At 35.9% G+C, this 144,179-nt stretch overlaps 2 protein-coding genes across 3 annotated transcripts in view; one reads left to right on the forward strand and one right to left on the reverse strand.

The window, feature by feature from the left end:
- Nucleotides 1-23,255: 23,255 nt before the first annotated feature.
- VWDE (von Willebrand factor D and EGF domains) lies at nucleotides 23,256-120,831 on the forward strand. The gene is given in 28 exon segments (XM_068549805.1): nucleotides 23,256-23,313; nucleotides 32,584-32,768; nucleotides 33,861-34,092; nucleotides 36,287-36,534; nucleotides 37,109-37,198; nucleotides 38,703-38,847; nucleotides 41,686-41,903; nucleotides 42,157-42,257; nucleotides 43,609-43,878; nucleotides 46,134-46,343; nucleotides 46,499-46,511; nucleotides 46,513-46,552; nucleotides 46,555-47,466; nucleotides 49,748-49,884; nucleotides 55,616-55,732; nucleotides 57,202-57,274; nucleotides 57,976-58,050; nucleotides 58,843-58,983; nucleotides 63,232-63,327; nucleotides 64,146-64,241; nucleotides 67,517-67,612; nucleotides 71,176-71,271; nucleotides 71,376-71,471; nucleotides 72,120-72,215; nucleotides 80,736-80,839; nucleotides 87,193-87,244; nucleotides 120,229-120,265; nucleotides 120,576-120,831. Coding segments are annotated over 28 exon segments (4,290 nt in total).
- A 13,411-nt stretch (nucleotides 120,832-134,242) lies between these two features.
- TMEM106B (transmembrane protein 106B) overlaps nucleotides 134,243-144,179 on the reverse strand; it is a 20,918-nt gene continuing 10,981 nt past the window's right edge. For both annotated transcript variants that reach the window (XM_068550587.1, XM_068550586.1), the window contains exons 5-8: nucleotides 142,023-142,163; nucleotides 141,716-141,765; nucleotides 140,916-140,969; nucleotides 134,243-140,177 (exon numbers count right to left, since the gene is read on the reverse strand). In XM_068550587.1, the coding sequence (XP_068406688.1) occupies nucleotides 140,039-140,177; nucleotides 140,916-140,969; nucleotides 141,716-141,765; nucleotides 142,023-142,163 (384 nt within the window). In that variant the 3' untranslated portion in view covers nucleotides 134,243-140,038. The remainder of the gene's footprint in view (nucleotides 140,178-140,915; nucleotides 140,970-141,715; nucleotides 141,766-142,022; nucleotides 142,164-144,179) is intronic.

Here is a 144,179-nt window from a genome sequence, read left to right on the forward strand (position 1 = left end):
CCCCTCTCTTGAATCTGGGTAGGTTTTTGGTTGATTCCACCAATAGAATACAGTAAAAGTAAGGCTATGTGACTCCTGAACTAGGTCAGAAAAGTCCATTCGAGTTCTACCTGGTTCTCTTGGGATGCTTTCTCTGGGAAAAGCCAACCAATATGTAAGAAGGTTGCCTACTCTAGTCTACCACGTTGAATCAAAAGAACATTACAGGAAATTGTTATATGCTGAGGGATCAAGTATAATGTAAAAAGGGGGATATGAAAAAGGAAGTGAATAAAAACAGAATATGTTAATAGTGGTTGCCTCTGGCTGTTGGGATTATAAGCCATATTTTCTAGCTTTTAATATTATATTGGACTTTGCAAAATATTTATTAAAAGTATGTATTTCCATTATCAAACCAAAATAAGCCAATAAAGGAAGGGGAAAATGAATCATATTGTTCTAGGTAAACTTAAACCTTAATATCATTTGTTACTTAAAAATGCTTTCATTCATTGTTCTCAAAATAAATAGATATTGACTAAAAATAAAGCAAAGTTTAAAAGACTGGGGATAGATGAACTAATTAGATTTATTATTTCTATCTAAAGAATAGACAGAGATTAAAATTATTTATTGAAAACTTAGCCTCTCTATGGGGCCTACTGGCTAAATGAAATATTTTTAAATGAATGAGGGATTGATGATATATAAGTAATATAATAATCAAAGGTGTTTTAGAGCATGTCAGAATTAAAAGTATGATGAAATAAGCCATATGGCATAAAATAAGTCATAGTAGATTATATAAAGAGCAGATACAAGGTCTATAAGTAAACATGCTCCATCTTTTTAAAAAAATATATTTACAGGTGTGAATTGATACCTGCACACATACAAATACACAAACATAAACCTATTTTCTTCTTACTCTGTTCCACCTAATTGAAATTTTCTCAAACTTCATTGTATGCTTCTTCAGGAATAATTCATTTTCATTTTATGATATAAGCAATACTAATACATAATTTCATTAAATGATGAAATTAAATTACAGCTGTTCAAATTTTATATGCAAACCAGTGAGAAAGGATATTATTGCGTTAGGTATTTCTTAGTAAAATAATTGGCAGTGTCAAGTCATGTATTAGAAACAAGAGTCTAATGTGGATTTAATCACATAAAATAATGTTAATAGTTTGTTCTTCCAAACAGTGTTAAGAAAGGGGAAAGACCTCGGTGGAATTATTTTGTTGTTTCTGCTGTTGCTTATAATGTTGGACTCTGTTATTACAGAGCCTCATTACTGCTTCTAGTGTGAAAGGAGTTGGAAGAAATTTAGGAAATAATTTTAATAGATAATCAAATTTCCCAAAGTCCTTTAGTATGTTGATGATGGAGGGGGAGTAGAATCCTAGGATCCCATAATCTCAGTAAGTGAATATTGACTGAATAAAATGGATAATTTGACCAATATAAACATCCAGTATGTGCCCACTATTAGCATAGATACTATAGCAGATATAAAGTTTCTATTTGAACCAAACAAATATTAGATATGAAATTTTAATAGCATAAAATGCTTTGTCCCTCTCCCTTCCTTTAGAAGAAAAGAATGTTCATCACCATGTATTACTGGTTTCCTTAAACATCGTCATTATCCTTGATCTTCATCTTTAGTAAACTATTCTCTCTTCTACCTGGCTGCTTCACTCTCTAGTTTGTGTGGATTATTTATTATGGAAGATTTTTATGTTTGTAATTTCTTTGGGGGATTAGGAAAAAAGGATAAGCATCAAGTTTCATTATAGACTGCATCTATAAAAGTAACAATAGGGCCACTTGGGACCTAGATATACAAAAATTTAATTCCATCAATTACTAACAAGAAGTTTTGCCAATAACGTTGCTTTTTTAAAGTTTTTAAATTTATTTTATTTATTTATTTTTGGCTGTGTTGGGTCTTCGTTGCTGCGCTCGGGTTTTCTCTAGTTGCGGCAAGCAGGGGCTACTCTTCGTTGCGGTGCGCGGGCTTCTCATTGTGGTGGCTTCTCTTGTTGCAGAGCATGGGCTCTAGGCGCATGGGCTTCAGTAATTGTGGCTTGTGGGCTCCAGAGCGCAGGCTCAGTAGTTGTGGCACACGGGCTTAGTTGCTCCGCGGCACATGGGATCTTCCCGGACCAGGGCTCAAACCTGTGTCCCCTGCGTTGGCAGGCGGATTCTTAACCACTGCGCCCCCAGGGAAGCCCGCCAGTAATACTGTTATTGAATTAAACAGAAACAGCTCCTGACTTTTGGTGTAACAATTCTGTGGAGTAAGCCCTGATGAAGAGTAGCTTCCTGCTTTTACTGTGGAACAGACCTTGGGAGCATGAAAAGAAAACTGATCCTCAGGAACTGAGTGGCACAGCTGCACTGAACGTGACATTTATTTGGATTACGCATAAAGACCCAACTCAAAATTTGGACCTTCCACTTGAACTATATACTAAAGCAGGTTGCACTGAAGTAGTTATAAAAATGGTCAAGGAGGGATCAATAACTGCTTTTTCACCAGTCAAGTTCAAAAAGAAAGCCTGGACCACACAAGTGCATTGACTTCAGTGAAAGAAATGTAAAATTAGGGAAATGGGCTGCTGATACCACAAGCTCCTTCTTTCTTAACTGCACCCAAAATATACCTACACCTGTACCTATACCTGTATCTATACCCATATACATAACAGCTGTATCTATATCAAATATCTGTCTATCATCTGTCTACCTATCTTTATTTTTCTTTTTGTGAGCCTAATATTAAGAATACTCCTTGGGACTTCCCTCATGGCACAGTGGTTGAGAATCCGTCTGCCAATGCAGAGAACACAGGTTCAACTCCTGGTCCGGGAAGATCCCACATGTGGCGGAGCACTAAGCCTGTGGGCCACAACTACTGAGCCTGCGCTCTAGAACCCATGCACAACACCTACTGAGCCCGCGCGCCTAGAGCCTGTGCTCCACAACATGAGAGGCCACTGCAATGAGAAGCCCGCATACTGCAACGAAGAGTAGCCCCCGCTCGCCACAACTAGGGAAAGCCCGTGCACAGCAACGAAGACCCTACACAGCCAAAAATCAATCAAATAAATAAGTTTTTTTTTTTAAAAAAAGAGTACTCCTAACTTCTGTCCATGGCCATATAGACAGAAGATGTAACTAATATTTTATTAGAAATTAATTAGTGAGTATTTCAGGAAGACTGATAACGGAATAAGTGATAAAAACTTGTGTCAAGGAAAAAAGATGTTGCCAAAACCAAATGGAAACAACTTCACAGTTTTGCTCAGCGACCACCAAACAGCACGACAGCCTCTACAAAGAATAAGCTGGAAAGAGTTAGACAAGGCTTTGTAGGTCACTCTGGAGATATTGAGTAATTAAGACAGAAAAAATACTCACTTCAAGGAGCTCCTAGTTTAATAGATTCTATTCTATTCACCTTAGTATTTCTGTAAAATGAGAACTTACACAGTTGCTATTCATGTAAAGGCCAAAATACACATTAGAATAAGTCGTTTTAACTTCTCTGATCAATTCTATCTGTGCACAGACCATTTGCCTTCTTATTTTAGGGGCTTGCTGCCACCTATGGATAAGAATAGAGTATTACAGTTTGCATCAAGACAGCCCAATATCCACCAGTAACACAGTAGTGAATGACAGACGTAGCTTGAGTTTCACACATTTTAATTCAGTTTAATTCAGTTCAAACAATATTTATCATCAATATTAAACACTTAATTAGGCACTGGACATTCAGAGATATATAAACAAGGCTTTGATCCTCAAGGAGCTTATAGTCTAGCAGGTGAGGTAAACCTAGAAACAGATATAATTTCAAGACTATGAGGTAAAAGAAGATGTGCTACAGGGCAAGAGCAGAGTTCAGCTTTAATAATGTATAAGTGCGAAGCAGGAAGTGTGAGAGTGGAGGCTGAGGTAAGTTTGCTAGAGGTGATGTATTAGCTAACTCATAGGGAAGAGGAAGAGTTAACCAGAAAAACAGAAGAGAGGATGGGTATATGAAGGCCATAGGTAATCTATAAACTCCCTGACAATTTTGCAGGTAATGTGTAATTTAGTCTTTTTCTGGCTGCACTGGGTAGATTTGCTCAGTTAATGAGATTTCATCGATAGGCCGTACAAGAAATAATAATACTAAAAATAACAAAAGCTTCCTCACTTGTTGAGCACATTCTACATACCAGTTATGCTAAAGCTTCACATGCATTGTTTCATCCACACAAAAACTTCATGAGGCAAATATTATTATCCCCATTTTACAGATGTCAAAACAGGTAAGACAAGTTAAATAAATTGCCCAGAGTTACCTAGCTGGTTAGTGACAGGACTAGTTTGCAAAACAAGTCATTCTGATTCCAGGTCTCTTAACCACTGTGCTGAACTGCCTTACATTGTTCCTCCTTTAGTATAATGCAGTAGCTCTCAGAGCAACGGCAACCTGGCAGCAACTCTCCCCCTACCCAGCTGACTTTCCATGTCTTGAATTCAAACTCTCCAAAGGTAAGGACATGATGGGTTTAGAGAATGAGCTCTATCTTGGAGCCTCCTGCTATGGAATAATTTGACCGCCCCCCACCCACCCTCAGGGCCCCTGCCCCCAATTCATATGCTGAAGCCCTAAGCCCCATTGTGACTATCTCTGGAGACAGGGTCTTTAGGAAGTAATTAAGGTTAAAAGAGGTCAGAAGGAGACTTGCAGATGACCACTGTCCTCACATGGTGGAATGAGAGAGATCTATCCTCCTCTTGTTAGAAGGCCACAGTCCAATCAGATTAGGGCCCCACCCTTATGACCTGCAAGATAGTTGCAGTACCAGGACACAGTTAGCACTAATTTGTAAAATCTGTCCCCCATCCCTGCACCAGCCCCACTCATGTTCTGTCCTGGTTGCCAGGCACTTGTTTAGATTGAAGTAAAACACTTGCAGGGTTCCAGGCAAGCACTTGTGACCCTCAAGCTAACTTCCACAGTAGAGCTGTAATGTCCTTTGGAATCAGAGAGGGCCTCCTGGAGGCCAAATATATGAACCTCCAGCCAGTCCCGTAGCAGCTGTGCAGTGCTCTGATGGTATTGTCTGAATTATGGGCACAAGGCTCAAGTCTGTTTGGATTTCCCTATGAAAATCTAGTATGAACTGCTTTGATTGTGTTTAACATAAAAAGCCAATTTACTTTAAGGAGGGAAAAAGGGCTAGGAAAAGATTTTCTGTTTGAGTTGAAGAATATCAGGGCATCAGTGAGAAGATTAGACTGATTGCAAAAGTCTCTAAAATCCTCGAATCACCTGCAGTGGAGGCCAGCCCTCTGAAGTTACAAACTCTGTGTCTGGCAGCACTTAGTAGAGATGTGAACAGGTCCCTGAGGGATACCATAAGTCTTGGCAGAGAACAGAAAAGAGAGTTACAAAAAATTTCATTTAATGGCATGAGGATCATCTATCTCTAAAGGCAGTCACAATCACTTAAAGAGAAATCAAAATCCCTACAATTCAAAGTGACTGAGTCCAAAAATAACTTAAAGTCGTCTCAGAAGCATAAAGAACTATGTCACAGGGGAATAATGGTTTTGATGCAAATGCTCAACGTCAGAAAGCTTAAAGAAGATGCTGAAAGGCAGAAAGAATGTGGAAACTAAAGGAACAACAACAAAATGCTTGAAAACTTCGACACACAATGGGAACTCATTGCAAATGATAAAGAGAAACAGTTAAAATCTCTGACTGAAACTTCCCTGAATATAAGTGTTCCGCATCTCATTAGAGAAGATTACAATGATGATGGCAACTTGGAATCAGAGGGAAAAAAAGTGATTCAGAAGAATGAGACCAAGATAATCAGTCAGAAATGGATTTGAAGAAACTTAAATACTTCGTTAAACAGACTTAAAAGAGAAAACAAGTGATATTTTAAAAGTTATGTGAAGCCAATCAAATGAGTGAAGCAATTCAAATTAAAAGTCTCAAACTGAGAGAGCATCTTTACAGTGTGAAAATGCATATTTTGAACATGAGATTCAAAAGCCTCAGCTGAGCCTTCAAAAACCGTCTAAACTACATCGTGAATATGAAGCACAGCATCAATTGACGAGGGAATATATAACTTAAAATGGAGTAGAATACACAGAGGGGAAAGGCAATGTGAAGAGGAAGGCAGAGATAGGAATGATGTGGCCACAAGCCAAGGAATGCTGGCGGCCTTCAGAAGCTGGAAGACACAAGGAAGGAATCCTCCCCTGGGGCCTCCAGAGGGTGTGAGTCCCTGCCAACTCTTTGATTTTAGCCCAGAAAATTGATTTCTGACTTCTGACTTCCAGAACTGTGATGGAATAAATTCGTTGGTTAAAAAAAAAAGGAGACGAAGAGAGTACAAACTTCCCAAAGTTTATGAAAACATCAGCATTACACATTGACACCTACAGTAAGATAGCCAAAATGTGGAGAAAGAATTGGAAAGCACCACTTCTTTCTATCACATAGGATTTTCTCCTATGACCAAAAACCTGAAGTTGCTTGGCAGCTTTGGTGACTGAAAGTTCAATGAGCTAAGGAAAGAAAATGATCAAAACAGGGAAAAGTGGGCAGAATCAGAGTTTAGAATCCAGCCTTTGCCAAAAGACCCTTTTGCACCTGCTATTCCACTTGCAGCCCAGGGCAGCTGCCAGAGAGGGTCAGGGCATTCCCTGCATCCTCAGGTCCCCAGGGGAGGAGGGGGATGTGAGGGCACAGGGATCCAGGGTGATGTGCAGGTTTGATTCAGTTGTAGAGCAGCCAACTCCCGCGTGTCCATACGCACAGCAGAAGATCTGCTGTGTTTTCCTCTCTTTAAAGAAATTTTGATTGATATTTTTCTAGTGTAACTGCTGCCCTTTAACTGATGATGCATTTTCTCTTATTAAAGTTTTATAACTCCTAAGAGAGTAGTTCCAGAATACAGATGGCTGAAATATAATTCTTACTAATACATTATTTTCATTTCATTGGACCTCCCAGCATTCAATTGTGTAAGTACTGCATTTTAAATGAATAAATTAGTCCATGACTACTTCAGCCATAATTGAAGCTCGACATGACCAGTTGGAGATATTTGAAACATTAAAGTCTATTTCTATATACTATCAAGTATACTAAGAAATCTGTACAAATAACCTAATATTTACTTGAATAATTGATGATTGGTTTTGAAAATAACAGAAAAAATACATGAAAATACCAAAACAACAACAACAAACCCCTGGCAAAACTTATTACTGTTTTTATTCTTCATTCTCTTTAGGAATTTTTCTCATTTTTTGGATATACTTAATCTTTTGTAGATGAGTCCAATATAATTTAGTTGAGTTTCTTCCATAGCCCCAGTTAAACCTACTATTAAGATTTTTATTGGTTTAATAATAATTTTATAGATTATCATAGGGAAAGTTGACATTTTTTTAATGATGCCTCATATCCACAGAAAAACATACATGAATATTTAATTAAACTCTCTTTTATATATTCAGTAGAGTTTTCTTCTTTCACATGCTGCACATTTATTTGGTTTTTAGGCAATTTAACCTGCCAATAATTATGCAAATATAATATATTAAGGTGTTAATCTTTGTTTCCTTCATTTTTTCCCTCCTTTCTTTCCTTCAGTTAGCCTCTTTGTATAACCTCTGAGAGAATGGATAAAACAGGAAGATAACAGAAATTTGTTCCGTATGTTCTAGCTTTTTATTTTGAAAAGCTTAAACCTTGGAGGAGAGAGAGTATTTGCAGACTGAATAAAATATCTTTGGGAGAAAGATGACAAGAACAGTATGTTCCCCTTCCCCTGTCGCCATGTCAAACACAAAGACACATGGCCACGCCCCAACCAGACTACTCTAGATTTGGAAAAGGGAGAAGAGAGAGGTAGGGACAGAGTCTTTAAAGGAGTGGCTATTGGGCAGATCTAGGCACAAAGACCAGGATCAGCCTTGAAGAAAGTTTTCAGTGCTCCAAATATGGCTGTGAAGCAGCAGCAAGCTGAGAGGGCTTGAGGATGCATGACAAGCAAGGCAATGTCTGTTGCAGAGGATAAGCAGAAGGGCAGGGCCCCCATCCTGACAAAGCCTTGCCACTCTGCAGGGCCCCCAGTACCTTGACAGTACCAGGGTTATAACACAAGAAGCAAGCACTCTCCTGTCTTCCAAAAAACCCTTGTGTCAAATACACACACACACACACACACACACACAGAGACACACATACACATTAATAACCATTTTGTTATATTGATGGTACGTTTCCTCATTTAGCCCAAATATGCCCCACATCATTTTTTGGACTTATTAAAAATTAGGGCATACCACATCCCTCACGTTGTCATTTCAGGTGAGAAATAATACATTGACACTTCAGTTGCTGCTCTTTATTTCTATTGAATTCTGTGAGCTACTCAAAATGTACAGAGCTATGCATATTATCTCAGAATTTGCCATTTATTTGTTCCATATTTTACTAAATTTGGCATGTATTTGTCAAAGGTTGATATTTAGGAACAAGGTTATTTGTGGCTTAGATTTTTTTAATTTTTGTGAACTTTTTAATGTCACATATAACACACATACGTAAACATGAATAAACCAGAGTTACACAGTGATCTGTGATATGAGTACAAAGTGATCCTCCTGTTACAGCGCCTTAGTCAAGAGAAGGCGTATTAACAGCAAGTTCTCCTCAACCTCCTCACTCCTCGAACAGCTGGAAAGCTTAACCACAAGTAAGGTTTGGGTTTATGGGTATAAAAACAACAATATGGCTGTTTCCAATTCTTTTTTCTTATTATTTCCACACACTAAACGTACCCTCTCTGTGCACAGTTCTGAGAGTTTTCATAAACATAATCAGTGTGCACCTACCTCTATAAGGAAAATATAGAGCAGATGTCTCACCCCAAAATGTACTTATTTACCCATTTGAAATCAACAAATATAACACTGCCAACCCCTGGAAGCTACTTATTTGTTCTCTGAGCGGATAGTATTGCCTTGCAATAATTCATATAAATGGAATCAAAGAGTATGTAGTCATTTAAGTCCGTCTACTTTCACGTATTATAATGCAACTGAGACTAATCCTTAGAAAAATGCCATATTTGCTTTACAGCTCTAGTGCTGCCTGTTCAGCAACATTTTTTTCCAAACACAGCCTGCCAGTGCCGCTTACTTACGAGAAATAAATCATTTTTAATGTTGGGAAGAGACATATAAAGTTTATTAAAATACAGCTTGACAATCACTACGTGAGTGTAAATGAAGATTAATGGTTGCAACAATGAGGGGGCATAGAGAGCGATGCATGTGACACCCTGGAGATGACTTACTTTTCTTGGCATGGAATTTATGAGTCCTATATCACTGGATATATTTCAGCTGAATCAGGAAGATGCTCTTTTCAGTAAGAAATAAGGGGAAAGACAGTTTAGGTAAAAGAAACAGTGAGAACAAGGGCATGGTCATGTGGAAACATGTGGTACATTTTGATGTCACAGTGCAATACAGTGTAATTACAGAAAAGGATGTGCATCAATCTCAATTTCCTAATTCAAATACAAGACTCCCCTATCATCTGATATTCTGCAGTCTAGATATAATAACACTGAGTTATGTCATGCTAAGCAGGTGTAACTGGAATAGATTATACTGTGTCTTCAAAAAACATGCTAGACAAATTTTTGAGAATATGATTAATTAGTGAGCATTTCATTGACCAGATAGACAATTAGAGCCAAATGGCAACGATTGTATATCAACTTAGGTTGTATCTTTTGTTTTTTAAATATTTGAGGGGAAAAATGAAAGGACAAAGCAGTTTTTAAAAGTAGGTTATTTTGGCACCTTCATGTATCAAAGCCAGGTCTGTCGGCTGGGGGTGCAGAAGCTCCTCTGTCTTCTGAGACCAATAATGAGCCTAACTCCCTCATAAACCTAGTGAATAACTATGTCCATTCAGACCCTTGACCTACCTTTCCTCATCAGCATAATTCATACTTTTACAGGATTCAATTTCATCAAGCAAGTACTTTTTGAGTGTCATCAGTGTCTGTTACTGAGCCATCTTCTGCGAACATGTTGATGCAGACAATCTTTACCTTCGAGGACCTCACAATTTGGTGAGGTAGGCAGTTAGGGAAGTGGGGAACTTTCATATGATGGGTAAATGTCCATCGACAGTTGAAAGGATAAAGAAGATGTGGTATATATATATATACACAATGGAATATTACTCAGACATAAAAAAGAATGAAATAATGTCATTTGCAGCAACATGGATGGGCCTAGAGATTACCATATTAAGTCAGACAGAGAAAGACTAATACCATATGATATCACTTATATGTGGAATCTAAAAAAGTGATACAAATGAACTTATTTACAAAACAGAAATAGACTCACAAACATAGAAAACAAACTTACGGTTACCAAAGGGGATAGCGGGGAGTGGGGAGATAAATTAGTTGAGTTTGGGATTAACATGTACACACTACTACATGTAAAGTAGATAAAGGACCTACTGTATAGCCCAGGGAAGTATATTCAATGTCTTCTAATAACCTAGAATGTAAAAGAATCTGAAAAAGAATACATACATATATATGTGTGTGTGTATATATATATATATATATATGAATCACTTTGCTGTACACCTGAAACTAACACATTATAAATTAACTATACACCAATTTTAGAAAATGGTTACAAAAAAAAAAAAGAGCTGTGAGAATGTTAAGTACATGGAGCTATGGGAATCCTCGGTATGTCAAGGAAACACTGGAAAAAGTGATGTCTCAGCTGAAAGCCAAGCCTGAGTAGGTGATAGTCAGGTAAAAGATAAGGAACAGAAAGGCTTCAGGCCAGGGATCTATCACACGAAAGAAATGAATAAGAGCCTGGTCACATCAGAGAATTGTGAGCTGTTGTGTGAGAGTGGAGGCGTGCATTCTTGGGGTAGAAGAGGATAAGTGAGGATGGAGGGGGGCCACCCTGAAGACTCTTGTACTTATCTTTTGAACATGGGGCCTCATGCAAAGGATGATGGGGATGAATTGATAGATTTAAATAGACATGTGGGCAAAAATGAAAACAAAAAAAAGAAGTTATTGTCCATAAACTAGGTGAGAAGTGATGGCTATCTGCCCATGTAGCGTCAGGAGGGAAGGAAGAAAACGAATGGAATTGAGGGATGTTAAAGGAGCAGACAGGTCTGGGGGACTGCCTAGCTGTGGGAGGTGCAGTGGAGGGAAGTGAGGATGACCTGCAGGCTTTCAGCTGAGAGGAAATGAGGGAATTATTCCTGAGACAGAAAATCAAGGAGAAGAATTTTGAAAAGTAAGGGTGTGGGTGGTGCAGACGCGCAGAGTTGGCATCCTGGGATGTGGAGACCACGGGCTAGCTATTCAGTCGGCATTTGGTTTTACGGGCATGGAGTCAGGAGAGAGATTGTGTTGAGAGAACTCTGGAAACGTCATCATACAGTGGTTACTGGTGCCACGAGTTTGAAAAGTGTCTCAGGTTGCTCTTTCCATGTCCGAAATGTCGTGAAAGCTGCAGAGAAAGAGGAATGTTGCTGCTACATTAACCGTCTACTCCCTCCTCCTACCTTTCTTCACTGAGATGTAAGGCGGCAGGAGCATCGTCTGAGAAGCACGCTCTTCGTGGGCAATCCAACAGGAACCAACAGAGGCTGAAGAATCTGTCTGCAGGGGTAATGAGGGACGGTGCTCCTTCCAACTGAACCATACCTGGCTTCCTCTACTGAAAATCCATCTCTGAAGTTTCTAAAACTACCAAGTCTTCCCCCAAAACAACTGCACTTAGAGAGGGGCGGGGAGCCACGCTACTTCCGGTGAGCGCTGGCGCTAGGTGCGCGCGGCAGGCGGGATGCGAGAGGGAGCGGGCGCGACGGCGCAGCTTTCGGACCCGCGGGTCGGGGTCGCAGACAGGAGGGGCAGCGCACAGGCTGACATCGCTGTCCAAGAGGAGGGCTGGCTGAGACACGAGCGAACACCCGTGGCCAAACTGAACTTGTAGCAGGAACAGACAGGGAAGCCCGGGATGGCCCCATCCTTCCTGTCCCCGCGGCTTGGGCTCCCTGAGCTCTTTGGAGCCTGGACACCGGCTGGTGCTCCTGGCCACGAGGAAGGTCGGAGAGGTAGGGGGATGCCGCTGGGTGTGGAGGTGGGAGGCTCTATCTGTCAGCAGACAAGCGGAGTGTAGCTGAGCATCTCAATGTACAGCTGGAGCTTGTGACTGACCCTGACCGACGGCCACCCTGCCTCGCTCCGGCCTTTGCAGTGGTCACTTTTCCTCCAGTGGTTGTTTTAGTTTTCCTTTGCGTACTGGCAGTTGTCTTCTCCCCGAGGAGAGGGAGGTCTTGTATTTTTACTGCTGATGTGCTGCTCCTTAAAATTCCCTCACTAATCTGTATGTAACTTCTAGAGCCTGCCAGGCATTCTAGCGGCAAGGAAATTCTAATTAGCAAAAAGGATAATCAGACACTGATTCTGTTCCAATTCCTTTTGCTACTGTAAATTAGATTCTTTTGAGGGAATACCCTCCCGCCCCCAACTCCTTTAATCTAGGCAAAGAAAACATAGCTAATACACAGTGCAATTAAAACAAGGACAGTGTTCATTAGTCGTTCCTAGTTATTGCTCATTATTCATACAGACAGGAATATCAAAAGTAAAAGAGTCGACAGATTCAAAACATTAGGAAGTCACAGGGATGAATGTGGCCATCAGTTAGAGATTCTTGGACCCCTCTCTATTTAGATAGTCACTGAGTTATTGAGCCTCACTTTACAAATCAAGAAATTAATTATCTGAAGTGTTAAATAACTTGCCCAAAGACATACAGCTTTTAAAGTATCAGATTCCAATTTTGAATCAAAGTTGGTCTAATCCAGTAATGTTTATTCTTTTTTTCATATCACGAAATTCACATGTGTGCACAAAATTTAATTTCCTGATACCTAAAGTATCAGAAAATCCAGGAGTTTAATTAAGTACACTAAAGCCTATGGTTTTTCTTTTAACGTTCTAAGCATTATTTGAGGTCTGAAAGGGTTGCTGATAGATGAATCATTCATGAAGAAAAGCTGCTGAAAATTTCAAAAATGTTGACAGTAATTTTCACGTGCAGTATTCATAAAAGTTTGAGAATCTTCTACAGATTGACTTCAAAATTTGTCATCCCAATTTTATACAAACAAATCTTCAAGAGGCTTTACTTTACTTCACCTAATATCAAATGAAATGCATTGACATTTTTGAGGCAATTCATTTTTTAAAAATCATGGCTGAAAGTATTATAACAATTTTGCCAATAAAGTTTCAAAATTGAGTCATGGAAAAAACAAGAGACCTAATTTTTGATCAGAAAATTTCTGAGAGGGCTTCCCTGGTGGAGCAGTGATTGGGAGCCCGCCTGCCAATGCAGGGGACGTGGGTTCGAGCCCTGGTCCAGGAAGATCCCACATGCCGCGGAGCAGTTGGGCCCATACGCCACAGCCGCTGAGCCTGCGCTCTGGAGCCTGCAAGCCACAACTACTGAGCCCACGTGCCACAACTACGGAAGCCTGCGTGCCTAGAGCCTGTGCTCCGCAACAAGAGAAGCCACCACAATGAGAAGCCCGCGCACCACAACGAAGGGTAGCCCCTGCTTGCTGCAACTAGAGAAAGCCTGCGAGCACCAATGAAGACCCAGTGCAGCCAAAAATAAATAAATAAAATAAATAAATTTATTAAAAAAAAAATTTGAGATTTTTATTTCAGAGAAAAATAAACACAAGCCAAGAGCACACATATGATATACAAATTTACTTTCCCTCCTAAAGCAAGTTTGTTTAGAAAACAATATGGAAATTTCTTTAAAAATGAAACACAGGCTTATAATATGACCCAGCAATTCCATTCCTAGAACTCTATCCAAAATAATGAGCATACGTGTACATCCAAAGACTTACACTCAAATGTTAATGGCAGCATTATTCACAATGACCAAAAAGTGGAAACAACCCAAAATGTCCATCAACTGAAGAATGTATAAACAAAATATAGTATATCCATACAATGGAATATTGCCAATAAAAAGGAATAAGGATTGGAGCAGCTAAAGCCCAGGGGGTGCAAAGACTTAGCCAAGGTCACACAGAGGGTTAGCAATGGGACAAGATTTGAAGTATCTTGCTTTCCAGTCAAGGGTCTGTTTATGACATCATGCTGCCCTCTAGGAGAATGTGACTATAAGCAAATAGTAAATGTTTTAAGATGTCAGAAACCTGGGTGTGGGCGAAAGGCCAAGGACGGTTTCAAGGAGGGCATGGAATGATGTGAAATGGGATTTAAATGGGTGGAGAGCAGAGGGCAATGTAGCTCGAGGGGGATGCCCTCTACCTGCCCAGAATGTGCCAAGCCTGGCATTTCAGTATCAGGAAAAGAAGTAAGCAGATTCTTGTGGTGAAAAATTGCTACAGCAGTAAAATTAAATCCCCTTTCTGGAAGAAATGGAAACCTTTGTAAGAGGTGAGAAATCTAAACCTTTGTGCCCTAGCTTAACTGATTTAAGAAACCAACAGCTCCTTGCAAGGTTGAAGAGAAGAGGAAAATACTTGGCTTGCCTCCCCACTTAAAGGAAGAGTATTTCCTGCTGGCAGCTACAAACATTTATGAAGCACCCTGAGGGCTTCATCCCCAGTAGGGCAGCAAGGGCAGATACAGTCCCCCAAAGCCGGGAGGGGCCAGGTTCAGCTTCCCCCAGAGCCTTACCTATTCACCAGTGGGTGACAGGATCACAACAGACCTGAGTCACCCTTGCTAATCATGTTCAGTTCATTGGCCCATAACAAATCTCCCTCAGCGGGAATGGGATGCAGCCTCTAAAACAATAGCACAGGGAACTCCACTCAGTACTCTGTAATGGCCTGTATGGGAAAAGAATCTAAAAAAGAGTGGATATATGTATATGTATAACTGATTCACTTTGCTGTACACCTGAAACTAACACAACATTGTAAATTAACTATACTCCAATAAAAATTAAAAACAACAACAACAACAACAAGGCAGGCAAAGACAGCAGCTAATATGGAGAAGCATTTATACAATGAGTTTGGATGAAAAGTATAGAACCCAACAGCAAAGTAAAATATGCGTAAGGAGGAATTAAGATTGGAAAGAAAAACGAACACCATTGTGTCCAGTTGGTAAGATTATGAGTGCTTTTATAAATCTTTTAAAATAATCTTCATTATAATTACATGTGATTTAAATAATAAATACATTTTACAATACTTTAAAAAATAAATAAAGGGTGAAAACCAAAGAAAAAAAAAAAAGGAATAAGGTACTGATAAAGCTACAATACAGATAATCTCAAAAAGTGAAAGAAACCAGTCACAAAAGAACATATATGATCCATTTATGTGGAATATCCAAAAAAGACAAATATGTAGAGACAGAAACGAGATTAGTTGTTGCTTGAGATTGGAGATGGAAAAAGACTATAAGTTGGCATGAGGTTTATCTTTAGAGTGATAGAAATGTTCTAAAATTAGATTGTTGTAATGTTTGTACAGCCCTGTAAATATGCTAGTATTCATTGAATTATACACTAAAAACAGGTCAGTTCTTTGTTATGTAAATTACATCTCAATAAAGCTATTTTTAAAAATGACTTTACGTCTTGTAAAAATCTGGCTTATTTCAAATTGGACTAGGGTGGGTGTTTGGGACAGTTGGACAAAAATGAAATATCCTGACATCTATTAGATTGTTTTGTAAATCTAACCATTTCATAAATAATGAAATTACTGCTCCAATATTACCAAGCATTCCTTCTAGAGTTAAAGAATTTAACTAATTATATATTACAAGTTAGAATTTTGAGGATCAAAATGCTTTGAGATTTAGATAGGGATGACAACATAAATCATATAAACAAAAACAAATGTCACATAGCTTTACCACCTACTACAACATTTTATTTAAGGCTTCCAGAAGAACCTAAATAACATTTAAGTATAATCATGACACTAGCCAGACATTTCAATTATAAAGGTATTGTATAATATATACTTCAGATGCAAACATTATTGCTTACATATATGGATGGCTGTTGAAAGGAAAAATATACACCTTTTCCAACTCCAAAGGAATTTTAGTATTCCAATCTTATTTTTAAACCACATTCTGGAAGATAGTAAGTTGAAACAAGTTAATTTTTGTATGAAAATTATGATTTTTTAAAAGTTGTTTTTATCTTCGTGCACCAGAAACTAGCATAGTGTTGTAGGTCAATTATAATTCAAACAAACAAACAAACACACAGACTCTTAGAAAAAGACATTAGATTTGTGGTTACTAGAGGTGGGGGTGGGGGAATTAGTAATTGGATGAAGGTAGTCAAAAATACAAACTTCCAGGAACTTCCCTGGCGGTCCAGTGGTTAAGACTCCATGCTCCCAATACAGGGGGCACGGGTTCGATCCCTGGTCGGGGAATGAAGATCCCACATGCCGCATGGCCAAAACTAATAAAATAAAATAAAACAAAAAAACCCCCAAATTTCCAGTTATAGAATAAATAAGTACTAGGGATGTAATGTACAACATGATAAATATAATTAACACTGCTATATGTTATGTATGGAAGTTACTAAGAGAGTAAATCCTAAGAGTTCTCAAAACAAGGAAAAAAATTTTTTGCTTTTTCTTTTATTTTGTATCTATGTCAGATGACGCACGTTCACTAAACTTACTATGATAATCATTTCGTGATGTATGTCTATCACATCACTATGCTATATACCTTAAACTTATACAGTGCTGTATGTCAACTATATTTCAATAAAACTGGAAGAAAAATAATTAAAAAGTTGTTTTTATTGTACGATAATAACAAAAACAAAATCTTTGAAAAGTAGTAATTTCTCAGTCTTCTGTAAAATATACTGATCTACAAGATAGAAAAACTGCTTAGGTGGTAAAACATGGTCACTGTGTTGCAATCTATGTGATTTTGCATGGTTGATTGATATGTAATCAGGTTGTCACCTCTATATGAATTTATGTCAAAAGTAAGCTCAGTCAGGGGTTGAACCATTTCTACTCTGCTGAACATTTTCAAGAAACCTCCTTAGGGCCAATGACATTGAGATATGTTGAAATAAAGGGCTTTCTTTCTAGCCGATGAGTGAAAGATACATTCTTTTTATTTTACCTGATTTTATTTTACTTTTTAAATGTAAGCATAGTTGATTTACAATGTTAGTTTCAGCTATGCACCAAGTGATTCAGTATTTGTATAGATTATACTCCATTTAAAGTTATTATAAAATAATGGCTATACTTCCCTGTGCTGAACAATATATCTTTGTTGCTTATTTATTTTATACATAGTAGTTTGTACCTCTTAATCCCCTCTTCCTGTTTTGTCCCTCTCCCCTTCTCCCCACTGGTAACCACTAGTTTGTTCTCTTTATCTGTGAGTCTGTTTCTGTTCTGCTATATTCATTTATTTTTTTAATTTTTTAAAATTCCACATATATTTAACAGTGATAACATACAGTATTTGTTTTATTTTTTAAATTCAACATGCATTTAAAAGTGATAACATACAGTATTTGTCTTTCTCATGACTTATTTCATGAGACTTATTTCACTTAAGACTTATTTCACTAAGCATATTACCCTCTAGGTCACCCATGTTGTTGCAAATGGCAGAATTTCATCCTATTTTTTGGCTGAGTAATATTCAATTATATATATAATTATATATATACATGCACCACATCTTCTTTATCCATTTATCTGCTGATGGACACTTAGGTCGCTTCCATATCTTGGCAATTGTAAATAATGCTACTGTGAACACTGCCGTGCATGTACCTTTTCAAAGTAGTGTTTTTGTTTTCTTCAGATATATACCCAGGAGTGGAACTGCTGGCTCATATTGTTGCTCTATTTTTAGTTTTTTGAGGAACCTCCATACTGTTTTCCATAGTGACTGCACCAATTTACATTTCCACCAACAGGATTCCCTTTTCTTCACATCCTTAGCAACACTTGTTATTTGCAGACTTTTTGATGATAGGCATTCTGACAGGTGTGAGGTGATATCTCATTATGGGTTTGATTTGCATTTCTCTGATGATTACTGATGTTGAGCATCTTTTCATGTGTCTTTTGGCCACCTGTATATTGTCTCTGGAAAAATTTTAATCGGATTATTTGGTTTTTTGATATTGAGTTACATGAGCTGTTTATATATTTTGGATATTAACCGCTTATCCATCATATCATTTGCAAATATTTTCTCCCATTCAGTAGGTTGTCTTTTCATTTTGCCAATGGTTTCCTTTGCTGTGCAAAAGCTTTTAAGTTTAAGTAGGTCCTATTTGTTTATTTTGCCTTTGTTTGCCTTAGGTGAGAGATCCAAAAAAAAATATTACTATGATTTATGTTAAAGAGTGTTCTGCCTATGTTCTCTTCTAGGAGTTTTATGGTTTCAGGTCTTACATTTAGGTCTCTAATCTACTTTGAATTTGTTTTTGTACTTGGTGTGAGAAAATGTACTAATTTCATTCTTTTACATGTACCCTCTATTCTGTTTCATTGATCTTTGTGTCTGTTTTTGTGCCAGTACCATGGTGTTTTGATGACTGTAGCATTGTAGTATAGCCTAAGGTCAAAGAGCATGATACCTCCAGCTTTGTTCTTTTTTCTCAAGACTGCTTTGGCTCATTCTTTTTATTTATTTTTTTCTATTTTGACAAAGTATACATAACATAAATTTACCATTTTAACCATTTTAAGTGTACAGTTCAGTAGCAATAAGTATATTCACATTGTTCTGCAACCATCACCACCATCCAACTCCAGAACTTTTTCATCTTCCCAAACTGAAACCCTGTTCTCATTCAACAATAACTCCCCATTGTCCTCTTCCCCCAGTGCCTGGCAACCACCATTCTACTTTCTGTCTCTGTGAACTTGACTACTACAGGTACCTCATGTAAGTGGAATCATACAGTATCTGTCCTTTTGTGATTGGTTTCTTTCACTTAGCATAATATCTTCAAGTTTCATCCATGTTTGTAGCTTGTATCAGAATTTCCTTTTTAAAGCTGAATAATATTTCACTGTATCTATATACCATACTTTGCTTACCATTCATCCATAGCAGACAGTTGTGTTTCATCCATGTTTTAGCTGCTGTGAATAATGCTTCTACGAACATGGATGTAGAGAGATTCATTTTTTTTTTTAAGATTTAATTTTATTTATTTTTGGCTGCGTTGGGTCTTCTTTGCTGCACACGGGCTTTCTCTAGTTGCGGCAAGCAGGGGCTACTCTTTGTTGCAGTGTGTGGGCCCCTCCTTGTGGTGGCTTTTCTTGTTGCGGAGCACGGGGTCTAGGCATGCAGGCTTCAGTAGTTGCGGCACATGGGCTCAGTAGTTGTGGCTCGTGGGCTCTAGAGCACGGGCTCAGGAGTTGTGGCGCACAGGCTTAGTTGCTCTGCGGCATGTGGGATCTTCCCGGACCAGGGATTGAACCCGTGTCCCCTTCATTGGCAGGCAGATTCCCATCCACTGCGCCACCAGGGAAGTCGCAAAAGATTGATTCTTAAAACAAGCATTCATGCCAGGCATGCAGCTCCCCTCTCTCAGCTTATTTACGTTATTTCCTAGAGGCATGCCAGAATAAACATTATAAAATTCACAGTTAATGGATGCTTTCAGTGAATTTTCTTAAATATATGAAGTATCTAGCTGACTCATTAAGAAAAAGGAATTTACTATTGTTGGGGGCAAAATGTCTGTCCCATTTAGTGTCTCTGTCTGGGAGCAATGGCCTCCTGAATATAAACCCAGTGCCAAAGCCAAAACATTAATTTGTGAAGCTCAAGAATTGATTTGATGACACTGTTCTCTTCCCCAATGCCATTTCTATCAAACCTCCTCTCCCCCTGCCGGAAAAAAAAAAAAAAAAGATATATCCAGGTGAGAACCAGACTCTCTCATTTAGTAAAATATACACGGGCCAAGGAATTCATATATTATATAAACGTGTGTTTCTCAGTAAGGTTACTCCAAATTATCCTGAGCACTGTAAGAGGATAACACTGAGGAATGATGAACCGTTCTATAATAACAAGACGACAAGTATAGTTATGTGGTATTGCACCTTGGTTTTATTATCTGTAAACTATTATGTATACTCATGTTAGCTACCCTATGCCAGACACTACCTAAACGCTCTCTCTCCAAACCCCTCCTCCTCCACCCCACCCCCACACATACATACACTGTTGCTTCTTTTTTTTTGTTTGTTTCTTTTTTTTAAAACAACCAGTCTTATGAATCCATTTCTTTTTTTTTTTTTAATTTTACTTGTTATTTATTTATTTAATTTATTTTTGGCTGCATCGGGTCCTGCTGTGGCACGCGGGATCTTCGTTGAGGCATGTGGGATCTTTGGTTGCAGCAGGTGGGCTTCTCTCTAGTTGTGGCGCCTGGGCTCCAGGGCACGTGGGCTCTGTAATAAGCGGCACGCAGGCTCTCTAGTTGAGGCACTCAAGCTCAGTAGTTGTGGCGAGCAGGCTTAGTTGCCCCGCAGCATGTGGGATCTTAGTTCCCTGACCAGGGATTGAACCGCGTCCCCTGCATTGTAAGGTGGATTCTTTACCACTGGACCACCAGGGAAATCCCATACACTATTGTTTCTTAAACTCTACGGGGTAGGTATTATTACCATCATTCCCATGGCACAAAAAAATGAAGTTCAGAGTGCCATCCAAGGTGACACAGTCAGTAAATAGGTAGCAAATCTAGGATTAGAACCCAGGTGTCCTGACCTCAGGATTTGTGCACTTAATCACTGTGTCTTTCTATCCCCTGAATTTGGGGGGTTTACTCATATAAGTTCAGCATAATTTTGCAAATGAACCTGAGAAGAGCTGAGTTATTTCCTTTTTCAAGGAAATTATCCTTTGAAATTTTCTCCTGATTAGTGTTTCCTTTCACTCAAGTTATACTGTACTTGGCTTCATTTTATCTTCCACACAGACATTCTGTATTATTTCTCTCTCAGTGGTATTTACTGCATTTTACACGTACCCCTGGTATTTATAATTAGAGTACCATGCCTCCGTTCTTTATCCTACTTTTCAAAAATTAAAAAAAAGTTTTAAAAATTTGAATATTATACCAAATTTTGATGAATCTCACTACATAATGTATGTTAAAACATTATTTTTATTACTTTTTGTTTTTCCCACAGTCCTGTAACTAAGTTTTATTCAGTATATTCTTGCAGACTCAAGCCAGTTTAGATGAATTTACTATTGAGATCTGAAAAACAATTAAGTTGTTTTCAGGTTTTTTTCCATCTTAACTCACTTATATGGAGGAAAATCTGTTCTCTGTTACAAGTCTATTGTAAACTCATAAACGTATTCATCAACCAAAACTGAAGGGGAAAATGAGACACATTATACTTTATATTGTATGCTCAGGGTTTGCTGGAAGTTAGGCAAGTGATGTTGTCCTCCAGGAAAGTATAAAAGTTGATTGCATTTCTACAGATATTGCTGGACAATAAATTTACAAAAAAGCCTGATATTATTTAATCTTGATTATAACCATTACTTTATTTCTGGTGATTTCACAAATAGACTGAGAAAAATCGATGTTTATTTTTCTGTCCCAGTTTTATTAGGGCTTTGATAAGCTGAAACAAAAGACAGAGACTAAAAAATCTCTGGGTTTTCAACCTGCTCACATTAAATTGTTCTTCCACGATTAGGCTTTAAGATGAAACTCATCTTCCACATCCACCAAAAACTTACATTTCAGTTTTTTCCTGGAAGATTGGACACCTTCTCTGTATCTAAAAGGGGGCTAAACACAAGTTTTGCACAGCACAAAGAAATTTTTTTCCAATATGGACTAATACTCATACGTTTGGAAACAGTTTTTAAACTTTTAAATGGTAATTTCTTTCAAACAAACTATAAAAAATTTTTAAAAGAACTTTTTTATACATTTGGGCACCTGCTGTCTTTATCACCACGCGTAGTCCATGCTTTAATCGTCCAAATCCATAAATGGAACTGTGGCCTGAACTCTGATGCTCACCAGGACTCCTGGACTACCATCTGTTGACCAATGTCTTCTTTCCCCTCAGGTACAGGCTCTAAGGGTGAAGTCTCAGGTGATGGATAAAAGGACTCAAGAACTGAGAATACCAGAGAAAAACTAGGAGAGTGAGGTTTCGTTTAAAGACGTAAAAAGATGAAGAACCGGTTAAGAAGAAAAAAAAAAAAAGGTCCCTTCCCTCTGCAGAGGCAACCACACATCTAAAGACAACTGTGGATTGGAAACCATCCCCTGGGCAACCCTGGGAGTCATGTAACCATGTGTTGAAAACTCCTGAGTCACTGGGTCACCACTGGACAACTGAGAGAGCTCTGGGAATCATCAGCAAATACATGATGACTGTGCCCACGTATTTGGAAAATGTCTAAACGCCCTCCAGTTCACTTCTGAAAAACCTGCCACATAGACAGAGGAAGAGAGCTACTACTGTCGCAGCAGTAATCTCTACTTCCTCCTTCCACCGTTCACACTGAGGCCGAAAGTGGCAGGTGCAACTTCTGAGAAGCACCTGTGGGGGCATACCAGCAACCCCGATTACCAGGTGAAGAGTCCATCTGCAGGTATAATCAGGGGCCCTCTCCCTGCCAACAGAACCTTGCAAGCCTTCTTTTATTGGAGGTCCATCGGAACAGTTTCTAGGAATACCAAGTGTTCCTAAAGCATTTGTTGGAAGAGCGAGACGCGGGATGCCGTTATATCCTGGGAGTCTTCCCCGAGAATGTGCGACTGCTGTTGACAACCAGGGTGGTGGAGCCACAGCCAGGACACGCAGGGCGCACGGCGGTCTCAGGGACAGTTGGGCGTGGCTTTCCGGCGGGTGGGCGGGGTTTGGGAGGGAGGAGCCACCAGGCTCGCTGGGTTATCCCTGGAAAAGACCAGCGCGCCCCAGAGCAAGGATGCGCTGCAACCCTGAAGGGCGAGCAGGAACGGACTGAGTTCTGTGATAGGAGGACGGAGAGGCTGCTGTGGCACCCTCCTGCCCGCACCCTCGGCCAGGGATCAGCGACGCCTTCGTCCCACCTGCGGCAGTAGCGATGCCTGACGGAGTACGGGTGCTGACGCTGGCATTGATGCTCCTGGCCGCCGGGAAAGGTCGGCCAGGTAGGGCGCTGGCGTAAGGCGGCGCAGGGGCGCCACCTGGGCCTTTGGAGGAGGGGGGCTTACTTCCCGGATGACATGTGGAGCGTGCCTGTGCATCTTTATGGCCGCATCTAATACTTGTCCCATACCAACCTCCTCCCTGTCCTACCGCCTTCTTTGAAATGGTCGCTTTACAGCCTTGGCACTCTTCAGTTTTCCTTTGTGCACAGGCCACTGTTGCCTCCTATTTTTCTGCTCTTAAGACCCTCAGTCACTTTTTTGTTCCTTTGTTTCCTGCTGATATCCGCTCCTTAAGGTCCCTTTATTACCATAAGAAACTTTTCCTGGATCTTCCAGGCATTCTAGCGACAACTGGATCTGAAATATCCAAAGGAGTTCAGTTCCAAACTGCACGATTTCTGCACCACTCCCTCCCTACCCCCGGAAATAATAAACTGATTAGCATTTTACCCCTACAATAATTCAATAAGTTTTGTGTATGATATCTCGTTTTGTGTATACCTCTTAGAATCAGTTCTGTTACTGTAAAAGAGATCTCTGAGGAGCGAGTAGCTCCCCTCCCACTTCAATCCACGACGAAGAACACATGGTTGAAAACACTGTGAAGTTAAAACAATATTAGCCCTTCCTGATTGTTTTGTGTTCACACAGATAGGAACATTAAATGAAAGGTGACTTGTTCTTATGTTTCCTTATGTTTTTCAGAAATAAATCTGACCTGTGTAAAACTACCCGCAGCTTTAAAAAAAAGATTGTGTGCAACATTTATAAGTGTTCAGGATATAATTTTATTTTATCACCTTGTTGATCTTAATCTAGTTTGCTAAGGTAAGTTTGCTCTGTAAAAGAGGAAGGGAGAGCAGCACTTACCCATAAAACTAAAAAGAATATTAGAACACAATTAAGTTATTTCCTAAAATGATAGACCTCAACAAGCTATCATTGATCTGTGCCGTCTTTGGTTGCTTACACATTAACTAGATCTTCATGAAGAACTTTTCAAAAAATACATGTAATAATATATAATATGTACTTACTACAGTTAGACGATATGTTTCCAGAAAAATGACCAATATTTATAAAGGAGTTTGCTTCAGTGTTTACTATAGATCATATAACGACTTCTTGCCCTATATAATAGCCTTGTACTCCCTCTACTAAAGGCGAATATTAACCATTGCCATGTTCTAAGCTCCTATTGTGGTCAAGTTGATAATAAAGTTTATGATAAACTTCGTTATGTTAATATAGTAGAGATAAAAGTGGAGCATACAAGACTTTTTCAAATAGCTTTATTAAGATATAGTTCATATACCATACAAATCATTCATTTACAGTGTACAATGGTTTCTTACAGGACACAGTGATCTATGGGTTTACGTATATTCAAAAATATGTGCAACCATTACTATAGTCAATTTTAGAACATTTTTATCACCTTGAAAAGAAATACCATACTCTAGCTATCCTCCCCTTATACCCTCCTTCACCCTCTCCACCCTCCCAACTATAAGCAATCACTAATCTACTTTCTGCTCTATAGATTTACCTATTCAGGATATTTTATCTAAATGGAATCATATAACAGATTGTCTTTTGTGACTGACTTCTTTCATTTAGCATCATGTTTTCAAGGTTCATCATGTTCTAACATGTATCAGTACTTCCTCTTTTTGTGATGGAATAATATTCCATTGTAAGTACATACCACATTTTGTATATAAATCGATCAGTTGATGAACATTTGGACTGTTTTTACCTTATGGCTATTATAAATAATGCTGCTGTAAACATCTGGGTATAAGTTTTTGTATGGACACATTTTCATTTCTTTTAGAAATATACCTAGGAGTGGAGTTATTGGATCATAGGGTAACTCTGTGTTTAACCATTTCAGGAATAGCCAGACTGTTTTCCAAAGCGGCTGCACTGTTTTACATTCCTGCAGCAGCGTATGAGGGTTTTAATTTATCCACAGCCTCGTCAGCGCTTGTTATTATCTGAAAAAAAGTTTTTTTATCTGAAATTTTGATTCTAGCCATTCTAGTGGGTGTGAAGTGACGTCTCATTGTGGTTTGATTTGCATTTCTCTGGCGGCTAATGACGTCAAGCATTTTTTCATGTGTTTATTGAACATTTACATATCTTCTTTGGAGAAATACCTACTCAAATACTTTGCCAATTTTTTAATTGGGTCATTGGCCTTTTTGTTATTGAGTTGTATGTGTTATTTGTATAGTCGAAATACAATTATCTTAGCAGACATGTGGATTTGCAGTTATTTTCTCCCATTCTGTGGGTTGTCTTTTCACTTTCTTGATAATGTCCTTTGAAGCATAGAAGTTGCTAATTTTGCTGAAGTCCAGTTTGTCTATCTTTTGTTGCTTGTGCTGTGTTGTCATATCTCGAAATCCACTGCCAAATCTACAGTCATGAAGATTTACCCCAATATTTTTCCTAAGTCTTTTAGTTTTAGTTCTTGTATTTTGGTCTTTGATCCATTTTGAATTAACTTTGTATATGGTATAACCAAAGGGTCCAATTTCATTATTTTGCACATGGATATCCAGTTTTGTTGAAAAGATCGTCATTTCCCCATTGACTGATCTGGGCACCCGTCTCAAAAATCAGTTAAAAACCATAGGTACATGGGTTTATTTCTGGACTCTCAATTTTATTCATCAATCTATGTCTCTCCTCATGCCACCACTAAACTTTCTTGATTACTGTAGCTCTATAGTAAATTTTGAAATGAGAAAATGTGAGTCCTCCTGTTTTGTTCTTCTTTTTCAAGATTAGTTTAGCTATTCTGGTCCCCTGAAATTTCATATGAATTTTACAATTAAGTTTGTCATTCTTTACAAAAGAGTCAGCTGGTATTCTGTTAGGAGCTGTGATGAATCTGCATGTAAATTTGGGGAGTATTGCCAACTTAACAACATTAAATTTTCAGATCCACGAACATGGATGAATTTCCATTTAAGTACTTAGGTCTTTAATTTCTTTCAACAATGTTTGTTATATTCAAAATATAAGTTTTGTGTTTTTGTTTAATTTATCCCTAAGTATTTGTTCTTTTGAAACTATTATAAATGGAATTGTTGGACTTCCCTGGTGGCGCAGTGGTTAAGAATCCACCTGCCAATACAGGGGACATGGGTTTGAGCCCTCGTCGGGGAAGATCCCACACGCCGCGGAGCAACTAAGCCCGTGCGCCACAACTACTGAGCCTGCGTGCCACAACTACTGAAGCTCGCGCGCCTCGAGCCCGTGCTCCGCAGCAAGAGAAGCCACCGCAATGAGAAGCCTGTGCACCACAATGAAGAGCAGCCCCCGCTCGCCGCAACTAGAGAAAGCCCGTGCGCAGCAACAAAGACCCAACGCAGCCAAAAATAAATAAATTAATTAATTTTTTTAAAAAAATGGAATTGTTTTCTTAATTTCCTTCTTAGTCTATTTATTGCACATGTTTAAGAATATAATTAACCACCCTAAGGCCCATAAAACTTTGGGCAACTCCCAGTTTCTTCATTTGTGAAACAGAAAAGGTAATAACCTTGCCAGCTTATTTTAACACAGCAAATGTAGAAAGCATCTACTATGTGTGGGCATTATTCTAAGCACTTTAAAATACATTACCCACATTAAATCATTTACTTCTCACAATAGCCACAGGGTAAGTATTATTATTACTCTATTTTACAAGTAAGAAAACTGAGTCACATATATGCTAGGCCATTTACCCAAAGTCACATACTATTAAGTAGCAGAGCCAGACTCTGAACACATGCAAGGTGGCTTCAGATTCTAACATCCTTAACTATTGGGCTATCTCTACTGCCCCTGGTGAATGAAATAGCATATGTTCACACAAAAATTTGTTCATTAAGGTCCACTTCAGCATTATTCATAATAGGCAAAAAGTGGAAACAACCCAAATGCCCATCAAATGATGAATGGGTAAACAAAAGGTGGTATATCCAGTGGAATACTATTTGGCCATAAGTAGGAATGAAGTACTGCAACATGGATGAAACTTGAAAACATGGTAAAGCCAGAGACAAAATGTCACATATTATATGATTGTTTTTATATAAAATGTCTAGAGTAGGTAAATCCATAGAGACAAAAAAGTTAGTCGTTGCCAGTGGCTGGAGGTAGAGGGGAATGGGCGGGAGTGACTGCTAATGATACAGGTGTCTTTTTGGGGTGATGAAAATGTTCTAAAATTGTGGTATACAACTTCGTGAATATGCAAAAAGAAAAAAAAAAAGCACCCCATACTGAATTCTACATTTAGAAATGGTAAATTTTATGGTATGTGAATTTTAAAAAAAGAATAAAATCACATTTTGCATCTTGATTTTATATCCTGAAACCTTGGTGAACTTGTTCACTAGTGTTAATATTTTGTTGTGTTTTTTAGTGGATTTCTTAGAATTTTTACATAAAAAATTAGGTCATCTGTGAATAAAGATAGTTTTACTTCTTTCTTTCCAATCTGGATATCTTTATTTATTTATCTTGCCTAGTTGTCCTGGTTAGAACCTCAAGTACAGTGTTGAATAGAAGTGGTGAGAGTGGATATCCTTGTCTTGTTCCTGATCTTATGAGAAAGCATCTAGTCTTTCTCCATCAGGTATGTTGTGGCTATGGGGTTTTTCGTAGATTTCCTTTATTGGGTTGAGCAAGTGCCCTTCTTCTATTCCTAGTTTTTTAATCATAATGTGTTAGATTTTTTTCAAGTAATTTTTCTGTGTCTATTGAGAAGCACATGCGGATTTTATTTTTTATTCTGTTAATATAGTATATTACCTTAATTCATTTTTGGATGTTGAATCAACCTTGCATGCCTAGGATAAATCCTACTTGGTCATGGTTTATAATTCTTTGTCTGTATTTCTGGATGTGATTTGCTAGTATTTTGCTGAGGACTTTTGTATCTATATTCAAAAGATACATTGGTTCATAGGCTTTTCTTTCCTGTGTTATCATTTTCTGGCTTTGGTATCAGGGTAATATTGGGCTCATAGAATGAGTCTGGAAGTATTCCATCTTTTTCTAATTTTTGGAAATGTTTGTGAAGAATTGGTATTATTTAAATGTTAGGTAGAACTGAGCATTGATGCCATCTAGACCTGGCCTTTTCTTTTTGGATGTTTGTGTCTTTTTTTTTTTTTTTTTTTTTACCGATTCAGTCTTTTCACATGATATAAATCTATTTGGATTGCTTACTTTTTCTTGAATCAGTTTTGTACTTTGTATCTTTTTAGGAATTTCTCAATTTTGTATGTTATCTAATGTATTGGCATGCAACTGTAATAGTATTCCTTAATAAGATTTGTAGTGGTGTGCCCTGTTTCATTTTGATTCTAGTAAGTGAGTCTTCTCTTTTTCTCAGCAAACCTAGAAGTATGTCACCTTTGTTGATTTTTTTCAAAGAACCAGCTTTTGGTTTCATTGATTTTTCTCTACTGTTTTTCTATTCTCAATTTCATTAATGTCTTCTTTAGTCTTTAAAATTACTTTCCTTCTTCCTTTAGATTTAGTATGTTCTTCTTTTTCCAATCTTCAGGCGAAAGATTAGTTCATTATATTGGGATCCTTTTCTTTTTTAATATAGGCATATATATCTATAATTTTCCTCTAACCACTACTTTAGCAGCATCCCATAAATTTTGGTGTGTTGTATCTTTATTTTAATCCTTTTCAATGTATTTTCTCGTTTCTATTTTCATTTCTTTGACCCCTTGCTTTTCTAGGTTGTTTAATTTCCACGTATTTGTAAATTTCTTTCTGCTATTGATTTATATATTCATTCTATTGCAGTCAGAGAACATACTTTGTATAATTTTTATCTTTTCAAATTTATTGAGGTTTGTCTTATGGTCTAATGTATTGTCCATCCTGGAAAATGTTCCATGTGCACTTCAGAAGAATTTATATTCTGCTGTTGTTGGGTAGAGTGTTCTATAGATGTCTGTTAGGTCAAGTTGGTTTATACTGTGTTGTTCTGACTGTTTCCTTGATGATTTTCTGCCCGTTTTTCTATTCATGTTGAAAGTGGAGTATTGGAAGTCCCCAAATATTACTGTTGAAGTAGGTATTTTTTTTCCCTTTGTTTCTCTTAGATTTTGCTTCATGTATTTTTGTGCACTGTTATTAGGTGTATATCTTCCTCATGGATTGAAACTTTTATTGCTATAAAATGTCCCTCTTTGTCTCTAGTAACATTTTTTTTGTTTTAAGGTATTTTTGTCTGATATTAGTACAGCCAATCCAGTTTTCTTGTGGTTACTGTTTGCATAATGTTATTGTCCATCCTTTTACTTTCAGTCTATTTGTATTCAAGAGCACTCATCCTTTAATATATAAAGGATGACAAAGTAAAGAGACTTAAGCAAGTCCATCACTCTCTGTTTGACCTTGCTTTTCTGCCTTTTGTGTTGTTGCAGAATCCATAATACAGTTTTGAATATTAGAAGCTTAATGATTAACTTTTTATTTCTCACTGAATTTGTAGCTAAAAGGTGGTTTTTCTCTTTTCCACATCTTTGGGGAAGTTATACAATTTTAAAAAATTCACAGATATTTGAAATTCCCATAGAGCAATATACCAAAGGTTTTATAATTATAAACTCAGATATTATGAAGTGCCTGTCTTTAGGCATTAAGCGTGTTCATCTCTTAAAAATACAATAATTTATTTAGTTTCTTAACATATTTGTCTGTCACCCAATTATGAATCTTAAAGCATACTAGTCTTAGCCATTGTATTAACCAATGTATTAATCTAATACAGGTTACTTATACCTACACACAAAACTAGAAAACTATTTGCATATTGTATCATTATGTATCTATTATTTATAATGACACGTTTTCCCAAAGTATTTGAAATGCAAATATTGCTGATTCTATTATATACTACCTAGCTTCTTTAAATCCTATTGAGAAGAAGACAGAATAAATAGAAATGTAAATTTTAATGTATATTTTATACGTACTTTTGTTTTGAGGGAAAAAATGTTTATTGGACATTTGCTAGAAAGCTTTGCACATCATTCATGTCATGAAATTGACTGATGTGTGAAATGGGCTTGTAGAGTTACTCTTTTAGTACTTCAGGAGCTAGGCCCCCAGATTCCCAAACGGGAGCCCAAACCAGCCATAGTTAACTATATCCTCCCTTCTAGAGTTAAGGTTGTAATGAGGTTTTTAAGAGTGGCTTATTCATTGTTAGTAAGATTTAACTTTTTCTACAGAGACCTTGAACACTTAATGAGTGACAAGTCGATTTGGAGAGAAAAATTGTGAAATGAACGATACAAAATATGAGCTATTATTAATTATACAAATTAAGAATTTTCCTCTAAAATAAATATTAAATAAAAAAATAAAAAATTTAAAATTTCTGTTTAAATATTATACAGTTCTTAGTATTGTTGATGTCACACTGTGATTGCTTCTACATTTATGACATCTTTAGCTTTGGATTAGAAAACAGTTATTTAAAGCAGCAAAATCAGAGGAAATGTGAGAACTTCAGAAGTGCTTAGCAAGGAGAAATACTGCACAGAATAAAGATGGAGTTATTGACTTTTTTCCCAATACAAAATTCTGTTGTAGGATAAGATCAGAGAAAACATTTCAATAATTTATACAAACCTCACTAGTAATCTCTTTTAAAATATTTTCCTTAGTTTCTAACCACGTGCAATCTTCTGATATTGACAGGGGGTTAGAATTATTTCAAAATTAAATGAAATGATAGCACATCCTCTGACTTCTACCCACATACATTTTATAAAATGTTTATCTAGTGTTGACAAATTGAGATTGTCAAAGTCACTAGAGCCTTTTGGGAAATTTATAACTGGTGAAACTAGAGACAAAAGGAAGAAGAACCTTTTGTGGTCATTCCTAAAATCTTTTACTAAAAAAATTCTTTAGGGAGATCTTTTATCTTGCAAAACAATACCTTTTTTACAGTTTAATTGCTGTAACTACAAACAAAATAAAAAGCAAAAACCTGTATAATAAAGACAATTTTATAAGCTACATTTGTTAGACTGACATGCAAATTACTATCTCTAGTTTATTGTGCTCCTTATTAATTTGTTTGGAAACTGATTTTTGTTCGTAAACACTGTGTAACTTAAAATTATGTAATAAACATTTGAGAGTTTTGTTCAGTTAGATCGTTTTTTTTCTATAGTGAGGTACTTTCATAATGATTAAATTTTTCTTTCCCATTTCTATTTCAAAGATATTATCTTTACTATAGTGTTTTCCTTGAACAAATACAATATCTAATACTGGGAGATTTTCTGCCTATTGTGTCAATAAGATACTCCAAATAAGGACAGTTCCATGTGTTTCTTATTATTAGGGAGACAGTAGCCTCAAACAAGAGCTGTATTTCCAGGATAACTGTTTTTATTGCCTCCTCTTCTCTTCTCTCTTCTTGCTGGGAAGAGGTGCTTTATGTTCTCCCTCTGTAGATTTGACAGAAAAAAGTATCTTCCAGGCCAACTACTGCTCAGAAAATGGCTTTCCTAAAAAATCTACAGAACTAGCTCTTTCTCCATGTTTTTTTTCTTGTTTTTCCTTCAAAACTGTTCCCCTCTACCCCATTCATTTTCCTGTGCTTAGAAATGAAAATGAACTTCACTACTTTTATATTTAAAAATAAGAAAAAATGTGAAAACTTTATATTTTTTCCTGCAGTAAAAAAATGCAGGAAACTTCACTAGGAGGGCATTTTACAAAAATTATATTAGCATTGAAAGTTTGGTTTAGTTTGTTGCATTCCAGGACCTGGCAGAGATGGGATCTGGGGGGGCACATGGCTACTGTGGCAGAAAGCAGGTCATGCAAGGTCAGTAATTGCATTCAAATCTGGAGGATCACTCTCAAGAGGAGTCCTTGTAAGGCCTATGCCTTCTGATGGTAGGAATAAACAAATCCTGACTCAACAGCAATCAGCAATTTTGCCTGTCCAAATTAAATGAAAATAAAGTCCTTGAAGCTCAAATACTTCAAAAATACATTCTAAAGAGTTTGTTGATTGGCTTATTGTATTTATGGAAAGTGCATATTGTCATCTTTGTTTTACTAAGAGATCATGACATTTCAGATGGCCTTTATGTGCACTTGTAGGTTTATTTGCTCTGTTTTTGTTTCAGGAGTCAGTTTTAATCAAGGGCTGAACTATGTCAATGAAGAAAATACATAACATCATCTGTCTTTCCATTCTAGCTCAGGAGTGCTCTCCAGGGGGACACCAGTTTCTTCAGAGCCCTTACAGAAGTGTCCATTTTGACCTCCTGCGCCTCCAGCAGTTAGCCACTCAAGACCTGATATGTGACCACTCCCTTTCTCCCGGATGGTATCGATTTCTCCTCTTTGCCAGACCTGCTAAGATGCCAACCAAATGTGTTGAGGTTATCAACTCACTAATGTGAACTACACGTGCTTTTTCTTAAGTATTTTTTCATATAAGGATTGAATCTTGCTACACCCAATTTATTTCTCATGCTGCAATATTATTTTAATTTTGCATCAAGATTAAGTTAATCAAAGGGAGTATTCCAAGGTTCTCTATTCTGACAATAATAGTAATAGTTAATGTAATGTTCAACAGTCCACCAAGTGTTTTAACTTACAGTATCTTATAGAAGACAGTCTATCATCGTGATTTCCACCATATAATACAGAAAACATATTTTTAGGCATAACACACCTAGAGTCACCTGGATAGCAGGTCAGACAGCCAAGTTTTGATCACAGGCTGTCATTCTCCAGGGCTCAGGAACTTAACCTCAGTAACTTTCAAACAGTAAAATACTGCATATTTTAAGTGCTTCAGTTCTTCTCTGCTTAACAGAAGGATTATGTCTTAATAGAAGGCTCATTTTCCTTATCGATACCCACATTTTAAAAATTACGCAGAAGTGGGAATTATTTTCCTTTTTAGGTATGTAATGTAAAAAGAACTCAGGAAAGATATCCAAATTTGGCTTCAAGTGAGGCTTTAACCTCATTTTTTTCCCAAATTGCCAGCCTGTTGGTCCATGACCAAATTTTGAGCAATCCTGTCTTCCTCCCCTGATTTCTGATGGCTCCTCTACTGTGCACTAACTTCTTACGTATACTATTTCCAGAAAATTTTCAAGAAATCCCCAAGATCAGTTTATCTTTGTGCTGTATATTAAGATGACTTCAGATTGACTTGTCTTAGATGTATCAGCTGTTTCATGAGTTAACTGATACTGAATTTCTCTTGTTCACAATACGAATGTAATAAATGTATTTTAATTGAAAAAGATTATATTAATTATGAGGGATGTACCCTTAAATTTACTATTCCATGAAGTTACTACTTCTTTTATGGTACGGGTACAAGTTATTAGATTTTTTTAAATGATTGATACTTTAATATTTTAGAGGTTGTGTAAAAGAAAATGCAAAGTTGATTTATCTACCATGTATGAAAAAAATTGGCTTTTCAACTTTTGTTTTCTCTGATCCAAAAGATGAACCATTGTGCAACACAGGCCCCCATCTGCCTGTCTCTGAACGATTCAGAAACACTACCTCCACCTGGGGAGATCAAGCAATTGACAGCTTGTGCCACATGGCAGTTTTTGTTTAGCACTACAAAAGACTGCTGTCTTTTTCAAATCCCAGTGTCCGTAAGAAACTGTGGAAAGTTTTTTGTGTACTTACTACAACCCACTCAGGGATGTATGGGATATTGTGCAGAAGGTAAGAAAACGTGTAATACACATGAACTGCTAGTGATGGAACTCTGTGTGTTGGTGTGTTTGTGTTTGGCATGCGAACTCTTAGTTGTGGCATGCACGTGGGATCTAGTTCCCTGAGCAGGGATTGAACCCAGGCCCCCTGCATTGGGAGCGTGGAGTCTTAACCACTGTGCCACCAGGGAAGTCCCAGAAATAATTTATCTGTTGTTGTTTTTGAAACCTTTTTCTTTAAGTACATGTTAACAAATTTTTTTTTTTTTTAATTTAATCCATTTATTTATTTATTTATTTATTTATTTATGGCTGTGTTGTGTCTTCGTTTCTGTGCGAGGGCTTTCTCTAGTTACGGCAAGTGGGGGCCACTCTTCATCGCGGTGCGCGGGCCTCTCACTATCGCGGCCTCTCTTGTTGCGCAGCACAAGCTCCAGACGCGCGGGCTCAGCAATTGTGGCTCACGGGCTCAGCCGCTCCGCGGCACGTGGGATCCTCCCAGACCAGGGCTCGAACCCGTGTCCCCTGCATTGGCAGGCAGACTCTCAACCACTGCGCCACCAGGGAAGCCCCAACAAATGTTTTTTGATCTACACTGTTGCGAGCAATGATCAGCTCACCCAGATAGTTGATGTCAATTAATTCAAAAATTTTAATTTCATGAATTATTTTCTTTTCAGTCATTTGTTATCTCTTGTTCCTAATAATCACTTCCATAGATAGTTCCTCCCTGTTTGGAAATAAGTTCAGCATCTTTTTCTTAATTTATTTAAGAGAAAATTTTTACTCAGATATGTAATTTTTTAAAAATCATATATACTCAAAAGTAGTCTATCATTTTCTTCAAATCTAGATAATGATTTGGCCTAATGTTTAAAATGTTTGGCAAAATATTTATTACTTGGATTAATTTGAAAACATTTCATTTGTTATTGTGATTTTGTAATTAAATATCTAACAAAATCACACTTTAAAATATCTGAAAGTACATAAGTTTGTTCCCCTCATATTTAGACTAAGGTCTCAGAATTTTCCAAAATCTACATTACAGAATTGAGAAAATAATTTTATGATTATCATAAAATTGCAGTGTATATCATAGAAAAATATTTGTATATTTTAGGACATTTAATAAATCTTACTTTTAAAATTTATCACTCAGATATTTTTCTCTTTTCTAAAACAGAACAAAACAAATAAAAAACTATTTTGAAACATTTTAGATCACTAGATTTAATCTTGCAAATGCCCAGAGAAAAAAAATCGTAATATCTTCCTGAGTTCCTAGAGAAAACTTTAAACTTTTTTAACCTCGAAAAAATGAAAAGAATAAGACTATTGTTTAACACTTAATATATTTCACTAACAGTATAATCACTTCTGTAATGAACAGCTCTTTCAACCCAAAGTAATGATGGATTGAGTTATAAGAGTAATTTATAAGAGTAAAATAATAAGGCATTTGATTTTGCATTATAATGACATTTTTCTTTATAACAGGAAATTATAAAGTAGAAAATCTTAATTTTATTTGTTTGTTCCATTTTTTTAGAAAAGGTAATTGCTTAAAAGAAAGTAAATTACTTTTCTGTTCAAGAGCTAGACTTTCCAAGAGTAGTCATATTCAACATGCATTAATATAAGCTTGATGAGCTGATGAACTTCTCCGCTATCGATATTTATGTGATTATGGGTCAAAGCAAGAATATGCTGGGACTTCCCTGGTGGCGCAGTGGTTAAGAATCCGCCTGCCAATGCAGGGGACACAGGTTCAATCCCTGGTCCGGGAATATCCCACATGCTGCGGAACAACTAAACCCGTGCGCCACAATTACTGAGCCTGTTCTCTAGAGCCCGCGAGCCACAATTCCTGAACCCACTCGCCTAGAGCCCATGCTCCGCAACAAGAAAAGCCACCGCAATGAGAAGCCTGTGCACCGCAACGAAGAGTAGCCCCCGCTCGCCGCAACTAGAGAAAGCCTGCGCACAACAACAAAGACCCAACGCAGCCAAAAATAAATAAATTATAAATAAATAAATAAAAAAAAAGAATATGCTACTTTGCTGATTGCTAGAAAATAATTATTTTTCTAAACATATTTTATTTTTTCTTAATATAAATCCCTGAGTTACAGTTTTCATGAGCTTTCCCGTAACAACTCTTTAAGATGCCCAACTACAAATTACACATTTTCTCCCACCAGGTCAGCTGTCTGCCTCATTGCCACCACCACCTCCAGGAAGGCCAGAGGTTGTGGTGCAGCTGATTGAGTCCAGGCTTTTCTGTAGGTGTGCTTTTGATGTTTCCTCTACAAACAACTCAGTGGGATTTCTCATAGCTTGGTCTAGGCTTTCTTCTCTAGAAATCAAAGAGGAGCTGAAACAAGAGACCACAGTTCAACCATTCTCTCTTTTAGAACTGGATGGCATAAATCTCAGACTTGGAGACAGGGTATGTGCAAAAACCATTGGGTTTTCTTTTATTTTCATAAATGTGTTAATTTTCAAAAATGGATATTAAAATATATTCTAAAATTAGCTTTTGTCCTCAGGATATAAAGCACGATGTTTTTCTTTTTACTTTTTTCTTGGTAATTGTGCCAACTCCAGTGGTAATTGGATGAGTCAGTAATCTTACTGACTTTATATGTGTATCTGCTGTTAGTAATTCACTGATTATTATCAATGAACCCTTATGAATTTATGTCCCTTTCTGTTTTAAAGTGATATACATTTATTCTGGAAAAAAATGTTTTTATTTTTTCAATGATAATATCACTGATTACCTACTTTTAAATACATCTTAAATACAAAGTCTACAAAACTTTGATTTATGTTGAGATTTAAATAATTAATATTTTATAATGATGGACTTTTTCTCAATTTTCAAGCAAGTTTTTAATTATTTTGTTTTCTATGATATCTTATGCACTATCTACCAAAAATTAAAATTAAGTACTTAAATGTAATAATTTACACATATTTCCTCCATAATTGTGTTGCTAAATGATTATTTGTATTCATAGATATTTTGTAGTGCTTCCATCTTTTTCTTGGAGAAACCACATGTACAAAGTTTAGCCATCAAAAGCTGAGAATTTTTTGCAGGCATTAAGGTATGTAGCAGTGGGGACGGATTGGAAAGATTATTCCTCTGGAACCGTGTTTTCCATACTGTGATCTGTGGATGCTGGTTCCAGGGCCTCTTCACAGACTGAATGCTGAGACCCAAGAGTCTGTATTTTTGAGAAATAACCCAAGTAATTCTAGTGCCATTGAGCTTTGAGGGCCTGCTAATGAACTAAAATTGGAATATACTTGCTTTTTTTTTTCAGAAATAGCTCAAATTAGAATAAAGCAAAAATTCTATCCCCGTAAATAATTCCATCATGTAACTAAAAGTTAGAGTATCAAAGTTTGTCATTTTTCAAGACAGGTATCAGGTCAAGCCCTAGAGTTTCTGGCTAGAGTAGAATTGGCCCAGAAATTTAGGCTTTGTGGACAGCAAAGATTGAACTAACTAAACAAGGCAATATCTATGGTCAGTGCTGGCAGCACTGTGGTCCAAGAGCTGATGAGCTATTCTAGCAGATGATCAGTGGTGACAGGGAATCCAGAATTGGGGGAAGGAGCTGGGACAGTATCAGGAGGTCTAGGCAGGCAACCACTGTGCACCCTCTGAGGTCTCAGCCACAGGACTGGAGTTTGACCTGTACTCATCTCTAGTTCAAGGACAAGATGGGATAATTGATAGATTGAGAGAATAGGATTTAACGAGGACAAAGCCTGTTTCTGGATAAAGTCCACTTATACACAATAGGGAGAGGGAAAGGAATGAAGAGATTGAACAATGTTGTCAGAATAACATAAAACACAGTGGGAGGGGAAACAGAGCTCAGACCCTGGGAACACAGAACCTTTGCATCTACACTGGAAAGAACTCAGAAGACAACATTAGGGCCAGTGATCAGGCCCCAGGTACTATTTCTGATTAGGCTAACAGGGAGAATATTCACAACCATCTGTTTTGAGGGCCAGCCAAGAACGGAGACTGCATAAAAACATCTGGCTTCAAAAAAGGAGTGACCTGTGAACTGGGTTAAGATCAGTCCTAGATTTCAGTACTCAGTAAATCCAACTGTGGAAAGCAGAAGCTGAGAAATAAGCTGAAGGTTGAGATATTTCATGTGACAATAATATTTTGATTTATGCATTAAAATATTTAGATTTCTAACTGATATTAGGGACGATATTAATCCCTAAGAATAAATAGAATCTGCCATTGGTGTGTCAGTAAACCTTAGCAAACAAATGGGAGAAAATAGGAATCTTCATGAAGGCAGGCTCCAACCAGACTGCCTAAAATGTGCTGGGGAACCAAATTGTGCCTCAAGTCAGAAGATTACAGCAACTCCATGTACCCTTCTGTGCATTGCTGATGTTTTTAAGGGTTTGGTTTTAATTGATCTTGTTTAATTCAAAAATTCTAGTGCTTAAGTTTTTACTGCCAGCTCACTCAGCAAAATATGAGCTATTGAGGAAAAATGGCCTTTCAAAATTATTATATCTTAGAAATAAATTCTATTAAACATGACTGCTCTACATATTTTCTTATACCAGTTACAACCTGAACTGAACACTGTATCAGAAGATGGGAAAGAATACCAGTTGAGGATAGAGATCACAATTCCTATCGTTTGTCCTAAATTCAGTGAGCTTGATCAGGAGTGCAAAATCTCATTAAAACTGACAACTGTTGATCAAGGTAATATACTAAATCCACTTCATTTTATTATTAGATTTCAGATCATAACTAATGCTTTTTTCTTCAGGAAGTCACCACAGTGTACTCATATAATTAATTATGTTGCATGTTTACATCAAATTACAGTTCAATCATTAATAATACTGGGCCAAATTTATGATTGCAAAAGCAATCTATTTTGCAGTCCACATTTATCCTTCCTGGGCTCAAAGCACAAATTAGAAAAAAAAAGACAATAATGAACAATTTCCTCCTCTTTATTATCTTTCTCCTCCTCCTCCTTCTCCTCATTATTCTGCTAATTCTTCTCTTTGTTTTGTTTTCAGAGGTTGAGGGACAAACTGCTCTTTAAGATTTTGCAAATTATCCGTAATAAGGAAAGGTGGTAAGTTATGCTAAAAGTTGAAGCTTATGCAACACGGATCTCATAATGCACTCGTCACACTTCACTCCCTAATGTAAGCTCATGTTTGAGATCTTTTGCTTTAGAATTCTTCCGTTTGAACTACGTTATATAGACTGTATGATACATGGCCACATATACATCACTGTCACAGCCATAGAGAGCTGAAATTCTCCCACAGAACAGGAAAGACTATGAGAGGACAAACCATACAGCAGTGATTGGGTTGGTTGGGTTCCTTTTTTTTCCCCTAAGCCTCTGATGTAGGAACCAAGCAAGTAAAAGATACATAAATTAAAATAACTTTTAAGGGGGCTTCCCTGGTGGCACAGTGGTTAAAAATCTGCCTGCCAATGCAGGGGACATGGGTTCAAGCCCTGGTCCGGGAAGATCCCACGTGCCGCGGAGCGGCTAGGCCCGTGAGCCACAACTACTGAGCCTGCGCGTCTGGAGCCTGTGCTCCGCAGCAAGAGAGGCCGCGATAGTGAGAGGCCCGCGCACCGCGATGAAGAGTGGCCCCCGCTCGCCGCAACTGGAGAAAGCCCTCTCACAGAAACGAAGACCCAACACAGCAAATAAATAAATTAATTAAAAAAAAAAAAAAGTCCAAAATAACTTTTAAGAGAGATTCCAGCTCTGTTCACATACCTTTTCACCATAGGGCATAAAATTTTATGTAGTAAATATACCCAGTGAAATGTATCTAGATCTTCATGTCTATATTATACCTAATTAAATCAGAGAAACAAAAGGATAAAAATGCTAGGAGAGAGAGAGAGTCTCATGGGAATGACTCACCCAGAAAAAAGAGATGACTAAGGAGAGAGAAAGAGGAATCAAGAGAGGCTATCCCAACATACTTGACAGTCAACAGGCTAAGGTAACACCGAGCTACTCACTCAGCTTTCAGAAGCACCATAAGCAACACTCTATTTTGAAATACAACCCAGAATATGAAATTAAACACTGTCTCTCAGGCTGTTTGACACAATTCTACTTCAAACTATGGGCATATTATGCATACTTGCATATTATGCAAATTTTACTACAGTTTACGGGGGAGAATAGGAAGAGGATGTTATTGACATTTTCCAAAATTGTTACGCAAAGATTTCCCTCCAAGTATACTTTACACTACATTTTCAAGCTCTCAATTCCTTCAACAAGACAAATGTTGCTATAATAAAATGAAAACATCCTAAATATATTCCTACATTTTAGAAGCTTATATTGTTATTATTTGTCAATTAAAAACAATTTCCTTTTTTTCTGGAGAAAAATTTCTGCATTTCATTCTGATATTCTTCATCTCATCTTCTTTAAGTACATTTTCATTATATCTCTACTTTCATAGAGAACAAGTTGGTGTCCCCTTGTGTATTTCTACAAAGGCCCCACTGCTTTTTCACAGGCTTAAAGAGAACAGTACTTGGCCCTCATACCACAGACCAGGGGAAATGATGTCAGGGGTTCTATCTAAGCCAGATGTGTTTCATATTCACCTGGGGAGCTGGCTAAGAATTCTGATGTTTCTGTTATTTGTTATGTACATGGGAAAAGTATATATTTCTAGAAAAAAATGCATGGAGAGAAAATTTTTTCAGGAATTTAGAATCTGTGCAGTGTGCCTGTCTCAGATGGACTTTGTATTCATTAATTGGATGTGAGAGCAAACTTCTTTTGTAGCCAGCTTTTGGAGGAATCTATCCTTTTCATTTAGTTATACAAATCCCTAGAGTTCCTTCCTTCTCTTTTGTTACCATGTTCTTTCCAAATTATTTTTTTTGTGTGTTCTTTGTTCCACAGGCAAGAAAGCATCTCAAGGTTCTGAATATATTGGGACATTTGGGAGGTGAAAGAGACTGAGGATTTATTACTGGTGTGGAATTACTTTATTTGTTTTTATTTTTCTGTTTTTTAAAATGATGAACTGTATCAGTAGTTAAACCTGTTTGATGAACTCTGTATCAGTAATCATTAATGATCAGTAATCATTGCTATCGTTCAACAAATGGATAGAACATGAGTTCAAGCCCTAAGACATATCTGGACCCAAGGCCTAAGAGCATTAGGCAAAAAAATTAAGTTATGTTTCTTACTGTTAGAATTACATTTTTTTATAGAAACAAAAATAAATTTTATATTGCTTCTGAATTTTATGCAGGTGCATATGAATTTATAACCTATTAAAAAGTTATATATATATATACACACACACACACACACACACACATGTTATTAACTATTTGTAAAGATCAGGTAGAGTTCAATAGCTTTGGTTTACTTAGACAAAAGTTACAACTATATTTTTAAGTAAGAGAAAATAATTTAAGAATAATCTCTTGATTCAGTGTTTTGTGTTAATCAAGTTATTATGTGCTTTGGTTGGTAGATTCTCTTAGGAAAATTTTCTGTGTATTTTTTCACTAAAATAGGTAAAGAACAGCTAGGCTTAAATTTGTCACTATCTTCCTGTCACGTGGACCTTCACCAGACATCATCCTGTGCTAACGGAACCTGCAGCAATGCTTTTGTGTACTACACTGCTGTAACAGATTTTTCTCAAGATGGAAATAGAGTCACGAATATTGTAGTAGAACCTATAGTTAATGAGGATTTCCTATGGAACAGCTACATTCCAGACAGCATCCAGGTTAACAAATTACAAAAATATCTTTATAAGTGAAGCTTTAAAAAAAGATATGTGTATTTTATCACTATACCTTGTGAACTTTTCATTTCAAAATCATTTAATAAGCTCTTTCAGTTTGTAAATTATTCCAGTTTCAATAACTATGACAAAACAGTAGTTAAGTAAAAATTCATTGAGCTTGCTAGGAAATTTATTGTATATCACTAAATAACAATTAACGGTAATATTTACTGAAAATTTCTTTGCTCTTAAGATCAGAGTAAAGGATGTCCTGACTGCTTACTGCTATTCATTTACTGACACACTTATAATTACCTTTGATGGCAGAAAATTTCCTGTAAGTTTTTTCCTTTGGTAGTTTGTGTTTCTATTGGATTTTGTTGCTGTTTTGTTTTAAACATTATACTATTTTATTTCTTAGTCCTATTCACTGAAAGATTAGAAAGGAAGGCATGTGTGAACATTTTGTTTCAAAATATTGATTTGTGTGGAATGTTTTTGCCCTAAAATCTACTTCTTAGTAAATATACAGATTAATTGTGAAGCTGAATTTGTAAAAATGAAGAGTCTTAAAAATATAATCCTTTTAGCTTGACCATTTATTTATTTATAATAATTAAATTATCTACTCTAGAGATATGTACTGTTTTGCATTTCTACATGATACTGAAACAATATTTAAGGTTTAGGCAAGATGACTAAACTAACACATGATAATTATTTTAAAAACTAATAACTTCTAATTCATTGCAAGGATACTCAGGGGGAAAACTATCATAGCCATCATGAATGCCTGGATATCTGCCTTTGGAACTTAAACTGAGCAAAACGATCAAACAGTAACCTAAACTATCTTGCTATTAATATCTGCATAGAAGGATTTAAACTCAGTTATACTGTTCTGGGGAATACATGATTTTAAGATGTTGCTAAAGAAATAATAAGAACACCTCATTGTTCAGTAATAATTTTCTTCATAATACAAGGTAATTTCTTCTTTAAAAAATCTATAATGTGATCATTGTCAGTAAAATTATTCAGTATCAGTAAAGAGATATATAACCCCCCCCCATAAAAAATGAAACTGCAAAAGTTTGAAAAGTTATTGAAAAGTTGTAGGAAATGATCTCACATACAAGAATCCTTTGTGGTTATAATTAAAGGCTTAGAAGTTTTAGTGGAAAAAACCTCAAGAAAGTATAGTGGTGATTAATTTAATGTGTTATAATTCAACAAGATTAACTGTGCAACAACTAAGTGACAACCACGTACTACGTGCTAGAGTATGGCAGTGCACAAAACAGACAAGTATCCCCTGCTCTCATGGAGCTTACGTTTGTCTGGGTGGAGAGAGACATACACAACTAATAAATAAAATATACAGTGTATCTGAGGAAATAGGTGCTACAGAGAAAACAAAAGCAGTGTCAGAAAGAGAAGGCTTAAAGTAGGGATTGACTGAAATGATGAAATAGAAGAAAAAAGTAGTGAGAGAGATTTAGGTGTTTATCACTATTTTGTTTCATTCAGTACTCTACAAATAATTGCTTTTTATATATAAAGCTATTAGAATATAGATTTTCTATTCTTGCATCAAAATATATTGAGTGCATATAAATAAATTTAATATGCATATTTGGTTTGTAACATATTATTGTGATATTTTATACCAATTCTTAACGCAATTGACTTCTGTTAATGATAGGATGTATGATAACTTCAAGACTGGAACATTTGTGCTTTATAAGAGTATGTCGCGTGATTCTGAAGTCCATGTATGTCAGTGGGACTGTGGAAGCCTCCACTATCCTGTGTCATGTAACTGCGGCTTTGTTGCCAAAGAAGAAGGTGATGTAGTTACTTTAGATATGTGCGGTGGTCAGCTACATGAATCACAGCCATATTTATTTGTAAAGAGCCAAGATGTAACTAGCAATATCAAGATAAGTGAATCTTACTTAGGAAGAAAAGTCACGATTCTTCACTGTTAAAAAAGTATTTTTTTTCTTTTTTTTCCACACATTTTGTATTCAAATATGAACTTCTTTTCACCTCTATTAAATTAGGAACTATTATTTTTCAACATCAGTTTTTTCAAGAAAGTAGCTTTTTGATTAACACCAATCTTAGATGGAATAAAATTTTTTTCACTTACACACACAAATAGACACAACATAGTTAAAACTTTGTCAAATCTAAAGTGCCTTAAGAATTCAGTTTGATAATTTGGGTTATTCATATTTTTGACAATGCCCAATAAATGGTATATTAGGCAGAGATGAAATATATAATTAAGAATAAATATTCAGAACTATGTTGAATAATAGTGACGAGAGTGGACATCTTTGTCTTGTTCCTGACTCTACTCAGTGCTCTGTGGTGACCTAAATAGGAAGGAAATCTAAAAGAGAGGGGGTATATGTAGACGTATAACTGATTCACTTTGCTGTACAGCAGAAACTAACACAACATTGTAAAGCAACTATACTCCAGCAAAAATTAATTTAAAAAAAGAATAAATATTCAGGAATAGCTAGCCCATTTTTAAAATGAATACAGATGGTTCTGCCTCAGGAATAAGCTGGTAGATAGATGGAAGAGACTAGAAAATCAAGAAATAGATCCAAGATTATATACTCATTGACATTTTAAAATAATACTTAATATCTGTGAGCTAATTATTTGTATTTTAAGGTCATCTTCCTTTCATCTTCCAAAAAAGTAAATTCCAGGTGAATGAAATTTAAATTTAAATGAAAGTAGTAGAAAATGTAAGTGAATGTTTTTATAGCATTGAGATGAATAAGAACTTTTTAACATAGTGTTATATATTTGAATTCCATCATTAAAAACCAAAATACAAATCAAAAATTGGGAAAATATTTGCTACATATAAAACATATAGTCAATACAGTAAGCACTCATACATCACTAATATATAGTCAGCACTCCAATTAAAATGAGCAAATAATATAAACAGGCAATTCACAAAAGAAATGAAACTGATAAGTATGTCCAAAAGTACAAATAACCAACAAAAATATGAAAATGTCAACTTCATTAGTTTATCAAAGAAATGCAGATCAAATAGCTGTCATACAAGAGCAAGAGTAGACAAAGTAGTTGCAGTCTTTCCAGAGACATACATATTATTCATATATAATAAATTGAACCTATGCCTGTCATTTTTCAAGAAATTTTACTTCTGAAAATGTATCACAATAAAATAATTAAGGATATGCAGAACCCTAGTGATGTTCATTGTATTTCTCCAAGAGGGAAAAATTACAATTAATCAGTGATGAATAAAATAGTTTAATCAAAACCCTAAATATAATGACATCACATAACGGAACACTTTGTAGTCATGAAAGTTTTGGAGTAAATGTGTATTTATTGACAGGGGAAGATATTAATGAAATATAGGTGAGGTTTTCAAAGAACTTGGATTAAGATACATTAGCTACCTCAGACTGAGTAGTAATGTAAGGTTTGTTTGCTTTTTAAATATTTTTCTGTAATGAATACTTACTGTTTTCATAAAAAGGAAAAGGACACTATTTTAAAATTTAAAAAATTAAAAGGGGAAGGAGAGTCAGAGGAACAAACACAGGTGGTATATTTTCAACACAGACATCCAAGTCCCTGACCTGGGAGAAGTGATCCTCCTGTCAGGAGGATCATGGATGACACAGGCTCTTAGGATCATTCAATAAACCCCTTGCTCCCATTCCCAACTCCCCAGGCAACTTTCTGGTATAATTTGGCTTCTGATTCTATTTACCTACTGGCTGCAAGAGAATACTGATTAGCCACAGGAATATGTACTCCTCTGGAATTATATTTATCTGTGTAAATTAATTACCCGGCAGTCTAGTTCTATATTAAATAATTATTTTCAGAGATATTACTTGGTAAACATTATCCTCAACATTTCTAGCTGTTTTAATCGTATAAAATATTTAGTTTAGTTTAAATCATTTAAAGAAAGGAGTATAAACAAACTATCTCAATGAAAGGATCAATATGGAGTTCAAATTTCAAGTCAGCAAAAGGCAAAAATCCATTATTTTGACACGTAGTATTAAAAGGAAAGTTGTGATCTAAAGAAAACCAGTATTTTGTTCTCTTTTTATATTAAAGGAATAAATGAATTTATTTCTTAAAAAATCTAGTGTTTTCTTAATCCATATTGAATATTGTTTAAACATCTTTTATTTCTGTACTTCAGATCTGGTTTTCTTCTGGAGCATTTATCCGTGCTGACCTTAGGGAGTGGGGCATGAGTTTAACAATCAGAGCCCCTAGTTTAGATTACAGAAACACTATGGGACTTTGTGGCACCTTTGATGAAAACCCAGAAAATGATTTCCATCACAAAAATGGGATCAAAATTGATCAAACTTTTAATAATTGTGTTGCTTTTATTAATGAATGGAGGTAAGAAAGTAACTTATTTTCGTTTGTTATTGTATTAATATTTGACTTAACATGAGTGGTGGGTGACTCAACGCTCTGCTTTTTTTACAACACGTTACTGAGAAAAAAATTGTTCTTGTCCAAATTACTATTCTTTTCTGTTTTCCATCTGGAAGGATTTTACCAGGAAAAAAGCACGTTTGACACAATGCCAGTTTCTCTGCCATCACCTAGAAAAAATCCTATTGTAGCTGCTCATTGGACACTACTTCATTGTATCCATCTTCTAATCATCTGGAAAGTGTTTCTCAATCAGAGATTGTTTCAGCTTGCAAAGACCCCAAACATGTCAAATTCGCTTCCTTGATACCAGAGCTAGATGTCACCTCTGAATATATTAATTCAGAAGCTCCTGTCAGAAGAATAAACAAGCATACATCTCGAGAAAACAATAATTTGTATTTCTTTCCTCAAGAAAAAAAGCATGTGAATCTAACCAATCTGGACTTAAATTTACAAAAACATCCTGGGAATGAAAAACAAGATGCATCAAAAACTTTGGACAAGGGGAGACACACACAGGACCAGGGTAATCACAGCCAAGAAACAAGGTGGGATCGACAAAACAGATGGAAACAGCAAAACTTCAGTGAGTTTCTTCCTGTGTTTGCTTTTCAAAGTCTCAGCCAAAGTGACCTAGAAGAGTTTACTTACTTTTTCCCTGAGGACCATACTGAGGATGTCCACCAAGAGTTTGTCCCCACGTGGCCCACACCATCTGGCCACCCCGAATACAGCACATCGGCACTATGTCAGCACACTCTTGCCAACTCCAGCATGGGAATGCACTGTCTTGCCTTTCTTGGCAAGAGACTAGACAGTGTGATAGAGATGTGTGTTAAGGATGTTCTCCTAAAAGATGATCTTAGCTGGGCAGAAGCAGGTGTGGCCCTTTTAGAAAATGAATGTGAAAAGAGGATTTTGGAAGAGGGGAAATATAACAGAGAAGAATACAGCAAGTCAATTAAAGACATTCTCTTGTCATTAAAATGCCCCAATTTATGCAGTGGCCATGGGCAGTGTATGGAATGGGAGTGTGCATGCTCCCCAGGCTTTAGTTCCTATGATTGCAGTGATTCACACGGTAAGTAAATGCACTCCAACTGTGATCTTGTGTATGTTATTTAATTATGAAAACTTCTTTGTTCTTTTTTACCTTCAGTATCCTAACAGGCTTTATTCAGATTATATATGGAAAAGAACCCAAATTATATTAATCAATATGTTAATAATTTTCCAAAACAGTCTCATCTTACTCAGAATAAAAGCTGAAGTACTTATAATGGCCTGTAAGACATAGCATGATCAGGCACACAATATCTCTTGAGACTCATCCCCTACTACTATCACCTTCACTCATTCTACTCCACCCACTTTGGTTTCTGTGCTGTTCCTTACAATGCCAGTTCTCTTGACCTCAGGGCCTTTGCACATAGCTGGTCCCTCTACTTGCAGAGGATAATCATTCTTCTAGAACTCAAATTTAGTATTTTTAAAGCACTGTTTATATTTTGCTAATTTTACTAATATGCTTAATTTTTTTCTCCAACCTATCTAAATGGTACAAATTATTTTGTCCCAATATATTAGAGAAAGACATTTCAAAAAGTCAATTTGATTCTCTTAACTATTAAACCAGTAACTCCTGATTTTGCTCCTACCACCACCAATCTGCCCTTTTCCATCTCAGTAAATGCAAACTTCATTCCTCTAATTGTTCACATTAAAAATGTGTAGTCACTTTGACTTTTCTTTTTATATCAAGCCTCATGTTTGATCCATTAGCAGCAAATCCAGCTCTAGCTTCAAAGAATTTCATATCTTTCCCTGCTATCAACTTAGTCCAAGCCACTATTCTCTCTCCCTGGATTATTATAGATTCTCTCAAAGTTTATTCTCCATACAGCAGATAAAGTGATTCCTTTGAAATGTCAGTCAGATCGTATTACTCCCCTGCTTAAATCCCTCTGTTAGCTCTTCATCTCCTTCAGCATAAAACTGGCAGGCCCTACTATGGCCTAGAAGACTCTATGTAGTCTGAGACTCCTCTCTCACTGAATTCATCTACCATTGTCTCCACAGGTCATTACTTTCCAGATTTCTCTAGTGGTTGCTTTGCTGTTCCTCAAAAGAGGCCAAGCCTGCTTCTACCTTAGGACATTTGCACTTACTTCTCCCTCTCACTGGCACATTCTACCACATATCTTCATGACTGACTTCCTTCTCTTCTCTATTCAAATATCATATTATCATAGAATCCTTCCATCGTCATTCTAAATAAAGTAGTTTTTCTCACACAACCCCATGGTCTTTATCTCCCTTAATATAGTTAATATACTTTTTCTCCATTACCTCAAAAACACTTACGTGATACACTTTATATTTATTTTTTCATTGGTTTATTTTTTTGTCCTCCCATATTAGAATGTAAGTTACATGAAGGCAGGGACTATTTTGTTCATTACTATATCTCCAGTATTTGGAATAACACCAGAAAAATAGAAGTTGCTCAGTAAACATTTGTTGAATATATGAAAGAATAATACGTGTTTTTTACATTTTTCATGAATATTTTAGGGTTCTGAATACATGTAACAGGATTTTTATATCCTATTGCTATTAAGGTTATATTCACTTGGATTTTGCCACTACTTAGACAAAGGACTCAGTTGTTTTTATACTGCATTTATCTATTCTGACCACCAGATCTTGCTCATAGAGATAATGAATGATCTTACCAAGACCAGAACCACAGAAATAACCATATGAAGGTCAGTTAACTCTGACTGATAAAAGAAATTTTTTCTCCTATGACTGAAAAGTACACCTAAGATTATGGTAGCATGTAGGATAGCAATAATACACAAAAATATCAACAATACTGGGACAATAGCATGCACAAATTTTGATAATTCTTTTCTAAAACAAATTAAGAATTTTTAAAAAAAATTTTAATACATCACGTTGCTAAGTACCCTGTATTATTACAAAAGCACTTTTTCTATAACCTATCTCTATGACATAAAGCAAAATGGTAAAACCAAAACATAGGCCATGGTAGGAGTAATTTGTTAGTACTCGTACTTATTTGGTATCAAATATTATTAAAAAATTAATTAAACCTGTATAGTTAGGCACTGGTAGTATCTGTAATGCTATTTCTATTGAGTTGAATGGTAGGTAACACTTCTTTTAATACCAGATCACTCTTAACATGTAATAGTTTAATTAATGTACTAAATATTATTGGGGGTAGACTTTAAAATATTAGTTTATATACGCTTTTAATCTTGGCCTTGAAAATAATTAGTTTTTTTCTGGAATTAAAGCAAATATGTCCTATTTTAAAATCATTTTTTCCAAAGACAAGGTTCCTAAAATTATAGAACTTGAGAATGCTGGGTTGTGTAATATTCAAAAATATAACTGTATGATGGTGAGAGTTTTTGGTCAAGGCTTCAAAGAATCACCTTCAATTAAATGTGAAGTTACTAAACTGAAGGTATGTTAATTATAATGTTGAAAACAATTAAGTTTATGAGTTATTCAGATTAATTTTCTTAGATTAATTTGGAGTATCAATTAGCAACATAATCCCAAAGGATGTCATATCCTCAGAGAACTGAACAGGAAAATTGTTAAGTTGCTTAACCTTAAGCTTCCCTATTTGCCAACTCTATTAAACTGTTTTATATAATTTTTATTGAGGTATTGACTCACTATTTAAGCCATAATAAGAAATTAAAATAATATCAAACTTGATATATAAGCTTCTGTATTTACTGAAATGTAAAAGCACAAAGAACAGAGGTCATTTTTATCTAAGACTCTGTGCATGAATTATAGGATTTAGAGATAGGAACAATTCCCTTTTACAAACCAAAAAGTTAGGACAAATTGTGCTCATCCTTTATATTTCCTTTACTATGAATTTCATATGGGAGAGTTACCAAAAAAAAAAAATATATAGTGTTTTTCTTTCTTGAGACCACCAAACACAGACATGATCACTCAGTTTGAACATTGGTGTATCAAATTACACCTTATTTTTTTTTAACATCTTTATTGGAGTATAATTGCTTTACAATGGTGTGTTAGTTTCTGCTTTATAGCAAAGTGAATCAGCTATACATATACATATATCCCCATATCTCTTCCCTCTTACGTCTCCCTCCCTCCCACCCTCCCTATCCCACCCCTCTAGGTGGTCACAAAGCACCGAGCTGATCTCGGTGCTATGCGGCTGCTTCCCACTAGCTATCGGTTTTGCATTTGGTAGTGTATATATGTCCACGCCACTCTCTCACTTTGTCCCAGCTTACCCTTCCCCCTCCCCGTGTCCTCAAGTCCATTCTCTAGTAGGTCTGCATCTTTATTCCTGTCCTGCCCCTAGGTTCTTCATGACCATTTTAAAAAATTTTTAGATTCCATATATATGTGTTAGCATACGGTATTTTTCTCTTTCTGACTTACTTCACTCTGTATGACAGACTCTAGGTCCATCCACCTCACTACAAATAACTCAATTTTGTTTCTTTTTATTGCTGAGTAATGTTCCATTGTATATATGTGCCACATCTTCTTTATCCATTCATCTGTCGATAGACACTTAGGTTGCTTCCATGTCCTGGCTATTGTAAATAGAGCTGCAATGAACATTGTGTACACCTTATTTTTGATGGTTATTTATATGGTCTTCCTTTTCTTTATTTAAGCAGAATTTTATTTTAAGGAAAGCACTTTGAATTTAGAAAGTACTTACTACATGGATAAGATAAAAACTTACAACAGCAAATCATATTTTAGCATTCTTTTTACCTTTTCTCTAAATTGATTCTGAGATTGAGAATTTGAGGAAATAACTTTTGTTTGTGTCTTTATCAAATAGTTATACACAAGAATTATGTTTATTTCCTGATTTTATGAGCAGAGCCTTTCTAAATGAGCCATGAAATATTCTAACCCCAATGAAATAAGACACATAATAGAAAATGTAATATATATGTATTATTTCATTCACATCAATGTTGCTCAAGAGAGTTGTCATTACATTGTTCTTGGCAGAATAAACCATATGACATCACACTATAATTAAGTGATGTGACGAGAGAATTTTATAGGTTTATATTTTCTTGGAAAGTACATTTTATTCTTAGTTTCAGATATATATTTTCCTGTGACATTTTTTCTCATACTACTTCCCTCCTCCAAATAGCTTATAAATAAAGAGTACACTCTAGAATTCATTACCACTATACAGAACTATAGAAAGAAAGAAAATATATTCACTAGCCAAAACAATCTTACATAGATTAACTATTTTCTTTCTCACCCCGTTTAGAATGTTTATGTATTTTATTTGTAATACAATTAGGTTTATTTTTTAATATTTATATTCCATTTTGAGTTTCCTTCACACTCTGGTTGATTTTAGTTATATACTTTTTTGGAAGGTACGTGAAATATTATCATGGTTCTAACAGTTGATGCCATACAACAGGTATACAACACAGAGAAATGTCACTGTCTTCTCAACCCTACCTCCCTCTTCCCATTACCCCATCTTTCTATCCTGTTCCCATCCATCCCCTGAAGGTATCCACTCTCATTATTTTCTAGTTTATCCTTACTGTGTTTCTTTTGCACAAAGGAGAAGGTAAATTCCTTCTTTTTTTATATGAATACTAGCACATTACATATGTTCTTTTCTAATTTTGCAGTAGTAATTTTAAACAAGTTTTTAGCCAGAGCACCAAACACCCAATCATTTCCTTCACTCTCGCCAAAAGCTGCTAGGACTTTACAGAATCCAATTTTTAAATAACTTACTTATAGTAAGTTATCCTAGAAGTTGTTATCCTAGAAACAAATGGCCCTTCATAATCCAGCTCTTGTCTGTTTTTGCAGGCCTGCATGTGCTCTAGGAAAATCCCATGCTGTTTCATGCATCGCTGTCTTTTCATATGGTATTCACTCCAACCTTGCTAAATCGCACTCTGTTTCTGCTCCCAGTGTCCAAATGGCAGTCTCCTTTTTTACTTTCAAGAGAAGTGCTGTGTCCTTTTAGAAGCCTTCTTGACTGTGCTGGTTACACTTAGTGGCTTCTTTCTCTCTCATTACACCTTATTTGAATCTTGGTTATAGCAATAAGAAAGTGTTTGTTTGTCTTTTCCTCTGTGATCTCTTTTCATCAGAATATCCTCAGTACATATAGATATTCCCAAATGTTGATGAATGGAAAAGAAATAGAACCCTGTTTATTCCTCATTTGGGGTAAGCTCTCCAAACAGAGGGGTGGAAATAACCCCTAAATTCCCAGTCATTGCCTGGAGTCTTGTTTCAACACACAAAACCAAGAGACCCTGTATCCATCTAAGTGTCAACATCATGACTACCCTGAGACATTGCTGTCATTCCCCTCTGCTAGAAGGAAACCACTGATATATCTGCTAGACCAGACTGTATACACTCCCTTAAATATGGAGATTTGTTCTAGGGCTCACTCTTTCAGCAACATAGTTTCTACTAGCCACAGACTAGTGTGTTCTTGCCTTCTATTGTTTTTCCTGCTGACCTACAATATTGAAGCATCAGCACACTTACTATTTCCGAGCCATTGAAAGCATTACACAGTCATAAATTTTTTAAAAATCTGAATCTAAATTTTGGTAATAAGATACATCTTTTTAGTTTTCTGTGTAGTTATCAGTACCCAGAACATTATCCTTGCTCTTCTTCTTCAGACAACAATGCATTTCAATACTGAAAAATAGTACTCAAAGTTTAAATACGATATGCCATTGCATTATTAAATAGGGTGAACTGGTTAGAATTTATTTAGTTTAAGTTACATAGATTCAATTGAACTAGCTTGAGCAAAAATGATATTTATTATGAGGATAATGCATTTTTCACAGAATCAGGATAGAATATGACTGCTGAATTCTCAGGAAAAAAAGCTTAAACTTGGGACTTGAACACCATGAAGACTCAGTTTGTCTGCATTTGTGTGTGTGTGTGTGTGTGTGTGTGTGTCTGTCTGTCTGTCACGGTTCTGCTTTTCTCTGTTTGTGGGCTTCATTTTTCCCTTTCACTAGATATTAGCTTTCTCCACACAGTGAAAAACGTGGCCATAAACAGCTCCATAACATTTTTTAAAATAAATTTATTTATTTTTATTTTTGGCTATGTTGGGTCTTCGTTGCTGTGCACGGGCTTTCTCTAGTTGCCGCGAGCAGGGGCTACTCTTCGTTGTGGTGCACGTGCTTCTCATCGCGGTGGCTTCTCTTGTTGCGGAGCATGGGCTGTAGGTGCATGGGCTTCAGTAGTTGTGGCTCGTGGGCTCTAGAGCGCAGGCTCAGTAGTTGTGGCGCACAGGCTTAGCTGCTCCGCAGCATGTGGGATCTTCCCGGACCAGGGCTCGAACCTGTCCCCTGCATTGGCAGGCGGATTCTTAACCACTGTGCCACCAGGGAAGCCCTACTTACATATACTCTTAAATTTTTGCTCATTTTTATAGTTTGGCAATATTCTGTGTCTATATTGTATTTTGCAGGTTCCTAAACATTTCTATCTATATTTGGTAGGTAGAAATATATTTAAATGCATTACTATTGAAATTAATAAAGAAATTTGCCATGGGTAATATAAAAATTATCATTTAAGAATTTTATTGCCAGGACATGGAAGCAACCTAAGTGTCCATCATCGGATGAATGGATAAAGAAGATGTGGCACATATATACAATGGAATATTACTCAGCCATAAAAAGAAATGAAATGGAGGTATTTGTAATGAGGTGGATGGAGTTAGAGTCTGTCATACAGAGTGAAGTAAGTCAGAAAGAGGAAAACAAATGCAGTATGCTAACACATATATATGGAATCTAAGGAAAAAAAAAAAAAAAGGTCATGAAGAACCTAGTGGCAAGATGGGAATAAAGACACAGACCTACTAAAGAATGGACTTGAGGATATGGGGAGGGGGTGGCGTGAGATGTGACAGGGTGAGAGAGTGTCATGGACATATATACACTACCAAATGTAAAATAGATAGCTAGTGGGAAGCAGCCGCATAGCACAGGGAGATCAGCTCGGTGCTTTGTGACCGCCTGGGGGGGTGGGACGGGGAGGGTGGGAGGGAGGGAGATGCGGGAGGGAGGAGATATGGGAACGTGTGTATATGTGTAGCTGATTCACTTTGTTATAAAGCAGAAACTAACACACCACTGTGAAGCAATTATACTTCAATAAAGATGTTTAAAAAAAAAAAAGAATTTTATTGATAATTCATTAACTTAAAAATATCATGATATAAGAGTTGAAATCAAATGAAATGTTAGAATATTTAACTCATTAATTATTCCAAAATGTCTGATTCCAGAAACCCCAAATAAGTATATGACTGACAATTTTAACTTCCCAAGGCTTTTAAAAAACTCATACCAATATTTTCTTTAATTAAAATAGATATAAATATTAAATAAGTAAATGTGCAGTTACTGAGCTGATATTTTCCTTGAAGACATCTATTTTAACATAATAACAGAACTAGGCAGGACATTTAGGGGTCTTCTGATTTTCTTCAGCATATCTAAAATAAAAATTTTCATTATTTGGGGCTATTTTGCTACAGACTACCTTTGAAAGAATTCAGATGTTGATTTCTTCATGGATTTTACTATAGTAGGGGTTACCATCATTAATGACTGTCAATATATTCATTCAAATAAGCTGTTAAACATTTCAAAGAGCAACACCTCATCTCAAAAATTTTTATTGAAGAAAGACTGACTTTCCTAGCACACTGTAAAATTTTTATGGATTTTTACAGCCAATGCAATAACTGGACTGAATTGTTGTCCTTAAGCTAAGCAGGCAACCATTCTAACAACTTCTTAAAGAATCATTGAGTTTTTTAACAAAGTACAAATTACTGCTATAATATGGTAATTTTTGCCTTAAAATATTAATGGCCTTCTTAAGTCTTATTTATAGGGAAAAGCTTTTAAACTTGAAGGGTCTTACTTAATGTTAAATAGAATCTAATTAATAACCTTATGTTTAATTATATAGTAAATTTTTAAAACAGTACACTTCTCTCCTCTTTATATATGACAGCTTTGGGGGAGTTACCAGGACATACATAAAGAGTACAAGAAATCAATCTTTGATTTGACATGTAATGTTTTTCAAACTAAATAATTTGAATTCTCAATCTATGTTTTATTTAGGCAAAAACTGCCAGGAAGATGTTGATGAGTGTGAATCCAGGCCTTGCTTTTCAGGAGCAGAGTGCCTCAATACCTTTGGTTCTTATCATTGTGGTTCATGTCCAAAAGCATTTTACGGTGATGGAAAAATATGTCATGGGAAAAGTCCCTATTTTCTGGCATGAATTGTTTTTCTTTCTGTTTTTGCTGCATTTAATTAATTCAGGTCACTTAGTTCCATTCTCTCTTGTACTCATGCATTCATTCAGGGTCATGCACTAAGCTAGATGCGGAAGATGCAGAAATATATAAGATATGTCCTCTGACCTAATAGGTTTGAGTATAGTAGCAGGAAATATGACATAATTCAATATGATGTTCTGTGTCTTTCGATAGAAGTGTCTAGAGAGAATAGTAGGAATAGTACACAGGGAATCATGTCTACCTTGAGGGACAAGGAAAAGTTTTTAAAAGGAAGTATCACTACAGCTGAATCTGATGTATCTGATCAAGAAAGAGAGAGACATTCTAGGCAGAAGAAACAGCGTGAGCAAAGGTACAGAGGCATGTAACATCACCTTGGGCACTGAGAAGGATTCAGTGTGCTTGGAATAGAGAAGGTAAGGGGACTGCTACAAGAGTAGCAAGGGTATCCAGTGGACAGATCACTGACAAACTATGAGAAACATGATAAGGTTTACATCTGAGAAAGTCTACTTAAGAGCAGTGTAGAGGATGGACCACTTGCAGGTAAGGAACTGTACAAGTGTGAAGGTGGGAAGAAGAGTTAAGACAATATTACAAACATAGGAAAGGCATGAAGATATTCCGACCTAAGACGAGGATGAAAAAGACACTAAAGAAGAAAGTTGAGTCTGTTTCCACAGACTCACAGACGTAAAAAACAAACTTGTGGTTACCATAGGGGAGAGGGAAGTTGGGAGGGACAAATGTGGGGTATAGGATTATAGATACAAACTACTATATGTAAAACAGACAAGCAACAAGGTATACTGTATGACACAGGGAATCATACCGATTTTCTTGTAATAATCTATAATGGAGTATAATCTGCAAAAATACTGAATCACTATGCTATACACTTGAAACTAACACAATACTGTAAATTAACTATACTTCAAAAAAAAAAAAGCAAGTTGATAGTACTTGGTCAGCGATTGGGATTAGCATGGTGAGGGAGAGAGTTAACAGTGCTTGGTTTAGGCAAATTGAGTGGGTAGAATTGACATTCATATTGCTAAGGACTGAATCATGTCCTCCCAAAATTCATACATTGAATCTTAAACCCCCAATATGGCTGTATTTGGAGTAAGGAAGTAGTTAATGATAAATGAGGTCATAAGGGAGAAGCTCTGATCCAATAGGGTTGGTGTCCTTCTAAGAGGAGACACCACAGAACTTAATCTCTCTCTCTCTGCCAGGTGAGGACACCAGGAAAATGCAGCTGTCTGGGACGCAGGAAGAAAGCTCTCTCACCAGGGACCAAATGGGCCTGCACCTTGATCTTGGACTTCCCACCCTCCAAAATGGTTAGAAAATAAATTCCTGTTGTTTAAACCATCTACTCTGATATTTTGTCATGGCAGCTCGGGCTGACTAAGACACACATGAAATATGAGGAAGAAGACACAGTTTCGGAGAGAAAAGATAATGAATTCAGTTTGGAAACACAGACACTGAGGTGACTATGGAATAGCCAAGTGGAGCTCAGGAAGGGGGATAACGTTAAAGATATAATTCTTAAGGTCACCAGTCAGGGGTGAAACTTCCCAGGGAGAGCACTTAGAATTAGAGAAAAGAGGAAAAACATTGGTGGATATCAACCTTTTAAAAACTTAAAAAGACAAAAGTAAATTATAAAAAGTTAATGTCAAAAGTAAATTATAAAAAGTCAATATCTTTGGGGACCTCCCTGGCAGTCCAGTGGCTAAGACTAAGTGCTCCCAATGCAGGGGGCCTGGATTCGATCCCTGGTCAGGGATCCTGCATGCATGCCACAATAAATATCCCACATGCTACAACTAAAAAGATCCCGCATGCCGCAATGAAGATCCCGCGTGCCGCAACTAAGACCCGGCACAGCCAAATAAATAAATAAATAAAAAGTCAGTATCTTTGGTATTATTAAGCAAACAAGGCATATTTTGATGAAAAATATATATTAATTACATGATATCACCTTGTGCTTCAAATTGGGGTGGACCTGTCTAGCACGGGAGATAACAGATTTGAAGAGCACACTGCAGGATGGTGAGAGAAATTCCCTACTAGTTCAGCTACTCACATCAATATCCAGTCCCAAATACTGAACCTTCCACTCTGTGCACTAAAGTGATCTAACATCCGTCTTTTCCAAACAGTGGCCCATTTTCTCAATAAGGCCTTTATCAAGTGGAATTTAAGACAAAAGCACACTGAACCAAATTCCATTACACGTAAGTGACTAGTAAGTTTCTTAACCCTATCAGAGGCACTTGTGTATTTTAGGAAAATGCTTGTTAAGACAAAGTAATTTTTTATTGTTGGTTGTTGTTTACTTTGTTTTATGGCAGGCACCAGAGTCAATGACTATAAAAGCAAATAAAGTGCAGTTCTTTTCTTGAAGTTCCTAACTAGTGGAGTAAAAAGACACATAAGTGTGAAGGACAAAGTTCTGTGAATGAACACAGATAGGTGACATTGATTGAGTGGGTGAGCGTGACTCTAGGAACATCCATTAGTTAGCTCAGGCTGCCGTAACAGAACACCACAGACTGGGTCACTTAAACAGCAGAAATTCGTTGTGTCACAGTTCTGGAAACTGGAAGCTTGAGATTAAGTTGCCAGCAGCACTTGTTTCTGGCCTCTCTCCTTGGTTTGCAGATGGCTGCTCTCTCACTGTACCCTCACATGTACACTCTTCATGTGCTTCCTCCTCTTATAAGGATGGACGTCATTCCTATAGGATTAGTGTCCCACTCTCATGACCTCATTTAACCATAATTACCTCCTTTAAAGTATCTCCAAATACAGTCACATTTAGGGTTAGGGCTTCAACATAGAAATTTTGGGGAACACAATTCAGTCCCTAACAGAAGCATCTGCTGAAGATGTGACATTTAAGCTAGTTCTCTGATCTAATTTGCAAGGAGTTCAATCCAAGTGACATTTTTATTTTATGTTCTTATTCACAGTGTTTTAGTTTTATAACAGTTTAATTCTGATCTGTTTTTCATGTATACATTTAGTTGAAACACAGTTTCTAAATGAATTTACTACACATACTGTGGTTCTCACAAGGTCTGACAACAGTGTAACTAAGGAAGAGGATGGTAAAAATGCCAATCAGAGGGAGAGGAATGTTAAGCCAACAAATGGAAATGCCTCTAATAAGTAATGGTCTTAGTTAAACTCTAATGACAAGTAATACCTCTCATTTGTTTTCCAGAAGATCACCATATTTACTCGTCAGGAATTTTTATTTTCAAAAAGTTCACCTACGATTATATAACGCAGTTTACAAATTATTCTTTTTCTTGCTAATCTTTTGAATCCTCTGGCTTATATTCTAGAAAAGTGATTCATGTTGTGTAATGAACAAATTATATCATTATTTAAGGTGATTTCAGAGAAGCTTATGGTTGGAAGTGACCATTTCAAACTTACATTCTATAAATCCTTGGTCATTCATCATCTACTCAAACTCTAAACGTATGAGAAGCTCATTCTTTCATAAGGCCTTTTCTTCTTCATAGTGCTTTCTTTATAACTCTTTGTTTTATTCAATAACACTCTATTACTGTCTTCATAACGATCTTCCATGTTTCTCATTACCTTTATGCCTTTGCATACTGTAATATCAGCTGTTTATCTTGCAAGATATCATTGCATTTGTTCATTTTGCAAGGTGTTGTTGATTATTGCAATACAGGAAAGCTATCTTGATTTTAATGTTATTCATGTATCTGGTTGCCTTACTAAATACTCTTATTTACACTGTTTTTTATAGTTGATTCTCTTCTTGATTTTGTAGGTAAAACATAATATTTTTTGCAAATACTAAGTTTGTCTCTCATTTACTTTCTTATAGTAACTAAGATTTAGTCTGTATTTATGATGTGCCAGCATTAGGAAAATATTTTTAATATATTATTTCATTCGATCCTCATAATAGCTCTATATAGTAACTCTTTTATTTCCATTTTACAGATGAGTAAACAGAGGCATCTATGGGTTAAGTAATCTGTTCAGATTTACAGAGTTCGTAAATTACAGAGGCAAGACTTGAACCTGAGCAATCTAATGGCCCTGTCCCAGCTCTCAAACTTAGGCTGTGATTGTAGTGGCTGGGACCTCCAGTTCCAAGTGTGTAAGGATTGGAATAGCTTTGTTTCTTAATGGTTTCAATGGGAATTCTTCTCATGTTTCACCAGTGAATATGATATCACTGTAGGTTTCTGCTAGAATTTTCCTTTGATTGCTTCCTCAGAATTCTCTTTAGTTTTAAGTCATGAGTGGGTTTTACGTTTTATAAAATGCTTTTTCAGAACAATTATTACTTGCTACAATTTCTGTTAATGTTTCCATGGATTAACTTTCTCAGAATGTTTTTAACAAAAAAAATTGATGTATCAAATTACTTTTTAACATATTTTATATTATTTTCTTCACTAATATCTTGATATAATTATGTTAGTTGAGATACAAGTCTATTTCATCCTGATGTGATAATATATAACTACACTGCTGCACTTGATCTGATTTAAATGAAATACTAGTATTTCATTTTAAATTTTTATGTATTTTCATAAATAATATTGGCTATAAGATTATGCCACTCTGACAAAATGTTTATGTTTCATCTCTTTGCGTGTGTTGCAACAGTTTTGTAAAATATTCTTTCCTTGAAATTTGGTTAATTTTCTTCCATTAGATCAGCTGTCCTGGCATCATTTTAGGAGGTTATTTTAGATTATTTTTCTATTTCTTTCAAAGTAATTTTTCTATCATCTACTCTATGTCTTCCTCAGTCAACTTAATCATTTATATTTTGCAAAAAAATCATTTATCTCATTGAGATTTCAAATTCTTAGTTTCAAATTATATGTATATATAATTTAAAATTCTTTTCATATATATAGCTTTTTCTGTTTTCTCATCTTCAAAGTTTAGTTATATCTTTCCATTGTTTTTTTTCTAAATAGAACTTGCCAAAGGTTATCTATTTAATTGCTTTTTTCAAATAATCATTGAAATTTGCTTTTCTGTTAATTATCTGTTTGTAACTTTTCTTTGACTTTTTGTTGATATGTAAGAGTACTTTACATATTCTGGCCACTGATCCTTTACATAATGTGTACTTGAAATTATCTTTTTTATCTCTATGGCTTGGCTTATCTATGTTGTCTTTTTATGCAGAAATATTAAAATTTTACGTAGTCAAGTACTTCTATACTGCTTAATATTCTGTGTTATCTTGTGTATCCAAATAGATTATGTAAGTTCCTAGAAGGCAGGGACCATGTGATAACTTCTTACTGCTGCACGAATCTTAGTATAGTGTTTATACAAGTAATAGACATTAAATGAAGGAATGAATTACCTAATGTTAAATACTGTGGGTAGAGCAGAGCATTAACAGATGTTATTGACTAACATTTCTTTTTCTTTTTTGGTTGTTTAGACATAAATTTGCAACAACTATCAACAGAACATTCACTAATTGGTGCAAGCTCTATCCACAGTTCTGCAACTATGAAAAAGTTCTTGGATACAATCGACATCTCACACTTCTCATTAAAATCAGTCACAACTCGAATGAATCATTCAAAGAAGGCTATTTCCCATCAGATATCAGATTTTGAACACGTGGATCATACCCCCAGTACAAACCTCAGTCTGGAGGAGTTGGAAGTTCCTACAAACAACCGTAGTTCTTTAAGCATTAACCCGAATAGTTCCCATGGTGAAGTAAAGGATGTTATCCAGGGCCCCATCCAAACAGAGGCAGGAGGATATAATTCTCAAACTAACAGGTCTCCCCGGGGTTACACACAGTATAAGGATGGGTTTGCATCATCACTTACTAGAGTCATCACTATTTTGCCAGAAAAGCCTGGATTGACCAAAATATTAAGTTGTGCTGAATCCCCTTGCTTTCTTGGTGTTTCCTGTGTGCCAACCACAGATGGTCACTTCTAATGTGGACGCTGCCCCTCTGGATATTACAGAGATGGTATCAAATGCAGAGGTAGTATGAAAACTCTTCAAAACTTACAAAGAAAACTATCCAGTTCACGTTTAAGTACTTAAGAAGATATGCTCTTCTATTGATTAATTTTTGTTTATTCTATTTAGTTCAATAATTTCTATTCATTTTTTTTATTATTTATGCATATTCTCTTCACATTTCAAACAAATTAATATTGATGTTTCTTAATTTTTTCATAAAGTTAATATTAAATAGCATTATAACTATATAATACATTATAAATATATGTATTAAGTACCTACTGTGTTCTAGGGCCTTTGGAAAAAAATTTGTATCAATTATGTCATATAATCCACAAGGACCCCACATACTGGGTATTATTTTTCCCATTATACAGAAGAGAAAGCAGAACCTTAGAGGGCTAACTGACTTTCCTGGCAATAAGCAGCTAGATATAAAATAATGGTGTGCATAACACTGTGGTTTGGGTTCTTTTCAGCTCACAGAGGGTATTTAGCACTTTAAATTACTAATTCTGGCATATTTGCTTATTTGTATAAACTAGGTTTCTCTGTAATTCCTCCAGCTCTTGAGAATAAAACAAGTTAGGCATCACTTTAATTTTGAAAGGAGTGTTTACTTCTTTTCACAATCATCAGCATTGTTTTCTTTGATACAAATCAACTTTCTGGCTTAGATCTAGCTACTTTTTGTTGTTGATATTGTTCTGTTGTTATTGTTTTGTTTTGTTTGTGTTTTGCTTTGTTTGAGACCAACTTAAGCAACAAAGCTGTTGGAGTATTCCTTTGTTCTCAGTTACCTAGAGGAACTTCGTTTTTTCTTTTTTCTGTAGGAATAATGATAATAACCTTCAATTCTTACATGTTTAGAGTATAAAACTCCTTATTATTAGCAAATAAAACAGAAAAAAACCTCATGCATTTCAGTTACCTCAGGAAGTGTTAAATGACTAATAGTTAGAATATATCAGGTTGTTAGAGAAGCTTAAGAAATACGAACCTATAAGCTTATGATGTGTTCCTGGCATCTTGCTCTTTGACATTCTGATTATCCCTGCCATTCACCAACATTTCCCTAATTGGTATCTGAAACTTCATTGCTCTCTGAAAGACTGTAATTCCATTTATGGTTAGCAGCCATCTCCAACATCAGGTTTTGCTATGGGAGTAATTTCCTCATATGGTATGTTCTTCTTACCCTGTTAATCATTTACCTCAGTCATTCTAGTAGTAAAACAAATATAAGGGGAAAAAATAATTTTATGGATGTATGCAGTCGTTACTGTCTAATAGCAATGTCCAAAATTTTCAACTTCAGAGAATTTTACTTTTATTATATAATTAAGCTTATGGGCAATGTGTACATACTGTATCTACAATTCAGCCTTTTCCCTTGATTTCTGCAGCCATTTGTAGACATCCATGTGGAAAAAACAGGGAGTGTGTTGTCCCAAACATATGTGAATGTAAACCTAGTTACACTGGTTCTAACTGCCAAACCGGTAGCTGTAGCACTCATTAGTTTGCATAACAAATTTAATTGATAATTGATATTTCTAAACCATGAGCTTTATTCTATATAAATATAAAACTTTATATATATAAAAACTTTTTTTTAAAGATAATTCACATTTACTGTGTACATATTAACATATACTTATTTATGCTGGTGAGGGAATCCAAGTTTGTTAATATTTATTAAAAATAATTTATTGAAGATTTTAAAAACTTAAATTTACAAAATAAGAGAGCCAAAGAGCAGTAGCTCATTCATCCTTGGTAAAAGTATCTTCAGAAATAATTTTTTGAGATTTAGTTATATGGTACCATATCCCTACAAATATTTTAGCTTCAAACAAAGGACACCTGCTTATTGAATAACTTGTCAAGCATGGTTCCAAGAACCTCTTAAATACCAAATAATTAGAAGATATCAGGTAGTAAGAAGAAACCTAAAAAATGATTTTTAAACACATGTCTATAGCCATATAATTTTATTGCCTTGGTTGAAATCTTAAGTGGAGAGTTTAGGAAATGGCATTCCTAAAATGGATAATATTTTAAGGAAACAAATTTGTTATTTTTTAAATAATATTTTAAAAGAATATATTTTAGTAGATTGTACATGTATAATTATTAATAAACTGAGAGTGACGTTAAATGTTTTCGTGACAAGGCAAGGCACAAATTAAGAAATCTCTTTCTGATCTTATTCATTAGGTGATGTGATTGGCAATTATGAGCAACTAGGTCATAGCCAATAATATGACCAATTCCAAGCCTAATTTACCTTTCTTTTATTTTTATCCTGTGATATTAGTAGTTTGTAACAGGCACTGTGAAAATGGAGGCAAATGTCTTACACCAGATGTTTGCCAGTGCAAGCCTGGCTGGTATAGACCCACCTGCAGCACAGGTAAAATCAGAAATATTTTCAATAAACATGTCATTTAAAAGAAATTTAAAATTCAGTGTCCTAAGGACTTGCACCCAAAAACATAAAACTAGTCTGACAAACAAAGTTTTTATTTCAGACAGATTTTTAAAACTCGATGTCTCATCTTCATTCTTTTTCTTCTTGTATTAGACCACAGAGTGTATTCCAGCTTTACTGTTATCCAACCCAACCAATACTTTGTTTTTTGGCCTTTATTTTTCCCTCATCCGCTTGCCTTATGGTGGAGAGAAACATATCTGTGTTGCATATTCAGGTCTCTTCCAAGTTGTTGTTTTTTTTCACACACACACACTGTATTTTATTTTTACAAGAGATAAGTAGACTGACACCAAGCATTGTACATGGATGACCACAACAAAAGCAACAATGATTGCAATTACCAAACATGAAACACACTCATACTATGTCATAATATTGACATTCAGTCCAGTAATCCTCCAGTGTAACAGCTCCTTTACTTTGCAGTGAAAATTGATTTGTATATTCTTTGCCTCTGAGTCCTTGTGGGATTTTTTTTTTTAATTCAGACAGAAAGTCACAAAAATTATACTCATCCTCATCAGTTCACTCAGTCCCATGTAATTAATTTTTTTTTTCATCTTGATCTTTTGTTAGCACTTTTATGAGTTCATCAGTTTTTCATTAGAGTTCTGAAAATTCAGTTCTGCTTATTCATTCAGTTCAGCAGTACAGTCAGTTACCAGAAACCTGTACTTGTCAGAGTCTTTTCCATGAATTTCTTGAAGATGAAACCCTTTTATAGGAACATATTTGCAAAAGCATCAGAGTACACACAGAACTGTCTGTAAATGACAAAAGACTTAAAAGTGACCACAGTTAAAAATTTGATGAAAGTTCATAATAATGCAGTTGACAAGAAAATTAGTTATTTCTGAGATATACATTTTAAGGTAATAACTAGGATTATGACTTATAACATTATACCAGAACATATAAGATTTTTAGAAATTTCATGTAATGTCTGAAACATTTATATTAACATATTTCCATACAAATAACCCAATGAAAGTTTAGTATTAGTTGTTTTGTTTGTTTGTTTTTTTATACTGCAGGTTCTTATTAGGCATCAATTTTATACACATCAGTGTATACATGTCAATCCCAATCGCCCAATTCAGCACAACACCATCCCCACCCCACCGCAGTTTTCCCCCCTTGGTGTCCATATGTCCATTCTCTACATCTGTGTCTCAACCTCTGCCCTGCAAACTGGCTCATCTGTACCATTTTTCTAGGTTCCACATACATGCGTTAATATACGATATTTGTTCCCCTCTTTCTGACTTACTTCACTCTGTATGACAGTCTCTAGATCCATCCACGTCTCAACAAATGACTCAATTTCGTTCCTTTTTATGGCTGAGTAATATTCCATTGTATATATGTACCACACCTTCTTTATCCATTCCTCTGTTGATGGGCATTTAGGTTGCTTCCATGACCTGGCTATTGTAAACAGTGCTGCAATGAACATTCGGGTGCATGTGTCTTTTTGAATTACGGTTTTCTCTGGGTATATGCCCAGTAGTGGGATTGCTGGGTCATATGGTAATTCTATTTTTAGTTTTTTAAGGAACCTCCATATTGTTCTCCATAGTGGCTGTATCAATTTACATTCCCACCAACAGTGAAAGAGGGTTCCCTTTTCTCCACACCCTCTCCAGCATTTGTTGTTTGTAGATTTTCTGATGATGCCCATTCTAACTGGTGTGAGGTGATACCTCATTGTAGTTTTGATTTGCATTCCTCTAATAATTAGTGATGTTGAGCATCTTTTCATGTGCTTCGTGGCCGTCTGTATGTCTTCTTTGGAGAAATGTCTATTCAGGTCTTCTGCCCATTTTTGGATTGGGGTGTTTGTTTCTTTAATATTGAGCTGAATGAGCTGTTTATATATTTTGGAGATTAATCCTTTGTCCGTTGATTCCTTTGCAAATATTTTCTCCCATTCTGAGGGTTGTCTTTTCGTCTTGTTTATGGTTTCCTTTGCTGTGCAAAAGCTTTGAAGTTTCATTAGGTCCCATTTGTTTATTTTTGTTTTTATTTCCATTACTCTAGGAAGTGGATCAAAAAAGATCTTGCTGTGATTCATGTCAAAGAGTGTTCTTCCTATGTTTTCCTCTAAGAGTTTTATAGTGTCCAGTCTTACATTTAGGTCTCGAATCCATTTTGAGTTTATTTTTGTGTATGGTGTTAGGGAGTATTCTAATTTCATTCTTTTACATGTAGCTGTCCAGTTTTCCCAGCACCACTTATTGAAGAGACTCTTCCAAGTTTCTTATCACAACATAGACATTCTATTTCATTAAACATTCAAGCAATTCTGAGTTAAGTGGACACCATAACATTATTCTATTTATTTCTCACAGTATCAGGCTTAATTCTTTGGCAGCGGTGTTTGCAATTATCTATGTTTAATTTAATCCATTATGACCTAATGACTTTTCTCAACATAAATTTAATTAAATGTTCATAGCTTGACAACTGTGTGTGAAGCATGATGCAAGGGGGAACAAAGATCAATTTCATGTTTGCCCTAATTTCAAGTAGCATATCAGTAGTGAAGGAGACATGGGATACAATTATAAAAAAGACTATAATGCAAGTTGTGTTACAAGTGATGTAATAAATGCACAGCGCCTTGGAAGCAGAGAAAAGAGAAATTAATCCTGGCAAGTGCAGTTAGGAAGAAAATTGTGTAGACTTTGGAGAATTGGCAAAATCTGCATTGAGAAATGGAATTGGGGTGACTTTCAAAGTGAAACAAATGTAAAGAAGCAAAAACAAAGCATGTTTTCGAAGTGTGCTAGGCCTTAAATGCAGTGTTCCTATTTGAATTGGGAAGGTGACTTAAAGAGCTACACATGGCTGCATGTATTTGAGCAGATTACAGACTATCCTGTTTGTGCTGTTGAATTGCCTTCTCCTAACTTCCAATCATTTTTCCAGCTTACTGAGGGCATTCTGAATTCTAATAAAAGCCTCCACATTCTTAGCTTGGTAATATCTGTAAACTTAATAAACAAACTTTCAAAGCTATTATCCAGTTATTTCTCTTCTCTTATGTTTGGCAAAGTCTAAGTATAGGTTATGGGTTTTACTGGCAGTGAAAATAAAATATTTCATTATGCACCATTTTGTACTTCAGTACAGCTTTCATTGTTTTAAATAACAAAACTTTTATGGTCTTTCTTCCTCCTGCTGTTCATTAGCTTTGTGTGACCCTGTTTGCCTCAATGGTGGTTCCTGTAATAAGCCAAACACTTGCCTCTGTCCAAATGGATTCTTTGGTGCACAGTGTCAGAATGGTAATTACTCTTTCTTTATAAATAAAAAGGCAAAGGGAAAGTTAGACACAAACAGAGCTCTGAGTAAGCACAAGACAAGTTTCAAAGGGAAGATGCTATTTATTTATTTACTCTAATTCTTGTGCTGTTGCAGTTTTGGTCACCAAATGACCAGTTCATAGAAATACATGAGTTATTGTAAAATGTTTATTTATTCAACATATGTTAGGCTCACAGCCTTGGCACATTTGTAGGACCAAGATGTGAAACAAAAAAGCAAAGTTCTCTTGCAGTCTTTCATGTGAAATGATGTAATTTTTGTTGCCTTCTCAGCAAACATTTTTGATTTACTGTCAATCTAATGTCCACTGTTATCTCATGATCTCTCATGCTTTAGTTTCATTAAACACTTATGAAGAGCCAGCTATGCACAGCACTGTGCAAGGTGATATGGGGACATAAAGATGTACCATTTTCCCCCCTCATGGCCTGTTATTGTAACACTTTCCTTCATAGAGTTAATGCTATAAGTTTTTTCAGAATAATGGGCATGACCTGAAGTTGAGCACATAGGCATGAAATAATGTCAATAAATGAAATTTTAAATGTATCTTCTGTATCTTCATATTTTTAAGTGTATGCAAATATAGAGTAGATTTTTAGTATAAAACATGTCAGAATATGTCATAATTTAACTCCTAAAATATATACTTTCTTTGCCTTGTTACAGTTTGATTTGCAATCCTATTTTTTTAACTTGGAGGTTAGCTAGGATTCTGAGATTGAAATTGATGTGGAGAAGAAACCATCATTCTAATACTAGAAATTTGAGCACACAAATGAGTTTTTCTAGTTCAGATTTCTGTTAAGAAACTAGGTTATGAAAATGGAAAGTTAAGACTAAATTAAGGCAAATCTTGAAAACTAGGAGACTATTACTAAATGTACATTTAAGAGTTTTAGGTAGGGTTTTGAGTGGAGAATATAAGGAGGTAAATAAAAAGCTATGTCTATCATGCTATTTGCAGTAGATGTAAGTTATAGTAAGAAAAGTTCTGTAAAATGTATATGCCAACTATATAACTGGGTAAAGCAGGGGCTCTAAATTACTAAATTGAACTAAAAATTATCTAATGAACATATGTCATGTTATAGTTTTTGGAATTAGCAGTCTCAACAATTTCCTAGTGACATGGGTATCAGAAATTTACTTATAGTCTCCAGGCCTCAGACTTCTTTACTTTCAAGTTTGAACTAGACAGTTGCTGTCAAGTGCAAATGACACATACAGTGGACCACCTGCAAGTACAGTCAGCACATGGCTAGCTACCATTAAGTAATGGTATTATTGTCATAAGACATGTTACAGAAAGTGCAGAAGAAATGAAAACATGATCTTTATTTTTATTAGATCACATCCCCTTGTGAGCCCAAATGAAGGGAAGGGAAGATGGTATACACATGGAAAGCCATTGAATAAATTAGGCAGAATATGGTTAAAAGTAATATGAGGAGTATATTCTGTGTATTCTATAGGATTACAAAAGAGGAGACAGACACTGAGCTGGAAACATCATGAAAGGTTAAACTACTCTATTAATAAGCAAGACTTACGGACTTCCCTGGTGGCTCAGTGGTTAAGAATCCGCCCACCAATGTGGGGGACATGGGTTCGAGCCCTGCTCTGGGAAAATCCCACATGCCGCGAAGCAACTAAGCCCGTGAGCCACAACTACGCTAGAGCCCGCGAGCCACAACTACTGAGCCCGTGTGCCACAACTACTGAAGCCCACACGCCTAGAGCCCGTGCTCCGCAACAAGAGAAGCCACCGCAATGAGAAGCCTGTGCACCGCAACGAAGAGTAGCCCTGCTCGCCGCAACTAGAGAAAGCCCACACGCAGCAACGAAGACCCAACGCAGCCAAAAATAAATAAATAAAATAAAGAAATTTATATAAATAAATAAATAAAATATCACCATGTTACCTTTAAAAAAAAATAATAAGCAAGACTTAAAATGTGTGGCTGGAGAGATGATTAAATATATCTTCCAATTTCCTTCATCCCTTAAATGCCATGAGCCCATTCCATACAGAAAGTGAGGCCAGATTACTTGGCTCATTTTGGAGTTTGGTGGAAGATCCATCTGAGGCCTGGAGAATCTCATGAATACATACGTGAAAGTGGGTTTTCCCCTAAACCTCCTTTTCTTAAAATGTGATTGGGGTGGGCATGACCGAGACCAAGTTTTATGTCATTTCTCTATATTACTTTAATTATATATACTATTCTGTATACATGTAGTATTTATCTCTATACTCAAGTTTTGTAGAGTAGATGAGTATTGATTATAACAAGGCTATCCATTATAAAAGGGTCTTTTATTCTTTTCATTTTTAAGTTTTAAATTTCTAACCACAGGTATTTCCCATGGTGCTTTTGCAATGGAAACAATACACCTTTCTTAATAAATAGAAATAATCTTAAACTGTATAAAGATTATGAAGCAGAAAATGTAAGAGCATTTCTCCATAATAAAAAGTACCAACAAAAATGCCAGAGAAAGTAAACTCAATCATTAACCAGAAAAGGCTCAGTCTAAAATAGTGGGAATTATCCATTTGCTGAAACATTCAGTTAATATTGTTTTTATACATAAAGTGCTTCATTATTTTCACTTATTAATCTATTTGAAATCAGTTGAAGTTTTCTTAGTGTTTGGAAATTTAAAAAGCAGCTATTAAAGATGGATCTAATTCAAATTGGGAGTCTATCAAGGCCCTATTACCAAAACCAGTTAGTTTGACATTCACTTTTAAAACACAAACTAAAATCCACTTAATCATCATTTAAGGAAAATTAAATTTAAAAATTTATAGGCAGGTTTGCTTATGTATTATTGTTTTTTAAATAACTGCATTTAATTGTCATATCTATAAGAAATATGAAGCAACAAAAATCCTCTCATAAAAGATTATGAACATTAATTTCTGAACTCCATGGAACAGAATCACATACATAGAAGATACTAGTACAGCGTATTCAGGATTATCCAATAAATATTCCTGACAAAGCCAAAGATTTATTGTTAAAAAGATTTTTCGCCAGGCATTCACAGGAATAAGTCACATACAAAGCTCTGCCTTCGTGACCTCAGTAGGTATCCAAAAGTTAACTTTAAAGTTTTTTCTAAACATCATGTGACCAATGTTGAGTTTTTCTAATTTCCACAGAAACAGATATTCTTATTTTGAGCTCAGTTTTGACTTATTTTCTTGGTTTTGCCCAGGTCATTTCACTCTATGTGCACTCTAATACTGAAGGCTCCACTGGTTATGAACAACACATTTCATAATTCACCAATACATTTCAAATTGTGCTAACCCACTAGCAACTTACAGCTATAAGCATTGTATTTTATGACTTAGAAAGGACGGTTTTAATGACTTGCAGTGGTGATCTTTTATTTTAATAACACATTTCTCTGCCTTATGTCCCCATAGATAATAAGCACATGATGCAATATGTAATATATAATAATTGAATATGTGATATTCACAGATTGCTGCCATGTGTTCCTTTAGCTATCTGTCACCCTCCCTGTAAGAATGGTGGTCACTGCATGAGAAATAATGTGTGTGCCTGTCCTCAAGGATACACTGGTAGGAAATGCCAAAAAAGTAAGACACTACTAAATGTGTTTGCCAACTACATGTAAAGCAAACATATTAAACAGCAAAACTACTGATATTTAAGAACTGATATTTCATCCTTTTACCTTAAGGTATCTGTGATCCCATATGCATTAATGGAGGAAAGTGCATGGGACCAAACCTTTGCTCTTGTCCTTCTGGCTGGACAGGGAAACAATGCAACACACGTAAGAGAAATACTCCAAAATGCTAAAGTCCACATGGGAACATAAAGCAGAATTTCAGACAAAGAGCATTTTCCTTGTTTTTATTTTTTTTATTTGTTCCTACTTTAGAATATATCTTTTCGAAATAGAAAGAGTAAAATGCCAAGTCCTCTGAACTCATTCTTTCAGGTTAGTGGAGGTAGAGGATATCCTGTATTTTCCAGTCTGTTCACTACGATTGCCAGGATAAATGACAAGTCTTTAAGTCCTGGTCTCTCAGTATTAAGTAGGAGTCAGGGGAAGGTTTTTAAAAAATTACTGATTCCTTGGTCCCATCTCAGACCAATTCAGAACCTCCTGAGATGGGGTACCACTGCTTTCAAGTCTTGTTAGTTTTTGAGATGATGGCAGCTCTTCTCATTTAAATGTTTCATTTTTTTTCCTTTTATAAATTATTATTTAAAATTAGCAGCTATTATAATGTATTGGCCAAAGTGTAAAATGAGAAGCAACATAAATGTCTAACAATTGGGGAAAAGCTTTAAGGGAAAAGATCCTTTAATCATTGATTTTTAACTGTTTCTCTTTTTTCAATGAAAATTTTTATGGTTTATGATAGGATTTGACTAGTAAATTAAATTATTAACTTGTTTATTTCTCTATTTGCAGCTATCTGCTTTCAGAAATGTAAAAATGGTGGTGAGTGTATTGCTCCTAGCATATGCCATTGTCCTACGACATGGGAAGGAGCACAGTGTCAAATACATAAGGCTACAGAATTTGCTTTCTAATCTATGTTCTGAATTTGAATCTATTATAATTATCAAACAAAGTATAGCTTTACGAGAAATATATAGGGTAAAATAAATCCCAGCATGCTAATCCGTTAAAAAGAAAGTTTTAGAAATAAAAGGATATCACCCATTTCTATACCCATTTTAAAAAAGAAAGTATGGTATATTATATTAATATTTTGTGTGACATAGATAACTCCAAATTACGGTCTGTGGGTTGCCAGTGAAGTTCTCTTAGGTGGACTGAAGAAGGTTTTTTTTTTTTATTTTAAAAGATCTTTCTTTTTCCTCCAGTTTTATTGCAATATAATTGACATTCTGCACTGTGTAAGTTTAAGGTATACAGCATAACGATTTGACTTACATAAATCATAAAATAATTACCACAATAAGTTTAGTGAATATCCATCACCTCATATAGCTACAACATTAAAGAAATAGAAAAAAATGTTTTTTCCTTGTGATGAGAACTTTTACTGTCTTAAAACTTTCATATATAATGTATAGCAGTGTTAATTACATTTATTGTGTTGTATGTTACATCCCTAGTACTTATTTAACTTATAACTAGAAGTTTGTATCTTTTGACTATTTTCATCCAAGGGGGAATTGGATAAAGAAGGTTTTAATGTAAGTTTAAATGTTTTTCCATATTATAAGGTAGGTATATATCTATCATGGAAATTATAGAAAATATGAAAAAGTTTTTAAAAATTAATCACTCCAAATTCCACCACCCAGAACTAGTTTCTGCCTTGATTTTAGCATTTTAGTTATTTCAGTTTTAGTCATAAATTTTTACATAGATGGGATCGCAGGGTATAAAGGAAAATCAAATTTAATGCAATTTTGAAATTTATGAAAACTTGAAATAACATGTTAAAATATTAACAAAGACACAGCCGGACGACTGGACACAGAGGCGGCCGGGCTCCCTCAGGCTCGGACTATGCTCACCGCCGTGCAGAGGCTCAAGATTGACACCTGTCCGGAGCATCAAGACCTGGTCAGCCACACGGCTCAGAAGAAAAGGGAAAAAAGAAAAAAGAAAGAAAGAAAGAAAAACCGTGTGGATGAAAGGCTCCTGGTGCTCCAGCCAGGCATCAGGGCTGTGCCTCTGAGGTGGGAGAGCCAACTTCAGGACACTGGTCCACAAGAGACCTCCCAGCTCCACGTAATACCAAACGGCGAAAATCTCTCAGAGATCTCCATCTCAACATCAAGACCCAGCGTCACTCAACGACCAGCAAGCTACAGTGCTGGACACCCTATGCCAAACAACTAGCAAGACAGGAACACAGCCCCATCCATTAGCACAGAGGCTGCCTAAAATCATAATAAGGCCACAGACACCCCAAAATACACCACCAGACGTGGACGTGCCCACCAGAAAGACAAGATCCAGCCTCATCCACCAGAACACAGGCAATAGTTCCCTCCACCAGGAAGCCTATACAACCCACTGAACCAACCTTAGCCACTGGGGACAGATACCAAAAACAACGGGAATTACGAACCTGCAGCCTGTGAAAAGGAGACCCCAAACACAGTAAGATAAGCAAAATGAGATGACAGAAAAACACACAGCAGATGAAGGAGCAGGGTCAAAACACACCAGACCTAACAAATGAAGAGGAAATAGGTAGTCTACCTGAAAAAGAATTCAGAATAATGATAGTAAGGATGATCCAAAATCTTGGAAATAAAATAGACAAAATGCAAGAAACATTTAACAAGGATATAGAAGAACTAAAGAGGAACCAAGCAACGATGAAAAACACAATAAATGAAATTAAAAATACTCTAGATGGGATCAATAGCAGAATAACTGAGGCAGAAGAACGGATAAGTGACCTGGAAGATAAAATGGTGGAAATAACTACTGCAGAGCAGAATAAAGAAAAAAGAATGAAAAGAACTGAGGAAAGTCTCAGAGACCTCTGGGACAACATTAAACGCACCAACATTCGAATTATAGGGGTCCCAGAAGAAGAAGAGAAAAAGAAAGGGACTGAGAAAATATTTGAAGAGATTATAGTTGACAACTTCCCTAATATGGGAAAGGAATTAGTTAATCAAGTCCAGGAAGCACAGAGAGTCCCATACAGGATAAATCCAAGGAGAAACATGCCAAGACACATATTAATCAAACTATCAAAAATTAAATATAAAGAAAACATATTAAAAGCAGCAAGGGAAAAACAACAAATAACACACAAGGGAATCCCCATAAGGTTAACAGCTGATCTTTCAGCAAAAACTCTGCAAGCCAGAAGGAAGTGGCAGGATATACTTAAAGTGATGAAGGAGAAAAACCTACAACCAAGATTACTCTACCCAGCAAGGATCTCATTCAGATTTGATGGAGAAATTAAAACCTTTACAGACAAGCAAAAGCTAACAGAATTCAGCACCACCAAACCAGCTTTACAACAAATGCGAAAGGAACTTCTCTAGGCAAGAAACACAAGAGAAGGAAAACACCTACAATAACCCAAAACATTTAAGAAAATGGGAATAGGAACATACATATCGATAATTACCTTAAATGTAAATGGATTAAATGCTCCCACCAAAAGACACAGACTGGCTGAATGGATACAAAAACAAGACCCATATATATGCTGTTTACAAGAGACCCACTTCAGACCTAGAGACATATACAGACTGAAAGTGAGGGGATGGAAAAAGATATTCCATGCAAATGGAAATCAAAAGAAAGCTGGAGTAGCAATTCTCATATCAGACAAAGTAGACTTTAAAATAAAGACTATTACAAGAGACAAAGAAGGACACTATATAATGATCAAGGGATCGATCCAAGAGGAAGGTATAACAATTGTAAATATTTATGCACCCAACATAGGAGCACCTCAATACATAAGGCAAATACTAACAGCCATAAAAGGGGAAATCGACAGCAACACAATCATAGTAGGGGACTCTAACACCCCACTTTCACCAATGGACAGATCATCCAAAATGAAAATAAATAAGGAAACACAAGCTTTAAATGATACATTAAGCAAGATGGACTTAATTGATATTTATAGGACATTCCATCCAAAAACAACAGAATACACATTCTTCTCAAGTGCTCATGGAACATTCTCCAGGATAGATCATATCTTGGGTCACAAATCAAGCCTTGGTAAATTTAAGAAAATTGAAATCGTATCAAGTATCTTTTCCGACCACAACGCTATGAGACTAGATATCAATTACAGGAAAAGATCTGTAAAAAATACAAACACATGGAGGCTACACAATGCACTACTTAATAACGAAGTGATCACTGAAGAAATCAAAGGGAAATCAAAAAATACCTAGAAACAAATGACAATGGAGACATGACGACCCAAAACCTATGGGACGCAGCAAAAGCAGTACTAAGAGGGAAGTTTATAGCAATACAAGCCTACATCAAGAAACAGGAAACATCTCGAATAAACAACCTAACCTTGCAACCTGAAGCAGTTAGAGAAAGAATAACAAAAAAACCCCAAAGCTAGCAGAAGGAAAGAAATCATAAAGATCAGATCAGAAATAAATGAAAAAGAAATGAAGGAGACAACAGCGAAGATAAATAAAACTAAAAGCTGGTTCTTTGAGAAGATAAACAAAATTGATAAACCATTAGCCAGACTCATCAAGAGAAAAACGGAGAAGACTCAAATCAATAGAATTAGAAATGAAAAAGGAGAAGTAACCACTGACACTGCAGAAATACAAACGATCATGAGAGATTACTACAAGCAACTCTATGCCAATAAAATGGACAACCTGGAAGAAATGGACAGATTCTTAGAAATGCACAACCTACCGAGACTGAACCAGGAAGAAATAGAAAATATGAACAGACCAATCACAAGCACTGAAATTGAAACTGTGATTAAAAGTCTTCCAACAAACAAAAGCCCAGGACCAGATGGCTTCACAGGCGAATTCTATCAAACATTTAGAGAAGAGCTAACACCTATCCTTCTCAAACTCTTCCAAAATATTGCAGAGGGAGGAAAACTCCCAAACTCATTCTACGAGGCCACCATCACCCTGAAACCAAAACCAGACAAAGATGTCACAAAGAAAGAAAACTACAGGCCAATATCACGGATGAACATAGATGCAAAATCCTCAACAAAATACTAGCAAACAGAATCCAACAGCACATTAAAAGGATCATACACCATGAGCAAGTGGGGTTATCCCAGGAATACAAGGATTCTTCAATATACGCAAATCAATCAATGTGATACACCATATTAACAAATTGAAGGAGAAAAACCATATGATCATCTCAATAGATGCAGAGAAAGCTTTCGACAAAATTCAACACCCATTTATGAGAAAAACCCTGCAGAAAGTAGGCAGAGAGGGAACTTTCCTCAACATAATAAAGGCCATATATGACAAACCCACAGCCAACATTGTCCTCAATGGTAAAAAACTGAAACCATTTCCACTAAGATCAGGAACAAGACAAGGTTGCCCACTCTCACCACTATTATTCAACATAGTTTTGGAAGTGTTAGCCACAGCAATCAGAGAAGACAAAGAAATAAAAGGAATCCAAATCGGAAAAGAAGAAGTAAAGCTGTCACTGTTTGCACATGACATGATACTATACATAGAGAATCCTAAAGATGCTACCAGAAAACTAGTAGAGCTAATCAATGAATTTGGTAAACTAGCAGGATACAAAATTAATGCACAGTAATCTCTTGCATTTCTATACACTAATGACGAAAAATCTGAAAGTGAAATTAAGAAAACACTCCCGTTTACCATTGCAACAAAAAGTATAAAATACCTAGGAATAAACCTACCTAAGGAGACAAAAGACCTGCATGCAGAAAATTATAAGACACTGATGAAAGAAATGAAAGATGATACAAATAGATGGAGAGATATACCATGTTCTTGGATTGGAAGACTCAACATTGTGAAAATGACTCTACTACCCAAAGCAATCTACAGATTCAATGCAATCCCTATCAAACTACCACTGGCATTTTTCACAGAACTAGAACAAAAAATTTCACAATTTGTATGGAAACACAAAAGACCCCAAAGAGCCAAAGCAATCTTGAGAATGAAAAATGGTGCTGGAGGAATCAGGCTCCCTGACTTCAGACTATATTACAAAGCTACAGTAATCAAGACAGTTTGGTACTGGCACAAAAACAGAAATACAGATCAACGGAACAGGATAGAAAGCCCAGAGATAAACCCACGCACATATAGTCACCTTATCTTTGATAAAGGAGGCAAGCATATACAGTGGAGAAAAGACAGCCTCTTCAATAAGTGGTGCTGGGAAAATTGGACAGATACATGTAAAAGCATGAAATTAGAACACTCCCTGACACCATACACAAAAATAAACTCAAAATGGATTAAAGGCCTAAGTGTAAGGCCAGACATTATCAAACTCTTAGAGGAAAACATAGGCAGAACGCTCTATGACATACATCACAGCAAGATTCTTTTTGACACAGCTCCTAGAGAAATGGAAATAAAAACACAAATAAACAAATGGGACCTAATGAAACTTAAAAGCTTTTGCACAGCACAGGAAACCATAAACAAGACCAAAAGACAACCCTCAGAACGGGAGAAAATATTTGCAAATGAAGCAACTGACAAAGGATTAATCTCCAAGATTTACAAGCAGCTCATGCAGCTAAATAACAAAAAAACGAACAACTCAATCCAAAAATGGGCAGAAGACCTAAATAGACATTTCTCCAAAGAAGATATATGGATTGTCAACAGACTCATGAAAGAATGCTCAACATCATTAATCATTAGAGAAATGCAAATCAAAACTACAATGAGATATCATCTCACACCGGTCAGAATGGCCATCATCAAAAAATCTAGAAACAATAAATGCTGGAGAGGGTGTGGAGGAAAGGGAACACTCTTGCACTGTTGGTGGGAATGTAAATTGATACAGCCACTATGGAGAACAGTATGGAGGTTCCTTAAAAAACTACAAATAGAACTACCATACGACCCAGCAATCCCACTACTGGGCATATACCCTGAGAAAACCATAGTTGAAAAAGAGTCATGTACCAAAATGTTCATTGCAGCTCTATTTACAATAGCCAGGACATGGAAGCAACCTAAGTGTCCATCATCAGATGAATGGATAAAGAAGATGTGGCACATATATACAATGGAATATTACTCAGCCATAAAAAGAAATGAAATGGAGGTATTTGTAATGAGGTGGATGGAGTTAGAGTCTGTCATACAGAGTGAAGTAAGTCAGAAAGAGAAAAACAAATACAGTATGCTAACACATATATATGGAAACTAAGGAAAAAAAAAAAAAAAGGCCATGAAGAACCTGGTGGCAAGACGGGAATAAAGACACAGACCTACTAGAGAATGGACTTGAGGATATGGGGAGGGGGAGGGGTGAGATGTGACAGGGTCAGAGAGTGTCATGGACATATATACACTACCAAATGTAAAATAGATAGCTAGTGGGAAGCAGCCGCATAGCACAAGGAGACCAGCTCGGTGCTCTGTGACCACCTAGAGGGGTGGGATGGGGAGGGTGGGAGGGAGGGAGATGCAAGAGGGAAGAGATATGGGAACATATGTATATGTATAACTGATTCACTTTGTTATAAAGCAGAAACTAACACACCATTGTAAAGCAATTATACTTCAATAAAGATGTTTAAAAAAAAAAAACACAATAAAAAAAAATTAACAATGATTAATAACCCAATGGGAAAAACAGAAAATCTCCTCAAAATATTTTCAAATGCTCAGTAATTATATAATATCAAAACTGGTGATCCAAGTGTATTGTAAACTGAAATAGCACAATTGTAAAATGACTGTGCCTTTTTACTAGAAATACCTGCTCTGCTTTTCATGTATCAGAGATTCTGCATATAATTTTTATGACTCTTAGACTTTATTAGTAATGGCTATTATTATTTACACATTTCTCATCCTAGGAAAATATTTTCGAAGAATTCATTAAGTACTAGTACTTACATAAGAATTATGTGCTCAAAAATAAATAATTCTCACTGAAAGTTAGATGTGATAAAATGCTAGAAAAAAGAACTAGCAACCTCAGTTTGGGCTACTCATTCTGGAGAGAGTTTGTATGGAACATGACAGAGAATGATAAGATGCTAAAAGCACATTAATGCGGAAATATGCTCCAGTAATTGTGGATTAAGGTACTCTGAGCACAGCCTGAAGATGTGCACCCTGTTTTTGCACCTTGTGTTTGCACCTTGCACCTTTATGTGAATTTTTTAAAGTCCCCTTCCTCAAAATGCTTTACTTGCATCTGTCTGGAAACAGTCTAAATATTGATGATGTTATTTATACAAGATGTCTTACTGCCATCTTCTGGAAAATTGTTGTAATAAATATTTGAATCTATGATGTCTGTGATATGAACAGTGCTTCCTTAGCTGTGGAACCTTCTGCATTACATAACCTGCTCAGCCATACACAATATCTCTGATGAAAACACACCTTTCAATGTTGCATTTATATTAAAGGGAATATTATTCTTGAATTATGCAAGCTTCCAATATGAGCTCTTGAAAGAGATACCTCTCCCATGAAAAATAACTGTATTGTATATAATTTTATATTCCTATTTTTTTAGTCAATATTACTTAAAAGCATTTCCATGTCCTTAAAGATGTAATTTTAAATGATATATTAAATTCCATAATATAAATACTATAATTCACTTGACATTTCCTCTCATATTGAACATTTCTGTTATTTACAAATTGTTACTATTATAAGCATTTTTCTCTGTAGGTGGGTAGGTAGAAAGAAAGAAAGAAAGAAAGAAAGAAAGAAAGAAAGAAAGAAAGAAAGAAAGAAAGAAAGAAAGAAAGAAAGAAAGAAAGAAGAAGGCAAAAGATAAATAGATACAGGTATTTAAAAATTGCATAGAGAGAGATTTTAAAGAAGAAATTTCTAGTACAGACAGTGTGAAGATCTTTAGGAAGCTTCCAATAGAGTTGTTTCACATTAAACTTCCATTGATAGTATATAAAATTGTCTGTTTTTCCATACATTGGTCAGTACTGAATTGTCCCTTTTAAATTTTTGCTAAAAAAATTTTTATTATAAAGCAAATTATGAATGCTATCTTATATTACTGATTCGAATCTTCTCTCTATAGAAAACAAAAAGATATATTTTAAATACTTTAAAATGTAGCCAATGAAAATTCTGTTTGCTTTAATAATATCTTTATAAAATATTGAAACTGTTGTGTTGAGTTTGGGGGTGTTTTGTCTTTTGATATGTGTATGTATGTGTGTGTTTGCACGCTGGTTGCAGAAATATAGGAGTGCAATTGGTCATTCATAGATTCTTATGACTATTTTTATAGTCAAGTTGCTGAATGGCTTCAGACCATTGGAATAGAATATGTCACAAGCATTTGTGTCAAAAGGTGGTAACTGTAAAAACTTGTGTATTCCAGCAATTTGCTATCAAAAGTGTCTTTATGGAGGCAGATGCGTACTCCCCAACATATGTTTTTGCCGCACTGGATATACTGGAGTCAAATGTGAAAAGAAAATACAGGTATTTTACATTTTAAACAAAGTATATATTAGATATCGACATATGCCATCTACTCAGATATACTACTTAGTGATTTTTACCTATCTGTTAATGTTTTATTTTCTTTTACTTCCAAAATAGAAAACATACAAGATTTTACTATTTGCCTCCAAAACTAAAAGTAATATCATTCTTGTGTCATTATAGAGTTATCTTATGATTCAAAATTTTGATGTGCACTTAAGGAATTTCAGTGTGTAGATAACAACCATCAAACATAATGTAATATATCATGGCACCAGAGCTGAAAGAAAGCAAATATCTCACAATATGGATTTAAGACACCAATAATTAATATTTGGTCAAATACGAGGTAAAAAGGCCACCTTCACCCTTTTAAAAAAATTCCCCACTTTTATATCAATGAATCACGACTTCATTGATTTTGGTGGGGACGTGTTTCTAAACATTTTCAGTGGATCATATGCCACTGAAGCCTTGAATGAATAGCCTCATCCTTTTCCCTGATAGTAGTTCTCTCTCTTCATTAACTCCCTATTAAAATCCATTTCAGGGAAAGCAATAAAAAACTCTTCAGGGCTTCCCTGGTGGCGCAGTGGTTGAGAATCTGCCTGCCAATGCAGGGGACACGGGTTCGAGCCCTGGTCTGGGAAGATCCCACATGCCGCGGAGAAACTAAGGCCATGAGCCACAACTACTGAGCCTGCGCGTCTGGAGCCTGTGCTCTGCAACAAGAGAGGCCGCGACAGCGAGAGGCCCGCGCACCGCAATGAAGAGTGGCCCCCGCTCGCCACAACTAGAGAAAGCCCTCGCACAGAAACGAAGACCCAACACAGCCAAAAATAAATAAATACATTAAAAAAAAAAAAAAAAAACTCTTCATACCATTACAATTAGGATTTATTTGTATTTGGAAAATCAAGAAAGTAAAGGAAGAAGAAAGGCTTTCTTGCAGTTTCTGAAGTTGCCCCACACTTAACTTACAAGGCCAGTGCTATGTAAACATCTATTTTAAAAGTTTCTGTGATCATATCAGTACTTATAAAATGAAACTGAATTTTTTAGGTTTCCAATCTTAAATTTCTAAATATCAATAGCCAAGATACTTTTTCAGTCCTAATTCCTACATATACCAGCGTGACTCATGATCACACACACACAAAAAAAAACCGTTGCAGCTGAACTCTCCAAATATTTCTTAAAGTTAATCTGTATTAGATTTAATTTTAAAAAAAAAGGTCATGAAGAACCTAGTGGTAAGACGGGAATAAAGACACAGACCTACTAGAGAACGGACTTGAGGATATGGGGACGGGGAAGGGCAAGCGGTGACAAAGTGAGAGAGTGGCACGGACATATATACACTACCAAACGTAAAACAGCTAACTAGTGGGAAGCAACCGCATAGCACAGGGAGATCAGCTCGGTGCTCTGTGACCACCTAGAGGGGTGGGATAGGGAGGGTGGGAGGGAGGGAGATGCAAGAGGGAAGAGATATGGGAACATATGTATATGTATAACTGATTCACTTTGTTATAAGGCAGAAACTAACACAACATTGTAAAGCAATTATACTCCAATAAAGATGTTAAAAAAAAAAAAAAAAAAGCAATTACAGGGACTTCCCTGGTTGTCCAGTGGTTAAGACTTCGCCTTCCAGTGAAGGGGATGCAGGTTCCATCCGTGGTCAGGGAAATAAGATCCCACATGCCTTGTGGCCAAAAAACCAAAACAGAAAACAGAAACAATATTGTAACAAATTCAATAAAGACTTTAAAAATGGTCCACATCAAAAAAAAAAATCTTAAAAAAACACACAATTATATGCTATTTAGCACTTCAAAAAACCCAAGGGTCATGAATATCAAAGTATGCTGGAGTATTATATTTTGAAAAATGATAAGGAATTTTCTTCCTGAAGCAAGATACTGAATCAGTCTGGCTTAGAGGCAAAGTGGATGTATATATATGTTTTTCTTCTAGCACTCGTGTTCATCCTGGAAGGATATGTCCCCCATTTTGAAAAAAACAGGATTATAATAGTACTATGGTTTGAAAACTAGGAAACAAAAGTTATTGAGTAACTATTTGATCAGCTATTGTTGAGAAAAATAAATATAAAAGTTTGAGTTACCTGAGTTTGAAGGCAGCCTAAATATAACTTATTTTATTTTATTTGAGATTTTTATGGCACAGAAAACCCTATGACCTCAAAAGCTTTTAACTCCACTTTGACAGACTAAACTGTTACTTCTCTATATTCTATTTTTTATGCATTTCTTTACTGCTTGAATCCTTCCTCATGTGATTAATAGCAGATCATCCTCATCCCCATTAATGTTGCTTCTGAGACTGCATCTGGAACCATATTAAGGAAAGAGAGAACAGAAGGTCATGGGGAAGGAGAAGGAAAACAAAACAGAAAGACTAGCCCAAGGACCACATGTCCTGCTTTACTATAACCTGCTCTCCCAAGTTCTTATGGATTGCTAGAATTTCAATAAAAGAGACCAAGAATTACTGGCTAGAAACAAAAGACACAAAGAAAGAGGAAATGGGGAAGGATGGTGCTAAAGAGGGTGGGTTGGTGAACAGCTTTGAGAGGTTTCATAACTTGCTGCCTAGCTGCTAAGTGTACTTACCATATCCCTGCCACTTGTTTGCTCTGTGACGTTGGGCAAGGTACGCCACCCTGAGCCTTAATTTTTTTCATCTGTAATATGGAGCTAATAGTAACACCTAATCATGGGGTTGTTGTAAGGATTAAATATGTTAATATATGTGAAGTACCTAGAACAGTGCCTGGTATGTAGAAAATACTATGTAAGTTTGTTGGTAGTTGCATTGAATAGAGGAATAGAGAGAGGTGGAGAAGGGCAAGGATGGGCAAAGAGACTTGAGAGAAATGTTGCAATGTGTTATGAATATCAAAAGTCGTTTCCTGAAGGATATAAAAATTTTTATTTGGTTTTATTGAGCATGGATGTTTCTTGAATGTAACTCTGCCAAGATGGAGTCATGTAGTATCCAAGCTCCATTCAGTCACAACTGTTTTGACATTTAAATATGATCTTGATTAGATCTCAGTTTTATGAAAGCAGTATTTAGTCTCTAGTGGCAAACACAGAACCTGAAAGAGCTTTATGTATCATGTCAGGGGGAAGGAGGTAGCAAATAATGAGTCAGAGTTAACTGGCTTTTTAATATTTTTTGAAACTTGATTTCCCTCTTCCTACTACAGATAAAACACCATTGAGTAATATCAAGTGTAAGAATGGAAATTTTTATTCAGAAAAAACTGAAGTTAACTACTTGAAGTTTATTTGAACATCATTTTTAAAGCTATTTTAAAGGCCGAAGAAACTAATAAATATAGACTGGTCTTAGTTGTTAGAGAAAAGCAAAGAAGAAATCCAGATAATCAAAAATTTACTTTGAAATGTGATTTGATATTTACATATTGAAACGATGTTTCTGATATTCCTGACATTCACAATATTTAATAAACTGAATATTTTCCCAGTCCTTATATTGTGATGGTGTCTTTATCATCAGGGATCAGTCAGCATAACAGAAGCCATTTGATGTATCCAGATATAAAGTGTTAATGCAGAATTAGGGACTCTCAGGTCTGTTGGAAGAGCTGGGGTAGATGGGGGAGGATAGGGTAGAGGTCAGGAAAGCAGCTGCTGAAGGTCAGAGATTGAGAATGAAGATGTCAGCCTGTTTCCAAGCATCTAGCTGCAAACACCTCTGAAAAAAATAATGGCTTCCTATTCATTTCCATCTTCTAACTCTCTAGAAAGTTTTTTTCATCGGTGAACTCTAACCCAGAACCACACAGAGAAGGGGATTCTGGAAAATGTAGACCCTAGCCTTAGAAGGAAGTGACAGTGGTGCCAAAGGGATGAAAGTGAGCTAACACAAGACATACTAAAAGTTCTGCATCTTATTGCTTTGGACTGTATTCCAGAGATAAAGCTATTACTTTTCACTGATAAAAACACCATACTTAGTATCATCTGTTTATTTTTCACCTCTACTCTTTCTGCTGCTCTGACCTGTACCATTTCTGGACAGAGGGGAAGAAATAATGTAATTGGGTGTTTTAAAGGACTTGCTTAGTCATTGTGTTTACGTGAAAATGTCTTTTATTTATCCGTTCTTTCAGTACCGTGATCTGTTTTGGTGCAGAAGCAAGAGCGAAACTATCACAAAATCAAATCCTTCTATAAATATCAAAAGAGAACTGGATGCTTAATAAAAGAAAATTTAAATGACATGATTGTTGAGGAAGTGGGAATGTCAACAGGGAATATACAAATAATTGAAAGATCTGTCTCAAAGATGAAAATAATTATACATTAACTAGAGTTATAAAACTTCCTTTTCTCTACTATCTTATATTTGACCTCAAACTTTTCATTATCTTTTTCGAAAAACATTTTAATTTGAACATGCCTATTTCAAATCATGTAAGTTTACAAAACTCATTTTGTTCTTTTAAGTGGAAAGACTAAGCATTTCTAAGCCATGTCTAAAATTATAAGATAAAGTAAGACATTATTAGAAATTATTGCTAACTTTGATAAGACTCTTTTTAAGTAATAGCATTCAATGTCACAATTAAAGAGATTTTATCATTTCATATTTGCTGAAAGGTAGTTTTAAAGAATGATTTAAGAGAATATAACATGTTTTACTATGTTTTATTTTATTACCCAAAATACAGAAATATAAATGCAAAATAAACCTTTGACAATTAGTGTGTGCTTAAATTTTTAAGCTGCTGTGAGAATACTAGAAAGAAAAAAGTACTCTAGATAAAAGTGAATACTTTTTTAAAGTTAATAATTAGAATTGAAATTCCTACAAAAATAGTTAAATGAAATAGCTATAATTTTTAAACTGTTTCTGCTTCCTTTGCTCAGTATACAACATTGCAATTTTATCAGTAGCTTTACTAAGCTGATCTTCAGTGTACACTTTTTATGGTTAAAAAGTTATAATAGCTCAAGGATTTATTCTGAAATGTCTAAACCAATACTTTAAAATCTTCATAAATATTTCCTAGATCCACACCAAGAACCCCAAGCTACAATTAAAATATTAATCAGTAGACTTTGCATTTATAATAGATTTAATGGACCTGAATATGCTAATAATGAAGAAATGTTATAGTTTACAGTTTACAGATTTTATATAAAAGCACTCCTTATGAAAGCTAATGACTCGTGCAAGTGGAAGTAGTGTTTTAGAAATATAATGTGAGTTTTGAAAAGCAAGTAATTTGATAAATTTATGAAGAAATTTATTTTTTTCTTACTTCTTGGTTATATTTTCACACATCTATTAACTTGAAAATTTTTTTAACCAAAATCTATTTGGAAAATATTTTGAAGATAATGAGTGTTCAAGATTTTAAGCAAAAGTACTTTAAAATGTGTAACTTTCAATGTTTACCTTATAAGTCATTTTCCAAAAAAGAATTCAGGTCTTAATCCTTGTTTAATATGATTGGCTATTTTGTGTTTATTCATGTTAACATTTAAATGAAATGTTTGAGTTATCAAATATTCTTATTCTTTCTTTGGCCCTCTAGTGTTGGGAAGACCTGGTTTCAATTCAACCCCAAATCTTCATTCCACCTCTTCCCAGTTATAGGGACTTGCATAGAGAGATTTACCTCCCTCTGTATTTAATTCCTTCATTTGTAAGATAGGAATAAATAATACTTACTTCGGAGGATTACTAGGTAATTTTAAATTTAAAATGAGATAATTATAAATAATTTTTCACAATGACCGTCATCTAATAAATGCCCAGTACATGGGTTTTATTTTATGTTTTTTGTTGCTAATAATGAATTTGTGGAACCAGCTGAGGAAAAGATGACAGGTAGACTTCCCCTATTTTAGGTTTTCCAATGATTACTGTATATTGGCGTTTCTTGTTCCCTGATTAAAGAATTTACTTTTAAAAAGCATTGATTAAACAATATGTACGTTAAAAGCAAGATAAAATAAGTGAATGCAAATTTTAAATCAACTCTGGCAAACAGTTATTCAGAACCAGCCTAAAAAGGCTAAAAGTGGCAGACATATAATGACTAAAATTTGTGAGCTCCATGTGTGCCAAGCTGATTCTAAGCGGTTTGCCAGGGTTAAGCTGATAACACCTCCTATTTACTTCTTAAATAGCAACTATGGATGCTCCGTGAGAACAAAAGAAAGGGGAGACAAACTAGATGACATTTCAATTTACATTTTTTTTGTAAGGACAGCCTTGTCTATCACTGTGAAAACAATTTCAAACTCAGCTGTAAAGTTTTTAAAAATTGTTTCTACCGCCAGATGAAATTAGCAGAGTTTTGCCTGCAGATGGTGCTAGATCCTCAGTTCCCAGGTAACATGCAAGAAGTGCAAAACGACCATTTAGTAAGAGAGCACATTAAATATTTAATGCAAACGACATTTTTCAAAAACAAACTTCTTCACTAACACAACAGTCTTTCTTGTTAGCCTAGAAGTCTTCGTTACACCTGGTGATTAATCAATAATTACAGCCACTTGGCTGACTGCAGTTAACAATTCCCATTGTGCTAGTAAGGGATGAGTTGCATTTGAAGATTTGGTGACAATCTATATGAGATTTAAGTTGCTGTGAGAAGTATTAAGGTAAGCAGAAAACCTTCTGTTTTTCATACAAACATTAAACTTGGAAAATTCTAGCAATTAAAATAGCCAGTACTTTCAGATATTTCAAAATTATACCTCTTTTTTTTCCTGTTACTGACAAATAATCGTTAAGTGTATATGTAGCACACCCTGAAAGAAAAAAAGGCTTTGTAAAGGATAATGGATATTCTCCTTCTTGGCACCATAATTTTATCTGACGTAAGTAGGGTCCCCCCAGTTATATGTCTTACATATGACAATACCTGGAAAGTCACTGACTTGAGACACTAGGAACTTGAGAAAAGTATTAAGACTTACTGAACACAATCATTATAGTGAGAATAATTCCACTTTATTTCCCAATTCCCTCAGATAGACAGAAATATAAATAGATCAAACATACATAGAGTAGATTCTGATATCAAACTTAAATCTTGCTCACCAAGGAATTGTGGTCCTTGCTCTTGTGGCCAAGAGATACTGTTATGGTCTAATTTAGATTCGCATTCTAAGATCTCAGGATCTTCATTTGCATTTCCTTTACTGCTTTGGTTCAGTGCTGCCTGAGCTGGGATGCTCCTCTCTTGGTTGAGGGCTCTGATTATGAATCAAAGGAAATTCTTAGGATTTGCTTTTCCATGGGTCCAAGTTGTGTTTTTAGCCACCAAGACCTGTCATTCATTTCTAGGAAAGATCTTGATGATGCCTCTTATGTTAGTTTAGAGCAGGCAGCTGCAGGATGCCTCATCCCCCTACTCTGACCTCTTCATGGCCACAACAGTGTCCTCTGCTGGTGCATTCTCACTGAGGATTTGCAATTTCTGAGGACTCAGGAAATAAATGGGACTTTTTTTTTTTTCTTTCAAATCCTTTCTTGTGACAATAGTCAATTCTTTCTTTGGAGCTGACCTGAAACCTATCTCCCACAGCAAAGATTCAAGACATTTTCAGTGTAATGCCATCAACATACCCTGCCTGCAGCGTTACAAAGTGAAATAAATAAAGCATCAGAGATGCTGTGTAGAGTGTGACGACTTCATTTCCTACACAGCAGCCTACAAAGAAGAGTAGAATGGTTCAACCCAAGAAAAAATCACAAGGCAGCAGCAGAGCTTGGTGGAAAATGTGGGCACCTTCTCAGAGAAAATGCATCATGCCTCACATGAGTGACAGAAAAATATTTTGAAAAATATTTTAGTTTTCTTTTTCTCCCCATAAAAGAAGAAACAGCTGTAGGAAATGGAAATTGACCTTACCAGAACACAAAACCTGAACTGCTCATTTTGAGGGTTGGCATACAGCTGTGTGCTGGGCTCTGAAGAGCAGAAGTGGGATTCTTCTAGAGCCGTATGGTTGAATCAAGAAGGGCAAAGGGTTAGAGCAGACAGAAGGCAGTTTACAGGTAATGACAAAGTCCTGAAGCATACTATATTCTAAAATGCTTCCAATCTTAGATTTACATTAAAAAGGAGGAGGCTGCCAAGAAATACACTAATGTGTTTTTCTCCTGAAATGAGAACAAATCCCAACAGCACTACCTGTCAGCTCTGCTTAGGTGACCTTACCTTCCAATCACTGGTAAACCGAAGAATTAAGAGAGAATCCTATTTCTAATTGTTTTGAACATCATGATAGTCTTCCAAATGAATACCTACTGAGTTTCCACTAAAACACAAAATTCCTTTATTAACCCATATAGGCAGGCTGATTACAGGCTCTGCCAACCCGTAATACTAAGCACTAACTAACCTAGTGAGGCAACTTGCTAGAAAGAGAGTTGTTTCATTCCCCATCCCTCAGGGAAAACTAAACTGACAAGCATGGTTGAAACCAAAATGGATAAGCAGTTTGTAGCTTCTGATAGAATTCTCATGCTGAAAATACATATGTGAGATTTTAACTAATTAGGCCTCAAGCTCTTTGCAAAAGACACATTGCAATTAATTAAGATGCTACTCATTATTTTTCAAAACGCAAATTCTTTATCATAATTTACAAAACTGTCAGAGAAAACATATTCACACTACCATATTATAGTTTTTATGCTAAAAGAGATAAAATATTTAAGATGAACTTTGTTATTTTTAAGCTGTTCATTTCAATTGAAACTGGCATACTATTATGAACACTTTAGCTAACATGTAATTATAATTGAATTAACAACTGAAAATTAAAATCAAGATTTGTAACCTTTCATTGAGACCCAAATTTAAAGAATTATCACATCCACTATTAAAAGCAGTGCTATGAGGGACTTCCCTGGTGGTACAGTGTTTAAGAATCCGCCTGCCAATGCAGGGGACACGGGTTCAAGCCCTGGTCCGGGAAGATCCCACATGCCACGGAGCAACTAAGCCTGTGCACCACAACTACTGAGCCTGCACTTTAGAGCCCGCGAGCCACAACTACTGAGCCTGCATGCCACAACTACCGAAGCCTGTGCACCTAGAGCCCGTGTTCCACAACAAGAGAAGCCACCGCAACACGAAGCCCACGCACGGCAACAAAGAGTAGCCCCCGCTCGCCGCAACTAGAGAAAGCCCGCGCACTGCAACAAAGACCCAACACAGCCAAAAATAAATAAATAAATAAATAAATAATTTTTTTTAAAAAAAAAAGAGCAGTGGTGTGAAATGGGACCTGTCAGCGGAAATCTTAAAGATACAATTAAGAGAACACATAAAAATTTTAAATAATAACCTCTGATATATTACTCTTTTAATAATTTATTTTAATTAGTAGAATAATAATTCCACTGCCAAAAATGTTTATTGTGGCAGTTTCTAATACTAAAAAATAAATAATAAAATATTTTAAGTGAGCATTAATAGGAAAAGAGTTAAGTTATTATACATCCAGCTATGAAATTTCTATAGACCATATAAAAGAGTAAGTCATGCAGAACTTTACCTTATATCTTTTAAAGATGGCTATGTTATATTAAATGAAAAATATGAAAAGGCAAATTTTTAGACAATAATTATACTACACTCTCATTTTAAAATGTGTATGTGTTTGCATGCACATGTTTTTAATAATAGAAAATTTCTATAAAGACACATATCAAATTTTTAAAATTGGTTACCTTAGGGAAGTATGATTAGGAGCTGAGGGGTGGTTTATGTAGATTTTAATTATTACTTCTTATATATATTTGTGTTGCTTAAAATTTTTATAGTGATCTGAAATTATTTTTGTAATGTATACTTTTGCAGAATCTTCGATTAGCCTCAAACAATGCAGCTCTCTTGAAATACCAAGTAAGAGACATTCAGAATAATATGAATTGAAAATCAAAGAACCACTGCATAGTTTATCTTAACTGAAAAGGAGCAATAAAAATTAATTAAAAATTTAATATGTTATTTGTAGAAAATTTTAGTTGCGGTACTTATACTCTTTTCACAGTAAAAGATTTTCCTAACTGATTATTGCATATGTATTTAAGTTGGAAACTGCTGTATTTAAATTAAGGAGAATGGTTTACAGTCCCATGAGAGTTATCATAAGATTAAAATTAATTGCTCAGAATTTTCATCTGAGGCCAAACTGGACAGGTAATCAGTCATAAGCTAATGTTATTAGCTTGATTCATGTTATCAAACTCTATTTCTGATAATACCAGGCAAGGGGGTGGGCAGGAAAGAAATATGCTACATATAAAAATGATGGAACCAAGTTCTTCTGTTTGCATTAGTTCTAACATTTAGAGGTCACATTTACAGTAAAGACTTGAGTTTACTACCTGAATAATTCAAGCAAAAAGCTCACATTTGCCTAAATTCATGAGAGCAAAAAACAACAAAATATTTTTTCTATTTATAAGTTTGTAGAGTGCCTTTTATGTGAAAATTTTGGAGGCTTATGTGAATTAACTATAGTTTAAAAAGAATTAATGAACATTTTACTTTAAAGATAGAATTAAAATGCACTATCCAATGTATATATATAATCTGAGGTATGGAGGAATGAAGCAAACTTCCCCAAAGACTCATAAATCAGATAAAATGCAATGGTTAATTTTCAGTAGAATCTAAACTTATCAAGGGTCAGTCTTGACTAGGTACAGATTTGTTTTGTTTCAGAAAATGACAACTATCTTTCTTTTTGAAAAAAATATGTGATATTTGATACATACAAAAGAAAATGGCACTATATCTCTAAAGTTGTAAAGCGTACCAAAATGGACACATACAATTCAATCATTCAATTCAGAAATATGCCAATGCCAACACAGTTGCACCAGTTTCTATGCTCCTCTTATAATCCTGCTTCTCCCCACTCCAAACTACTGTCCTGTATTTTGTGTTTATAATCTGTGCTAGACAACCTCTAAGATGGTCCCCAATAACCACCACATCCTGATATTCACACCCTTATGAAATCCCCTTCTTTTGAGGGTTGGCTGAACTTAATGATTCACTTCTAACAAATAGAATATGACAGAAGGAATGGCTGTCTCTTCTAAAATTAGGTTATAAAGTAACTAGCTTCTCTCCCCACTCCCCCTTCTCTCTTTCCTCCCACTCTCCTTCTCATTCTGCCTCTCTCAGTCTTTGAGGAAGGCCAGTTACCTTGCTATCAGTTTGCCCATGAGAAGTCTTATATAGCAAAGAACTGACGGAGGCCGCCAGCCAACAGCCAGGAAGAACTGAGGCCCTCAGTCCAACAACCTAGGAGGAACTGAATCTTGATAAAAACTAAGCGAGTGATTTTGGAGTGGATCATTCCCAAGTCAAGCCTTGAGATGAGACCATCATCCTGACTGAAACCTCAAGACACCATGAGCCAGAGCGCTCAGTTAAACCATACCTGAATTCCTGACCCACAGGAAATGTGATATAAAATCATGTTTTTTTGAGCCACTATGTTTTAGAATAATTTGTTAGTCAGCAGCAGATAACAAATGTATTATCCTTGCCTTTAAAAAGTTTTGATAAAGAGCACAGAGTGTATTAATTTCTGTTAAATCAAACTTTTAAATTGTGTTGTTCAATTCTTCATCTTGCGAATTTTTCAACTGTTTAATCTTCTAATAATTTAGAAAGCTATTGAAATCTCTTTTTATCATTTTTTTTATTTGTCTAGTTCTCCCTGTAGTTTTTTTTTTTAATGTTTCTTCTGATTTTTTTTTAAATTTTTTTTTAATTAATTAATTTATTTATTTTTTATTTTATGGCTGTGTTGGGTCTTCGTTTCTGTGCGCGGGCTTTCTCTAGTTGCGGCAAGCGGGGGCCACTCTTTATCGCGGTGCGCGGGCCTCTCACTATCGCGGCCTCTCTTGTTGCGGAGCACAGGCTCCAGACGCGCAGGCTCAGTAATTGTGGCTCACGGGCCCAGTTTCTCCGCGGCATGTGGGATCTTCCCAGACCAGGGCTCGAACCCGTGTCCCCTGCATTGGCAGGCAGATTCTCAACCACTGCGCCACCAGGGAAGCCCTCTCCCTGTAGTTTTATCAAATTTCCCTTCATATACTTGAGGCCATTAAAAGTTTCTAGTATACTAAGCCTTTTATTAGGTGGATAGACTCTGGGGACAAATTGGCTTCTGGATTTCAATCCTAATCTTATTCCTTACAATCTGTGTGATCTTAAGCAAATTATTTAACCTCCATCCCTCCATTTCCTCACCTAAAAAATGGAAATGTAAATACTGCCTACCTGTTGGATTTAAATGAGGTTTAAACAAGTTAATACTTACATGCATACAACAGTAGTTGATATACAGCTATTGGTAAATCACCGTATGTTCTGACTTCTTTAACCCTAATTATGCTTTTTGCTTAACAGTTATTGAAGGTTACTTAAAAATTATTTTGAAAGCTACCCCATCTTTTTTAAAAATTTTCCTGAAAAAAAAATATTTTTTCCTGACTAATCTTTTTCTACTGTACCTTCAATGTTTCTGTCTCCTTAGGTTTTATGTGTGCTTCTGGAATTCAATGTAAGGCTGATTTTTTTTTTTTTTTTTAAATACAACAAGTCATTCTGCCTTTCAACTGGAAAGAATTAAGCGTATCGTGAATTATAAATATTTTGACTTATTTCTAGCATTTTGGGTTTTGCTAGTTCCACTTTTGCTATTTTTTCTCCATTCATGCTTTCTCTTGGATTGATTGAAATGCTGTATTTGTTTGGTTCTTGGTACGTCTTTTCTCTTTAACTGGCTTGGGAATAATATATATTATATTTTAATCTTTATGATTATTGTCTTCGAGATTCTCAACTGATGAACAGAATATGTCACTCTTCACTCTTATTTCAAAAAATAATAACTTTTTCAACAGTTTGATTCCTGTCAACCTCCTTCCAAGTTACATGCTATTGTTTAATTTTATCTTTTTATACTCGAATTTAGAAATTATTACTATTACTTTATAAAGACAACATTTGATTAAATTTAGTTAAATGTTTACCAATTTGCTTTCCATTCTTTCTTGCTGCTTAACCTTCTTTTTGGAATCAATTTTTTCCTCCTAAAGTACATTCATTCTGAAGTTCCTTTAGTGAATTTCTATTGATGGTAAATATTCTGTTTTTATCTTAAAGTATTATTATGATTCCCTCATACATGAAAATAGTTTTGCTGGATACTTAATTCTAGCTTTATAGTTATTTTCTTTCTATACACTGAAGCTATTATTTCACTGTTCTTAAAATTTTTGTTATCAACCTAATTGTTATTACTCTTCTATTCTGGTTCTTTTCCAGAGAGCAATTCTCTTTTTATTTGTTCTGTAGTTTGACTACAAGGTATCTGAATGTCAGTTTATTTTTAATTTATACTGCTCAATAATTATTGTGTTTCTTGTAGCTATGGATTCATCCTATACCTACTCATAAGGTTGCTACAGGGATGAACTTAATGAAAGTCAAGTGCTGTGAACAATACCCTGCACATGGTAGATACTATGTATGTGTTTTCTATTGTTACGGAATAATGATTACTTTTATTATCTTCTCCTTTAATATTACCACCACCCCCCCCCATTATTTGTATTCTTTCCTCTAGGACACCCATTAGGAATATAAAACACTCTTCCATCCCAATCTTCATGTCAGTTAATTAATCTTTCCTATTTTCCAAATCCTTGTTTCTCTATGCTACTCAGTAATTTCCTCAGACCTACCTCTAAATCACTAATTATCTTTTAAGTTTTGTCTAATCTGCTGTTTAATCCATCTCTGCCTGACTCTGTGCCCTGCATTTGATCTTTACAGTGTCCCACCTAGGCTCCCTGCCCTATAGTTTCTGATGGAGCCAGGACAAGGGGAGTCATCAGCAGCAGATCTAAGTTCAAGAGGAGGGAGATGTCAGGGTACTTAGTCCCCCCTTGTCTCCCTGTGTTATCATAACACTTGCATTTTAAGAGAGTTAACATTTTACTTCGTTGTGAAGGTGGCATTTATTCTTGATACATGAAAGACACAAAAACACAAAGGGTGTTTTTTTCTGAAAGCCTGAATCGCATTCTTCAGAATCATGACCATTCCCAAATGAACCAGGAAAAACAAATCATTTTTGCATCACCTGAATATTGCCATGCCCATCATCGCTGAGTGTTTTATGTGAAATTGCTTCAAGAATGTTAAACATAAATAAGCAAATCCTTTTCCACTGTAAATAAGAGAGGCAGAGCAATTCTCTTTAGATGTAGCACATCTGCTAACAGAATGGGAACTGTTGAAAGAAGATAGAGACTCTGATTACAAGAAAGAAAAAAAAAGTTTAGAGATTTGGCATAATGTGATCTAAAGCTTTCAGAAAAGGAAAAAATAAAGACTGCCGAAAAGTGAATTTATGAGCTAACGTGTTTTTTTTTTTCTTCTGACATAAAAGATGGATGATAATCATAAAAATGCTTTGCTACTTTTCTATATATCTCATTACTTATTTACATGCAATTACTACAATATTAATGACATACATAAGGTAGAGTTAACTTCTAAATTTAAGAAGAACAGAATTTTTAAAATTAAGGAAACTAATTACATACTGTACACAAAAACTACTGCATTAGTACAAAACTTCTTCACCCCATCTATATTTTACAAATATTCCCTGACCACCTAAATTTAATAAGCCTGAGAATGGGCACTGCCATAGTCCAGGCTCATTTTTAGTTTCCCTGCAAAGTTCAATGGAATTGAAGCACGTGTATATCATTTCCAGAGCATCTTTCCTCATTCTCAACACCCCTATTTTGAGTTAGTAGCAGGAAATCTTAACCAACTCCTCAGTTCTGTCCAAAGATCATTTTACTAATACTAACCTGTCATAGTCTTGCCAAGGTTCTTGAGATGATAAATAACTAGGTCAGTTTGGCTACTCCAAAGCACTGCTAACCATTCTTGAGCTTCCCAAGACCAAAAACCATCCAAAGCTCATTCTTGAGCTTTCCACCTGACCTAACTATGCTTTTAACCATGCTATAATGACAGAAATAAAATAGTAATGAACACTAGGATGACAACTGTTTGCCTTAATATGCATGCATCTAGTTATTAGGTCAAGGATATTTTATTACCTGTGTAAAGGAAATTAACTATCATATTTCAGCACATATAAAACATAGTTCAACTACTAAAGTATAAAACATGTAAATCAGAAAAAAAAAATCTAAGGAGATCTGGTCTCTCACAATTCAAGAGGCTAAAAAGCACTGGTGTTCATGTTTTGGAGTTGGCAAATTAAGCTTGTCTCAGAAGTGTTAGATTTATCTAAAGAGAAACCCTAAATTCCAGGAAAGCATCAGTGTATTTCTTTTTAAAAGATGACATTTAAATGAAGGTTTGCTTCAAACCAACAAACTTGTACATTGTATGTCTTGAAAGTGCTGAAGACATGGCAAGTATGAATATTTCTAAAACCAAACCCAATTTATTCTAATTTTATATAACTTGATAGAGTAAAACATCAAAGAGAAAATGTGAAACAGCACTCTCTGTGTTGCTGAAAGTTAGACAGGGAAAACAATGAACAAATGTATGTGTCTTGAAAAATGTATAACTGGACTCAGCAAACTAGATACTTTTTATCAATTATTAAGGATGCATGTGAAGGGAATTTTTCAGCACACTTTCCTTCTCCCCTCTGCCTTATAGTTTTAAAGGTTCTTTGTTCCTTTGATTTATTGTCCTGTTTGTGCATTCCAGCCCCAGAGTCATAGTTAAGGGGACAGCTAAAATTAAGGGACTAAGAAGTAGTCTGTCAATCTTTGCCCCTTGGGTGGAAGGCTGCTATAAAGCAAATGAAAAATGAAGCATCATTAAGAATAAATTGTAGGTTTTGAGTATGTTCCTTTATTCTCAAAATGGGTTTTCTTTTTTGAGAATCGTCTCTTTCCATTTGAATTGGCTTGTATTATAAGCTGATTGTGGCATTCTGTTTTCGTCTGAGTCTGCCCAGATGTTCCTTCCATTTACAGGAAAAAAAAATTCTACTTCTAATACAAAGTTCTGTATTTTTAAGTCCCATCTGATGAGTTAGGTTTCAAAGTCCTAGTAAATTTTTCAGAAATTTAAGACTTTTTTTGTTTTAATCTGAACTTTGCTTTCTAATTTGAAAAGAGCTTTTACTGACTTTTTTGTTTTATTTATTTTTTATTTGTTTTGAAAGTTTTCTCACATTTTGCCAATCAGCTAAGTTTTACATTTCAAAGCAGCATCTTCGTGTAAAAGTCGTAATCTATCACTCAGTTTTGAAATAAATCAATAGCTTTATTTTCACTTTTTGTTACCACTGATTATTATTACAGATGGATAAGTTTCTTTGGAATTACATTTAATTCATAAATATAGAAAACCGTATATAAATATAAGTTAAATATCACAGTGAGCTGAGGAAATGATGAGTACACATTTATAATTATGCATGGAAGGGAAGAGGAAAAGATAAAACCTAATCTTTCAATATCATTTTTAAAAGCAACTTTGATTAAAATTTACATAATACATATGTATTACATAATAATTCTAAGGTAAATCAAAACAATGGAGTTAATGCATATATTTATTAAAACACTCAAAAGAGAATAAAACCAAAAGGAACAATTTGTCTATCACGCATGATATATTTCTCACCTATTTTCATTTGAGGGAAAAAAATGCTGGCAAAATCGTGGCATGGGTAGAAGAGAAGTTAGGTTTTATTAACACATAGCTTGAAAAACAGAGTGTTAGGAAAGAATTTCTCAGGCCAGTTATTATAGGAACGTCATTGTTATCAAAGTCAAGAATTTGCAGAAGCCATTTCACCTACGTCTCAATATCCAAATGTAGGAGAAAGGAAACATCTTCAGGTAAGCCCTAGAAACTGATGGAAGGCTAATGCCCAGACTCCTGACACAGCAGGAAGGACTGTACAGGGTATGTCAACAAGAAAAAGAGAATAATGAAGACTCTCCAATAGCCCAGGCACCCTGACACAGTATGCCATCCTCCAGATCTTGTCCAAACAGCCAGGGTGTCCTCTTTCCTCTCCAGGTTTGTCTCTCTTTCCCCCATCCTCCCAGGCTGAACTACTTGCAGTTGAATTACTGAAAAACCACTGACCAACTTTTAACACTTTTAGTTGGGCTCAAGCTTTATTTCCTTAATAGTAATTTCCTGGCTCCTTCAGGCAGCTTGAGTATCTGCATTCCTAGAGCCTTGTGCATATTTTAACTGTCTCTGATGTCATACTCTATTGTAAGCTCCTAGCACCAATCATCATGCCTGGTGTATAGGAGGTGATCAGAAAATGTCAGGTGGATTCATAAAGGAATCAACAGAGCATTTTAGTTCTACTTAAACTATAGATAGACACAAGATTTTGAAAATTAACACTTTTTTAAAAATAGATCTTTATTGGAGTATAATTCCTTCACAATACTGTGTTAGTTTCTGTTGCACAACAAAACAAATCAGCCATATGCGTACACATGTCCCCATATCCCCTTCCTCTGGAGCCTCCCTCCCACCCTCCCTATCCTACCCCTCTAGGTCATTGCAAAGCAGCAGCAGATCTCCCTGTGCTACGCTGCTGCTTCCCACCGGCAAACTATTTTACATTCGGTAGTGTATATATGTCGATGCTACTCTCACTTCACCCCAGCTTCGCCCTCCCACCCCATGTCCTCAAGTTCAGCTTTTGACAAAATTCAACACCCATTTATGATAAAAACTCTCCAGAAAATGGGCATAGAGGGAACCTACCTCAATATAATAAAGGCCATATACGACAAACCCACAGCAAGCATCGTACTCAATGGTGAAAAACTGAAAGCATTTCCACTAAGATCAGGAACAAGACAAGGATGTCCACTCTCACGACTCTTATTCAACGTAGTTTTGGAAGTCCTAGCCACAGTAATCAGAGAAGAAGAAGAAATACAAATTAGAAAAGAAGAAGTAAAACAGTCACTGTTTGCTGATGACATGATACTATACATAGAAAATCCTAAAGACGCCACCAGAAAACTACTAGAACTAATCAATGAATTTGGTAAAGTTGCAGGATCCAAAATTAATACACAGAAATCTGTGGCATTCCTATACACCAACAACAAAAAAATCAGAAAGAGAAATTAAGGAAACACTCCCATTTACCATTGCAACAAAAAGAATAAAATACCTAGGAATAAACCTGCCTAAGGAGGCGAAAAACTTGTACTCAGAAAACTGTAAAACACTGATGAAAGAAATCAATGATGACATAAACAGATGGAGAAATTAACACTTTTTAATAAACACTTGGTTATTATGATAAATCGATGCTTATCTTTAGAGTATCACATTCTTTTTTAGAAAACATATTATGAAACATAAAAACTAGCTGTAATTTTTACAAGAAAAAGTATAAGTGATTCCAATGTTAACTTTTACTCATTCAAATGCTGTTACAGATTTTAAAAAGATGCAGGATTCTCAGTTACCCTGTGCAAATTGTTGGCTTATTAGTTTTCATCATACTGAAATTTAACAAGCGTGTAGGATTTTTGTCGCAAAGGCTCTGAGGCCAAATTACAGGTCACTTTATAAGAATTGTGCTCTCACCATAACTTGGAAATATTTCTTAGAGGGAACATAGTTTAAATTCCAACAATTTTTAGATACAAAATGTCATCTATCAATCAGAAAAACTAAATACTGTTTCTAGGTTCTGAGTTACCCAAGAGTGGACAATTGCAAAGGGAAGCTACAAAAATTTTCATGTGTGTAAAGTTGAGTCTATATTTGGAGAGAAAATGATTATTTTGTATTTTCATAATGGGTGATATAAAGTTAAGAGTGTTATCCTAGCCATATTTATTGACATGTGATCTTTTCTTTCACATTATTTTGGCTTATACTTATCATCATCACAACTTTTATATTTTAGTGTGGTTATCCACTGGTATTTTTTAGAACTTTTTCAGTGCCAAGATAGAAAGAAATGTCATACAGTAGATTTACAGGAGGTGAAGGTCTCTTTAAATACTTTTGAGCTGTTCCACTATGCACTGATTTAAGAATTGGATGACCTAAAGCTGTTATTTTCTTCTTTCCATACCTCGATGGCAATTTACACCAACCAACAAACTCCACAATCTTTATATCATACCCCATATCTCACAAGTGCTAGGAATATTATATAAGCCCATGCATCACTTTCCACCTGAATGTCATCCCAATTCACCACAGGTGAAGGTCTTAGCGATACTACAGCATCCTAGGCACTATCACATTCTATTTGTCACCAGAAATGGGACACTGTTGGCATTTAATTTCACTCCCCCCCAACCCCAATTAGACCCTAAAACAAGGATTTGAGTGCAGGTAGTGTATTGGAAGGTGAGCCCAGGTAGCACACGTAGGGTAGTGGGAAAATGAGACAGAGAAGGAAAGTCGACTAAGAAAATTTACTACTGTGGTCACCTGGAGACTGATCTAACACAGAGTAGTCTCACAGTTCAAACTTATTCAATGAAAACCTGAGGGGGCAGTGGTATTTATCTACAAATTCCCACTAGTCATTGTTTGAAGAATGTTATGGGGGGATGAGAGGCGGGCACTAGTTCCCTTGCATTCCAATCTGCATGGGCAAAGTGGAGAAGCCAGAAAAATTCTCTGGCAAAGAGATGCACATGCTGATGATTAGAAGAAGGGCTTATGTATCATGGTAGTTCTAGAAGCAAGATTGAGGATCAGCAAGTAATAGCACTTCTTGACTTATATAACCCCAAAATATCAAGAGCATGTGTCAAGAAGGCTGATGTCAGCTGCAATGGTGGAAAAATTATTGATCTATTACTCAGTTTCTAGACCTAAGCCATTTCTGATTCCCAATTGAAAGGGACGGTGGGTACCATTAAGGAAGGACCCTGTAACACACAGCAGGTAGAGCAGGCATTCCCCCAGTCTGCCCCAGAGGGATCCATGATATGTATCCATATAGCTGCACATGGAAGGAAGTGGAAAACAGGTTCTTCAAGGACTGTTAGATACAAGGTTGAGCTGTAATTGATGCTGAGGACCCTTTTTATGGCATAGGAGGTACAGCAGAGAGCATATGACCATGGACCCCTCTCGTCCTACTATATACTTTATCACCCAAAATCTCCCAAGCTAATAAAATTTGTAATGGCCTCTTAAATGCCCAGCTGAGTCTTCAGTCCAAGGATGATATTCTGAGAGGTTGGGGATTGGGATGCTGTTCTTCAAGATTCAGTATATACTTTAAAACAAAAGCCATTATATGGTGATATTTTCTCAAAAGCTAGAATATATAGGGTTGGATCCAAGGTATGGTAATAGGGGTAGACTCTCTCATCATCACTCCTACTAAACCACTTGGGGAATGTTTGCTCAACTCTCCCACAGCTTTAGGCTCCACTGGATTAGAGGCACTGGCTTGGGAAGGGGTATGGCATGGAATGCTTCTATCAAGGGACACAGCAAGTGTTTGCTACTAAACCTACAGTTGTGGTTGCCACCTGGACATTTTGGTACCAAATGACAAGCAGGCAAAGAGAAAGTTACTATACTGGGAAGAGTAATGAGACCTGATTATCATAAAGAGATAAGGTTGCTGCTAGTAACAGAGGCAGGGAACAATATGTCTGAAACTTAGATGGTTCTGTTGGATGTCTCTTCCTGCTTCATCATGTCCAGTGGTAACTATGAATGGACAATAAGCCATGCACAAACAGTTATCACACTGGTAAGGAAAAAACTCACAACTGTAATGCTAGATTGATATAAAGAATTTTAAGATACTGAGAAAAAAATAAGTTTCTAAATTCAATTGAAATTTAAAGAAATTTAATTGTTATCCTTATTACTTTTCAGTATCATTATTATTATGGAATATGATTTTTTAAATTAGAAAATGGGTTATGGATAATGTACAACTAAAATGAGATAAAGTTGTATATACAAATCCACTTTGCTTTAATACCAGAACTTGTTTGAAAAGCTACAGCGTAAGAAGTCTTTAATTGAAAAGTGAGAAGTTTAAGCTATTTGTTAGAGAACATCTATTTCTAATGTCAAAGGTTATTAAAATCAACTGAGGAACTCTGTTTCACTATATCCTTTCATTCCACTTCATAGTACTCATATTGAACCCCACAGGGCTTGGACAATCACAGCAAGTTGATTATTATGCAGCAATATTTTAAAGTCTGTTGGCTTATTATGTAGCCATTAAGAAGATTAATTTTTTTCTAAAGTAATTTTCATATTTCTGATTAAACCTTCCCATGAATTTATTTTTGTGGAACAGGTCAGAGATGTATGATAAAGTAAACTAAGCCTAAGATGAAACCTCATTTAAACCACTATTTTATATTTTATTTTAACACATTTAACTAATTTTCTCCGGTGTGATGCAGTAATTTTTTTTAGATATTCACTTATGTTTTGCTTCCACTGTTACGCTGACTACCTTTTGCATGTCTCTGCAGATACCTTCTCCATCTTTTTCCAACCTGTTCTGTGCCCCAGGGTGCTGAACCCAGGAGGCATCAATGATTACCTTGCCCACAGGTTTAGGCTTCAGCCAATGAGACAAAGCCAGGAGATGAGAGAGAGTAGGGAGAGTCACGTGAAGATATTCATTCTTTCATATTTCATGGGACATCACCTCTGGTTGTTTGTGGTCTGCTGACACACCACCTTCTCTATAAACTTCCTTCTCCAGGATCTGATCATTGCTACCTCCCCTGGCCTCTTTCAACCTAGGTCTAGTAACGTCACTCTGATTGTTAGTTGCACGGACATAGAATATCACCCCTTGATTTTTCTACACCATGCTCTCCCCATTGTAAAGAGTCATTTTACTAAACTCTCCTTCATGGCCAAGTTGAACCCACATGTGTGTCTTACCACGACCCTGACTGATGTAATTACTGTAAGTATATTTCTCTTCCCTACAACAAAAATCTAGAAGTTATAAAACCAATAATTGCTTTTGAATTCATAACTTATAATTACTGCACTTAACTCCCTTAGACACACACTCCTTCACTTATAAATCCAAGATGGATGACTGAAGTTTTTCCTTTACAAACAAAATACCTTTTTTCCTACTTTCTCACATCACTTTTATGGTCAATTTACCTTGAGCTCCTTTTTTGTGCTTCTCTCCTCCCATCCTCTACTTCCTCCAAGTGAACCAAGGATCTAAACATACTGTATTTTCTCATTACATCAGCCCTCTCTCCAGCTAAAGCCTAGAATGACAAACTCTTTCAGTCTGGAAAAATCTTAAGCAGTCTTCAAGTCCTACCTTTAACCAGTGCTCAAATGAACACGATCAGTTATCTACTGGACATTTTACCAAGTTATCTGACTTAATATGCTCAAGTAATGTCTATTTTCTGTCTGGCTTGCTACTTTTCTTGAATGATGAATGGTAGCATGATCCTTATCAAACTAGAAACTGTGTTCATCCCCAACTTCTCAATTTTTTCTTTCTCTGACATTTAGTAATAATGGTTATTATAATGATAGCACCAAGCATGTATTGATTACCCTTTATATCCAGGCTCTAAAATCAGTATGCCACTTAAATTATTTTATGTAACATTTACAATAACAGCTAATATTTATTAGGAAATTATATTTATCAGATACCACACTAAGAGTTTAATTTGTATTAGATCAATCTTCATAACATCATTTTGATGTTAAATATTATCTCCATTTTTCCAAGGTGATACTGAAGCACAGTGAGTTATATAATTTCCTAAAGTTAACACAGATCATAGCTGGCATAACTTGAATGCAGGTAGTTTGAATTCAAAAATCATGCTATTAACCACCACATTTTCTTTTTTCTAACTCCGTATGGGAGAAATATTATCCAATTTCACAGATGAGAGAACTGATTTCCAAAGATGCTTAATTAACTTGCCCGAGATTACACAACTAGTCAGAGGGGAACATAGGTGCAACACACAATTTTTCTTCCAAAATTCCTGGAAACATAACTTTCATTAAAATTTGCTTGTAGGTCCTCCAGAAATTTTTTCTTCTAAAATGTCCCACAAACATCACTATTTGAACAAATCTGAATGAAAAAATAATATTTAAGGGCTATTTTTTAAATAAAAATTGTGTGTACAACTTATGTTCCCCAGATACCATAAGCACCATGATTTTACAGCTAGGAAGAGGAGGAGCAAGGATTACAACTTAGACTGTCTCAAAGCAAAGCCCAGCTCTTTTACCTATTTTATGTTATTATCAAATCATATAGAAAATAACTCTTTAAATTTCCCCTATTTCCTCTCCATTTCTATAGCACTATTGCCTCATGATTTCTCTCTTGAATTACCCCAGTAAGGTCATAATTGTTCTTCCTTCTTCCTTCCTCATCTCTCCCGACTCATCACCCACACTATTTTTTTTAACGGTTTTTCTATAATCAAAATTCAATTGTAGGGAGAGAATATTTGTATAGCATATATCTGATAAGGGACTAGTATCCAAAATATATAAAGAACGCTTACAACTCAACAATTAAAAGATAAATGACCTAATTAAAACATGGACATAAGATTGGAAAAGATACTTTTCCAAAGATGATATAAAAACAGCCAAGAAGCACATGAAATGATGATCAATAACATTAGTTATTCTGAAAATGCAAATCAAAACCACAAGGAGACACCACTTTACACCCACTGAGATGTCTGTAATCAAGAGGATGGACAATAACAAGTGTCAGCGATAATGTGGAAATAAAGGAATTTTCATACATTGCTGGTGGGGATGAAAAATGGTGCAGATACTTTGGAAACAGTTTCATTTTTTCAAAAAATTAAACCTAGAGTTATATTACCCAGCTACCCCGCTTTTCAGTAAAGACCCAAAAGAATTGAAAATATATATCCACAAAAAACTGTACAAAGATGTTCACAGCAGCATTATTCGTAACAGTCGAAAGCTAGAAACAACCCGAATGTCCATCGGGTTGTCTATCCAATTAATAAATGGATAGACAAAATGTAATATATGCATAAAATGGAATATTATTCAGCTTTAAGAGGAATGAAGTACAACACGAATGAACCTTGAAAACACTATTCTCAGTGAAATAAGTCATTCGCAAACAGACACATATTGTATAATTCTATTTATATGAAATGTCCAGAATAAGCAAATCCATACAGCCAGAAAGTAGATTAGTGGTTGCCAGGGGCCAAGGGGAGGGAAGAATTGGAAGTGAATGTTAATGGATATGAGGTTTCTTTTGGGCCAAGCCTTTTACTATAACTATTATAATATATTAGATTATATTACATATACTATATTAGTCAAAATAGACTTAGCAATGCTGTAGGAAGGAACCACAGTAAAATCTAAGTAGCTTAACACAATCAAAAGTTAATTTCTCATGAATTTTGCAAGAAATATCTCATATTTAATATCATTTACTAGAGAGAGTTCAACTCACCAAACCACTGGTGAAATGTTAGCTGTATCAAACAGGGAGTAAAAGGAAAGAGAGAGACAGAACTGTTTTAACCATCCTTCCACTGACAGCATCCTCAGTAAAATATATATTTACAATATAGGCTATATTTTTGCCATTTGTTTTTTTCTTTTTAAAAAAATTCTTTAACAGATAAATTTACATAAAGCCCTGAAAATTTATTGCTCTTTAATGACCTATAATGGCTTTTGTCTTCCTCGTTTAAAGATGTTTTGATGCCTAATTAAAGATTAAACAAGCATCTCTCATGCAGTTAATTTTCATATCATTTTATGACCACAAGAAATAAAGTAAAATTTTGTAGTCAACAGCCTGCTAATTTTTGTGGTTTAGTAATAAAATTTTAGCTATAATGGAAATATCTAGTGATTTACCTTATAAATAATCAAATGATCAAAATAATTTATAAGGACATAAAATAATTTAAGGACATTATTTTTTAACATAAAGAAATTCATATTTTGTTACTCTGATATATACCTGGTCAGTTAAGACATTACTTGTTAAGCTTTAAGGAGTATTCAAAAGTCCTCAGCAGTAGCTCAAATTTCAAATTTGCTATATTTCAAAAAATTTTTAATTATATAATGAGACTGATTTTGAAGATAAGCAATACATTCTTAACAGTAGGATCAGTCTCTTGGGTAGACAAAATATGGATTGGCCTATATGATATAGCTTGGGAATGTCTCTCCAAGGACACTCCTACTTGCTACTCTGTCTTAAATTCCAATTAAAGATTCAGTCACCCAAATATTTTTTGATTATCTACTATGTACCACACTTTGTTCAAAGACTTGAGAATTCAACAGAGAACAAAAATGAAGACCTTGTCCATTTTCCTGAAACCTTAGTCATTCGTTATCACCTTGATAAGGTTTGCCATATATATTCATTCTGCCTATACTATTATTAACTTAATAATTTTCTTTAAAGTGATTTATTTTACTTAAATCTATACAAGGAAGAAAAGATATCAGTTCAATACATTTTAAACAGGTAGCATTTGCTCTTAATAGACTGTAATTGTAAAGAAATTAATACAAGGAAAACAAAACAACTTTATTAATTAATAGATTCCATTTGGTAATGGCTATGACCCTGATGATTCTGAACTTGTGGAATGCTCTCTCCTTATTTAAAGGGGGAAATCAAAAACTGAGAAGTCTTAAAGGTTACCAAAAAAACTGGAACTTTTCACATAATCAGAAGAATCACAGAGTGATTTATTTTTTAATACGATGTCTCAACACTCAAATTATCACGACTTTGAAGAACAATTCAATCTCCACTAAAGTGGGTTCCTTGGCTCTAAGGATTTGTCCTCCTGTGAAATCTTTTTCTTAAATACAAAATATTCTGTATAGATTACTTGTATTGTGAAAGTAACTCTGTATTTTAAGTGACCTCATAGGATAGGAAGTCTTCTCCTGAGGTATTAAGACTCTGAGTAGATTATAATGGAAGAGACCCACTGTGCTCAGGTCTCAAACCTCTGAGATTCTAATAAAAGGGAAAAGTGGAAAGAGTTCAAAAGTAAAGAGAAGGCAGATTTAACTTTCTTCACAACTTTGCCTTTGAATCAGCTAGAAAGTCAAGATAGGGCAAATAGTAATTCTCATTTTCAATTTATAAAATGGTTTAGTTCAGTGAGTAATTAATAAATTCTTAAATAATTAATATATTTCCAAATTAAACTTCACTTTAATTACTTAACTGAGGTGTAACAAATATTACACCTGTGTGTTGTAAGTTTATTATCTCATTTGAGAAAAAAATAAGTCCAAGCTGAAATTATTATTAAGGGGAAACTGTCATTGGTGTGCTGGACAGTCTTTGTTTGCCCAACTAGAGATTACCCCTTATTTATTATCTCCACCCTACTCTGTATTCTGGAAGACTGAACTTGTGTGGATTACATTAACAAGTTCCCTTGTCCTCTGACACTCTATTCAATAGGGTAAGCCCCAGCAGGAGGTTAGAGGAAAGGAGGAAAATGAGGTCTGAATGTGTTTTTCTTCGACTTCCTTCCCGTGGGGTGAAATGGGTTGGCAAGCCCCTTGACTAAAGATCTCCGCTCCTGTCAAGGAATTCCTCTCAAAACAGACCTTTCTGTCTTTTTGCTCTTTCTGTTCTAAGGGTGGTATTAGTGCCATGATTCACTACTCTCAAGGTACAGCACTACTTCTTGTGGTTTCCCTATTCTTTGTCCACATAGTTTTAAAAAACAGTCATTTTATTAAACACTCCTCAAAATACCCAATTTGAATGTAGCACTTTTTTTTCCTCCTAGGCCCCTGACTACCTCAAACAGTCATTTATCTTCTCAAGAACTCTGGTGGTGTGGGGCCAAGTATTCACCACATAGAATTAATCTTTAATAAGAAGACCTAGTTTTTTTGTTTTTTTGGTTTGGTTTTTTTTTTTTTGGGCCATGCCATCCGGCATGTGGGATCTTAGTTCCCCAAGCAGGGATCAAACCCGCGCCCCCTGCATTGGAAGCGTGAAGTCTTAACCACTGGACTACCAGGGAAGTCCCAAGAAGACCTAGTTTTAAAATGACATTTTCTTGTAATTATTTTATATTTCAGAGGAAACAGACATTCTGCATTATCATTTAACATTTGAGTTCTTGTTCTCTATTCCATTACATCTTACAGTCTTTAGGAAGAAAAAGGTTGTAGACTGAAATACAAAATTTCAAAAATAGCTAAAATATTATATTATCTGATTGAAAATATGTATTAAAATAAAAATATGTTTTCTCTTGTAAGAGATTCGTTTTTAAATTTTAATGACTGGTTTTGGCTACCGTGGAGTAGCTAGGAACATATTTGAACACCCGTTGTGAATACAATAAAAACTGGAAAAAATTCTAAATTTAAAAAACAACAATTTTTAGGCACTGAAAAGCTACCACCCAGGGCTATCTATAATCCTTGAGAGAAGTGAGGAAGATGAGGTGAGCCCTGCACTCACTGGCTTTCTCACTGAGGCATTTTCCAAACTGTTGTTAGCCAGAAAAATAGAGCCCAATCAGAGAGTACAGTCTCACTGGGTGAAGAAAACAAAGATCAGAGTTCAGGGTTACATAGTCAGTTGGGATTTGAGGATCAGAATACTAAAGAGAAAGAGGCCAACACAAGGAGGCCAAAAATATGCATTAAAATTTCCCTCCAGGACTTCCCTGGTGGCGCAGTGGTTAAGAATCCACCTGCCAATGCAAGCGACACGGGTTTGAGCCCTGGCCCAGGAAGATACCACATGCTACGGAGCAACTAAGCCCGTGCACCACAACTGCTGAGCCTGCGCTCTAGAGCCCACAAGCCGCACTGCAGAGCCAGTGTGCCACAACTACTGAAGCCTGTGTGCCTAGAGCCTGTGCTCCGCAGCAAGAGAAGCCACCTCAGTGAGAAACCCACGCACCGCAAGGAAGAGTAGCCCCGCTCGCCGCAAGTAGATAAAGCCCGTGCACAGCAACGAAGACCCAATGCAGCCAAAAATAAATAAATAAATTTATTAAAAAAAAATTTATCTCTGGTCATTGGCCAATATATAAGGTTTGCATGTTTATTATGAAACACTGGGAGATATACCAGAGAATAGCTGTTGGGATACTGAAAGGTTGAGTAGAGATTTTAGAAGCTGCACAGACTGGATTTTGGGCCCACTAGAACACAAAGTCCGTCACAAACAGGGCTTTTAGTGTAGGAAGGTCAGCCTTACAAGTGAGGACAAAAAACTAGGAGTAAGAGTATAACCAGCATAGATCAAGGCTACATGTCCTTAAATTAAGTCATTCAAAGTAGGTGCTGGTAATTTACTGCTTGCCAGAGCAAAATATGACAAAATCTAGAAGAGTATACTATAATCAAGAAATCTCATACACAAGAATTCACACTGTTTAACATAAAATAAAAAATTACTAAACAAGCAAAAGAACAACAGAAACAACAGGTAGTCACTTATATTTGAGATGTAAAATAGTCAATAGGTCCAGACCCAGATGTAATTAAGGAAAGGGAGTTGCAGAAAAAGACTTCAGAATTACTGTGATTAATAAAGGGGAAGAGAGACCTTCAACATGGCGGAAGAGTAAGCCGTGGAGATCACCTTCCTCGCCACAAATACTTCAGAAATACATCTACATGTGGAACAACTCCTACAGAACACCCGCTGAACGCTGGCAGAAGAACTTAGACCTCCCAAAAGGCAAGAAACTCCCCACGTACCTGGGTAGGTCAAAAGAAAAAAGAAAAAAGAGACAAAAGAATAGGGACAGGACCTGCACCAGTGGGAGGGAGCTGTGAAGGAGGAAAGGTCTCCACACACTAAGAAGCCCCGTCTCGGGCGGAGACTGCGGGTGGCGGAGGGAGGAAGCTTCGGAGCCATGGAGGAGAGCGCAGCCACAGGGGTGCGGAGGGCAAAGCGGAGAGATTCCCGCACAGAGGATCGGTGCCGACCAGCACTCACCAGCCTGAGAAGCTTGTCTGCTCACCCGCCGGGAAGGGTGGGGGCTGGGAGCTGAGGCTCGGGCTTCGGTCGGATCCCAGGGAGAGGACTGGGATTGGCGGCGTGAACACAGCCTGAAGGGGTTAGCGCACCACAGCTAGCCGGGAGGGAGTCCGGGAAAAAGTCTGCAGCTGCCGAAGAGGCAAGAGACTTTTTCTTGCCTCTTTGTTTCGCGGTGCGTGAGGAGAGGGGATTAAGAGCGCCGCTTAAAGGAGCTCCACAGATGGGCGCAAGCCACGGCTATCAGCGAGGACCCCAGAGACGGGCATGAGACCCTAAGGCTGCTGCTGCCGCCACCAAGAAGCCTGTGTGCAAGCACAGGTCACTCTCCACACCTCCCCTCCCGGGAGCCTGTGCAGCCCGCCACTGCCAGGGTCCCATGATCCAGGGACAACTTCCCCGGGAGAATACACGGCGCGCCTCAGGCTGGTGCAACGTCACGCTGGCCTCTGCCGCTGCAGGCTCGCCTCGCATCAGTACCCCTCCCTCCCCCCGGCCTGAGTGAGCCAGAGCCCCCAAGTCAGCTGCTCCTTTAACCCCAACCTGTCTGAGCAAACAGACGCCCTCAGGCGACCTACAAGCAGAGGCAGGGACAAATCCAAAGTTGAACCCCAGGAGATGCGCAAACAAAGAAGAGAAAGGGAAGTCTCTCCCAGCAGCCTCAGGAGCAGCGGATTAAATCTCCACAATCAACTTGATGTACCCTGCATCTGTGGAATACCTGAATAGACAACAAATCATCCCAAGTTGAGACAGTGGACTTTGGGAGTAATAATATATATATATTTTTCCTTTTTCTCTTTTTGTGAGTGTGTATGTGTATGCTTCTGCATCTGATTTTGGCTGTATATCTCTGCTTTTACCATTTGTCCTAGGGTTCTGTCTGTCTGTTTTTCTGGGTTAATTTTTAGTACAGTTTTTAGTGCTTGGTATCATTGGTGGATCTGTTTTTTGGTTTGGTTCCTCTCTTCTTTTTTTCTTTTTTTTATTACTTTTTAAAATTTTTTTAATTTTTAATAATTATTTTTTATTTTTTAATTTAATACCTTTATTTTATTCTATTTGTTTATTCTTTCTTTCTTTCTTTCTTTCTTTTTTTCTCCCTTTTATTCTGAGCCGTGTGGATGACAGGGTCCTGGTGCTCTGGCCGGGCATCAGGCCTATGCCTCTGAGGTGGGAGAGCCGAGTTAAGGACATTGGACCACCAGAGACCTCCCAGCTCCATGTAATATCAAATGGCAAAAACCTCCCAGAGATCTCCACCTCTATGCCAAGACCCAGGTCCACTCAACGACCAGCAAGCTACAGTGCTGGACACCCCATGCCAAACAACTAGCGAGACAGGAACACAACCCCACCCACTAGCAGAAAGGCTGCCTAAAATCATAATAAGGTCACAGACACCCCAAAACACACAACTGGATGCGGACCCGCCCACCAGAAACACAAGATCCAGACTCATCCACCAAAACACAGGCACCAGTCCGCTACACCAGGAAGCCTACACAACCCACTGAACCAACCTTACCCACTGGGGCAGACACCAAAAACAACGGGAACTACGAACCTGCAGCCTGCGAAAAGGAGACCCCAAACACAGTAAGTTAAGCAAAATAAGAAGACAGAGATACACACAGCATATGAAGGAGCAAGGTAAAAACCCACCAGACCAAACAGATGAAGGGGAAATAGGCAGTCTACCTAAAAAGGAATTCAGAATAATGATAGTAAAGATGATCCAAAATCTTGGAAATAGAATGGAGAAAATACAAGAAACGTTTAACAAGGACCTAGAAGAACTAAAGAGCAAACAAACAATGATGAACAACACAATAAATGAAATGAAAAATTCTCTAGAAGGAATCAACAGCAGAATAACTGAGGCAGAAGAACGGACAAGTGACCTGGAAGATAAAATAGTGGAAATAACTACGACAGAGCAGAATAAACAAAAAAGAATGAAAAGAATTGAACACACTCTCAGAGACCTCTGGGACAACATTAACTGCACCAACATTCGAATTATAGGGGTCCCAGAAGAAAAAGAGAAAAAGAAAGGGACTGAGAAAATATTTGAAGAGATTATAGTTGAAAACGTCCCTAATATGGGAAAGGAAATAGTTAATCAAGTCCCGGAAGCACAGAGAGTCCCATACAGCATAAACCCAAGGAGAAACACGCCAAGACACATATTAATCAAACTATCAAAAATTAAATATAAAGAAAACATATTAAAAGCAGCAAGGGAAAAACGACAAATAACATACAAGGGAATCCCCATAAGGTTAACAGCTGATCTTTCAGCAGAAACTCTGGAAGACAGAAGGGAGTGGCAGGACATATTTAAAGTGATGAAAGGGAAAAACCTACAACCAAGATTACTCTACCCAGCAAGGTTCTCATTCAGATTCGAAGGAGAAATTAAACCTTTACATACAAGCAAAAGTTAAGAGAATTCAGCACCACCAAACCAGTTCTACAACAAATGCTAGAGGAACTTCTCTAGGCAGGAAACACAAGAGAAGAAAAAGACCTACAATAACAAACCCAAAACAATTAATAAAATGGTAATAGGAACATATGTATCGATAATTACCTTAAATGTAAATGGATTATATGCTCCAACCAAAAGACATAGACTGGCTGAATTTATACAAAAACAAGACCCGTATATATGCTGTCTAAAAGAGACCCACTTCAGACCTAGGGACACATACAGGCTGAAAGTGAGGGGATGGAAAAAGATATTCCCTGCAAATGGAAATCAAAAGAAAGCTGGAGTGGCAGTTCTCGTATCAGACAAAATGACTTTAAAATAAAGACTATTACAAGAGACAAAGAAGGACACTACATAATGATCAAGGGATCGATCCAAGAAGAAGATATAACAATTGTAAATATTTATGCACCTAACAGGAGCACCTCAATACATAAGGCAAATGCTAACAGCCATAAAAGGGGAAATCGACAGTAACACAATCATAGTAGGGGACTTTAACACCCCACTTTCACCAATAGACAGATCATCCAAGATGAAAATAAATAAGGAAACACACGCTTTAAATGATACATTAAGCAAGATGGACTTAATTGATATTTATAGGACATTCCATCCAAAAACAACAGAATACACTTTCTTCTCAAGTGCTCATGGAACATTCTCCAAGATAGATCATATCTTGGGTCACAAATCAAGCATTAGTAAATTTAAGAAAATTGAAATCATATCAAGTATCTTTTACGACCAGAATGTTATGGGACTAGATATCAATTACAGGAAAACATCAGTAAAAAATACAAACACATGGAGGCTAAACAATACACTACTTAATAACCAAGAGATCACTGAAGAAATCAAAGAGGAAATCAAAAAATACCTAGAAACAAATGACAATGAAAACACAATGACTCAAAACCTATGGGATGCAGCAAAAGCAGTTCTAAGAGGGAAGTTTATAGCAATACAATCCTACCTTAAGAAACAAGAAACATCTAAAATAAACAACCTAACCTTACACCTAAAGCAATTACAGGAAGTACAAAAAACCCCAAAGTTAGCAGAAGGAAAGAAATCATAAAGATCAGAACAGAAATAAATGAAAAAGAAATGAAGGAAACAATAGCAAAGATCAATAAAACTAAAAGCTGGTTCTTTGAGAAGATAAACAAAATTGATAAACCATTAGCCAGACTCATGAAGAAAAAAAGAGAGAAGACTCAAATCAATAGAACTAGAAATGAAAAAGGAGAAGTAACAACTGATACTGCAGAAATACAAAGGATCATGAGAGATTACTACAAGAAACTCTATGCCAATAAAATGGACAACCTGGAAGAAATGGACAAATTCTTAGAAAAGCACAACCTTCCCAGGATGAACCAGGAAGAAGTAGAAAATATAAACAGACCAATCACAAGCACTGAAATTGAAACTGTGATTAAAAATCTTCCAACAAACAAAAGCCCAGGACCAGATGGCTTCACAGGCGAATTCTATCAAACATTTAGAGAAGAGCTAACACCTATCCTTCTCAGATTCTTCCAAAATATAGCAGAGGGAGGAACGCTCCCAAACTCATTCTACAAGGCCACCATCACCCTGAAACCAAAACCAGACAAAGATGTCACAAAGAAAGAAAACTACAGGCCCATATCACTGATGAACACAGATGCAAAAATCCTCAACAAAATACTAGCAAACAGAATCCAACAGCACATTAAAAGGATCATACACCATGAGCAAGTGGGGTTTATCCCAGGAATGCAAGGATTCTTCAATATACGCAAATCAATCAATGTGATACACCATATTAACAAATTGAAGGAGAAAAACCATATGATCATCTCAATAGATGCAGAGAAAGTTTTCGACAAAATTCAACACCCCTGTATAATAAAAACCCTCCAGAAAGTAGGCATAGAGGGACTTACCTAACACAATAAAGGCCATATATGACAAACCCACAGCCAACATCATTCTCAATTGTAAAAAACTGAAACCATTTCCACTAAGATCAGGAACAACACAAGGTTGCCCACTCTCACCACTATTATTCAACATAGTTTTGGAAGCGTTAGCCACAGCAATCAGAGAAGAAAAAGAAATAAAAGGAATCCAAATTGGAAAAGAAGAAGTAAAGCTGTCACTGTTTGCAGATGACATGATACTATAAATAGAGAATCCTAAAGATGGTACCAGAAAACTACTAGAGCTAATCAATGAATTTGGTAAAGTAGCAGGATACAAAATTAATGCACAGAAATCCTTGCATTCCTATACACTAATGATGAAAAATCTGAAAGAGAAATTAAGGAAACACTCCCATTTACCATTGCAACAAAAAGAAGAAAATACCTAGGAATAAACCTACCTAAGGAGACAAAGGACCTGTATGCAGAACACTGTAGGACACTGTTTAATGAAATTAAAGATGATACAAACAGATGGAGAGATATATCATGTTCTTGGTTTGGAAGAATCAACATTGTGAAAATGAATATACTATCGAAAGCAATCTACAGATTCAGTGCAATCCCTATCAAACTACCACTGGCATTTTTCACAGAACTAGAACAAAAAATTTCACAATTTGTATGGAAACACAAAAGACCCTGAATAGCCATAGCAATCTTGAGAAAGAAAAACGGAGCTGCAGGAATCAGGCTTCCTCACTTCAGACTATACTACATAGCTGCAGTAATCAAGACAGTATGGTCCTGACACAAAAACAGAAATACAGATCAATGGAACAGGATAGAAAGCCCAGAGATAAACCCACGCACATATGGTCACCTTATCTTTGATAACGGAGGCAAGAATATACAGTGGAGAAAAGACAGCCTCTTCAATAAGTGGTGCTGGGAAAACTGGACAGCTACATGTAAAAGAATGAAATTAGAACACTCCCTAACACCATACACAAAAATAAACTCAAAATGGATTAAAGACCTAAATGTAAGGCCAGACACGATCAAACTCTTAGAGGAAAACATAGGCAGAACACTCCATGACATAAATCACAGCAAGATCCTTTTGGACCCACCTCCTAGAGAAATGGAAATAAAAACAAAAATAAACAAATGGGACCTAATGAAACTTAAAAGCTTTTGCACAGCAAAGGAAACCATAAAGAAGACGAAAAGACAATCCTCAGAATGGGAGAAAATGTTTGCAAATCAAGCAACTGAAAAAGGATTAATTTCCAAAATTTACAAGCAGCTCATGCAGCTCAATATCAAAAAGCAAACAACCCAATCCAAAAATGGGCAGAAGACCTAAATAGACATTTTTCCAAAGAAGATATACAGATCGCCAACAAACACATGAAAGAATGCTCCACAACATTAATCATTAGAGAAATGCAAATCAAAACTTCAATGAGGTATCACCTCACACCGGTCAGAATGGCCATCATCAAAAAATCTACAAACAATAAATGCTGGAGAGGGTGTGGAGAAAAGGGAACACTCTTGCACTGTTGGTGGGAATGTAAATTGATAGAGCCACTATGGAGGACAGTATGGAGGTTCCTTAAAAAACTAAAAATAGAACTACCATACGACCCAGCAATCCCACTACTGGGCATATACCCTGAGAAAACCACAATTCAGAAAGAGTCGTGTACCACAATGTTCATTGCAGCTGTATTTACAACAGCCAGGACATGGAAGCAACCTAAGTGTCTATCGACAGATGAATGGATAAAGAAGATGTGGCATATATATACAATGGAATATTACTCAGCCATAAAAAGAAACGAAATTGAGTTATTTGTAGTGAGGTGGATGGACCTAGAGACTGTCATACAGAGTGAAGTAAATCAGAGAGAAAAACAAATACCATATGCTAACACATATACATGGAATCCAAAAAAAAAGTGGTTCTGAAGAACCTAGGGGCAGGACAGGAATAAAGTTGCAGAACTAGAGAATGGACTTGAGAACACGGGGAGGGGGAAGGGTAAGCTGGGATGAAGTGAGAGAGTGGCATGGACATATATACACTACCAAATGTAAAATCGATAGCTAGTGGGAAGCAGCCACATAGCACAGGGAGATCAGCTTGGTGCTTTGTGACCACCTAGAGGGGTGGGGTAGGGAGGACGGGAGGGAGACGCAAGAGGGAGGAGATATGGGGATATATGTATATGTATAGCTGATTCACTTTGTTATAAAGCAGAAACTAACACACCATTGTAAAGCAATTATACTCCACGAAAGATGTTAAAATATATATATATTAAAGGTAGTGGGAAATAATGAGGAAATGAATGAAAAATGAATGATTTTTGCAGAAGTTTAAAACCTATAAAAAATATCCTAATGGACATTTTAGGACAATGGAACAGCAAAATATAGTATCTGAATTAATAACTTATTGAATAATTTTAACAGCACACTGACCAGAGGAGAAGACAAGTTCAGTGAATGTGGAGATAAAACGTAAGTAAAACCCAGGAAAAGTGCGGGGACCCTCTCTAAGACTGTGGACCTCAGAAGTCTCTCCTTCTCACAGTAGTTTAGGCCTGCCTCCCACACTTCATCAAAGTGACATTTAAGTGTCCCTACCAGTCTGTAGCTACAGCAGCTCCTGCTCCTGTAAGCAGAAAACTTATTTTATCTATGATTCTTTATATTTGCCTAGCTCTCCAGATTTTGCATGGTGGTTTGCCCTGTAACCTCAGTTCTCCGATAAGCCCAAGATAAGTCATTGATTTTCAGATTATTTTTCATAATTTTTCTTATGAGTGATGACTTTTAATTTCCTTGCATGTCAGAGTTGAAACTGGAAATCTGCATACATCTTTAAGTAAACTTTTAATTTTAGAATATTAATATACATTTTTCAGAATTTATCTCTTAATCCAAAGCCAAAATGTCCCTAATACCAAATAATGAGACATTTTTCAGAATGTCCCTGTTTCTCTTTCTTTCTTTTTCTTTCTTTCTCTCTTTCCTTTTTTTTTGACAGGTTCAGTCTCCTCCAAAGGAAATGCTATGTCTGTAACTGGTCCTTGCATGTGTCTCAACTGCAGTTTCATAGATGACAATCTTCTCAATAATGGCACTGGATCAATTGGACTACACATATTTAACTTTAAAAGAACCTGGACCTGTATTTTATACCACATACAAAATTACTCAGATATTGGTCATAGACTTATGTGACAGCTAAACAACAAAGACTCTACATAAATAAAAATAAATACATCCATGCAGTAGCCATAAAAATATTGACATTTGTTAAAATTAAGAACTGTTCAGTAAAATAAATTATCAAGAGAATGAAAGGTAAGCTAAAACTGAGAGAAAATAACCTCAATACATATGTATCAACAGGCTCATATCCAGAACATACAAAGAATTCCTACTGAATGAGAAAAAGAACACTCAATTGTTAATGGCTAAGATTTAAACAATACTTCCTAAAAGAGAATATCAAAATGACAATAAATATATAATAAGATCCTCAAAATATTAGTTTTCAGAGGACTGCAAGATAAAACCACTCCATATCCACCAGGATAGCTAAAACAAAAAAGCCCAAAGAAGGATGTGTGAGGGTGTGGAGCAAATAGAACTTTTACTGTTATCACCAATTTGGGAAAATATTTGCCTTCTCCCACAAATGCCATACATAATTATAATCCTTGACCTAACAATTCCTGCACAGTAATAAAAAACAACTTATTACTGATACACAGAACAACATGTATGAATCTGACAAATTTAATGTTGAGTGAAATAAGCCACACACAAAACAGTACATGATGTATGAGCCTATTTACAGGAAGTTCAAAAAGAAACTAATATGGTGATAAAATCAGGATACTGGTATGTGTGTGGTGGGGATTACTGTCTGGGTAGGGACACGAGGGAATCTTCAGAGAGGTCTAGAATGTTTTATATCTTGATTAGGGTAGTGGTTATACGAGTGAATCAACACATACGATTTTATCAAGCTGTATATTTAAGATCTGAGCACTTTAGTTTGTGTAAGTTATATCTCTATTTTTTAAAAAGACGTATTATCCCCTCCCATCCAAATGAACTCAATATAGAGTTGAAATCTTTGCTCCTCACACAATCAACTTTTTGTCCTGCTGCACGGACCAAATAGAAATGTTACCTTCAAAATATAAACATATTTTCCTTTAAAATTTAATCGTTAAAATATTTTTCATAATAATAATGTTAAGCTTCCTTTTGATTGTTCATGTTGTAAAAAACTGAATCAGCCTGCTGCCAAGTGTATACAGAACCATCTAGTCTAATGTTTTTGTGAAATATTGAGTAGTGGGAATGTGACACTAATCAAAGATCTAAAGCAAACATATTTTTAGGGTTGAATGGACGTTTCTGCTGCATATTGTCTCCCAATTAAAATGTCTAATTTGGGGGGTCCCTTCATTGTCTAGTGACGATCCTTGAATTAAGAACAAAAGACTATACCTACCAGTTAACTCTTTATATATAGTTTTCCTTAGGTTTGCAGAATATTTGCTTAGTACTAGTCAGTCAATTCCAGTTAAACCATTTAGCAATAATGTAACAAACCAGGAATCTAGAGATATGGAACTGGGGAAAGCTTACACTAGTTTAACAGAAATATAATCTGTACGTAATATCAAGTATCTTTTGGGGCATTTGTATTAATGATGGATCAGCCATTTGGGAGTGATTATAGCAGAAAGCTCCTTGTATTAGGAATCTGGCATCAACACTATTTAATCATGGAGCACTGGCCGAAGCTCTGGGTCTCAACTTACTTCTACATATAAAATAAAGGGTTATTTCTAAAGTTCTTCCACTCTATTGCCTAAGAGAAAGTCCCACAATAACTTTTTAATATATTATATTATGACTTTCTCCATACTAGTCACTTACATATGTGAACTTATTAGAAATTTAATCATTTTTTCCACTTTATATATAGATCAGGGCTTTGCTAACTATGAGGAAAAGAGAGCCATTTTGATATATGTGGCAGTACTACTTTAAGAAAACGTCATGGTATGCATTAGATCTCCATTCTCTCTCCCCTTTTCATTACGCAGCAAGAAAATATTCTATATCTTGATTAGCGTAGAGATTGACTACACTATGCTCATCGCTGCATAGTGTACCTGATTACAAAAATACTCATCTGAATCATCTGAAAATATCTGAAAATACTCATCTTACTCATCTGTAATGTCCTCTCAATCCTATATGAAAAATTGTACCCAGGAAAGTTGGGAGGGCCCGTTATATAATCAGGTCCAGCCCATCCAAATATAAAAGATACAATAAGCAAGACAACAAACTGTTAAATAAAATATTTTCTGCCTTTGTAAAAACAAATATACCTTTACAACAACATTTTTTTTAATATGGTAAAGCAACAGTCAAATGAATAGCACAGTTTCAAAATTAATTTACTTTCTTGCCAAAAACACCGTGACGCAAGGGGGGTTGCAACTCCATGGGGACGTTGCATTCAAGGGAAGAGCTCCCCGAGCCTTAACCTCCAGAGAAACAACCTAGGACAAGAGACCCCCTTGACTACTAGTGTGACCCTCTCTCTGACCTGAAGCTTCTCTTCCAAAAACACAACCAAAGCGTAATCAGGGATATTCGGGCCAGAGCAAAGAGCCTCGACATCAGGTCACATTTGCCTACAGGCAAAAGACCTAGATACCTTTATTTTTAGGAAAATTTGACATGTGACCATTATTCTCTCGCTAATATTTGGGCCAGGTATATTAAATTGTCTGGTGCCCTTTGTCTCCGAAAGGTAAGGCCAAAGGTGGTCACTCAGGGATACAAAAAGTTAGAGCTGAGGCCTTGGGACCATCAAACAGATCTAAAAGTAGCTGGGGAGAAGTCCTGCTTCTCCACCCCGGGTTATGACAATACCCACACTTAGCAGGAAGCAGTTACAGTAAACAACCTGCGCCCATCAGCGCCCCTCAAGAATGAGGAGCAGGACAAAAGGCAGAGGAGGGATTTGTCACCGGCAAAGCCCATTAACAATTCCCAGGAAATAAAAACAGAATGTGGGCAATAAAGTAAAGTCTAACCTTTTCCTTCTCCTTTGGGCTTAGTCCGGTTTCATTTGCTCACAGGGGGCCGCATGCAGAGTCCACACATCCAGCCCTTCAGACCGGAGTTCCCAGTGTCAAGCGTCTGCACCTGACACCTCAGCTTGGCGGGCTGTGTGCAGAAGGGCTGCGTCTTACCGCTCAGTTCAAGATGGCGGTGGTGGGCTGTGCGCAGAGACGCTGCACCCGCCCCGCCGGCTGGAGCCGTGAGCAGGACGCCTGCGCCAACCCGCAAGAACTCCGCCCTCTCCCGCGCTGACAAGACCCGTAGAAAGGAGCCCTGCCACGGCCTGTCAGGGAGAGCATGTACCGGGAAAGCAAGAGTTCGTACCTGTGCCTTCTTTGATCAAAGAATAAAGATTTCCTTTGATTCTGAACAAAAAAAAAAAAAAAAAGGAAGGAAGGAAGAAAAAGAAAAAAGAAAAAAAAGAAAAGAAATAAGATTTCTCTTTATGCCACCTGGTCCATGCCTGGAATTCTCTGCCCACTTGATGGCCCCAAGCCCTACCTCCACGGCTCTTCTTTAAAAGTCTTGGAAGAAACCTGAGGCTGAGGCAAGGTTTTTGTTTTGTTTTTTTTTTTTTGGCTGCACCCCACGGATCGAACCTGTACCCTCTGCAGTGGAAGCACGGAGTCTTAACCACTGGACCGCCAGGGAAGTCCTGAGACAAGGTTTTAATTGAGACTTTTCAGAATTTTCTTTGCTCTACAACTGAATGTGATGATGGCAGGTCCAGCTGTCTCCAGCTGTCCCCACTCCACCATCCATTCCTCCTCCCTGTCCCTTCCCACCCCAATATCACTCCACACTTGAGGGGTCTCCAATGCCCACAGGCACCCTCACAACCAGGATCCATAGACGTCTCTGCTAACAGCATTGCTTTACCCTTAGGGTCTAGGGAGGAAGACACCCACTGCAAGCAGGCCAACAGGAAGAGAGACTCCAGGAAAGAGCTCCCACGGGGATGAAGAGTGGGCTCAGCGCTTGTGCAACAGACAATCCGGAGTCCCAGGTACCATGGTATGGTCTAGAAGGTGGAACACAGTCTCTGGTTGGCCACATGCCCTTGGTCCCGTTGGAGTGATGTGGAAAATGGCAGCTTCAGCACCTGCTGGGGCAGAGGCCCCTATTGTCCAAGTCCACTCCCAATACTACTGGAGTGACAAAATTTAGTATGTTCAACAGGGTGTAAGGATGTAAAAATATTAACTGTGTACAAAATGTCAATGCTGTAAGCAAAAAGCAGAACATTGGCAAGAATACTCAGTGAATGGAAAATAATCCTACGACTGATGCTTATAGGCAATCACACCTGGTCCTAGGCAGAACATAAAGCATGTGGGTTTTGTATTAATGTCCTCCTACCTCTCCATGTCCCTTCTGCCCTCTCTCAGGATGAAGAACCTGTTCAAAACCTGGTACAGTGTTGTCCCACTCAGAATTACTCTCATCAAAGAGGTAACCTTATTATTTTTACTTTCCTTCTAACCCCTGGAAATTCCCTTGGTCTTGAGGAAAATGATGTCAGCTAGGTGAAAGGGGAAAAGCAAGGACAATAAGAGCACTCTTCAGCAGAATCCTCTCAGAGGATTTTTTATAGATGAAACTCACTGGAAGAAATGAATCTTTCATTGGTGGAGATTGTGGTATTACAAGAAAGTTTGTTGAAGACATTGTTTGGTCCGACGCATTCTATCTTTAGCTACCTCAGTTGAAATTAGGGACAATATCACAGTCACAATGGTGCATTTTGGAAAATATGATGAAAATATACAGGGTTCTGAAGATATTTTTTTAACCTAGGAACATTAAAAGTATTATCACATTGCATAAATAATGCTGGTGATGGAGGGGAAGATGGAAAAGCAGAATGGAAGATGTATGAAAATAATGTATACAATTTCTATTAAGAAATAAATTAAACAGAGTAAACATCATTATAATTTCTTCATAGTGCAAAAAACAACTAAAATCTTAGCTGTTTCCTTCCTAAGAAAAAAAAATAGCAAGTGTTTTTTCAAACTCTTTTTAGACAATTTAAATATTAAGGGTCTCTTCCAGATTTTCATTTTTCTACTTTACAACCTAGGAATGGCTTTTTAGAGGTGCTATTAAGGACTCCATTCTTTTTCACTAATATGAGATTATAATTATTTCATTGGAAATCACTACTATATATTATTTTATACTTATTTCTTCCATAATTTTGTTCATGTAATAGTCTCATACAATACCTACCTTACAGGCTATTATAAGAAATTACCAAGAGAGAGTTAATGTAGAAATAACAGTGGTATATGGTGTCCCTACTTATTCATTTATGCTTACATAACTTTGGAGGTGCTCAAGGGTTCCACAAATATTGAGTCATTAAAGCTTAGTACTCCTGTGAGGTGCACTTGGCTATTATCATTATAGTTTATTATTATTCAGGCAAATCAAGTTTCCCCTGGAGTGCTGAATGGCTCCTGCAGAAAACGTTGACTTTTTAGTGTTCTGTGTCTGAGAGTTCACATTACAGGTTTATAAAATTAGCTCATTTTTCCTAGGATTGTTTCTTGTGAGTTACTGGCCATTACCCACTTTAGGCAGCATAGCAGAAATAGGGCTCAACCAGCTTTTATTTATTTAATTTTTTAAAAAAATATTTACTTATTTAGGCTGTGCCAGATCTTTGTTGCCACACGTGGGATCTTTAGTTGAGGCATGCATGCAAGATCTAGTTCCCCGACCAGAGATTGAACCCAGGCCCCCTGCATTGGGAGCACGGAGTCTTACCCACTGGACCACGAGGGAAGTCCCTCACCCAGCTTTTAGAAAGCCTTCTAGGTGAAGGCCATTTTGCTTCCTTCCAGAGATAGGGAAAAGAGGCAAAATAGTTGAGGGATGGAAAGTTATCAGTGGGTGGTTTGCTTTCCAACGCCACCAAACAATGCTCCAATTCTCCGTGAACACGTACTGAGTATCCTACCGATTTAACTGAATTCTGACTCTACCTGGAGATAGTGTCACCCATGCTGTGCAGCCCAGGCCGCAGACCTGTTTTTAACCTTGTAGCCTAATTGTGTTTTATCAACAGGATGCCACAAAGGCCCATGAAAAAACCAAACTGAACTGGCTAGATCCAAGAGAGTGGGCCAAGTAGGCTAAAGGTCACCACTTTCCTTGCCTTGATTTATCTCTGTGTCTCCATACCAACCCCTGAGAGCTGAAGGGCACGCCCTGATTCATCTCTGTGTTTGTTTCAGCTGTACCTGTGTTTGGCAGAGATGCTTTGCAGCTATACTTTGAGAGATACATGCTTTCAGAGATATATAGTGGTAAACCGCCCTGAACCGGCTCTGATTTGACCACAGGAATACCCTGTGCAGAGGAAACCTGGAGTCTGGAAGACTGCAGGTGCCCCAGATGCCTCCAGCTGCCCCTGTGTTCCTGGTGAATTTGAGGTTCTTGCTTCATCACAAAAGAATTCGGAGATGAAGTGATAGGTAAGAAGTGGATTTATTTAGAGAGAAACACACTCCACAGACAGAGCGTGGGCCATCTCGGAAGGCAAGAGGCTTCAAAATATGGCGTGGTTAGTTTATATGGGCTGGGTAATTTCACAGGCTAATGAGTGAGAGGATTATTCCAATTATTTTGGGGAAGGGGCGGGGATTTCCAGGAACTGGGCCACGGCCCACTTTTTGACCTTTTATGGTTGGCCTCAGAACTGTCATGGCGCTCGTGGGTGTGTTATTTAGCATATACTAATGTTTTACAATGAGTGTATAATGAGGCTCAAGGTCTACTGGAGGTCGAGTCTTCCACCATCTTGGACCCAGATGGTTCTAACCAGTCTTTGTCATGTACTATGGCTGTATGTTTCTTTTAAAATTTGTGCCCTGCTCCCTTCCCTCCTATTTCACCTGGAAATCTCCACCCTTTTCCTAGAGCCCTGATGACCTGTCTACCTCTTACCCCTTAAAAGTCCCCCACTTTCATCCCTTCAGGGAGAAGGTGATTTTAGAGCATGAGCTTCCCTTCTCCATTCTCTGGCCATTGAATAAAAGCCTGTTTTGCTTGCACCAAACTCAGTTTTGTTATTAGAAGTGTGAACCTGAGCAGCATAGAACTCCCTCACTGAGCCAGGAAGGCTTCGGTTCAGCTAGGACTCCAAGAGAGGGACTGGCTAATTCAGTAACAATAGAATCAGATCCCACAGGTTAAGGGCTCAGTCCCATAAGACTGCCCCTACTTTTGACACCAACTGAAGTCCAGGTTGTCATCTGTACTTCTGACTCACTGGCTAAAAACTGGGATTCCCATTACCTCTTCCTTGAATTCAGTAATTTGCTAAAATGGCTCACAGAGCTCAGGGAAACATTTACTTATGTTTACCAGCTTATTATAGAGGATGTTGTAAAGGATACAGATGAACAGCCTGATAAATTCATTCACTGGCTAAGGTCCAGAGGGTCCTGAGTGCAGGAGCTCTGGCCTATGGAACTGAGGTTCGCCACCCTCCCAGCACGTGGATGCATTCACCAACCTGGAAGCTCTTCCAAACCTGTCTTTTGGGGGTTTTATGGAGGCTTTATTACATAGACATTATTTATTAGATGATTGGCCACTGGTGATTGAACTCAATCTCTAGCCCCACTCCCCTCCCTAAAGGTCTCAAGGGTGGGGTTGAAAATTCCAACCCTCTAATCGCACAGTTGATTAGAGGCAACTGGCCCCCATCCTTAGGGGCTTTTCAAAAATCACGTCATTAACATAAATTCTGGTGTGAGTGAAAGAGGCTTGTTATGAATAACAAAAGGCAGTTTTATTACTCATCACTTAGGAAATGTCAAGGGTTTTATGACCTCTGTGTCAATTTGCAATGAAGACCAAATATATCTTTCTTATTATAAATCACAATATCACAATGGGTGACAAGGAAATTATTGGTACATTTGCTAGCATTTATTGAAAAATATACCATGGGCCTCAATTATGCTATATTCATTCTAGAGACAAGGAAACTGAGGCTTTGAAAGGTTATATACTTTGCAAAAGCACAGCTCCTTAAGGGGCAGAGCCAGTTCTAGACCTCTGGTCTTCTGACAGCTAGCCCAATACTCTAACTTCCATCCCTGAATTTCCCAAAGTGTGAAACGTTTGTTAACAGTGGCACAGGACTTAGTTTTTCTCTATACATAAATATATTTAAATTTAGTGATTACATAATTTTAAAACAATATGATTTCCCAATCAAACTGTGATATTATGGAAATTATTGCTTAGGAGAAGGCTAGAGTAGGTAGACTCAGTGGTGTCAACGAAAATTAATCACTCAATCTAAGAAAGAAGTGGAAAATTTTATCCGAGCCAAAGTGAGGATTATAACTCAGGCATAGCATCTCAGAAAGCTCCGAGAAGCTTCTACCTGTTAGAAGTCAAGGCACAGTTATGTAAGTTTTTTGAGACAGAGGGCTGTACCTTAAATGATGTATTATTGACAGTTTACACAATCCTGATTTGATCTAAGTGTTATTGTGGCCCCTTATAAGATTAAGAAGGAATGTTATCTTTTAAGGAGTTGTCTTGCTGGTGCTAGGAGAATGTTGCTCTTTATGGTTGAGCAGGCATTTCTGCTGATGGGAGGTTTGGTTGATGCATAATGCAGATACACAGTGCAGAGTAGGAGAGAGGAGGCCAAAGGGCAGAGAAAATTTTTTATGTTTAAAGTTTTCTTGTCTTGCTACAAAATATGAATTTTACTTCCACAGTGGGAATGATGACAATCGTGAAAGTGGTACATCAATGCCTAAAGTTCAAGAGACCTACTGTGTACCATTTCATAGGCTTTGTTTAAAGTGGGACCTATAGTGTAAAGGGGGGTACAGTTAGAATAAAAGGATGAAGAGGACGGTGGTAACTCTAGTTTTTTTTTTTTTCTTTGCTTATTTCCTGTTTTAAAAATATTTATTTGTATAACTTACCATTTACCTTTTCCAGTGAAATTATATTAATGCCAAAAGTGGAATGGGAAATGATGAAAAAGTGGCATTGCTTTGAAGATGATCTCCCTCTGGCAGGTTCTTTAACTGTGAACCCCAATATTTCTTTTTTTTTTAATTGACTTGTTTGTTTGTTTATTGATTTATTTTTGGCTGCGTTTGGTCTTCGTTGCTGCCCATGGGCTTTCTCTAGTTGCGGTGAGCGGGGGGCGGGGGGGGCGGCTAATCTTTGTTGTGGTGCACAGGCTTCTCATTGGGGTGGCTTCTCTTGTTGTGGAGCACGGGCTCTAGGCGCACGGGCTTCAGTAGTTGTGGCACACGGGCTCAGTAGTTGTGGCTTGTGGGCTCTAGAGCGCAGGCTTCAGTAGTTGTGACACACAGGCTTAGTTGCTCTGTGGCATGTGGGATCTTCCCGGACCAGGCCTTGAACCCATGTCTCCTGCATTGGATTCTTAACCACTGTACCACCAGGGAAGCCTGAGCCCCAGTATTTCTTATTCCAGGTTTTGGTGTTCACTTCTTGGGAAACCCTTACAGAAGGTCTGCAGCATGATGGGCCTGGGTTTAGGGATTCACGAACTCCCAAGGGACATTCCTAACCCAGCACCGTGTTGAATGACCTTTGTTTCTCTTATTCCATCTCTAAAGTTCTTCCTTTCTTTATGTAGATACAAGTTTTTGACCTATATCTTCTCTTTGAAGAAATTATTTTAACATTACTTGCAAGGCAGGTCCTATCAGCAACAAATTCCCTCAATGTTTGTTGAGAAAGTCTTTATTTCTTGTTCATCACCTTCAGTGTTGGTTTCTAATTCATGGTTACTTCATAGTCTGAAAGAGCTGCTAGAGCTCCTGTCATTTAGTCTGGGTTCAAGGCAACAGAAAAGAGGATGCGAGAGAAGAGCATGCCCTTTTCCTTCAAAAACTACCCATGAGTCCCATATACAGTGCTTCCACTTACATATTATTGGCCTAGATTTAGTCATATGCCACATCTAGCCACAAGGCAGGCTGGTAAAGGTAGTCTTTTACTTGTTGGCAAGGGACCCACCTGAAACTCAGAGCTCTAAAAAGAAGAGAATGGATATTCTGAGGCAACAAGATTTCGCCAACAGAGGAAGGAGTAACATTATCTTTGTGAGGAACTTTGCCATTAGAATCATGAGTCCCAGTAGATAGATGACTAATGCATAAAGAAGCCACTCATACAAAGGGCAACTGACTTATTAGTCCTTTAGCTGCTTTGTTCTTTGAGCACACATAAACCCAAACACTATAATCACCTCTATCGTGTCAGCACAATTCACCTACATTACATTGTTTGTATATAATTCATAAATGACATGTTTCAACAAGCATACTTCATGTAAAGATTGGCTAAGCAATATCAACTTAATTTCCATAATCTTAAATTGTCTAGAAAGATACTTGCTCCATGAAATTCACTAATATGGGAAACAAAACATTAAACTGTCTTCATTTAGAAAATAGATTTTATAATAGGTATGTTTTATGTACTATATTGCACTGAATAAAATAAAACTGATTGTAGAACCTAAGTGACATTAAATATCTCTATGCAAAATTAACATAGACTGTCTATATAGTACATTTGAATTTGCTCTCAAAATAATCACTAGCAATTATAAAGTTAAGTTTTAGTAATAATGTTGTTCCACTGAGACTAAAAAATATGTATGGTTGAAATGACATCTTTTTAATTTTTTTTTTTTTTTTAAGCACTTCAGATATCTTTCTCTGGAACAATTCTGACTCCTACTGTGTGAGTATATTTCTTGTTTTAATTATATAATTGATGCTATTCAATTACAAAAAAAATAAGAACTATAAATAGTGTTGAGGAGGAAGAAATCTTCCTCTTACCTATGTAGGTTCTTCTGGCTGGTCTAAGAATTAAATTGACATGAGACAAGATTAACAAGAGAAAATCAAAGTTTAATCACATGTATACATAGCAGAGACCTAAAAAACTGAGTAACTCCCCCAAATGGCCAAAGCCTTCACCTTAAATACCATCCTTAACTAAAGATAAGAAAGGAAGTTGAGGGTAGGGAGAGTCAGCTATGGGAGGTTACCAGGAAAAGCACAGTAAACAGGGTAAGGCTTTTTTGCAGATTTAAGTCATTGCCTTCTCCTGGGACAAGAGTTTCTACAAGTTTGGTGATCTTCCTCTTCCAGGCAGAGAGAGGGAGACACCCTTACAAATGGAGATTTCCCTTACAAAGGTAAACAAATGTTTCTTTAAAAAGGGCAATTCCTACTTGGTTTTCAGAGCCCCTCCCATGTCTGCTGGTTCTCAGAAAATGACCAGCTTGAAACAATTAATATGCCAAAGAGACATTTTAGGGTGGTAAAATTCTGCTCCCCTACAGGATCTAGAGCAGGTCTTCACTGCGTTAAGGGATGGCAGGATTCTACACTTCTAAGAGACTGCTTGCAACAGAACAACCAACTGCTTAGGACCTGAACATAAAGTGAGAAGTAAACTTTCATTGTGAAAAACTACTGATATACTGGGATTATTTGATATAGCAGTTAGCCTACTATAACTAATTTGGCTATACCCAAAACCCATAAACATAATCCTATTTTTTCTACCCCCTAAAAAATGCTTTATGGTGATTCTTTAATGTCTAAATCAGGGGTCAGACAAGTTTTTCTTAAAAGGCCAAAGAGTAAATATTTTAGGATTTGTAGTCCAAATGGTCCTTGTTGCATCACAACTCAACTCTGCTGTTGTGTGAAAGACAATTCATAAAGAAATGGGCAAGGCTGTGTTCTTATAAAGCTTTATTTACAAAAAACAGGCAGCCAGGCCATGGATCAGAGTCTTCTGACCCCTGGTCTAGATCATTCCTCTCTCTCACATTGTTTATTTTAGTGAACAATGTGAGGCACGAATTTAACCTTTTTTCCCCAAATGAATAATAAATCACTCTGACACCATTTATTAAATAGTATGTCTTTACCTACCAGTTTTAAAGGTAAAGCACTTTGAGGTAAAGGACTTTTATGAATCTGTATTCAGTTCCTAAAACCTGTTTTTCTATTTCTTGGTCACTAATAGGCTGTTTTGATTTCTATAGTTTTAAAGTATGATCTAATACATGATCTAATAGCTTGTATGGCAAACACACTTTTTGCTTATTTTTCAAAATTTTCTTGGCTAGTCTTGCCCATTTATTATTCCATCTGAGTTTTAGAGTTAGCTTGTCAAGTTCCAGGAAAATTTTTGTCAGGATTTTGATTAGGATAACACAGATGAATATATTTGTTATTTGTCCTAGTTAGAGTTCCAATTAATTCTGGATGCAGCCAACAGCCCTGGCTAAACATCTGCAGCTCAACTGGAATCCTATGAGTGAACTGTCCAAAAACTTAAATAGGTAGTTTGTGAATCAAGTCAAAGTGGCACCCTGCTGTTGGGATTTGGTCTACAGTTCTAGATAAACTAAATAAAAATGCTTGCCACTCAGAGCAAGTGTCCGTGAATACTGTATTTCTACAACTGGAAAGTGAAAAGAGGATTTGAACAAAGCTACCAGCATTTAAAGTCATGTTGTTTCAGAAAGAATGTTTTAAGTGACTCATTCTATATATTCATTTTGAACTCCTTGTAAATCAGTATGTGTCTACGCCCAGAATTGATATATAAGATGGTGGTCCTCAGAAATCATTTTTACCTTCACATTACTTAGCACTAAGATTATATATGTATTATTTATATAATAACTATATCTCTGCCTTTAATAAATCATAAAATGATAAAATCAGACCTAAGTTGAAACCCAGAGTTGACTTAAGGGAAAATATTAATAATACTATAGTCTATTCTAATGAAAGTTTGGGAAATATGCCACATGCTTCCTGTCAGAGCTAATAGGATTAACAGAAAAAATTATTTTGTTCATCATTTCCTTCAACTACAGGGCTTCCCAACATTTTCCCTCCATAGCATTCATAGAAAATGTTTGTTCAGTCCATTAGGACAAACTAACAAGAATGCTCACAGCTTGAGAGGGCAAGCAGCCCCAGGTCACCCGGCTGCTAGAAGGCTGGCACACCTGTAACCAATCTGCAGTACACTAATTGGAAAGCTATGCTCAGACTCCCATGGTCTTCCTTAGGTATCCCATTCTCCCAGTCCCCCAAAATGCTATAGTTGTACTCCAACTCTATTCTCCACCACAGTACTGAATTGAACACTGAAGAACAGAGGAGGATGAAGTGTCCAAGAGATAAAGGTGGGAACCACTTTATTCATAGCCACTAAACTGTCTGTTTTTGAAGTTGGAACTGTATTACTTTCATCTTTTTTATCCCCTTTAGTACCAAATGCAGTGCCTTATATATAGTTGTTGCTCAAAGTTTACTGGATTGAAACTTTCAGTACCCACCACTACATCATATTTAGTCTTGCAATTCTAAGTATCATACTTATGTCTTTAGATATACTTTTAAATATATGATAAAAATATTTTCCATAAAAAGGACACTGTCATACTGTTAACACAATACATGTGCCTTTGATAAATCTCAACATGATAAAAGCAGACCTAAGTTAAAATCCAGAGTAACAGGCATCAAAAGCAATGCACTGCTTTCCTGACATTAATAAGTTATTTTTTGGTTGAAAGTTCAAGTCAAAATTAAAACACCAGTTGATCTAAGCTTCAGTTTTCTTAATTGTAAAATGAAAAAGAGCAATGATAGTATGACATCATAAGGCTGTAAAGATTTCATAAAATAATGCATAAAGAATGCTCATTAAGTGCTTGAAAGAAATAGCTCTTAACCTTTTAGCAACTACTTTGATGATTGACTTTACTCCATTAAACACGTTGGCTCCTGAGATAACTTTTCAGTCTGTTATATGACACATATTTCTTAACGAATATTCAATAAAAACAAACATTATAGAGTACCACTAATTAAAGAAAAAGTCTATAAATGCATGGCTTTGTGTGTGAGCTGCACAATTTTCCCCTAATGTAAATAAATAGCACAATATACTTTTTCCATTATTTTTCCTTCCGTAAGCACCATAAGCTTTCTGTTTAAAATTCAAACAGTATCAAAATACAGACTATTTAAATGAATCACTGTGGTCTTTCATACAATCGTTTTCATACATTAAGATGTCAGTTTGACATACAGTAGAAGAATGCATAGAGAATGAGCTGACTTTTTAATACAACAGAAATGTTTCGGCCTCCTCTCTTTGAATCAAGTCACAGATGCCACTCTTGAAATTACTAATGGTACAGCAATGATGAAACACACACTATATATCTAAACAACGTTTTCATACTGACTGTTACAAATGAAAGGCCCTGGAAATATTAAAACTTTTTTTAGATTCTATAAAAATCTACATTATTTCCAGATTTTCTTTCATTGGCAAATATTTGAGTTCTAAGTAATTTGAGTGGTAGGTGAATGAGTGCTGCAGCAGTTAATAAAATAGACAAGAATCCCTGTTCTCATTATAGGGATACAGACAATAAACAAATAAATCAGTAAATATGTATAGTATTTCACAAAGTGACAGGTGCTATGGGAAAAATAAAAGGCATGGAAAAAAAGAATGGGAATTCCATGGTTCAGGCGTGTTGAAAGCACTCTTATCTTTTTTAAACCAGGCACAGGCTTATAAAATAGTCAGCTAGTATTTTAGGAAGGAAAAGATATTGGTTGAAGAAGGTAATGCTTTTAAAGTTACGTGTGATAAACAACATGAATATTCAAAACGTAATTTTAGGAAATTCCATATTGCTTAACTCAAAAAGCACAAAATTTATCCATAAGGACAAAATTAAAATTAATATATAAACAAGTAAGGGTGTAACTTTAAAAAAATTACAATTTATATGCGAACAAATAACTTCTGGGATAAAAGACTTTATCCCAAATATTATATGAAAGTTTACATTTGAGTAAACACTCCCTATAAAAAAAATCTGACTTTAACCTCATTCTTAACTTTACATAGGTTTTTACAGATACCATTTGTTTTTATTCTAAACAGTAGAAATAGTTATTTACAAATTATCAATAAGACAAAAAAGTCAGTTTTATTTGGAAAGTGTACCCTTTAAACTTTAAGAACTAAATATGAAGCAGATATGGGATTAGAATTCTTCATAGTTCTAGTCTCCTTGAGGGCATTTTTTTCAAAAATGTTATTATCAATATATTCTATTAGAATTCATGAAATGAAAATGTTTGACTGTTCATTACAAAATCACTTTAAGATGATACACATTGCCCAAAGTCTCAAACTTTTTTTTAAGTTCCCTTTGAAGACTAACAATCTGAAATATATGTAAGAATGGAAAATAACTCATTAGAAAATAGGAATTAATTTGTTTTTCCCTTTATGGTCATTTTCAAAGCTATTTATAAAATATAAACATAAAATATAAATTTAAGCTTATATTTGCCCAGTTATGAAATATGTTTCAGTCATAAACCAAAGCAGTTTTGTTAAACTGCACTAAGTTATCATTAAAGAAGTGACTACATCACACTCTAGACCAACGGCTTCAGGGGCTATTAGGGAAGATGAGTAGTGAAGGACTTCCAGTCTTCTCCCAATGAAATCTAAGTGGCTACATTTTGTCACATATTGGGGTTCTATGTAAGACATTGTATAAAAAATAGGTTTTACAACTTAAAAAGAAATTCTGAAAGCCACTGATCAAAGGAACAGAAATCTATCAGGAAAAAACCCTCATGAATTTGCTAATGATTCTTCTTTCTTTCTTGAGAAACTGGCAAGGTAAAGCACATGCATATAATAAATCTTTTTTTCACCCCTATCATTCTACCAAGATATTTTTTATCACATATCATCTAACTTCAGATCATTCTACTTGATAAAAGATTTTTAAAACCTTAATGAAAATACTAACTCTAAGCGAGCAAAATGTATTTGAATAACTAATGATTAAAACAAAAGTTTAAAACAAGTTTTAAGTTCAGTTCAAAACAAAAAGTTAAAGTTCAAAAACAAAATCAAAAATCTTCTTTGTGATTAGGCAATTCTTTTCAAAGTACACATGTGGAAATATGTCCCCAAATGTTTCAGTAAGTTTGGAGGAAGAGAAGGAGAGTGGGGAAGGACACTTGAGCTGGGTATTGGAAAATAAGTAAGAGTGGGAGACTAAAGAAATGGTTACATAATTTTCTGGGAAAAAAGGAACAGAATGAGCAAAGTGTGGATAAAAGAAAGAACTATTTCCCAGGAATGGCAAACATCTCAATTTGCCTGGGACATAACTGAGGGGCAAAGATAGGAAATAAGATTGTGAATTTAGGTTGTGGGGAGATAACAAAAGATTCCTAATACCACAGTAAGGACTTGGGCTTTTTTCAATAAAAAATTAGGGAGTAGTAGCAACAGACATTTCAACTATGAGACAGATTCCAGAGATACTAGAGAGGTAGAATAGATAGAATTAGGCGACAAATTGGAAGCTAAGTAGATGAAAGAAAAAGAAATCAAGTATGATGTTAAAGGGCAGTTTGGCTAACAACTGTAAGAACTTAAAAGCTTTAAGCTGAAGAACTTTTAATATTTACACTGATTTGTTTATGTCAAGAGAATTTCAAAAGCATAACCAAGACACTTGACTGATACAAATTTTATTTTTCATGCTAAAAGTTTTACAAATTTGATTCTGTCATACACAATTATAAGAGGAACAGTTACAAGTGAATTAAAAAAATAGTATTTGGGGGCACTTCTATTCATTTTACTATCATAAGCATGTTTTGTTACAGGTACAGCAACAATAGTTATAATTACAGAACTGCCCAACTTGGAAATTTAATAAGTATGTTATGATGGAGGGTAATACCTAATATAAACAAAGAGTAAGTGCCCAAACATAGTCTCACGCTCTACGTTATTCTTTATTCCACAACTAGAATCATGGGTTAGAGTCTACTCAGCAATGCCATCACTCAAATATCTGACCAAGCACGTCAACTCGGAAAGCATTTAAAATCATTTCCCAAAATCTTACTTAATTTAGTTCTATGAGGAAATATAAGACAAAACACACAAGACAAGACTTGCTGATATTTTATGCCTAAAACAAACCATTATACACTGAAATTATGCATCTTTTGCAATCTGGCATTTTTTCCCATCTCACACAATAACAAAAGATGAACAGTACTTACAGCATTTAGAATCACCAGAGTACAGCTGATACAGCATCTCCCAGACTTCTAGTTTCTAAAATTCTGGGGGAAGTGGGACAATTTGAACTGTAACAGTCTACAAGGTAGTAACGTTACCTCTTGGCCATTGGCCCAATACTAACCCTATTTTTTTTTCAGTATACAAAATATGCTGAAAACATTTCTCTTAAACACATTTCAATTAATGTAATTAAACAGAAGGCAACAACTTCCTTCTAGAAGAATTAGCTATAGCTATGAAAAACTTGCCATATATTTGTTAAATTAATTTATGGAATACTTTTTGGGTCAATACAGCCTATAGTGTATTTTTTAATTTAAAGCCTGTGCTAAACATGAGTAAAAAGAACTAAAAATATAATCACATTGGTAGTTTTTTAAAAAATGAAAATTACCATTTTTATCCCTGTAGTATATAAATATATCACTTGCTTTTATCCAAATTAAAGGTAAATTAAAAAAAAAAAATCCACTGTGAAATTTACATTCTAAGCACAAAAATAAACAAATATTAGTTCTAATCAGGAATTTCAGCTGACAAGTGAACATTTTTACTTTGAAATATGTAGCTCTGGGATACAGAAGTGAATATTTTGATTGAACACATTGCAAATATATCTTGTTTTCATGTAAAAATACATTTTTTAAAGAAATAATGTTTCAGTCTTTTTATCCCACCCTCTCAAACATTTTTTCCTTAAAATATTTTAACATCTCATTTAAAATCTGATATTACAAAAAAGAGAGAGAAATAAAATTAATTCTTCTTAGATGTATTTGAGCCAAGTAGTCACTGTTTCCAGATGTTATGAGCTAAAAATCATGACATTCTGGTGAGTAACCTTTGGCTTACAACCTAATAACTTGAAATTCAATTCATACTGCTTATCGAGGAAGCCTGATATATATTTGTAAATTTAAATTTTTATATCTTTTATAAAGAAAAAATCCATCTAACAGATAAGTATTAATAGCTAAAAAAAATGATAAACATTTTTATATTAAAGATCTACAAAATAATAAAGCATCTTAATAGTATTCTTCAAAATACTATCAAAAACCTCAGTCTTCTATATTAAGTGCAATATCCAATACATTTTTATGACTAAAACATTTTCAAAGGCTAGAAAGAAAATATGCTTATTTTAAGAACAATGATGCTTGAGTCAAACAGACCTGTTTTGAATCTCTAATCTGCCACTTTCCAACTTATACATACTTCTTAACTTCTCTAAAACTCAATTTCCTCAGAGATAAAATGGGAGGCCAATGACAGTAACTACCTTAAAGAACTCTTCTGAGGGATAATAAGATAATGCACATGAAAGGTTAGTACAGTACAGTATGTGACACAGTAAGTAACCAATAAATATTAGCTATACTGAGCAGTGACTTTGGGGTCAAGTACCTAACAAACCATTTTCTTAAATAGGATATAGTCATTATACAAAGAATTGTTTATTTTAAAACTTTTAAAAAACAAACAAAATGGCATGAGAGAAAGTTGGGGACATGTCCTCCAATTAAACATCCAGAATTATACTGCAATAATGATAAGGCTAAGAACCACAAATGATTCATTAGGCTGACGTTTGAAGTCTCCTAAGTTACTTTTATCGTGTTTTGGCAGTCACTTCCTATCTATTTGAACACCACACTGTGTTATTCCCAGACTACAATTCAGAAGATCTGAAGTGAATTTTATTTTCTTGTCATGAATTCTTAGAGAAAATAATTACCTCATTGGCTTAAACAAACAAAAAAAGCATGGAAAAAATGAACACAAATAAAACCACAGCCATTTACATGTTATGTAGTACAGTAAAGATGGTTATTTAGAAATTTCAAGCAGTTTATCTGGTATCTCTTATTTTCAAACTGTTAACTGTTTCAAATCTCAATCCACTAATCTCTATTATTTATAATTAGTCTACTCTGAAACATATCTATTATCTTTACTGGAATGATCACAGAGTACTAAATTTTAACAGAAAATTAATCTACAGACCATGCTCCAGAATTTTTTACATTTCCCATTTAAAACATTTAAGGTACCAGTTTCAAGATACCCAAAATCTTAGTCCATCAGTATTATTCTGATTGTCACCATTACCTACGTGAACGTTTTCTCTAATTTTTATTTTTACTAACCCGAGTCAACAGGGCTTTCCAATGGGCATTTTAAGTGACAGAGCACAGATATGGGTGACAGGAAAACTAGGTCTGGCCTCAGTTACACTATTTACTAAATATGAGATCTTCAGCAAGTCCCTCAACTTCTCCATGCCTCTTTTTCCTTTTCTAAAAGAGGAGGATCCTACTACCCTCCTCTTCTGACTCTCAGGACTATGGCAAATGATATGAGAAAAACATATGAAAGAATTCTGAAAGGGCACGGTGCTATATAAATGTAATATGAAAACATGTAGGCTGGTTACGTATTAGATTTGGTTAGAATGACCAGTCTATTTAAGGTGCAATTTACGAGAAATTTATTCTTGGAATTATCAGAAAAAAAATATTGTAACATCTTTACCACGTCTTCTGAATAAGGTCTGAGAGCCGTTTTTAAAAAATCCTATTACCACATAAGAAACTGCACTGGACAATGACCTAAGAAAAGTTAAAGCCTCATCCATCCTTTCCAGATTTTTTTTTTAATGGCTATAAGTCTGCTTCACCTTAATGTGCTTTTGTAGTTTTGTTAATTTACAGCCTGCTTTGCTCTAGGGTTCTTCTGGCAGTTACTTAACCTTCTTTGAAAGTAGTCACAGGTGATCTTAATTTTTCTACTACTGGTTTTTTTTTAAACTTATTTTAAATTCCAGTATTGTTCTCACTTGAACTCCACAGAAAGTAGGTGTAATAAAGAGTTTTTAATGTAAAGAATGAATAAAAAAATGCAAAACTAAGTCAGTAAAAGCAAATGTTCTCTCACTTTTCTGACTCTTCAGCAGATACTCTGCATGCACTCTAAAAGGATATTAAAGCTACACATCAACAGAAAAGTCCATTTAATTTACACTATATAGTTTTCCGAGGTTAAAAGATACAAAGCAGGAAAATAAATCAGGATTGATTTTTGAAGGAGGCATATCTGAAGGATGATTTTGAAGAAATGGGACATAAGGGCAGGTGAGAACAAAACGTGATAAAAAAATTTTTAACATTGATTTTTACACAGTCACTGAAATACTGTTATCTCTAAGTCATTAGCTAAATGAGAAACTAGATAGGTTACTGGTCAGGTATGTAGAAACAGAGCTGGAAGCCCTAATATAGGTGATTGTTGAAGATACAGGAGTAGAAATTTTGAGGCAGAAGAGGGTCTGGATACTACTCATTAAAAGATATCAGAAGATAGGAGAATGAGAAAAAATGAAATGAGAATGATATGAAAAATACAAATAGAACACACACATTAGAAAAGTGCAATTTCAAGGAGAAAGGGAGTAGTCAAAAAACATAGAAAAAATATTAAAGATTGGGTTGGACTACAGAATCCATAATAAATTTAAAGGGGTGATTTTAGTTTAATAGTAAGGATGGATGAGTTAGCAATGGATTAAGGGAAGACTAAGTAGTTTAAAAAAAAAAAAGAAGTTAGTGCATTTCACCCATTTAAATGTTCACTGAGGAAAACTTAGAGAAAGTAATATGAAAGCTAAGTAAGGGGAAACCTGAGTAGGTTTAAAGTCAGAAAGGAGGGCTTCATTAGCTCTAACTAATTAAATAAAGCTCATGTTCTATAGTTGAGAGAGTCAGACTTATAAATAAGAATGTTTCAGACCCATGTTAGGCACTTTGGGAGTAGGGAGAGGGGTAACCTGATCTCTGTCACTAAGGAACATAGGAAACTACTCTCAAGCCACTTACTGTTTTTGGTATCACAGTCAGCCCCTATGCTCAGTGGTAGGTATTTAAAAGGTACTCAGAACGTGGTAAGCAAAAAGGCAAAAAGCCCAAATGCAAAATGGTATTAAAAATATAAAATAGCAAAATGAATAAGTCAATAATTTACACTTGAAAACAATTTTAAATAAAATCCAAACTAAAAGTAGAAACCTTTAAAAATGTAACTGCTAGGGGCATGATATCCATGATGTGCAAAGTTATTAAATTTTTAAAAGCATAACATAGGTTTTATTTTGCTATAGCCACCGTAATTTAATAACAGGATTTCTTGGATAATTCTACCAAAGAAATAACTTCCTCCTCTGAAACATTCATAAAATTGATGATTTGGGTACCTAACAGTTGTGAAAAGTAAGTGTATTCATAATTCTTTAGTATGAAAAGCAACATTAAAAAAAGTGGAGCATCAAAATATTTTATTTCAAATCTATGTTATGCCTGATCTAATATGTAATTGGAAACATACATTCTAGAGGTTTCTGAATATCATTTTCCTTTCTTTAAAAATTTTTATGAGCAACTTACTATATTTTAAATCTGTACCACTTTATTTGACGTTTGTTAAAGCTACACAAAGCCATGCAGAATTTATTTACAATACTGTACATTAAATGATTATGTTTGAAGATTACATAAAAATTTCATACAACTATAACTAACATGGAAAGACATGTGAAACCCATTATTTAGGGGTTTTTAAAAATTTTAGGTACAGAATTTTGCAAAGATTATTTTGGTTTATTAAGTGTTATGCAAGCAATAGCTTGAAGTAAGACTGACAAAAACATGCAAATGAGTAGGATTTCAAAATGAAAAAATAAAAACATTTAGCTAAAATAGCATATAGCTGAAATACTACCAAGTAGCAATGGGAATTTATAAAACAGGAAAAAAAAAGGTTACTCTTTAAATGTCTTCATGAATAGGCCCACAGTAATTTTCTATAAAAACATTCAGAAATAAAGTTTCTCAAATTATGTTCATCACAAATCATCAATTATGTTTTCAGTAGTGATTAGAGCTATGAATTTTAAATAATTATTTATTATCCTGTAGGAGAAGTCTTAGTTTTCCCCTTTGGGGACCAGGAGCAAAGAAAACCAATCAGTAAATTTAGATTCAAGTAAAAGATCCTGGTACAAATACCATGAACACAGAGTAGAGAGTTGTAATAACCTACAAGTCCACATACTCTTAGCTCTACTTTTAAAACAGAAGTGTAAACTTTAGGTTGTTCAATTTAAGATCTCCTATCAGGAAGTAAGTACCTCATCCTTCAGAGTTTGGAAAATATCAATAGGTGTTTCTTCTCCAGGTGCATCTCTCAGTTTTCACTGTTGTGGCTGAAGTACATTTAGATATTCAGACTGCCCCAACTGATAAGTTGTGTTCCTTCCACAATCAACATACTGGTACCTCTCCTGGGATATCTGTTCTGAGTGCCCAAAGTAAGTTGTTGTTACAGTAACTCTGAAAATAAAATAAATGGGGAGAAACACTGAATAGTTATATATAAAAAAGCTTTCTAAAGTGAGAACACTTTATATATCAAAATTCTCTCCAGGGAGAAATTATTTGATTAATGATAACTTAATATTGTGGACATGGGCCTCTTAGGGAATATTTCCCCAACAGACAACAGGAATGCTGGCTGACAAAGCCCTATCCAAAAATAATTATATACAAAAATGTATTTTTTCAAAACACCTATCTTTAATTAAAAACATATTTAGTTCACTGCACTCTTAAAAATAATCACACAGTTCTCTCATCAGAGGAAAAGGTTAATCAAATGTTAGCTAATGGCCCAAATACCCAACCTATAACCTACAATGTTTTCATGGCTTAGGATAACACCCAATTTGCAAACCAGTAACATTACTGGTCTTCACTACTGTTACTGCCTTTACCACAGGCAGCAAGGAATTGGGTATTGAGCTCATCCTTCTATCCCAATTTCTACCATTTTCCCAAGTTCTTGCAAGGTCCAGATTCACTATTTAGCAGCTGTGTGATCCCTCACTACTTCTCTGAGCTCCCATTTCCTTATGTGTAAAGTGGGATACTATTTACTTCACCTCATTGCACTCCTGTAAGGCTTAAAACCCAAATGAGACAGCATTTATAAAGAGGTGTATACTCTAAGCCAATGTTATACATCTGAAGTTTTTAAACAAAGAATCTTTCAAAAAAAAAATCCATACTTACTGCATCATGAGTACTATGTTATGCACTTTGATGGATATCAGTGTACAGAAATCACTGTTAAAGAAAAAACAATGTGAATAAATACAAACTATGACATTATAAATTTAAAATAGTTTAATTACAGTTCCTCTTCCTATGTTAAAGCTAATAGAAATACTATTAAGATATAATAAATAAGCATTTAATGGTTGAGCATTTTCTGTATCTCAAATGATGATTAATATTTTCATGGCTTCTTATTCTATGCCTTCATACTACAGCAGTTACAGAGTTGTCTACTTATTATTTCTTTTTGTTTACCTTTTGAAATTTTGGTAACCAGTTTATTAGTTACGCAGAATCAGGCTGATATGAAAAGATGATAAAAATTTATCACTATTTTTTACTTAACAAGAGCTAATAATCATTTAGACCTAATTTAAAACCTTTGCAACTTCAAACCAGCAATAGAGTTCTAAACATCATTAGCAATTTTAGTCCTCCTATACTAAAACAGAAACAAATACTAGAATATGTGAGATTATGATTCTCATAACATAGTAAATAAAAAGTGCCATGGTGTATATGATCCTAATTCTGAAAAAAAAAATTATGTGTATACGTATATATACATTAATGTTATACGTGTTGAAAAGGGAGAAGAGAAGAACAGAGATGATCAGAGGCTGGAAGGAATATTCCAAAATGTGGTCTTGTCACTTCTAAGATGATGGGAAATTAAACATATATGTATATTCACACCTACACACACTTATTCTTTATAATTTAATGAGAGAAAATAATTAAAAATCAGAACTTACTACATATAACTCATTTCCTCTGCTATGATAGTAGGTATTGTATAATCAATCTGAAGGGCAAAAAATAAAAATAAATCAATAGAGAACAGGATCAAAACATCAAGTATTTCAGATACATTTTATAACTTCAAAGAGTTTGGAAATTTCTCCCTTTATGGGTTTGATTCTAGGACTTTCTCTTACACATGTATGGGATACTTTTCAAAGTCTAGGTCTTTAGGAAATCCCCCATCTCCCTCAAGTTAATATGATACACAAAGTTGAGACTCATTTAACTCCTCCAAAGTATTTCATGAATGAAGCTTACCTGTTTCATATCCAGTGGACCAATATTGGTAATGTTGTTTAAGCGTGCCTTTCCAATAACTGTTTTTGAAAACTGAACTTGTGCAGTGATGTTTTCAACTTCAACAGAATAATAGTTATTGTTCGTTATATTTAGTGTGTTCTGAAAAAGAAAGGAGGCACAAAATGTACAAGTTATCTTAGAATAAGCATAACATGAATCAAAATTAATACAGAAGATGACTCTCCAGCTGTGGCTATGCTTAGTTTATTAGGAGGAAGGAAAGTATCACCAACAATGTCAAAGAATATTCAATGAACCAATTATTTGGTTTTATGCATGAGTACTATGTATATAAAAGGCCTACAATGAACACATACTTTTAAAAAGTAGGCCCAGAAAATGTATAGTACAAGAATACAGAAAAATGAATGTTAGAAAATGTATTTGTGGCCTTAGCAAAAATTCAATAAAAAACATTCTAAAATTTCATCTAAATTTTTCTAAATGTTAACACGTACATCTTCACAGACTAAGCTACTTCCGATTCTATTAAATACAAAGACAACCTTTTAAAATGTTAAACACAACTTTAAATAAACTTTCTATTTAAAAAAAATTGGTATTTTAACTTCATGAGTAGAGACTTCTAGCAGGTCACTTTTGAGAAAAAATGGGATAGATTCAAAACTGGTTGGAAAGAAATGCAGTTGTATCATTTCTATACTTAACTAACAGCTGGGGCCAACTTTTGCAATTCTAACTTAAAACAACTGTTTCAAATTACTTTAGAAAATAGTCAACGAAATAAAAAAGAAAAATGTTAAATCAAGAAATAACAGATAGGGCTTCCCTGGTGGCGCAGTGGTCAAGAATCCACCTGCCAAGGCAGAGGACATGGGTTCAACCCCTAGCCCGGGAAGATCCCACATGCCACGGAGCAACTAAGCCCATGCGCCACAACTACTGAGCCTGCGCTCTAGAACCCGCATGCCACAACTACTGAAGCCCGTGTGCCTAGAGTCCCTGCTCCGCAACAAGAGAAGCCAACACAATGAGAAGCCCATACACCGCAATGAAGAGTAGCCCTTGCTCGCCGCAACTAGAGAAAGCCTGTGCATAGCAATGAAGACCCAACAGAGCCAAAAAAAACAAAAACAAAACAAAACCCACAAATAAATTTATAAAAAAATTTTTTTCTGAATTAAAAAAGAAAAATTTTCCATCAGGTTGATTGAATCCATGGATGCAGAACTGGTGGATATGGAGGGCAGACTACATGTTAATAGTCAGGCCTAGATAGAAGTAAAGATATACATTACGGTATTTTTCAAATGTCTTTTAATGATAATTAAACATATTCGTAAGTAGAAAGACAATAAACATCACTAAAAAAGAGTAAGAGTAGTAATATATACTACTCATTTTAAGAAACAAAAGTAATACTATATAATTACATTTTTCAAAATACTGATAGAAGACCTACAGAAATCTCAGCTTTTTATCTGTCATCCAGTTAAACCTAATGTTTATCTATATAATAAACCTATTTCCTATTTAATGTTCACACTTTCTCAATTTAGTCAAGTACTAGTACCCCAAAATGTGGGAATTCCTGAATAATTATTTAAAATAAAGTAAGATATTTACATTTAAATATACTTTCTGGTATCTAAAAGGGACCAGCACATGGATTTTATTATTTTTCATTATAAATTTACAGTTATCTGATACTAAAACAGGCTCCGGAGGTTGCCCAAAAATATCAGGCCATTGTTTTAAACACCACACAAAAAGGGAAAATTTGTTCCTTTTTCCAAGTGGCTGTTAAAGTGGAAAAATACCCAACAATAATTCCCCAATGATAGGAAATGATTTACAATTAGTACTGTGTTATGTTTTATGCATATATATTTTTTCCATGTATATAGTTTTTTTTTTCAGCCACGCAGTGCAGCTTGTGGGATCTTTTTTTTAAAAATATTTATTTACTTAGGCTGCACCAGGTCTTCGTTGCGGCACGCGGGATCTTTAGTTGCGGCATGCAGGCTTCTTAGTGGCAGCATGTGGACTTCTTAGCTGTGGCATGCATGCGGGATCTAGTTCCCTGACCAGGGATCAAACCCGGGCCCCTTCTGCATTGGGAGCGCAGTCTTACCCACTGGACCACCAGGGAAG

This window comes from Eschrichtius robustus, chromosome 8, assembly GCF_028021215.1.
Source record: "Eschrichtius robustus isolate mEscRob2 chromosome 8, mEscRob2.pri, whole genome shotgun sequence".
Taxonomy (NCBI): Eukaryota; Metazoa; Chordata; class Mammalia; order Artiodactyla; family Eschrichtiidae; genus Eschrichtius; species Eschrichtius robustus.